The sequence below is a fragment of the Oryzias latipes genome, chromosome 9, assembly GCF_053564925.1.
Source record: "Oryzias latipes strain Hd-rR chromosome 9, Olatipes_Hd-rR_3.1".
Taxonomy (NCBI): Eukaryota; Metazoa; Chordata; class Actinopteri; order Beloniformes; family Adrianichthyidae; genus Oryzias; species Oryzias latipes.
Window position 1 is genome coordinate 15661663 of NC_136245.1, and position 141919 is coordinate 15803581.

A 141919-nucleotide genomic window follows, 5' to 3' on the forward strand; every position below is an offset into this window, starting at 1 on the left:
GTAACCAATGATCCATTAAGCCAGCCTTTCCACAACAGACAGATAAAATCGCTTGAATTAGAAGCGGCTGACATTTCATTTAATTGCACTAAGCATGTCAGCTTACAGCAGCAAACAAGATCCTCACTTTTCACCAAACCTTATAAAAAGCCACAGTAAATACATGATGAGTAAACAAGCCGGAAATTATTTCTGTTTACACAGACAAAGTTTTGTTGAGAGTGGAAAAAAAAGGGCAAAAGCACAAACTTCTATGTCATGAAAGCAAAAAGTTTATTCATGTTTGAAATTACACAACTACCACAAGGAAGACTTTTCTGTCCAGGGTGTAGTCTGGTTAGAAAGTAACACTAAACATCTTTAGTACATTAGAATCACTGCCACAAATCATTGGTCATGACGTTTCAGTTTCAGAATCACATACATTAGAAAAAAGAGAAAAGAAGTCTGGAACCCTGAAGACCAGAGCTGGAAATGTACAGTTGTGAATACTGAAACCTCTATGCATTATTTTTAGAATGATTTTTTTTTAATCCTTTTTGAAATGATTTAGTAACAAGATGAGCAACATTCAAAATGTTTTTTTTCCCTCTGTATTTACAACAGTTTTACTGTTTGGCATTTATCAACAATATTCATCACCAACCCCTCCCCCCCTTCAGTAAAAGCCACAGACCAACACCTTTAAACAACACCTTTAAAGCCCGATCCCCCCTGTCAATTTACCAAGGTACTGATATTGTGATCACTTTGCTATTTTTTTTTCATTTTTTTTTCATTTTTTTAATTTGAAGTTGCATCGTTGCAACTTAATTTTATTAAAAGATTAAAATATACATTAGATTACATAGAATGAATGAAGAATTTACAGTGTTTTTTGAGATGTGGCCAAAAAATAAGAAGAGAAAAACACCAAATCGGGGCCAACGAAACAGTGGCGGTGGTATAGTTTAGAGGTAGAAAGTGAGCACTCTAAGCTACAGAAATGTTGGAAATGACTGTTTTCTATAAATGAGGTAATGAAGCTGTTTATCGATTGGTAGGATGCATAATTACTCTTAAACTATATTATGTACAACTCCTCCTGTGTGCCATGACACAGTGATCAACTGTGGGGGGATTTCATTTCTGAACTTTAGGAGCAGAACAAAAAGTAAAACTAAAAAATTAGGGTGTAAACGCCAGAAAACTGCTGTCAAGAAAACAGAATTATTAAACTGGAGTCCTAATCAATATAATAAGAAAGTGACTTTTTAAAAGTCTCATAATGTCGTCTGTTCTTTTACATTAATTAAATCATCCTGAAAGTTTGAAGGCGTTTATATTTATACATGTCTATTTGTTCACCCCCCCACACAATAAACAAAGAAAAGCAAGGTGATTACACTTGATTTATGAAGACGGAAAGAAAACACTGAGCGATCAGAAAACACTTGGTGCTCTTAATGGAGGATGCCATTTGCGTGTGCGCCGAAGAGTCCCGGAAAAATTTCGGAGTACTTGAAAACCAATCCGTTTGGGGAAACCGGGTGTGTGTTTTGTATCCTCTGCCGTTGGTCAAGCCTGTTTGAAAAAGTCCATGGCCAGCTTGGGGCGAAGATGCTTTTATAGCGGATCAATTTGAGGTATCGGAATGCACACTTCCAGGTCCTTCTGTGGGAGATATTACAGAAGACGGAGTTGTTGCATCTTGCCATCCTCCATTAGCCTAGGACACAAATAGGAAAGGCTGAAATTACAGTCAGGTACTCTGAAATACTAGCTTGGCAAGTTCTAGGTTCTTCAAAAAAAATTAAAAATAAAACAAACGCAAATCTAAAGTCATTTATGCAGCACTAATTATGTCAAGTCCCATGTAACCACAGCAAACACAGTTGTCTAATGTGATTAGTTTGCATTGCAGCAACATCAGCAAAGAAACTAAAAAAAAAAAAGTTCCTGGACCAATGAGAGCAGTGTCCAAGCAGATTTCAGCAATGACCGACAGCTTGTCGCTACATATTCTCCTGTCAGTCAAGAAGTGGGAGGGCTCGGTGGGGAGAGCTGAGTGAAAGTGACAAGGCAGGGCCTCTCTGCGAGAGCCAGTCTTCGCCAGCCCGACTTCCTCTCTGCTCCAGGCGTGACCTAGCCTTTACTGGATCGCTCTACGTCACCAACAACAAAGCTAAAGGTTACTCTGAGTGAACAGCTGCATTGGGCAGTGCCTGCTGAAGAAATAAGAAAGCCTTGGTAACAATCATCATGCCTGCATCCCAACCATTTCAGTTATGGGGAATTTTCCTTTCGTGTGTTGCAGCTTTTCTGAGCTGCCTTACAGAGCTGATATGGAGGGCTGCACATGGAAGTTGAAAGCCCTGTGAAAGTGTCCAAGAGCTTAGAGCAGTAAAACTGCAACCAAACCCAAATCAATCCATAAGCATGAAGCATTGAAATATACCATTTACATAAAACAGCCTCATTCTGGTCCATAAAACAATATGTGGATGTTTCATCATTTTAAACAATGACTATGCTTGGATTTTACACAAAAAAGAAATATAGCTACAATACACAGGCAGCAGCTGGGATGGAGCAGAGACTGCTGTCGAATAGCATTTCGCTCTCATCCTCTGCCTCAGTCTTCATCCTCCCTCATCAACCAAATTAATCTTTACTGTGATAGCTTCAGATTATGTGCTGCTTTACAAAAAAAAGGCGCCGTATCAAACCTCATCAAGGAAGATGGAATTCATGTCTGGGAACGGCTGCAGGCAACCACGTGTTCACATTTTATCAAGGAGATAAGTCTGTGGAAAATTCTGTGAAGCATTTCAAAACAGCTGAAATGCAACAGATTCAGAAAAGGATGGGATCATTTTTTAATCTTATTTTTGGCTTCAGTCAATGAAACCTGGAGGTCTAACTCATTATTTTAACACCAGGTGATAAAGCAGTAACACATCAGCTGGTTTAGAAAAAAAAGAGGTTTTCTATTTAAATAAATTTTTGTTTACAAGATTAAAATTTAAGAATCAGCGTTTCTTCTTTGCTACTTTCTTGTCCCTTTGTGGCAGGAAAGAACTGTTGCTTTAGTTTAAAATGTAAAAATTAAAAATTTCCTTTACCACTTTTCATAATTCAAACACGATTGATGTGAAAGTATTCTTTTATGTTCAAGCACATTTAGTTTTCATATGGAAATCTGATCAAATAAACTACTATTGAATTACCTTATTTTCCACACGTTATGGCATACTTAAGTAGGGACCACTTTATAAAGATTCATTCTGTTTGTGTTTACTGATGTCAAACCATTTTGAAAGATACTCTGGTAAAATTTCTGTCTGTATTTCATTTGAGTTGCAACAAGGTTTTTAGTGTCATTGTGAATATGCAAATGTGGCTAACATGTAGCGGTGTACGTGTTAGCATAGTCACAGTCACATTAGTTTTAGCAGTATTAGTCTGTTTTTTTTACGTATGTTACTAATGAGGTTGGGAGTTTGTGTAATCACAGTCACGTTTGCTTTAGCGGTATCAATCTGTTTTTTTTTTATGGGTTGGAAACAAAATTGGGAGTTACAGGTATTTTGAATATGCTAACACTTCTAATTTAGCTATGTGTGGCATGTTTCAAACAAGTTCTTGAGTTACCGTAATAAAGCCTGACTGACTGACAGACTTATCGACGACTCTTTAGTCCTGCACAATGTGCGTTATATGTGACATAAGTTTGAAAATAGACCATTTTCAAATGTGTCAAATTGTTATACTAACAATAGAGTTTTGTGAGTCTAATTATCACCAAGTTATATATTTTGTAGTGACAACAACAAAAGGGTCTTTACATAATAAAGTGGGATTGTGTAGACCAGGCAAGCCAGTTCTCTGTCTACAGAACTGCAAACAGTATAAAAACGAAGAACTAGCAACAGCGGCACTCACGTTTAAGTTGTGTTGACTGTACATGGGGTTCCCACCCAGGGCATCATTGTATCCTGCCGTCTGACTGATAACATGGCGCAGGGTATCCACCTGAAGAAACAGACAAGGTAGATAAGCTGGTCAGCTGGGCGTCTCCTCCCAGTGGGCCAACACTAACTGCAAACATGCTCAAAGAAGCAGAATGTGGCAACTGGTTTGAAATCAAGAGACTCCTCAGACAACACAAAACTAGTTGATTGTATAACTAAAAAAAAAGCTCACTAGCGCCACAAGCATGCTAAAATATTATATATATTTAAAACAGGTATGGACTAATTAAGGAAAATGAAAAGAAACTGGACAGAAAAGATGGATGTACCAAGGATTCTACCTTCCTTTAAACAAGCAGAGATTTTTGGTAGCAATTTGCACAGATAGTGTTGATTGTGTAGCAGCGTTGAACTGAAAATGGGTAGACATTGACGACAATAACAGGATGAGACAATAATATTGAGTACAGAAAAGAGAGGGAACGAAAAAAACCAATACAAACCCAAGAGCCCAAGTCAAAGCCAAATGCATTCACAAGACGTTTAGAGCCAGGAAATTGCTTCGTGGCATGACACCAGTGGGGTGGGATCATATTTTGGATGCCAAAATATTCCATCCAGAGCGAAATAGTCAGCAAACACTTGAGTCAGTCGGATGTTATTGGAGGCCCTCGCTTGGTAATTTGAACTGCCCTTACAAGAGCAGCGTATCGTTCTTATTTTTTCTCTTTTTTTTGGCTTAATGTGCTTCAGACTGCACTGTGGATGGCTCAGTACACAGGCAAGACGAGGACAGCTCTCTTCACTGGTTGTCGGGAACTGTCCTCGTTTGTTGGTCCTACCTGTGACTGTACATTGGCTCCGACTTGTGCCCCTTGGTAAGAATCCCCATTCAGACTCTGCATGCTCAAGAACATGTCCCCCGAGTTTGGGAGGCTAAAAGAACCTGAAGAACCTGGAAAGGGAAGATGTAAGTAGCTAAATACATGAGAGGGCTATAAAGGGAAAGCACAGACATACACACCCACGCACAAGTAACGGTGACACACAGCACGCCAGAATCTGCCAAAACAGACCCATCTCAAGCAGACGAGTGCACATAAAAAAGGACTCCCATTGAGCAAGCAACTACAAGGATGAGGGAAAAGAAGCGAGGAGCCAAAACAGAGGAGGATGATGTGCGGATGAACGCAAATCAAATGAGAATCACATGACACAGGAGGACCAGTTCTACATGTGGTTGGTCGCCTGAGCTACCAAGAGTTCCACATCGCCTACTTCCAGTCTACAACTGGTGGGGAGGTATCACATGGCATATGACAAGGACAATAAGAAGCTTATGAAAAGACCAGTACCAGTAAACATGTTGCTTAAAAGAGTGTTTTTGCTCTCTGCAGAATCCAGCTGAAACTCTTCATCTTTCATCTGGAATCCTGGGTGCAAGAAAAAGGGACCACTTTGTAAGCTTACCACATCCCTATGCAGGTTAATCGAGTCCAATCCCTGCAACACATCACTTAAACCGGAAATAACATACCCTGTTAGGCTCTGTCTTTTCATGTCAGTTAAAATGAACTGCATATGTTTCCAAATACTGACATTACTCGAAGTAAAAAATGCTCCCAGCAATTACGTTTGACTTTATGAGAAAAAACACTGCATTACATTGGCACTGTGTCCCATTATATTACAGATGACAGGAAGTTGACACAAAGTCAGAGGAAAACAAATCCCATGGCATCATCCTGAACTCCTCTGCTTTTTTTTAACCCCCAAAATACATGTATTTTCAGTTCACAAGTCAGGAACGTCCTCTTTATGCATGATTTTGCTTAGCCTCAACTGTCTTATAAACAGGAGACACTGTGATCCCCAAGCTGGGAGAAGAGCCTGTCAGTCTTGCCAGTGTGAATGGTGCATGAGAGAGTGCGGCAGGCAGGCAGCAACGCTAAAAGTTGAAGTCGAGGGCAGATCTTTTATATATAGTTTTGTCTTTATGCAGGAGTGCCTACCAGAGTTAGGAGTGGTAGGTGAGTTGGCCTGGCTGTTCTGCACTGCAGCAGCTGCAGCGTGCGCTGCATTTACGGCAGTCTTGGCGGCATACAGGTTGGCTTCTTCTTGAAACTTGCCAATGTTTTTCTTGTATCGGATCCTTTTGTTGCCAAACCAGTTGGATACCTGGAAGGGAGAGCAGAGGGAGGAGGAGCAGAGGAGTCAGACGTCAAGCAGTCACTGCACCGTGCACTGAGAAGTTGGATTGTTTCAAGATGTCATGTTTGGGTCCATCAAGTACCAAATTCCCAGACCCTGCAGTAATGTCCGCCGGGTACACGAGCTAATTAAGCTGTAATCAGAAGCCACTTGTGTCTTCTCATGGATGGGAGCATGACATGCTCTCAGATCTGTCTCCTGACAAAACTAAAACACAAGAGGCTCCCACTGCAGAGACATTAAAGTCACTCGAAATATATTTCCCCCTCATATGGTTGGGTGTCAAAATTACAAATTTTGGCATTTCCCCTCAGTGAAAAACCTGAACATTTACAATATATTCCCTAAAGAATACTGACTGATTCCAGATCACTGACTCACAGAGATTGACACCTCATGCAAATACAGTTGCTTTAATAATAAATCTAGAAAAAAATGACTGGGAGCATGAGGAAAATATATCAAAATGTGACCGTTGGTAAAAAAATTGGTTACATTTTGCATTCAAATTCATGAAAAACCACTGTGCAGATTTGATAAACAGTCATGTCTGACTTGTTATTATTCAAGCATGCAGAAAAAGCTTATGATCAAACATACGGTCGCTCTCAGTTAATGGCAGTTTAATTCTGAAAATAATAAAAGATTAATAGAATTAAGAAACATTTGCGCGCATGCTTGACTGGTATCCCAGAACTCAGCTTCTGTTTACAATATTTAGAAGCAATTGTTAAAGATAAAGACCTGCAGCTGTGTTAGGCAGTTAGCAGATCACCCAACCTGTCAGCATTAACTGATACATCAAGAAAATCAACTTAGAGTCCATTTAAGTCTCTTTTTTATCAAACATTTCAAACAAAGAATGTAGAAATGCTTATTTTCTAAAATGATGAAACCTCTTTTTGCAACACCAAGATGTTGCATGAGCAGGGAATTGCATGTGTGAACGCTAGCTATGCAATAACACTGGAATAATAATGAGATAATGCCTGTTTTTAATGGTCCTATAAATTAGAATGTCTTGTCGCCATGCTGCAGCGACCCCCACCCCCACTCCCTCTTCCCCTCTCAGGCCCTGCAGCCCCCGGCTGGACCAGCCAAAGAGCAGCTGCCCCCTAATGACGCTTTATTTAATTTCCACCCGTGTGCTTAAATTTTAATATCCCCAGCAGCCCGCCAATGCTGCGGTGTAAAAACTGACTGGATTTGCAGGACATCAGATCATTTCTATCCTGCACGTCTCTAAGCTCTAAATCTTTAATATCTAGGCAATTAAAATTAATGACCATTCAGGCGAGGCCCACTGTTGGCAGGGTTTCCTTGACATCAATTGTTTGATGGGTTTACCTAGAGGTTAAACTAACAAGCAAGGTTTAATTGGAAGCAATGAAAGCCCTGGCCATCATCCTTTTTACTTAACCTGCTTATAGTGGATTGTAGGGCCAAACGCGGCGCAAATTCTCGCTCGTTTAGAAAGCTCACAATGTGCCCACAAACAAACCCCTGAAAATCAAATGTTTTCTACTGCTCATCAGTCAAGCTTAATTTGGCAAAATGTGTATACAGTGTACTAAACAGATCTACATTTGGGGAAATGAAGACTTTCTTATTGTTACAGAGTTTACTCCAGTTTACCACATACTGTTACTTTCAGCAGCAGCAGCTGAACGAAATTCCATAGTGCTGTAAAGAATGACCATTGATGTTGCCTGTTAGTATCTGTTTTAAAAAGTCAGAATTTTTCAAAAAAATGTCAGCAATTTTACAATGACAACATACCTAAAGTGCACTGTGTTACTTTAGGTATGTAATAGGAAGTAGAGTTGGCTTCAACTCTTGTTCGTGTTCTGTCTGTATTCCTTCCTCACACATTATTCTCACACCCACTGAGCTCTGGACTTGGAGATTCTAAGGTTCAGCTAAGTATTAAACAAATGCAAGGCACAGCATGGTGGGGAGCACAACCCAATCTACAGAATAATCCCCTTCCAACTCAGAGAGGCTCATGGATTCAATTGACTCCTATGTTTGGTGGGAGTGAGGATCTGAGACTGCGTTGGCTGACATCTGCTGTTTATAGCAGAATACTCATGCAGACTTGAAACTATCAATGTTGGTGATGTGAGAGGGGCAAGAAGGCCCCACTCAAAATATTATACTACAAGATCTGTCAGCCTATTTGGGCCAATGCAACTTTTAAGACCCACTCACATGTTCTTGTGGCATTTTTCTAATGATGGAGGATATATATAAAAGAAAATTGAGCTCAGAAATTCATTTCTGAGTATTTCATTATTCAATTTGTTCCAAATCAGGAGCAGATGAAAAATGCTGCTTGAAATAGAGCTTATTTGTAAAGTAGAAAACACACGCTGGACTGAGCCACTAGATCCCTGTTACCCTCTTCATAGGGGAGGGGAAGTGGGGGCGGCGGTGCTCTGCAGAAACTATTACGTAAACCTAGAGAATGACAAAAAAAAATTTTGTTTAGGCTAAAAACTATAATTAAAATGAAAAGACCACTGAGAACGCTTTTACAGGAGATCAAAAGATTAATGGACGGGACTTTAAAAAATGCATGGAACTGCTCCAGCTATTCTTGATTACTTACTAGGCTCAAATGTAAGTTTATATGTAAGTTTCTGTTTTCACTGAAACCCACTACAGTCATCTATTGTTATAGATGTGTTACAGTCATCATGGAACTAAAGAAGTACGACTGCTTCCTACACATAAAGCGAAATTCCGTTCATTCAAGATCAGGAAAGTATTAAAACATAATTTTAACAGATTTTGAAAGAATTCAAAAGAAATTGCTTACTAATAAAGTCTGAACCGCCGGAATCTGGATTAAGTTCCAAAAACGTGTGCATGACATGCCTTTCTAATGACTTCTGTAGAAAATGACGAATCATCAGCGGCGATGCACCGAGCACAGCTGCAGAGTGATATTAGCATACCATTCACAATGGATGGCATTCTTAATGAACTATGCATGCAATAAAGAAAGTGCAGCACCAGCATTTTAGGGAGGTTTGAACGATAACTTAGCCGGGCCCTCAGTGTGGCCACAGAGCTGAGAGGGTTAAAGTTGCACCTAGTGTTGTGTCAAACCTCTGACTCTGTTCATTAAAAACAAGCAAGTCAGTAGTAACGGCTTTGTCATCTAGACTTACGAAGAACCTCACTACTCAAAAGGGGAGGGGTTATGGTGCAAAGTGGGGGGGCAGCGGCCCCCAAAGCAAAAACTTTGGCCCCCCACTTGCCCTCTGATTTTTAAGCCAATATTAGTCTAATCACTGAGAAAGATTAAGAAATCATATTTACAAGCTTCTTTGAGGGTTGCAAAAGTAACAATTAAAATGAAAATAAAATCAAATTGACATTACATGTCCCCCCTTCCCACCCCTTTTTAAAATGTTCTAGCTCCGCCACAGCCACTAAAAACTATTTTCATATTTCATCTAACAGTTCTTTTTAAGGGAAAGTGTTTTTAAATTCTTGAGATGTGGGGATTTCCTAATAAAAAAACGTTGAAAATTCAGAAGGAAATTTTACATCATGAACCTGGTGCAAAGCAAAAATTGATCAAGAGAGGGGGGTAAATCACTCCGACTGAAGATTTGAATGACCACACAACAAAGTCAGAACAAAAGTAATAATGCAGTGGTCCAAAGTTCATATTACATGTAAGACATTTGTACATACATATGGTGATAACAAAAATATGAATCGATTGAAAATAGTCTGTGGTCTGATGTGACTTACAGGTGGGGATGTAAATGCAGAATATCATCATCCACACTTGTTTGTTTTAACAGTTAGTCCAAACTTTCAGTAGTGTACTATAACATTAGCATTGTTCCAGCAGTGTGAGGGAAGGAGGTTCTGTGCAGTGGAACACTGGAAGCCTAATACATACATGAACAAAGGAGGTACAAAGAAAATGAAAACAGTGGATCAGGAGAAGTTATGACATACCTGTGATACTGTGATGGTGCTTCCCACCCCCTGAAGGCAAAAAAGAATGGGCTTTTACAGTATCTGACTCTTCATGACTACACTCAATATACCCCCTCAAGACCCCCTCCCCACACAGACAAAACACTGCAGATTATTGTATAGACTCATGTTTCTTTGATATTGTGTCTCATGGGGACAACAGGGAAACAATAGAGTATAAAAATCTAGATAGTAGTCACAATCTTAGCAGAAAAGAGCACAGGATAATAACAGTTTGGATGTGGGGGTTAGGTGTGAGAGATATTGCCTTCAGGTTTACTCGAGAAGGAGGCTGTGATATTCGAAGTGGGAAAAATCTCATCTTTTACGTGTAAAATATCTCTGTGAATTAGCCAAGTCCTGCAAGGCCATTCGAAGAGCAGACATACAGATAAATACCCGGCATCATCGGGCGTTCTGAGGCACCGGCTCTTAAATTTCTTCCTAAAATAATGGATGATGCCATTTTTTTTTTCTTTCTTTTTTTCCTCCCCAGCTTATGACCTGAGTGACTGACCGGGCAACAGAGAAAGCACGAATGGTGGATGGGAATGAGAGGGGGAAAATGTCAGGGGACCAAGCGTAAGGGCGGCTAAGGAAGGACAGCATAGTGCTTTGATTGAGGCTAAGATGATATGGGCCTCCCTTCCCTGCAGCGCTGCTCTGACTGACTGGGACCAGCCTTGACTGAAGCATCATTAGGGAGTCACAATGTCAAGGTTAGCAGAGGACATTGTGTCTTGTCGGTGTGACCCACTATAAGTATCCCTCTAGACTTGAGCCATCCCCACCTTGATTACCCACCAGCTACTGTTATTTGAGCTCTACCCACCTGGGAAACAGTGATGCTGCATTTCTTGGCCAGCTCCTCTTTAGCTTCCTCGCTCGGATATGGGTTACTAAGGTGGGAGTAGAAATATTCGTTCAAAATTTCCGTCGCCTGCTTGCTGAAGTTTCTCCTTTTCCGCCTGAGTGAGGAGGGGGGCAAAACAAAAGAAAGGCCGAGCAAGCCCATTAGTGTGACCGGCATTAAGTCATCCATTTGGATTGAGCAAATTGCACAATCAATCTCACACATAAATGGTGAAAATAACAGGGAATGGGCTCTAAGGGCCTCCAGGAGCAGAATATCACGTCCTGTTCCAAGTGAAGTCAACACACAAACAAAGAAAAACCACTAAAACCAATAAACTAACAAGAACACACAAACTCACACACACTCTCAAAAACACATACAATGTTTAATTTGGTCTGTTGCTCTCCAATCTCCAGTCCAAGCGTGTAATGTGTAGAGTTTAGTGCAGCGGATGGGTGGGCTTCATGATGGAGCGCAAAGCCCAGTCGGAGTGCATCTTGGTACATTATAGAAATCATGGCATGCACAGTTGAGCATTGTTCCTGAAGTGCCGCCGCCCCGGGCATCTCCAGCAGAAACAAGGAAACTCTAACTAGATCTGGGTCCCCTTTTCCTCCCAAGGGCAGTACTTATCGTGTTGCTGAGCATTTGCCTATTTTGCTTTGTTTACTGCACTTTTGCAGGCAGTGGACGGTAAATGTGCTTCCACTCGGCTTGCCCGGCCAGAACTAGTGGCGCTCTCAGCGAAGCTCCACAAAGCATCCTACTGCAGGTGATTAGAGTAATTCATAACACCTGCTGATGACCTTCCCTCCATCCATTACACATGACTCGGCCCCCATTTCATTTGGTCTTAACTGCTCTCAGGTGTGAGGGTATGATTGTCTAGAAAATGGATAATACATGGAACATGGACATAATTAAAATCACGCATCCCTGCAGCGCTCGTCCTGCAGGTTGTGCCAGAAAAAGGAAGAGCAACTTCCGACCTGCGCTAAAACATTATGTGGGTCATGCAAATTCAACAGAACTTCCCCCCCCCCACACCAAACGCACACACATGCACACATTCATGCTAAACACACACCATCCACTGACCTGGCATCAAGGAATCTGGAGCGCAGGATCATGACAGCCTCGCAGGTGCTTTGCTTTAGCTGCATCTGGATGGAGCTGAATTTACGGTGGATTATTCCCACCATGCGCTCAATCTCTTTGGGCGAGATGGGTCGCGTGCGAGATTGTTCCCTCAGTAGATTCATCACATGGGTGGTGAACTCGTTACATGCCTGCAAAGAAAGAAAGTAAAAAAAAAACAAAAAAAAAAGGTAAGTTGAGGCAAATAACAGCAATTTACTTCCAAACTACAAAAAAAACAAAAACATTGATATTTTCAGTTTAAACTAATTTGTCACTAATTGCTGTTATTTATATTCATCCACATTCAAAGCTTTGACTGCTCAGCTGTGATGACAGAAAAAAGGTGAAGGCCCTTTTTGCATAAATGAAGAACTGCAATTATGCTCGGCCATAACGAAGACTGAATTCAAAGAGCTTTTCAGTAAACCAGTAGTTCATGCATGATTAATTAGAATAACTCATTTACGTAGTGCACACTTTAGCTCATTACTCTGAGTAAAATTCGTTAAGTATTTACATTTAGATAATTAAAACCTGGAACCACTCTTAAGAAAGATGCATTTACTCCAGGCAGAGTGTTGTGTGCCTCTGCACCTCCTCTCAGAGAGCACAAAGTAAATTAGTCTAATTTAGCCCACTGGCTGGCTAAGGCGTCACTGTTACACCTTCCATTTTCGCCCAAAATACCCATGTGTCTCCTGGCGGGCAGTGAAGTGTTATGTGAAGGAGCGTTCGTTTTTCACACAAGACAAGGACTATCTTTGGATTTTTATAGTCCGACACATAAGTAATCCTGCAATCGATTCTTTAAAGTCATAATAATGCTTGTTTTCAAAATTGAAAGTAATATATATCTTTTAAAGTGGTACTCTTCTGTTTTTGTGATATGTCAAGCATGTGTGGTTCTCTCATGCAACGGAGCCGGAGATTTTTCCAGGAGAAATATAGCTATCATTACACCTGAGCATGTACTGCTATAACATGCGTGCTGAAAGAAAGGTTGTTGTGATGCAAATATTCTTGATGAGTGTTTGCTTTTTAAAGCAGAGCCTTTGAAAAACGAAATCTCAAAAGATCTTTCGCATCTCCAAATAAGTCTGTACCTGTTCGTATTTCTCGAGCTCCGTGTGGTAAATCTGTCTGATCTGGGTGAGTTTGGCTCTGTAGTCGGAGTGTTCGATGGAGTTGTCGGCTGCCCCGCCAGAGGCGGCAGCGGCCGCCGCCGCAGCGGCTGATCCGCCACCTTTCTCTGGTCCCGCCACTCCCTCAGCCAGCAGCATGTTGTCTAAACGCATAAGCTGGGGGTCTGGAGGGTCCTCCTCCTGGGCGCCACGAATGCTTAGACCTGCAGCGGCACACAGATGGGGACAGAATCATTATGCCATTCAGGAATATTGAGGGGAAAAAAAGCCACAAATGTGTCAAAGCTGGGTGGTTAGGTACAATGAATGCCACATGCCTGCACAATACTGTAATTTTTTTTTTCCTCCCAGGTATAAACTGAGTGCCTCTCATGTATGTGCGGTGTTCCTGCCATCCATGTCTAAGCCTGCTCTCTTTTATTTACACACCACACTGCACCTTCTGTGCACGGGAAAGCTGACATGACAGCAACATCCATAAAGTGACAAATGCTCAATGGTGAAGTGGCACTTCTGCTCTGTGAAAGGATGCTAAACAGAAAACTGTACCTCTCCAGTAGGTGTTACTGTCTTTCACACAGTGAATCTGGGGAAGTCCACAAAGTTCCTGCTACTTTTCTCTTTTCGATTTGCATAAACTTTTATTTTTAAGTCCAAGCTGAATGTTTTTTTTTAATTTAGTTTACGGTGAGTGTAGCGTCAATCCTACTTTGAGTAACTTTTCTATTCAAAATCTTTCTTGTTCTTTTTGTTTATTTGGTCTTCCTTTTCACCCCCCCCCTCCTGCTCTCTGTCTCACCACCCTGTCGCAATCACGCAGCAGAAAGCATGCGTGCACACCTGGATGCACAGGGAATGCCGCCACAATGGCAGGCTTTCCAGAGAGTAAACAAACATAAAAACACTGCAGGTCAAAATTACAGCAAAAACAAGCGGCAGCAATCCAACCAAGTAAATGGATAAAAACGCGGCTCAATGGGCAGTAAATACAGAGTGGCCACTTCAACGTTCCGGGTGCTGCTGTTTCAATTCAACAATCCCTCTCGCAAATCAGGGATTTTTAACAGCTCATTATGGGCTTCATTAAGGCATAGCCAACCCTTGTTTTGTTATTCTTTTAAAATAAGCAGCTTGATTGTGTTAGCCGGTTGGCCTGCATTCAGAGAAGCCCTTTTACCGCGTCTGACCCTGCACACCAGCACAACACAGACTGTTCGGGTCACATAGGAAACATGACGTTAAAATAACGTTATTCCATTCATGGATAGACTGACTTCAGCTCCTTCAGCTGTGATGTTGTGAAGGGAAGACTGGGTCCTTTTTGTGTGGGAAGCATTAGGATGCTGGACGGAGTCCCATCAGGCTTTCAGAGCCAAACTATCCAAGTGGACAACATGTAAGTGCTCCACTAACCCCCATCCGCATCCCACTGCATCTCTCCAAAGCTCCACACAGACTCCATCGTTTCCATTTCAGCTTGAACGGAACACAACGGCACATGACTCACATGTTGATTGACCAGATGCCTGGCTTCATATCTCAACATGCTCTAATAGCTGGTGGTTTATCTGCCACAACAGTTCATATTTTCCTAATTTGCTATTTACTCCCACTCTGATTCAGCACAGGCTCAGCGGGCCATGCTTTCCTTTGTGCTGCGGGTGGTGGTAAGTAGGTAGGCACGTTTTTCATGTCAGGTATATTAAATATAACTCTGGGACGCAGCGTACATTTCCACACCAAACCCAGTTGTCACTTTCACTCCACTCACTCTACATCCAGGGGAAGTGCAGCTGAGGGAATTTACAGGGCTTTTCAGCTAAATGGGCATAAATCACTGGTTTCATTCAAACTAAATAATCACAGCCTTTAAAGAGCTACTTGTCTCTTACCATATATTACCACAAAGTTCCTGTGTGCAATACTGCGGCCATTCGCAGGCAAAGGAAAACAGAGCGAGACATTAGAAAGTGACACGTAATCCTGTTAGTTCAGTGACATGCGGAGTGGCCGCGACATTTTTATCATACGTGTCCATTTCTATTTGGTAAATCAGTGGGATAAAAATGATTACTCTGCTGCTCTGAGAGGCAGACGGCCCTGCAGGAGTGCACCAGGGTGCATTTGTGCCACAGCAGCTCAAGCTGGTCATTCATAACAGGCTTTGGGAGGAATTGGAGTGTCTTTTTTTACACACATAAGCACAAAAAAATGTAAAAACAAAACAAAAGGAAAAACGTAAATATGTGATATTACTCAGTCATGAATCACATTTCTTTTTCTCTGTGCACGTTTGTTGTTTGGAATTCACAGCTTAACCCCAGCATCACAACTTCCGCAATTTAACCTATAAGATAAAATCTTTAATTTGCTATGTGGCTGACAAATCTGAATGGTAACCTGCAACCCTACAGTCACATACTAGCACTGCAATACTGCTTAAATCTTTATCCTGTTTTTGTCTGATGATATGGGTATTAAAACAAGTTTGGGCACCCGACTTTAGCTCTAATCCACCTCCGCATTCAAAGTGGGATTAATCTCAGTGCAACAGGAAAGTGAGAGAGTCGTGTCACCTTGGTAAAACCTGTGAGCGCGGGGAGTATAGGATTGAAAAATCTATATAACTTCCACTTACTTAAACAGGTCTGATTATGACGCCGGCCCACTTAATTACCACACTTGGTGTGAAAGAGAAAAAGCAAAATGAGAAACTGTATTAACAGTAATGTCGCATGTCCTTAATCAGCCTCATCTGTCATTCAAAACTACAGGTGAGGCAGCTGGGGAAAATCACTGGCATCTCTGATCGTTCCTCTGCTGAGGCTGAGGCAAAAAGGGACAAAGTGATTAATCCACCCATCAGTCAGTCATGGTTTCTCTTTTCACTCCAGGTTTTACTATCTGATCCAAGGAATGAGCCAGATAAAGACAATGCAACCCTTTCCTCAAATACCCCCCACCCTTGTTCTCTGTTTATAATAATTTCCGGTTCGTGGCTGTCATCTCATACATCATCCCCTGCTTGAAGCCCCGACAGTGATCTGAACACTGCCCCGGGGGCCGCTATCCTTTCCTCCCACCTCTTTTTCCCCTTGTTCCCTCTTTTATTCTGTGGGCTCAGCTGACCTTTGGCCCGCTGCTTGTTTACTCTCATCACTGAAGTGTGAGCAGGAGAGCCATAAAGCCTGAGCCCTGCTGGGTTAATGTGGCCTGCTGAAGAGCGAGAGGGGTGGCTCCAGCTCATTCTGCTGCCCAGACTGCTCTGTCAAGACCTATCTGATGCACCAAACGAGAGCCAAATTCTCCCCCAAACAAGGAAAAAATGTTTCAAATGGAGTTTCATTTCAATTATTTATTTCTTCTACCTATGCTTCCAGGGAGTGGGGCCTCCAGCAAACACCTCCAACCACCTATCGACACTCTGTTCATCTAATTGCATCGATCTTCAAAGGTCTCCAAAAGCTAACTAATCGAAACAGGATTTATTTTCTGTCAATATTAGCAAAGGTCATCTCTTTTGAAGCTGTGAAATACGCTGTGAGCGGAGAAGCGTATGGCAGAAGGAGAAGGAGTGCTGTGGCGTCCCAACTGTAGCAGAAGCTCAAGGTGAGCTTCCACTCCAGCCTGGCACTCTGGATGCACGGCTCTCCAATCCAGCGTGTTATTAAAACCCACTGCAGAGGCAACACACTGGAGACCACAGAGGGCTTAGAGTATCCGTTTCACAAAGAGCCTAGTGTCACTACAGCCGTGTTCCACGTCTCCTTTGACTTCATATCATCTCTTTTGTCGTGGCGCCTGGATCAGTAACCTTCAGCTGCAGAAGCTGGGAGCCGGATTAAATTACCATTGAAAATCTTTTCTTCTGACAAATGAAACATAAGGATCCTCTTTCATCAATGTTCTTAAAGGCTTTTTTTAAAGGTTGGCCTACATCCACATGGCACAAAGAATCTAAGAGAATGCCTGCGGGCGCTTTCTAGCATGTACAGTAATTAACATGCCATTAACACATTAATACACATTAACTATTCCCAATGTTAATGGCAAAGTAATTACCATACCTGATACCGCGCTGTGGGGACGCCAAAGCACATTTGCCACTTTGTGTTTCACTTTCTTTGTTGATTGAAGTGAAAGGAATAATGTGGTGTGATGCCTCAGTCTGCTTTCCTGCACAGAGGGAATACTGGTGTTCTTGTGTGAATCTGGAATTACTTACCTAGGTCTGGAACCTAGGTCTAGGTCTAAAACCTAGAACTAAAAAAAAAATAACAGAAACACACTTTATTTTGTCACCGGATTGGTTGTGGGACAGAAGCCTTGCAGGGATTAAATGCCACGCTTAAAAAGGTGAGGAAAGAGGCCTAAACTAGGGAATCCCTGTCCGGAATGATGATGTACTTCCTCTCGGTGCAGTGAGTGATAAGCTAATCAGCTGCGCTGACAGTGAAGCGTTACAGCCCCCCAGTGCTGGGTCAAGACTTCTCCCATCATACACCAGCAGCGCACACTAAACAGACAGCGCATGGCGGCAGCAGTGGTGGTGGGGAGTGACAAAAAGTGGCTCTGGTCAGTAAAGAAGATCTCTGTCAGTTTAGGTAGCCTTTGTCCCTCGATGAAGATGATGAGGCGCCCCCCCTCCTCCCCCACTCTCTCTCTCTCTCTCCAAAGAACAGGCCTTGACAGCGGCAGGGAGGTGAGGTGGGGTGGGGTGGGTTGGGGGGGGGGGGGGTGCTTGCCACTTTCAACCTAAGACATGTAAGGAGCGGGGGTGGGCACGGGGGTGGGAAAAGACAACCCAAACAAACATCTTGAAGACATTTTGCCAGGCACACCAAAATTAATCACTGTCCCACGGTGGCACTGACATTTGTGGGAAGTGACACACAACATGACAGACTAGAAGTGGAGGATGAAAAGAGACCACGGGAGGGTGGGAGGGCTGAGTAAACAAGGGCCACTGTCACTTGCCGTGATCATGTGTGCGTGATGTGCGCATATTTGTGTGTCAATACGGAGACGTGCAAGTGCCCACTTTGTTTCCTGCTCCCAGAGTCTCACTGTGGGCAAATGGCCAAGTGGCGCGATGATGGCTGTCTGTGGGCTTGTCTGTGGCGGCCGCACGCAGCGGCTGGGGAGACTGGCCAAATGGGTGGACAGGACCTCCGCTACAGATCAGCACACTGACTGACCCTACAGGACACATGCAGCATGGGGGCTCCATCATAAAGCTCACATGGTCTGATAGTCACAGAACAGTGAGTCACAAAGACAATTGCGTTTGTCAAGCAATTGCCCCAAATCTTGGAAAAAAAAGCAGACTTTTTTCAGCATAACCTCATAGACTCAGGCTGAGTTTGTAAAAATATTTCACAACCTCTCCTTCCCACTGAATTAGAATGTCTTGTTTATACTGTCTCCTCTGCTTCACTTTATGTTTCATGTATTGATGGTCTTTAGCTGCTAGCCTCAATTTGCTGCAAAGGTAGGCTGATTTGTTATTCAGACCCCAAGCAAATAATGCAAATGTGGCACTGAAAGCCACTTATGAAATACCCAAAGGCAACTAATCACTCCTCCTCTCGTCCCAGCCTTTCTGCAGCCTCCTAATTAGAAGCCATAGATTGCATGAAACCAGGTCACACAGCAGGTCTCGCGTACACTGATAAGCAAGAAAACACAAGGCTAAAACTTCATCCAGAGACAAAGCCAAACCTGCATTATTCTTAAGGCTAGAGGGTAAAAAATAGAATGCTATTGGATTTATTAATCTAGTATATTTTCACAGAGAGGATTGGGTGTGTTTCTGGGACTCTCTGTGTGTGTCCCCCTGCACGTGCACATGTTCGTCTAAAGGCAGCATCCTCGCATAAGCAAAGAAACAGCATTGCTATCATACACCAAACCATGATCCACTGCCAGAGAGATTATACTTCGCACTGCCATTTCTGCAAGAGAGTTGACAGTCCATCATTTGGATTTGCAGTGTATCCACGAAAAGGCTACATCGCCTGAAGCAGAAGGAGCTGTTCTTTCCTTCGGTGTCTTTCATAAAAGAGAATTCAGCTCCAAATTGCAAAGCAGGAATCCTCTGCTAACTCTGGTAGCGTGAAAGGACTCTGCTATGAGGCGACTGCGGTTAAGACATTGGGAGAACACTCTTCTTGACATGATGAGCATTTCTTAGGAAGTACTTATAAAGCTCACGAAAACACACATCCGTCTACGGTACATCCTAAGTCAGATGTTCCTGAGCAAGAGTGCTGTTTTTCATGTTGCAAGTTAGTGCTGGGTCTGCAGAGTGCAGAGGAAAGGAGTAGCTGGGCAGATCAGGTCCAGGCCAAACAACAGCTTGTGACAGAAGCAGGCCAAAGAGGATGCTGAGACACGCAGAGACTTAACAGGCAGCCGGCCTGCCATCCACTCTTTTCCTGCTCTCCCTATACTCAACACATCACTTCAGATCCATCGCAAGTGCCTCTCAAAGAACACAGCAAGAAAAGTGTCAAAGTAAATGAGAGAGTGATGAGGGAGATGGTCCTCCTTGCTTGATTTAGACTGCTGATGTTTTTTTCCCCTTGTTTTTATGCACCTGTAAAACAGTGCGCTGACAGAAAAAAAAAGAAGAAAATTTGCTACTAATTATTCCCAGCACAGCCTTTACATCATTTAATGAGGTCGACTGTAGGCGTGGCCGTCGGTTGTTACTTGCTCTCCCAGTTATCTAAGATGAACAGTGCAGTCTCCCTCGCATCAACCCTGTCATGTGTCCCGAGTCCCCCTTCGCATCCACTTCCCTGCCAGGGCTTCAGTGGAGCAGAGACAAGGCGCAACTGAAGCAACACAATGGCTCCCGTAGCGTCTCCACACACCGTAGTGGGAGGGGTTGGCTGAGGGTGTGTGTGTGTGGGGGGGTGTAGGGCTGAGAGCTCCCTCTCATAATTACAATAATTAACAGTTGCCAATTTAATTGGAAGGGAAGGCATTAACAGGAGGAACATTGTGGCGGCGCGTGTGGAGGGAACCTATTGCTGCGAGAAGCTTTTGTCTTCTCTGCACCTCATGGCGCCTTGGCTTGGGTTTGCGCGTGCTGACACAACACAACCGAGCTGAAGGGGGTTCAGACACCGGGGCTTGTCAGAACCCAGACTGGCGGCAGATAATTAGGTGGCAGGTTAATGAGAGCACGGGCTCTCGATGGCATCTGGTTGCTGTATGTGGGCAATTAATGACTTTGTTTTTGTGTTTTCATTGCCCACTTGTGTGGAAAACATCACACATTATTCACCCCAGGCCTGTGTGCGATGCTTGATGGAGTGGCAGCGACTTTGGCAAAAAAAAATCAGTTTCGGTCGGCGTAGCGAGCAGTTAATTCAAAACAATACGTTCTGTAGGGAGCGGCGGGAATGTAATCTCGGTTCACTGGTGGCTACAGTGCCTCTTGACCTTTTCAGAGTGTATTGCTTCATGTCATCAGCAAAGATGTAAAAAACCAGAAAACATTTCACGCCAACATCAAAGCTGCAGGTCAGGTGCCGTGCAATGCAATCACATGGAAAAGTGTCTAAAAGTGCGTCAGTAAATGCATCACAATTTCACAATGTGAACGCATCTTTTGGAGAAGCCCTGCTTTTATTCTAGAGGGTTTGTTGACAGTGAATCCACTGAGAGGTCTTTAGACATCCCCTTCTTTAGTTTAAGCTCCCTACGCCTCTTTCTTTCTTTCTTTTTTTTTTTTTAAAGTTGGTGGTTCTCCAGCCTGTGGTGGCCAATTAGAGCGCTATAAGATAAATAGGCGCGCACAACTTTGATGTCCATCTTTTTAATAAGCTTTGGTTAAGATGACATCTGTGTGGAAGAGTTCAATATTTGCACAGCGGGAGAGAAAAGAGGTTTATTCTAAAAGGAAATATCATGTAAATGCTGGTGGAGGTTTCGGCTGGGTGGGGTGGATAACAGTGTTGACTGTGGGCTCTAGTGTTGGCATTGATTATCCTCTGCTGCAGCTGTGCAGATTAGTCCCTGATTTTTTAATATCCTATTTTATTTTATTTTTATTTGCTTTTTGAAACAAATCGGCTTTAGAATTTACAATAAATAAATGCATTTTTATTTGAGACGTAGAACTTTGGGGTTTAGCGTTTTTTTTTCACTGTGTTAAAAATTGTATTTTTAACATGTTTTCGTGGGATTTTTTCTCATCACGTAGGACACATTTTAAGAAAATTAAGCTCAAAATTGCATTTGGTATTGAAATTGTTACGAATCGGTAGCAGAAGAAAAGAAAAACTTTGGAAAAAGTTTTTTAATTATGATGTAGGTGCTACAAGCTCCCTGCTTCGCTCCATTCTGATGCATCCACTTGCAGATACATAGATCCATGCATGTCTTTGTTTTCCTCGTCCAAGCTGGCATCTGCCTCAAAACTGTCCAATGTTGCTCACCATTTCTGTTGCACCCGTAATGTTAGGGTGGGGGTGTGATGGGCTGTAAGCTAGTGGGAGAGAGTGTAAACAGAGAGCTCTCATCAATGGAGAAACTATGTCCCAAAAACGACACAAGTTTTGGGGATTTTGGTCAAAAACTACACAATCATAATCAAAACATCACTGGGAACATTTTTAAAATAGCAACACAGGTCATCAGAGTGAGTCTTCACATTCAATGCAAATAAAGTTAATTAAGTAATGCAAGTATGAACCAAGACTGGAAAAGAGTGGAGCCTAACAATATCTAAAATGTGAGGTGATAAAACATTTTATGAGTTTCCGCGAAGAAAAGTGAAAGAGAGCATATATTTAACCTCGCCCGCAGATGTGCTTCTTTATATATGTGTGTAACTCAGCCAGGAATAATGTAGATGTCTGGAGAGTCTTCAGACTGAGCAGGCCGGTGTAAAAGCCCCCTGTTTCAGGCTAGTAAAGCAAGTCAATAAATACAGCACAGAAGCAAGTGCTGTCTGCTGCACTCCCTGAATGAAAACAGAGGTGAACTCCTTATTCTCAGTCTGGCACCACTGCTTGACAGCAGCATTATGGGCACTCATACATTCTGACTATCACTTGTCAGAAGCCATATCTGTCAGCATCACACTCAAGTGCATTTTAGATGTAAAACAATACTCTGGGAAGAGTGTTTATGACCTAATGTGGCAAGCTGCTAAATAAACTAAACTGTTGAGTGGGTGAGCTTGGTCACCCTGAAATAGTTTTTTTTTTCCTCGTCTACCTCCCTGCTTCGTCTTTTATTCCTCACGGACAGAGAAAAAAAACAACTGTTAAGCCTCCCCAAGTTAGCATTTGCTCTGTTAGGACCGAGACCCAAATGGGAAGGCAATGACACACTCTCACAAGATGGAAACACCATTAGGAAGGCAAACACTTCAGTGCGATAGCAGTTACCTGATCACAGGAGGAAGGCACAGCCTCCATCCTCCGTTTTTTCATACTGTGTCAACACTTTGGGGAAGCAAATATTTCAGTGACTAGCCTCCCAGCACTTTAATCCATATGGTGCATTTAGTTTGTCACCACGGATGTTCCACTCCCAGGATGGCTTTTCAGTTTAGGAAGAGCCGCTCTCTCCAAGCAGTGCTCACCTGCTCCGAGGCGGCACAATGAACGAGCAGAGGTCACACGCCGTATCACAGCAGGGCCAGCGTCAATCCTTTATTAAATTACCTCGCTATCTTATTTTCTGTCACCGCGCTGATATGAGGGTTATCTTTTTCATTTATGTAGCGGATTTTCAGGGGATTAATGCATTAAAGATTACGGGTGTGCGCACCTAACACCTCAGCAAAACAAAATGCAATACCTCAGACAGTGCATGGCGGATGCGAGGAAAGGAAAATGAGGTGCTGTGAAACAAATCTTCAGCAGCCTCTACAGGACAGGGTTTATTCTCCTCAGACAATACAAGCAGTGACTCTCCAGAACGTTTCAACCCTAAAATACTGTGGTAAGCAATACAAATCCCTTGGACGAAATGAAATGTATTAAACATGTGGATTTCATAAATCTCCCTTTCCTCAGTCTGGGTCAGATGTATATTCACTGTTGAGCTCAGCAGGCATTTTCCCCCTGTGTTGCTGCTCTGAGTGGCCGCTGCTCCGAGTTCTTTCAAAATGAATGTCAGCAAAAGCTGTGTGTGTGTGTGTTTGTGCGTGTGTGTGTGTGTGTGTGTGTGCAGCAAACAGCAGATCCTCGCAGTAAAATGGTTCGGATCACTTACAACTGCTACTTCAGAGTATTACAGCGTGGTGGTGGTGGTGAAGGGGGGTGGTTGAGTAGAAATGTTACAAATGGGAAACAAGATCCAGGAAGAGCTTGGGATAAATCTCCAGCTCTAAAACACATACAAACCATTCAGATTCTGGCGTAGCGTTAAACACGAAACTGGGATCCCTTTGACCTTGAACAGCATACCAAAGGTAAAGGTGGCCCAGGGCTACAAGGCAGACCGGCTACCACAACTCCCAGTTGCTCCGCAGTTGGGGGACCTGACATGTCCAGATTGCCAAAATAAAAGACAGAGGTGGTGGGACAGAGTCAGCAGGGGCTGATCACTCATCTGCTCCAACAATGATTCACTTTAAGCTGCTAACGTTACTGTTTGTTCCTTTTGTAACGACTGATTTGGATGCACCAAAAAGAATTCTTGTAGGAGTCTTGCTCTCACTGATTAAGGATTTCAAACAATTATTTATCTGTATAGACGTGTAAAAATTACTCAACGTCATCGATACTCATCGATACAATCCAACCAGATAGATCTGTCTGAGGCAAGTTATTAATTAAATCGACCTTTCCCATTATAAAATCGTTTAAAAATTAAATAAATAGGTTATATCGATAATTGAAAATATAATTTGGATTGAGGCATAGTAGATTTATTTCACTATATCGTAAAAACGCCCAAGTGCATCACAATGTAATGACAGCAAAAGATCATTAAACTATCATTACAGTCCAGTGTGTGGAAACACAAAGACATGTGACCATACAGTGTGCTAGAATGTTCCAAATATGTTCCATTTGTATTATTTTGATGTGGAAAAACAACAGTGGGCATAACTTTAGGAAACTAATATGTGAATGGATTTGCCATTAATTCTTGTTGATTTTTTTTTTTTTTGGACACATATTTAATTTACACTTTATTATCTTGCAAGAAATACGAGAAATCTGGAAAACTTCAACAGCACTGTTCAGTACCCAGGTGTTTACTTCTGAGTCCCCCTGGTTGAATGTCCTCAATCAATTTTAGGTCAGTCAATGGGATTGAATTGGATTGTTCAAAATGATCCGATGTCAACTATAAATTGTCAACTATAATTGATGAATCGAATCAAATCATCGGTAAAATTAATCGTTACATCTCTATTATCGATTATAGATGAGAGGACGCGTACAAGGACGCCTCGGGACAGCGAGTCGACGCAGTGAAATTGTCAGGCTAAAGCTAAGCGCTCGTAAACAAAGAAGGAATGATGCACAAATGCCATGCGCTGCTGTTTTGTGTGCGTGTGGGGTGCGGCGGGGGGGGGGGGGGGGGGGGCAGCCAGAAAAGATGAATAAAAAAAAAACAAGATGAATTAGTGTAAGGAAAGGATATGCTTTCCCTCCAGCTCAAAGCACAGATGAAGCAAAAACAAATAACGGCGCCTACAACCACTTCAGCCCTATTGTATAATTCAATCATTTTAGTGACAGCTGACGATTACTTCGTCACCACACAAAGACAGATTTAAAAGTTGTCAAATGAAATATTAAAGAGGACTCCGGGCACTTGTAAATTTTTAAAGGAATAACACAGATTGGAGATGAAATGAGGCACCTATATGCATATTTTATGCCATAAGGACTGTTTGCATACATTTTCCCTTCAGGCCACCTACTTTGTAATAAAGAGCAGCGAGTGTATAGATGTAGTAATGCAGCAGAAATGATATGAAAGAGAAATTGGTTTTACATAATGATGTCAAAGGGAATATGGCTCTGCGTGGTCATGGAAGATAAGATTCTATTTCTCTGCGTGAGAATATTTTACTAATGTTTTTTTTTGTCATTCCCTTAAAGAATATTAAAAAAAAGGCTTTGTAGAAAATGTGGCTTCTACTAAATAATAACATCTTATCTATTAGAAGCAGATCTGTCGGAAATACCCACGTGTGGCGCAGAATGCTCAGTGTAGGAGCTTTGTCATGGCCTGAAATGAAGAGAAAGTGACAAGTGACAGTAAACGCTATCGCATTTTCAGCAGGAGGAAGGCTTGAAGAGGAGAACAAAGCCATAAAGTGCCGCGGAGAGAGGGTTAAATATCTACACAGAACAGAGAGAGGGGCTGCTTTTCACATAGTCAGCATCGATTGGAGCGAACGACGACTGATCAATAGGAAAGGCTCCTTCCAACGAGGAGCTTGATGTAAATTTCAAATATCGCATATCACAGAGGATGCTCTTTGGAGGCGTGTTGATTTAGCCGCATTCCACTGTTTTTTGTTTTTTTTCTTTTTCTTTTTTTCCAATCACGTAACTTAATATTTGGCTCCACAGCACGGATCCACTCCGGTGTCCACACACTTACTCATGCAATAAGCATCATTGTCACCGAGCCTTCTATTCCAAATGGTTCAGCCTCCACCATCTGCAGGCGTTCCCAGACACACCGCTTTGAGTCTGCCATAATGATGCATGACTAAGTACAGTTAAAGTGTTGCAGTCTGTTGGCAAAAAGCAGTCAAGCACTTTGCTATAGTGTCACTACGGATAAACCATACAGCTGAAGGTTGACGATGGATAAAAGGCAGTGACAGGCCTGGTGATGCGCCTCTGCGTGTGCTTTTGTGCGCGTTCACACCCGAATGAGAGGTTAGAAACCATGGCACAGCAGATTCCTGCTACTGAGAATAAGGGGCGGAAAGAGAAATAACAGTATATTGCTGGAAACTAGAGAAAATTTATTCCTCCAACTAATAAATTTGAATTTTCTAGTGCAGAGGGGCAGTGCCGCCTCGTGGGTTTGTTGCTGTTCTAAACACAAAATTGTTGAATGCAATTTAAAATAGTTGAGCCATGGCACAGCTTTGTTTACTTGGCTTATTTGGCCCTTTACATCCTTCTCCTTTATTAAATTGGGCAACAAAAGAGCCAACCGCTCTCCCGTTTCCAGTGTCTCCTCCAACACCCTTCAGGGAAAAAAATCAGAATACAGTGAATGCAAAGTACACAAAGAGCTCCCCATTATCCTGAATTCTGTTTGCAGAAGTCTTTAGTGTCAAAAAGCTGTGCAGACTTTGTTGCGGCTTTGTCGGCTTCCCCACTGCAGACGCTTTCATGCAAATGGTCCTGAATGTTATATTCTAAAGAATGGGTTTTAAAGAGAAACTCCCCATTTTCGCCTCTGCATCTTGTCACAAGCCCTTTTCTCTTCTATCTCCTCTGCCTCCTGCTGCAGCCATAGACTGCATAATTGATGCAAATACTGTCACATATGTCAGAAGTGGAGGCTCCTCTAGTTTACTCCTGTGCTGCACTTTATCAAGGAACATTAAGTGGAGAAAGCAGCCTCATGCCAGCGGTGGAAAATCAGCATGTCAGTAGTTTCATTCACGTTGCCATTCCTTCTGGATTATTTCATCAAGGTGATCGAGAACAAAAAGTATGGAAGCAAAAATTCCGGCTCACGTTTGGGAGCTCTGCAACATCCATTATTTATATTTGTCGCCCACTCTAGTCCTCTCTTCTTCTTTGAGCCGTCTTGTTACATCATTTCCTAATTCACAATCTTTCTTCAGATTTCCTCCTATTTGCAGAATATTCCTTCCGATCAGCTACGCCTAACCATTAGGCTTGTAAAGCATGCTTTCTGTGTGTGACACAGACCTGAAATTACAGATAGCTGCTTTCAAACTGCGCTACGGCATGATGGGAAAAGGCTGTAATGGAGTGACTGGAGAGCAGCCGAAGACACAGAAACAGGATTTCATTTACAACAACGATACAGGAGGACTTATGTAAAATGGTAACATTCCATGCCATTTAATGAGCCATATTCACTAATGTCTGAGTCTATGGTCTAGCTGTAATAAAATGCGCCGCCTGCCACAGCTCTGCTGCTACACTGTTTCTGTCTATTTCCAGCTCAGTATGAAACAATGGTGCATAACAGAACAGGCAGGCATTTGCAGTTCTTTACCCCGAGCACTGAATGCTCTGCCGTCACACTGAGTGAGGCTCTTGTCTGCTACCCTCTTTCTCCTGTTCTACCCTCCTCCTCATCCTGCTGGTTTTCTTTCTGGGCTCAGTCTTTGCTACAGATTAGGTGACTTGATCCTTTAGACATCTGAAAAATTTGGCTCCACAAAGAGGTCAGACAAAGGCCGGGGGGATAGTCTTACAGGTCTTCCTCCATTAGCAGAGCTACAGGGATGTCGTCAAAGGGGCTCTGCAGGTGATGAAGAGGCTTCAAAAGCACACAGCCCACTGATGTTGATTTCTTCATTTCTAATGAACACCTCTGACCCAATCTGCATGCTTACATTGTGACTTTTGAAATTAAAGTTAAACCATAAAATAGTGCATATTTAAGGCAAACCTGGATTTAGCCAGCATCACTATGGGGTTTGGGGTGTGATATCCCTCCAAAATCCTGAAATGCTTAGAAAACCATAAAATATCAGATCATCTTTCCATATATCTTATCCTTTGATGGGGTAATGCTCTTACTGACACAACCCTCTGCAATTACCGGGCTTGGGACAAGCACATTTTTTTGTTTTGTTTCTCTTGTGGTGTTTTTTTGTTGTTGTTGTTCTGCATTTTTTTTTTTTTTTATTATTTCTTTAGTCAATTGTGGATTTTTGCAGACCATCACGTTTGGGGCGTCAGTCAAGGCATTATATGGCCCCCTCCTTACCCAAGCCTATATCCGGCCTTGATTTAAGGGCCGATAATTGGATTCTACATCTTTGCTGACTGTCAAATCCTGAAAGTTCTTGAGCTAAACAAGTTCTTCCTCGTCAACTGAAATACCGATGCGAGGAAAACTCCAAATGCTGACTGTCTCTTTGTTTGCATTTCTTTGAATATAAACAAACAAAAAATACCCCATATTTTTTTCAGGCAACAGCATTCATGAAAAACATTTTAGGGCCCCCGGAAAAAAAAACATTTTTGTAATAAGCTTTCTGCAGTCTGAAACATTTCAGAAAGCTGCCTTGAAGCTCCCGCTGTGTTGACTGTTCACATGCAGACAGTGCTTGGAAAGCCTGAGCGCCATATCGCTGTAACCTCTCAGCGCTTCAGCATTAATAATTAATTGGCTATGTGAGTAAACACCACCCCAGACACAAGAATGCCCCTGACAACACGAGCCACGCAGCTCCCACTTAAAGCAGTGCGCTCCACAAATTTAGTCCGTAGACTCATGCTAATAAAGCTCTGTCTGCTCACATCACGGGGAATATTCTGGAAGGAGCGTTTGGTGTGGGGCTCCATTTTTCAAGCCACAGCCTTCCGTATGTCATCGGGTCTGCTCAGGATGAAATTTGGAGAGGTTACACTTTATCTGCCAGGTAACACGCTGAGAGTTTACCGCAAACACAGCCTCATTTATATTACTTATAGTGTGGAATATTTGCCTGTCGAACATGCTGACCTTGTTACTGTTAGCAGCTACTCAGGTACAATAATCCAACAGCTCAGAAGCTGGTTGCTCCTGTAGCCGAAACTACGGTGGCCCTGAAGTGCTAGTCACAAAAAACTCAAAGCGCAAAAACATGTTAAAGATCACAATGACAACTTGAAAAACAAACAAATAATAAAAAAACTACGTTACATTACATTAAAAAAAAAAAAAACTAAATTTCAAAACCAAAAAGATGAAACATTTCTATTATTTTTTTCCAGAATTCAAAATAAAGTGGTAAAAAACCAAACACAATAAGAAACTGAAAAAAGTAGATACTATTGAACATCTCTGATTGGATTATGATGTTTGTCTACCATTTCAACTGAAAGTTATTTGACATAAGGCAATACTGGATCTGCTCCGTACTAATCAGGAAACTGAAAACACATTTGTAAAAACTCCAAATTTTAGTAAATATTATCATCCAGTCAATGATGTCCCATAGCGCCTACCTTTTCTGGTTTCTCATTGTGTTTTCTTTTTTAACATTTTTGTTTTATCAGAAATTAATTTGGTTTTTCAAATATTTCATTTCTATTCCGTTTCATTTTTTTTCTTTTTTCTTTTTTGAAATTGTGTTTAGTTTCTGGAATTTTAGTTGCAGTTGTAGTTTTTATTATTTCTTTTGCTTTTTTAGTTGTTGTGGTCTTGTGTCAACCATATTTTATCTAGATTCATAATTATTTATACGAACCAACACACACACACACACACACAAAATTAAAATAAATAAATAAATAAATAAATAAATAAATAAATAAATAAATAAATAAATAAATAGTGATCTTTAGAATGTTTTTTGCGTTGAGTGACTTGTTGATGTGATTTGAACTTCAGGGCCACCCTACGAAACACAGTCAGAGCTCAGCAGAAGAACGGTTTCATTCAATGGTGGGATCAAATATAAAGCACCAACTCAAACCACAGACTAATATCCATCTTTTAACGTGCAGCTTGTTTCCAAATAAAAGCATAATGATAGCCCCGTAATCTCAAATGTATGCTAATTATGCCCGTGAATGCATCAGCAACGAGTCTAATTCAGCTTTCAGTGGTGGAATATGACTAGCCATTCAAAATTTAGAAGCAGGGAAAGCGTCTTTTATCTTCCTATAAATTCTCATTATTTCTAATCGCACTTCTGAAGGCTAAAGAGTAGACCAGAGCATGTTCTCTTTATTCTTCAGTCGCTGACAGACATGGCCAAGCTCTATGGGTTAATGTAATATCACAGTTGGATGCCTCCTCTACTCACTTGCATTCCCTGTTAGCTTAGAAGTCCTTCAGTGGGGGGAAAAAAAGAAAGAAAAGTATGCAATGCATGAAAGTAGGTGAATATTGTACAAGCCATGATGGCGGAGAGCCTGAAAATTACACCAAAAAGTAGTCTTTGGAGGGCCGCTTAGAAAGCCTGTGTTTGATCGATTAAAAGCACATTAAGTTTAAATTTAAATAAAGGAATATATCACCATAATACCATCTGAAGAAAACAAAAGAGTACCGAATCTGGACCCATTTTGGTTTGGGGGAACGTTGGTCTAAGAATAGAAAAATGGACTGTAAAAAGTCCATGGTTCATCTGCTGAGACTGGCATATCAATTAGGATGGTGAATAAGAGTGTAATTGAAAGCAACAGGAGCAGAAAGAAGCGGAAATTCATCAAGGCAAGCATGGAAAAGCACAAATGAGTTCCGAGCGAGACACAGAGAGGCTCGTCCCCTGTCCTCCTCCTCTGCCCAGAACAGATCTGCCTAATCTCTCCCACCGCTGCCAAAAAATGTAATCAGCCACCAAACAACTCCGCCCGCAGTAGTTTCCTTTAATAATTCTAAGCAGGCTAATTGTTTTATTAGGAGCAACAAATAAACATTTTCTGAGACTGGCTGGCTTTGTGGGGACAGTAGATTCATAAAGGTTGCCTTAATGGCATGTTGGCCGCTCATGTGTGTAGCCCTAAGGTCCTCAGTGAGTGGTAAATCTGGTTTTAGAAAGAAAGAAAGAAAGAAAAAAAAGGAGGCGACTGTGTTGGACTCATTGCTTCCTGCTGGCTCATCGCTTACAACCTGTTGAAGGCGTTCAACGCCTCCTCTGCGTCTTGTTTTCTTCAAACGAAGACGTGTGAACCCTCTTGAGGTCAAAGGTCACACTGCTGGGAGTTTATTAGGGAGGTTTTATTGGGTGAGCTCTGCTCGTGATTGCATCCTCCTGTGCTCTTATCTCCGCTGGCATGCAAGCACAGCGGTGCAGACCTGCCACAGGAGCAGTGTACCATGGCTCCACTGTCACTAAATGGCACGTTCTCTCAGCCCCATTCCTCCCTTTCCTCGGCACGGGCTTCTCCAGCTGCAGCCTAATTTCCTGTGACTTGCCTAATTACTGTAATTAAGGATTAATTGCCATTAATTATTCACACATAAGCTCATCGCAAATCATGAGGTAAATGTCTTATGAAAGCTGCCATACAAGCCATGTATAAACACACTGGGATGCTCCAGGCAGGCTGAATCGATCACTAAGCCCTTCAGCAAATCTTCACGCCACACTTAGGAAAACAGTGATAACTCTCCCCAAAATCAACAGTCCATCCAGGTGAAGGAAGAATCAATTCGGATGCTTTATTCATCTGTGCAGCACTCGGTCATGGAGGTGAGCCTGCGGGGTCTACAAGCCACCGAGCAAACAGGGAAGTGTCAGAGAGACATGCGGGAAACAGTATAAAAAGACTGCAACGTCACGAAAGATGAAACAGTGGGAAAGCAGGAAGAGTCTCATAGCTACATGAACGGTTTTCACACCCACAAACCAAAAAATAAGCTACAAACTCAAAATGTAAAGACATCTTCTAACTACTAACAGACTTAATTCAAATCAAAGTGAGAACTAAAAGCAATATTTCTATGTTAGGTGACATCAGGGACGAATACAAGCAAATATTTACCCTTGCCAGTCCACGGACAATTCCCAAGCATTTTTAGGGAAATACTTTTTAAGACTTCCACATCATAAAATCATTATAATGGCTATAATGTAAATCTGCAGAGCATGAAATGTCTTCTATGGACCAGCATGCAAACTGTTTTTAAAACGAGACATTTTAACAAGGCTTTAAATCAGGAGTGGAGCCATGTGCTGATAGGGAAAGAGAGACAGAAGGGAAAAAAAGGAGAAGTAAACTGTCTGGCGGGTACCTTCAGGTCCACGAGATCTTACAGTAAAAGTTTATAGTAATATTTAAGGCTGAAAAATGTTTCACCCGGTCCGGCTGGGCTGCTGTCTCAGCGGTGATGCAGCACTCCATATATCTGCTGCTTTGTTTTCCTCTTTCTATAAACACTGGTCACTCTGTGGTTGTTGGATGGAATCAAGGGAGACTAATTGCTGGACCAAAGGCACATGTGGCAGATTAATGCGGGAAACAGCTTCATTTTGGGAGCACGAGTTTGTGCGCTTGATTTAAACATCTATGTTAATGGACCTTCTGGCATCTCTTTAATGCTGTACACTCTCTTCTAAACAGCCCCTCTGCAAATCCATCACCAGGCCATCCTGCAAAAATACCAGAGCTGCGCACAGAAAGGGGGAAATGCATAATACCACTGCAGATTGGGGGGGGGGGACACGACCTCAAACGTACAGAAGCTTGATCCAGTGCTGGTAAAATTTCTCCAGATCAGCATTATTGCAGCCAGAGTTTAATTTATAGAGCTGAGCTGGTTCTGTTTTATGCATTTGTTAGATTAGTGTGCAGAGCCATGCTTTTTTTTTTTTTTTTACTGCTATATTCTTTGATCAATCTCAATTTATTGGGATTAACTTGCAGTACAAGCACAAAGTGGGATCCATTTTACCCTCTCCGGCTGAGATCTTATAATTATGCACAAGTTTAAGCTGTCAAATCTCTCCTCCAGTTAAGAAGATCCTTTAATGACCCTTTGATATAACATATTAATTTCCTCTTATTTTGAGCCAACTTTTATACCTTTTGACATTGCGGTGGGCCTCTCAAATTAGTATGCATTAATTGTTACCCAGGAAGAAGTGCAGTGCTGAGATAAATGCTACTTTTCACCGAGACACAGAAGAAGTGCCTGACTGGGGTCTGGTGTTCATATGGAAACCTGTTTTATAGTCAACGTGCCATTGAGCCTTGTGTCAGCGCGTGAGTTACGAGACCCCACAGCTTGCGTAACTTTCAGCAGACCCTGCTGTCCCCCGCGCATTTCACACTCCCACTTCCCTCCGTGTGACACCTCCCAGCACATGCGTGAATCGTGGCATCACCGATGCCTAATTGATACTTTCCAATTTTGTCACCTTTCCTCTCTGTCAGCGTCTCCTGTCGCTTTGCATTTATGGACTCCAGGTTGCTGTGATCTCAGTAATTAGAGTTTATGCGCTAATTGGTGTAAATACAAAGCTGGGAGTTTCAGGCAAACACTTTGCAGCCATAAATTGTGGCTCGGATAAGTGTGGGTTGTTGCACCGAAGGGAATCGTTGCGGTGTTTCTAGGAAACTGATGTTTTTGTCACCGACCCTTCATCCTTTTTACACATTCAGATTACTGCACGGCTTGAATAATGTTCAGGCAGCTTAGGACAACTTAGCATCTTTGATTTTTGAACATTTCATTCATCGTTGGTTGGCACGTGTCACATTTATTATTTTAAGGCCAACTTCATCAATCCCTGACCGTGTTTTCCGGTTGGAATTGCACACATACATTTTTGCTTCATCTCTCAAGCTGCTGTGCGAGATCCTCATTCAAACTGAGGCATGTTTAATCAAATGTTTAATCAAATGGCATATTCTGAACATTTAGAAGCGCTATGGCATGCAGTCACTCAACCGACTCAGCCACACCTTGGGTTAAAAATCTGTTGACTTGAGTAAATTATGTATTTTTGTTTTCAGCAAACTTGAAACTTGTCATTTCAACCATGTCCAAGTTTAAATGGTAAACGACGACACTAGAAAGGAGGATAGGACCAACAGAAGCAATAGTTTAAAGTCGGCGTCATTTCAAGCTGCTTTAGTTTTAAAAAGATCTTTATTTGCACAAAATCTGCCACAAGAAAGAACCAAGTTATTCTTTGCATTGTTGCTTACTTCTCTTTTATAATGATGACGTCAGCTTAATAAATCAATAAGATGCACAAGAAGAAGAGAATCCAAATGGAATGCCAATGTGAGCCACTGTCCTGTGGTAATTTTTCTGTCTTTACTTTTTATTTTGAGGACAAAATAATTAATAAAAAGTTTGTTTAGATGTGCAGCAGTCATCTTTTTTTTTAAATTCTATTTGCAATGTTTCCTGGCCAACTAGTAGAAAACACTGCAGAGCTACACAGATGTTTCAGCTCTAAAACAGGATCTGCGGGTCTCCAATGATGAAAATGCTTTCAACCTTTAAGGATTTAATTAAGGGTGGCAATAACTGATTATTATTGTGGCAATAACTGAGTTTAAAAAGACCCACTTTTGGTGTTTTTAAAACATTAAAGCTGCATTTCTGAGTATTTCTTTATTCAAATCATTGCAGATGCAAAAAGCCTGGGAAAAATGCTTGCAGGTGTGACATCGAAGCTACTACTGCAAGCCACAAGCTCCCTGCTCCGCTCCATTTCGATGCAACCAACTGAAGACAAATAGATCCATTAATGTCTTCATTTTCCTCGTCTGAGCTGGCATCTGGCTCAAAACTGTACGGCTGGATAGCTCCAGTATTGCTCATTATTTCTGTTGAACTGCTAATGTTAGGTTGGGGTTTTGAGGATCTGTAAGCTAGCGGAAGGGTGTGTAAACAAAGGGATTATAGAAAATGAGCGGAGACTTACTTCCACACCAACGCCCACGCCCACATCTAAGAGGCAAATTTCTAATCAACTCCTGCCACTCTGCAGAAACAATTTCCTAGAAAACAAAAGTGTTTCTGATTTTGCCTAAAAACAGCATAATTATGTTCAAAAGACTGGTATTTGAGTTGATATTGACTCAAATACCACATTTGAAGCCAACAGACATTTTTGAGCTTATAAAGTGAAAAATGGTGCAGCTTTGACAGCAATAAAAAACACAAGATATTCAGATGGTGGTAATGTTATCTGAAAATGTCAAATGAACCGGTAGCTTTCATTGCAAACACCCATTTCAGTCTTTCAAAATCTACATTTTTGAAAGATTGATGACATTGATCTAAAGCTGCAAACTTTAACGCTGATCAAAGATCCACCTTTACTGTTGAGTCTTGATGGAACCGCGTAGATGAATGGGTCTTTACCCCCCTTTTCATTTCCAACCTGCTTCTTTTCAAACTCTGTGTTGTAAGCAGATGTCTTTCTAAAGGAGACAAAGAAAATGAGAGGGGGCTGGATATCATCAGCATAGAAATGAGCCTCGGCGATGCCCCTTCTCAGACACAGCTACAGCGCCGCTTCAGCCCCTGCACTGCCTTTTCAACTTGCAAATGACAGTGTCACCAAATGCTATCCTTCCATCAATCAAGTCAGGAGGTCATGAATATACAAAAGGAGAAACAGGGACTGGCTGCCTCCTGCAGCTCTACTTGGCCCAATTATACAGACTCAGCTTTCTCCTGTGAGCCTCCACTTTTTGTTTCAATGTAAAGGGTACAGTCCAAGGCAGCCCCAGGCTTAATCAAGGTAGGTCATGCATACTGGACCTCTCAAGTGGACTGCAAATGCAAGTTAAATGTGGACACCAAATGTCATCTTTCTTTTACATCACTGCTGCTAGGGGGCAAAGACAGCAGGGGTCAGTTCCGCAACCCTTTTCCTGTGCACACTCTGCCACATCGCATGAACTGAAATCCTCCTCTTTACCCAAACAACGCCGCCACACTGGGCTGCTGCGGCTCCCTCATCTTTTCTCTCTGTAGCAGCCTGCCTGCCCCTTTCTTTACCCCAGCTGTCAGATCATAGCAGTGAATTAGCATTCTAACGGATACGCCTACACCCAGGGATGAATTAGCACACAGAGCTAACTAATGGCCTCCATGCTGAAAATGGACCTTATAGTCAATAACACATCTGATCAATACCACAGCTTCAGCTCAGCTTACCCTCACTTCTCTCTTTTTAGTGTTCACAGACAGCGGCGCCCTGCTTCAGAAAAAAAAAAAAAAACTTTCAGCAGAAATAAAAAAAAATTTTAAAAAATCACAATACTTAATTCTTTTTTTTTGGCTTAAACTCATCAATTTTTCAATTTTTCTGAGACTTTGTAATATAAGTGTGTCAAATCCATATGCAGAGGTAATGCATTAAATTAAGATTGTTTAAATGCAGTCAGTGACAAAGCAGTTTCAAAGTTTATTGGTAAAATCTGCCATTTTTTATCATTTAGACAAAAGGTTAGGAATTTGGTTTAAACAAAATGTGTTTTTCTGTAGCGGAACCTGTTTTTTATAACCAAACCAATCCATTAAAAAAAGAAATAAAGAGAAACACTGAAAATTATAGTCGTAATATTTAAGACTATAGTCATCATAAATAAAATATCAAAACTGCAATAACCAGCTTAGAGTGAGCTTTCATCAGCTGTTTGGAAAATGTGTTAAGGTGACAGCAGAAGAACAGCAATCAAGACACAATAAGTCTCAGAGGGCTTTGAGAAAGCAAAGGGTTAATGTGGGCCTACAGCTGTGAAAATAAATTACTCTAAATATGTAAGTGGGCGTTGGAATGGGCCCTGTAAGAGCAGAGTGAGTTTGGGTAAACCAACAGTCTGTCTGCAGTAATTCATAGACAGCTATGATAAATACTATTTGTCCATGACAGTCACATGAAATAATAAACCGTGGCTGGCTATAAACATTACTAAATCCTGACACTTTTGATTTATAATGTCTAACAGTGACATCAAACCAAACAACTGACAGAAACAATGCCAGGGCTTTAGGAGCAGTTTGTCAACTATTAATTCTGTCAAAAGGGGTTTTGCTCTAAGCTGAGGGAGCTTGTCTTGCAGTTGTCAATCCCTTTGCTGGAAATGACTGCAGCACATCCACGGGTAAAAGCCCTGGGCACAGCTCCGTTAGCCCTAATTACCCCCATCCCAGCTTTGGCAACGACAAGACCAGCCTCTATTTAAAATGCATGTTAATTATGCAAATTATTAATTGGGCTGGTGCTTGAGGATTTGCATTTATGCCTGGATTAGAGTTAATAACTGTATCAAGCTACGTTTTAAGCCTGACCTATGACAAGTTCTGCTGAGGTGCTGAAAGGGATATTTTCCAATACATTACCCTTTCCTCTCTTCCAAGTCTAGTATTCCCATTACAAGAGGCTGAATAAATGACACATGGATTCTCCTGCAACACCTAGTTTGGATCCACACACTGCTGTTTAACAACATCCAACAACGCTGGAACATGCTACGTTTTTTTTAAGGCTCTAGTGGTGGAGCAACACTATTTCTGCTGGTAACTACAATGCGCACAAAAGCAGACGCACACATGCCGGCCTATAAACACTAGAGTCTTATTTCATGGAAATCCACAACTTGCTGTCAGACTAATTGCACACACCTGTGATGGGGGTCACAGATGCTCTGTCACCACCTGCCATGGGTAACAGTCGAACTAAAGCCGGAACTTTGGTCACCAGGTCTCTTTAAGATCAAGCAGTGATCACTGAGTAAAACAAAGAGGTCTCACTCTTTGTTCCAGTCAAAACATCTTTTCAGCACCATTAAAGGTGGCTGTAGATGTGTGTTGCAGCTTCACACATGAATAAAAATGTTCTTTTAGGAATGACTGCTTAAAGTCTCACTTTCAATTTGTCCTTTCATGTAAACACTTATGCGTGTTGCACTAAACCGTCTGCATGCTCAATAGGAATTTTCTGTCAACGCACAAGTACCCAACTGAATTTGTCCAAACCTCTGGGGGCACTTTGAGCAATATCTATTTAGGGTTTAATGGATGTGTGTCTAACTGGGCTGCAGCCTGAACAAGTTCAAAATGGTCTGTAAATTGTCTTGTAGTGTTTGCAGGGGGTTTACATTTCCATGTGTGAGTCACGCCTTGCAATTGACTCGCTGGGATTTTTTTCCATGCTTTGAAAAGTCCCAAAACAAAACATCTAAAAAATATCACAAAACTTCATTTGATTTAGTTTTTGCCAAAATTAGAGAAGGTCTGCAACGGTCTGGCAGCCACAGCAGGTCGATAAGTCAAAAACAAACAAACAATGCATTTCCATAAGAGCACAACTTTTGAACTTTTATTGAGTGGTTTTTAAGTACTCCAGTGTCAAGTAACTTGGATGTAAACAGCAGATGAATTTGAATCTTAATTTTTGTAGCTGAAGAACTTTCGTGTTCAGTAACACAAATTTAGAATGATTTCATGTGGGGGGAAAAGTAAAAATCTGGTCTCCTTCTTATTTATTTATGTATTTTACATTATAGTCATGACCTTACACAGCCTAATGAGATCAGTATTAAGTACCAGCTTTTGCATTCTGTAGAACATGTCACGCAAAAAGTAGATATACCAAATAAAAGCTAAAAAGAGAGGAAACTGCAGTAAGTTTAGCACAATCAGGTTTGTTTGTTTGTTTTTTTAATTAACAACTATTGGTCCATGTAAAAATGTGTAGACTATTCACTAATCCACTGCGAAACAAACTTATTGATCCAATGAGACAAAGTTTTAAACATGTAAACATTGAAATGCTTAAACATGCTTAGTATACATGTTTGTATTATAATAAACAGAAATGTGAGATGGCTTGCCTTCTAATTAACTAACAAGGTAGTTTTCTGGTTGTGTCTTAATTCTCTCACTACTCATTATCTAGTGGACTATATTGCCCGGTTGCCATTTTGTCGGGATGTCCGAATCTGCAATTTTAAAATACCAGTGCCTTGGAACTTTCCCAGCAGTCTCTGCGACAAACCAATGGGCATCGATGCTCACTAGATTGGCTAATTTAAGCCATAATTTGTTGCTTTTCAACAATTTGTCATTTGGAAAAAAATAATGTACATTAATTTTTATAAATCATCCACTTTTTCATTATCATAACGTGTGAAGTCATAGATAGGCTTCATAAAATGTTCAATCTTGCACTATTCCAATGTATGAAAGTCTTGGTGTCATATAGTTCCGGCCCGGCTCAAACCACAATAAATGATTTCTCCTCCATTATCACTTTTCAAACAGATGACACTATCGTAAATTAAAAAAGGATGCTACACATACATCACTACCAAATCCAAGCTCTTGATTGGTCAAAGTTCAGCTATTTTAACTTTTTACGCATTACACGAGTTTGCATAGGCTTTTCATTGGAAGTGGTCGCCTGAACCAACCTTGTTAAGGCAGGTGTGAGCGTAGCATTCGGGAATAGTGAGGGAATTCCACAGCCCAAATATAAACTGTGCTGGCCAACTAACTTAATGAGATGTATTTTTGCATCAAAAAAAAGCAATCATATTGTATTTACTTAAACCACACATAACAGTTATGAAAAACTTATTTTGGGTATGAAGTGTTCTCAAATCCCATGCTGCCTTCAAATAGCAAATTACTTCAGATCTAAATTGAGCTGTAGCTTTTGCTCAGCTTGCTTTCATTTTGAAACTCATCAATAATGGTCGTTCTGCGCATTTTCTGGAGAATCTGACACACTTTATGATTAAACATCAAACTGAGTGCAGAGGGTGTCAGTCTCTGTGTCAGCCAGTAAAGCCTTCCCACTTCCTGCCACCACTGAAATGGTTAAGGGCACGTTAAGCTGTTTTGCTCAATGGTCCTTATCCAATATAAAGAAGCACTGAGGTAGCATGTTCTGATTTATGTCCTGTGAAAACATTTTTAATGCATGTAAGCACACGCATTAACAAAACCGTTTTGAAAAAGTTGAAGGACATTTGAAAACAACGAAAATGTAGAGAAACTACAGAAAGACAAATAAACGAGGAGAGAGAATAAGTTTAAAACCGAAAATGGGGTTACTTTCTAAAGAACCTTTTGTTTGTTGGATCTAAATTATGACTTGATTAAAGTCTAACAGAGAGCTACAGTAAATCCTGTCTGAAGGTTTGCTGCAGTTCCTCTAAAATGGGAAATATTGATCAGCATGATTTCCCTGGGTACTGGGGAGCAGTAGAAGAAGAGTGAGAGACATTATTTAAGGGACATGAAGTTGGAAGAGGAAGGGAAAAAAAAGCACTATTTTTGTGTATGCCTTGAAACATCACATAGTCCTACTAGCTTTTGATGTTAGGAATAAAAGGCCGTTCATCACTGTCTGCATAGGAACTGCCAGTGATTGTATTCTGTTGATTTTACATTATTAATTTGAGGCACACAAGGTCAATGGGGCCAGTATAGTCATGAGAACCAGTGGTTATCTTAACACAGCTGTCGGGCAGAAGCTGCTTTGACTGATTATGCCATTGATTGGTAACACGGTGAGGGGGGAGCCTTCAGGATATTGCTCTAAAATGTGTTTCCAAAAAAATTCCCCTGAAAGCAAGTCTCTTTGCAGTTCAAATTCTCCGCTGAGCATTTCACCATTATGCCTCGAACACCTCCAATGTGCTGCAAGCAAATCAAATGCAAATGTCAATTTACTGCAAACAAATGCAAATACAGGGGGGAAAAAAACTTTGTGTGTGAGGCAGGGAGTGAGGGACTACATGGAGAATAAACATTACAAAAACTGTGAAATCTTAAACAAAAGGGGTTTGAATCCTGAGCAGCTGGCATGGAACAAACTCTTCTGGAGAGGGAATGCCAGTTTCAGAGCGCCCCGAGCATCGATTTGGAGCCAAGGCAGTAAACAGCTTTTATCAGCAATAATGATGGCATAATCCCAACTAAAGAGCAAAGTAGCATATGGCGCAAAGCTTACAACTGCAATCCCGACAAAGTAGGGGGGATTTTCTTTATTGTGTTCACTGGAAAGACACTCTGCCAATTCTTTCGGTGCTTTTCTTTCAGTCCTCTTCCTTTAGATATGAATCCACAACACAATAAACAAAATGTCATTAAAAGATATCCCGATCTGCTGCCTTCAGGCTAGCATTCGACAGAGGCAAAGCCGTCAAAAATATCCCCATGTAGAAATACAAGAAAGCAGTGGAGCAACTGTTGCTTTGCAACTCTTATTTCACACACTGGAGATCACAGTGATTTTGCTTAATTCTTAAAAGAAATATATATGGTTCACAAAGATTCTGTGGTAAAGTCCCACTCTAATCATCTTTTGATCTATATTCCAAAGCATTCCCAGTGGTCTTTTAATTATGATTGTGTTTTTTTTAAAGCAAAAATCTTAAAAACCTGTAGTTTTCTAGGACATAGTTTCTGCAGAGTTCATTAGAAATGTGCCTCTGAGTTGTGGGTGGGACTGTTGCCTTCATTTCCCATTATTTCAATGTTTACACTTTCTCCTGCTAGTTTACAGCCCCTCACAACCCCAACCCAACATTAGTAGTGCAACAAAAATGGCAAGCAATATTGGAACAATCCGGACGTGCAGCTTTGAGTCAGATGCTAACATGAATGAGGAAAACAAAGATAAACGCAGATCCAGTCGCCTGCAAATGCATGCATCAGAACGGAGCAGAGCAGGGAGCTTATGGCCAGCCGTGTGTAGATCTTATGTAACTACTATAGCTTGTTGTCAACTGCTCCTGATTCATATTTGGATACATTAATACCCAGAAATGCTGTTTTAACCTTTTTATTTTATTTTTATTTTTTTATAAAGTATCCATTATGAGAAAAATGCTATGAGAGCATGTTAAAACCATCAAAAATGCAGCTTTCATGAATTCAGTGTCTGCTTTAGTGTGTCTGTGTTTCACCTGTCACTTTTATTGTATCCCTCCATCATTAAAAAAATTAAAGCCTTTCTTTAAAACTCACAACCAAGGCCAGAAGACAGTTTGCTTTTTTGTTTTTTTTCCAACAACAGCATAATGCTGCCAAGTTGCACTCTCTAAGACAGGCTTCAACCTCAGCCATTGATTTTCCTCCAAGCTGTGACCATTCATTGTTTGTGACATTCTCCTGTCGGCTCTTTAACACCCTTCAACCAAATCAATTTCATATTTTTGTCAACGTCTCGCAACTGCACGAGCCAGATGGGAGAGGACGTCATTTGATTTAAGATGTCGATTTTCTGGCAACAGTTTTATCTACAGTTTTTACACGACGTTGCCAGCACGATGTGTTTATTTACAGATAATACGATACATAGGAAGCAACAATAAGCTGCTGTGTTTCGTTAAAGCCAGAAAGGTTATTTATAAAGAAGTTAGCAATAGTTGATGGATTAAAAAAAAAGATTTTTGGCAAAAAAATAAAAAATGCGGGACAATTTCAAAATGTAAAAACTGTTTTTCTAACTTTAACACTGCATCCAGCAACTCAGCATTAATTTTTTAAGCAACTACTCAAATCAAAAAGCATCTTAGATTAAAGTCCCACTCCCATCATCTTTTGATCTATTGTAAAAGCATTCCCAGTGGTGTTTTAATAATGATTATGCCATTTTAGCCAAAATCAAAAGGTCATATTCCTGCAGAGCAGCAGTAGTTCATTAGAAATTTGCCTCAGACTTGTGGGTGGGCCTGTTGGCACAGAGAAAGTCCTGGCCTCATTTCCCATCTCCCACTAGCTTACAGCCCCTCACAACCCCATCCCAACATTAGCTGTGCAGCAAAAATGGCAAGCACAATTTGAGCCATCCAGTCATACACCTTTGAGCCAGATGTGAGCTCAACTGAGGAAAACAGAGACGCACATGGATGTTTCTGTCTGCAAGTGGATGAATCAGAATGGAGCGGACCAGGAAGCTTTTGGCCCACCGACTGCAGCACCCACGGCGCAGCTACAAACGCTGTCTAACTTGCTCCTGATTCATAATTATTTAAATAAAGACATGCTCAGAAATGCAATTTTAAACTTAATTTTCCTTATATTTGTCCTCTGTGATGAGAAGAATGACACATGAACACCATTTTCATTGGAGTGGGTCTTTAAACTAAAATCAGACCAAAAAAATCTATTTTTTGAAATTTTTATTGCAGACTAGAACTCATTGTCCTTCATTATCCTTCCAATATTCCACACTAACATTGACAACAATGATAGAAAGAGTGACCTTGACTCTAAGAATAACATTTGATAGCAATATTAGTGCATTAATAATGAGATGAATATTCCCCATTTGTTGTAGACAGCTTTAGAACAAATTCCTAAGAGAGAGCCGCTTGCTGCAGCTACATGCTGGTCACTCTTAGTTGTCAAAGCTGATTTATTGCCTCCTAGCTGTTCAATTTCACATTTTGTCCTCGTCATATCCCCGACTCATGATCATTCTGCACTGACCCTTGTAGGGCAGCCAGGGAATATTGATAAAACAATTATCTGCTTGCCGTTCATTTGATTTTCCATTTCAATTACGGATTGGAGGAGGCAAAAAGAAAAGATTGCAGCATTGATTTTTTTCCCCTCTACCTTGCAACAGGAAGAAGGCAGGCTTTGATGGGATGCTTTGGTGACATGGAATAGGGGAAGGAGACGTGCACTAAGTTTGAGCACTGTGCTTGTCCTCTGCAAAGGCGTTTCATGGATCATTCGTCATTTTGTACCAACTAAAGTTAGCTTCAAGTCTACAAAGATGTAGGGATTCCACATTTCACTTTGCGTGATTGTGCCATCGCTGACTTGAGTTAAAAGCTGAATGTGCCTCCTGCTCTGGAGGCCAAAGAACCCATAGGTCATTGCAGTTTGTCAGCGACACCATTCCACCCTCGTCCCCTTTCTGATGGTCTGCCACTGTCTATTTGTCACTCTAAAATGACAACACGGTTGCATCATTCTTGTTTTCCCGCAGCACTGACACAATGCTCCACCACCTCAAAAATTTGCGATGTTGTGGTGTGACGAGAAGGATTTGAGGCATATAGGAGATAATAACTACAGCAAGAGTTGGAAATAAAGCAGATACGGAAAAATGTCTTAAATGGATCAATAGGGGTTAAAAACGTGGTAGAAAACAGTTTCCTTTTCACAGAGCTGTGTCAAATCAATTCATCACCACAAAGAATAAATAGATTCTTCTGTAAATGATTTGGAACATTGGTAATGGATAAAGACCTAATGGGAATCCTGGTAAAATAGCCTTTAGGGAGCCTGGGAAAATCTGCTTCAGTGAAGTGGCCGGCTCTTGGCCAAAAACCCTGTGAAGATGGAGGAAAAGAGGAGGGGAGGCGCAGACTTCACAGAGATGACAGAAAGTGAGCGGGAGAGACTGGCAGAGAGAAAAGGAGTACAGAAAGGGATGGAGGAATTTGCAGCCGCGGAGGATGTTAAGTTTCACTGTTGAGCATTATCGTGCAAAACCGCAGAGGACTTGAAAGGGCTGATCATAATACTGTTGCTGGCCGGTGATCCAGCACGGTCACAGGCAGCAGCAGCAAGGCACCACTTCCTTCCTATATCGCAGTCCGCTTCAGTGCACACTGCAGCTCCCAGGGGATTTCACATGGCCGCCCTTAAATAAGTTTGGCTTTGATCAAAGTTTAGCTTTGGGATGATCAGTCTGCTTACTGGAGATCAGGGGATCAGGGGGATGAGACCTGGCCTATGAGATCCTGGCAGAGACTCCTCTCCAAAGCTCCAGTGCACTCTTCCAACACCAGATTATGTTGGATAATTAAGGTAATGAACTGGCTAACGTAACAACGCATAATGATCCTTTTTATCCCTGCTCTCTAAAGTGGCCCTTGCAGTTCATTTGGTATATCTCTGTCGGTATCACATGAAAAAAAAACATTTACTATCGATTTTCTGTCTAACCTTTGATGCTTTTGATTGGTGTTAGAGTTCATTTTGAAAAAAAAAAGAACCTCCACATAACCTGTCTTTGTGCAGCAGTACAGAGTTCAAAATTTACAGTATATTTCAGTTGAGAAAGAAAGGCTAAGAAGAGGGTTAAGCCTGTGCATTCGCCTGCACTGGCATGCACCTGAGTGAGCAGCCCGGCCTAGCGTCTCTCAGCAAAGCAGCGCGCTGCTGCAGGCCGGCTTCTCCCGTCAGCCTCCCACCCTATCACTGCACAACTTGTCTGCATGCTCGCTTTTCATTTGAACACATTTTCTAGCCAAAAATTTCACTTCAATCTCACCTCATCTCTCCATACTACATTAACCCCTGGCAATTGCCTTCCAAATGACCCCATTAAGCTGTAATTGCCTCAGCAGGCCTGCTCCCTCGCTTGTAATTCTGTGCAGCGAACCCACCAGACATTCCCCCGGCATTGTTTCATGTTCTGGCTCCCATCAACCAGTTCAGATGCTGAAGACCCCTCCACCCTGCATTTTACCTCCCATCTCCACTCTGTTGTGGCTGGAGATGCGGGTGCTCACCAGCAGCAGTGCCGCTGGCAGCTTCTCCTTCCCTCCACATGTGGGTCCAGACAGGAGACACTGTCGCTTCCTGCTCCAGCAGCAAAATCAGTATCACATTGCACGAGCACTCACTTTCACTGCTAAGCAGCCGATAAAAAAAACACTGTCGTTTTTTGTTACATCAGTCTCTTTCCTTTAACAAAAAAAAAGCCCCCTCAGCGCTCTGTTTGAAACAACGTCATAAAGAGCAGCTTTATGTTTAACCTGAAACGTCTTCCAGCACATCAACTGCTAAATCAGTTGCGGTATAATTTGTAACTTAAAGCTAGTGGGGGGGGTTTCTTCCCTTGTCATTTTAGTTCCTTAAGGTGCAGGGAGTACATCTAGCGGTGTCACCTGCTATGGCTTTCCCAAGCACAACTTCACCTTTGCTGCTCCCAAGAGGGAGCACTTGTCAGGACTGTTCAACTTTTTGACGAAGGCCTCCTCGGATAACTAACGCGCAAATGTGGAAAGGTGGAGAAAGCGTTCCTGACAGTGATGTATTGCAACTAGTTGCAGGTGTCAAAAAGAAGAGCCTCTGCCAGCCATTGGTGTGCATGGACTGTATGCATGCATGCACACATCTGGGCTTCCGTATGTTTTTTTTCTGAACGCGTGTCCCTCTGCACATCAGCAATGTATATATTCGCAGGCGTAAAGCCAGATTTTTGATGTGTGCACATGTGACTTTTTGTGGAGCCAGTAAGCATTTTAGTGCAACCTGGAAAAAAAAAGAGGGGGGGGGGGATTCAAACTAATTATCCGATCACTTCCCAATTTTCCAGCAGGGCTTTTTCTACCAACACTCTTACTGGGTGTTTGCTAGTAAAATCTCAGATCCTGTGTTTGCATTCAAACCCTGCAATGAGGCTTTTGGGTTGACGTATTCAAAAACTGGCTTCCTGCACAAATTCTGTTTATAATAAATATTAAGAGAAAAAAATTTTGGAAAAGTGGGAAGGCATAAACAGAGTGCAGTGATAGTTTTTTTTTTTTTTTTTTTTTTTTTTCCAAACAGAGTCTATATGAATTGAGAATCAGACGCTCACAAGCTTTCTCTATCTGCACAAACCTTCAAAAACGCTTTAGATCATTTCATCCTCTCATTCCCTGTTTATTTAAATTCCCTTTTTTTTTTCTTAAGCAAATGTTCCCAGGAATATCAAGGTGTTTTTGTTGCAAAGCTCTAACTGATCCAGTGGGATTTGCTTCAACAGCCTGTCTCTCCCTCGCCTTTCAACACAAAACTCTGCGCTCCAATCAAAATGAACCACCAGGGACCCCCAATCCCTCCCTCCCCTCTGAGCTATGCCTGCTCCGAGTGCTGTGATAGCAGCCCCTCCGCCATTGATCGCGGAGTTTAGCACAGAGCATGCATGCCACCGTGAGCAGAAAACAAAGACCTCTCTGCCTTTAATAGTGGCGCACACGATTAATGCAGCTAACATCTTCTGTTTCTCTGTGCCCCGAAGAATGAATGAAAAAAAAAGCAATTAAAGAGGTTAACCAGAGACTGCATCGGTTCTCAACTCATCTTTTTCACACAAATCTCTTTTCTTTTTTTATTATTTTTTTATTTCATATATGGATTGATATCTGGCGGGGCGTTCGTGTACTTGCCACAAGAGATAAAGAAACGCATTCATGTCTTACTCATAATTTTGTTCCACGTTGCAAATCTAATTGCACACACTGAATTCAAAAAGGAAACACAGCTTCATTGATCCACCTAACACAGACCAGGAGGATATCATGAATTAGGAATGAGATAAATCACCATTAACCCAAGAATACCCAGCTTGTGGTCGACCACTGGCACTGATCTTTTTTTATTTATTTATTGAAATACTGAGGATAATCCAACCTGGCAAAGCATTTATAAATAAGACTCCTCAATGAATGCAGCATGTGTCTGTTTATTTAATCAGGGGCTGATTTACTTGTGACAGAGAATAAATTCCTCTATTTTCTGTGAGCCTCTATAAAATTGCCATCATTTTTAATTAATTCTTAATTAAAATATATTACACCACAGCTTCTACCCATCTCTCTTGATATTCTAACATAATCAATTCAGAACCATTTACATATCATTAATTAAAAGCTTTCCTCTCTCATCCTTAAAATCATAATGAGGGCCGATTCCTCATTAGTAACCTATAAGGGAGAAAATAACAATACAGGAGAGAATGGATGGCACATTCTACAGTCAGCTCTTTGTCTCAGAGTTTTTCTGTTTTTTCGCCTCTTTTTAACACTTCCAAATTAGTTTTCAGAATTACCCAGTCAATTCTGTGGAGTCAATGAAAACAAGTGGAGCAATACCATCTCATCATAGATTTTTGCTTTTCCCCCTGCTTGGAAAAGTAACACAAAACCAATTAGTGTCATGAAACAGGTTGATTTTGCACAAAATTCTCTTTCAACTTGAGATAACTACGCAGCTCTCAGCAGGAATTACACTAATTAAAACGCCTAGCACCAATAGATATATTTAAAAATATGCTTACTGGTGACTCTTTAGAACAAAAGTTAGAACCAAAAACAGACTTTTCTTTGAAAAAAGAAAAAACTTTCACTGCTTTAATATGAAAAGAAATTACATATTTTTTTATGTATTAGGTCTGCATAATTCAATTTAATTGTAATTCTGTGTGCATCCACAAAAACAAAAGCCATAGTATAATTTATTATCTAAATGCATATATATATCTATCTGTCTTTGTAAGGCAGCTCTTTAAAAAAAAACAAGTCTAATATCGAGTAATGATAGGTATTGTTATGCCGAGGATCAGGCATGTTCTGATTTTTATCACTCGTCTCTCACAGGTGCTCCTGCGTTACTTGTCAGGACTGCATGTCTGGGTTTTCCACATGTCAGATAAAAATCGCTGCACTTGGTGTTTCAGCTGCCTGACAGCAATTTATTTGAATGTTTTGTCACACTGGTGTTGGTGCATTTTGTGTGGGCTGCTCACCGGAATGGCAACAGCTCACAGCCTTCTGACACTCTCCAACACACACACACACCTGCACGCTCTGCTATGAAATCCCACATGCATAATGCACTGCTATTATAGTGTATAATTAAAGGTTTAGTATGTAAAAACCTATATATTGTATTGATAAAAATAGCTGTTCATTTAAATAGCATTCAGTTACAACTCGTAACGCAGGTGACATTATATCATTAACACCCTGTATTCTTTCAGAAAATGTAATTTACACTTCAATGACCACAAATATCACCCCATATGAACCTAAAAATATTTCAGCTGGTTAACAGATCACAAAAAAAGATACTTTTTTAGTTTAACACAAACCGTCCTGTGATTCTGTGAGCTGACATGGAATGTGGAGTAAGTTAATGAAATCCTATCAAAGACAGGAACTCTATTTTTACACCATGATAATTAAAGTACGGCACAGTTATAATTTACAGCCCTCACTTAATTGCATTGGAAAAGTAAAATGGGAGAGGTCCACAGTATGAGAGGAGATTAAATGTGCCTTTGTGCGTGTGTGTGTGTGCGTGTGTGTGTGTCCTCAGTCAGCAAGAGTGAATGCAGAGGAGCTTGGCGTGCATCTAAACAGCAGGATTGTATCTTTCAACATCGCAGAACAAATCAAAGATAAGGTAATGCAATATACACTCTTCTATTTCTCTACCACTGGGCCCTTTGACAAATCGAGTACAATCCAAAATCTCCATAAATCACTATTAAAGACAAGTATATCATCACCGGCGCATATATCTTCCCCAGCCTGACCTGTAGACTAATGAGAAAAGGCCCAGACTATCTTGTCTGATTAATTAATTCAAAATGTCGGCTGTTATTCAAATGTGCGGCTGATGTTATTTGAATAACACTTGACAGCGACGCCTGAAGAAATAATTTCTGGTTTGTGAGGCTGCAGCGGCATTACTGATGATGGCTCATGGAAATGTTAGAAGACAAGGAGTGGTTTTCCCTTCTCCTCCCGCTTGCTCTGCCTCACCTGCTCAGTAACGAGAAGTATTTTGAAATTACTCCAACCCTACACAAACACACACACACACACACACACCAGTGCCTGCACAATTATGACTCTTGTAGTTTTTCCTCTAGTATTTTTTTTTTTTCGCTGTCTTTCCTTTCTCTCTGTGTTTGTATTCCCTCCCCCCGCCAGCCCAGATCTACAGGGCAGCGCTTTGGCTCTGCAAGAGACATGCTGGCAAAGAGGAAGGTCATGGTTTTTACAACTGCTGCTCCCCAACGCTGACAGCCCGCGCTGCCAAAGTGACACACTCTGTTTGGCTTTCCCACGTTCATACAGATCCCCAGCACTCCGTCTCTATCAAAGAGCACACCACACACACACAAATGCGCACACTTCATCAACCTCAGATCTGCTGCTGCTGTCTGCAGCACAACGGTCACGCGTTCGGACGCAATCGCACCACAGATATTCTGTCTTCCTTTTTTTTTGTATTCCCAAAAACTAGAATTTGGTGGTTTTAGAGAAATAGAGGCATCAGTGCACAAACTCGGGAGGCCTTAGGGCAGCACACACCCTTCTATCGCTTCCCTCATCTAGCATGGATTCTAATCAGGGCTGGGGAGATAGAAGACGCTAAGTCATTAAATAAATTAACTCCGTGCTCTCCCTCAGCACCCCTGTGAGGCCTGCTGCGCCCTGCACACTTACAGGGGCTCACCCCCAAGCCGTTCTCCAGTGAGCGTCAACACAAGTTCAAAATAAAACTTCAATATTTGTCACCTTCTCCCAATTTAAACTGAAGGTTTTGACACAAATATGCCAAAAGGTTGGTCATTTTCAGGCAGGGATCAAATAAAAGTTTATATTAGTAAAATATATATATATATATATATATATATATCCCAAGTGTGAAGTTTCGTGGGGACACAACTAACAAAAGGTTTTTTTTGGGGGGTGGGAGTCTGAGCAGCCTGCTGCCATTCATCAAGAGGAAGCAACCGCGGTGACGAGCGGTAAGAGAGCTCAGTGTCGGCTCGGATCACTGACACAAACAATCAAAGCTGACACAGTCTCCGCATAGCACCTGCCACTCCGGCAACACAAATAGATCAATATGAGGAGAGCTCATTCGCTGTTTAAAACTCATATCCTTGCACCCACATCATCTTCCAGAGCACTGTGATGTAAAAAGTGCACGCTGAATACATATCAATCACCCTGACAGAGGAAATGCTTATCTGAGGAGCCAACGTGAGGCAAATACACCGTGTCAGCAAAATGTTCGTTGTCAAAACTTGCCATTTGAATTTTCGAGCGCATTGTGCGGAGACAAATGCCCTTACAAATCCCTTACATTGCAATTCATATCACTTTAATGCACACTTTAATTCTCCATTACTTAGAGGGGAAGTACCTGGAAGAGTGGAAACGCATTAGAGAAAGTAAGAAATGAACAGAAGGGTCTGGGGATCTCACTAGCACACCAAATTAAATATTCATGCGTCTCCTCCTAGGACACAACAGATACAGATCATTATGGCAACACCACCATTTTGTTCACACGTTCCAATCGATGCAAGTGCATGAAAATCCTGCAGGAAAACAAGGCGCCACCTGAAAGCGACACGTTGCAGACATTAGAGGTGCTCCTTTTGAGTTCAGACAATCCCTATGAATATTCATTATTAGGGTTATATTCAGCCTTCTAATTATTGCTGTTGAAATTGCAATCAGTCGGGGGAATCTTTTGGCAAGGACGTGTGTGTTTGCGTCCCGTCTTGAGGCGCATGCCGCTGGACACACAAGCTCACGACTTCTGTGGATCATTCCAAAATTCATTACAGGCAATCAACCCTTTTCTGCCGCCTGCTTGAGGAGAAATGTGGAGAAGAATAGCAGAAATGCAGTTCTGTACTCTGTATGACCTCTAATTTCAGAAGAGAGAGAAACCAGCCTGTTTTTTTTTTGTTTTTTTGTTTTTTTATGGGTTTCAATCAACATCAAAGAGGAGCAAAAAGGAGGGACAGCGTTCCCCTGCTCGCCGTCATTAATCATAGCTTTTCTGGGAGCAAGTGCATATTAATTTCTGTCATCCCAAACATCATTTGGTATTGTTATGCCACGGCTTAGTCCTCATTCACCAGCAGCCGTCAAGCGTTCCTCCTGGTTTGAGGGAAGACAGGGCCTGTGTGGCTGTGTTTCAGAGCAAGAGGCCTTTATCCCTGGGGCTCTGACACCAATTAAGCCATTTCACCGAGACACGAAAACAGGCCCCGCCGTTTCACTGTAACATGAGCCAGCACCTAGCTGCTGGCCCCTCGCCACCATTCCATTACTTGAGACACAAAGATGAACTTCGGCGACTTAAGAAAACAAAAAGACGCTCTGCACTGCAAATGGTTGTGCTTAGCTAACCCCTGGCTAAATTACAGAGGGGGGGGTTTAAGTGTTCGCCCCTGGAACCCCAGCAGCAGCAAACTGCTTTCCCAGTTTGATAAATAAAATCTTAAATCGGCTCATAGAGAATATTTTTGGAAATCAAACGCACTTCCAAAAAAAGATGATATTCGTGCCACAATGGATGAGAGAGGCGCTCGGATTGCACTTCCTTTAAGATCTTCTTTTTCTCAGCGTTGCCTCTTAGCAGGCAGCAGAGTGTAGCTTGTCTTTAGGCTACAGCAGACTAATGTGAGGTTTGTTATGAATTAAATATTAGAAATCTTAACACAGCAGCCAATAAGAATTATTTGCCTTATTAAAGCAGCAGAAGACGCTGATTAAAATTTCATTGCATTGCAGTCTTTTTCCCATTTCTGCCGTCAATATATCATTGTAATGTATGAAACATGGAACAATAGCATCTGGAACAATGGGAAGAGCAGCTCAGATTTCAAGCTTACCAGTGAAGGCAAAGACAGCACAGATTTACTTTTAAAGTCACGGGCAAATAATCGCACCTGTGTCATTTACGTTTTAAGAGGAATTTTTCAGGTTACGAGCTACAGGCTGAAGCTGACGACAAAAGTCAGAGCTGGATTTGTTCTCCAAAAAGTACAGTTCCAACCCCTGTTAAGGGTAAAATATATTTGATTTAAGTAAATCTGTGATAAAGAAATGGTCCAAAAGCAGCAAATGTGAAAAACATGTTTGCAGAGTTATTGCACTTAGAAATGATGAGTTTTGTACATGAAGAAATATTTTCCATAGTGTATATTAAGAAAAACTTGTTGTTGAATACTAATAGACCTAAAATAGTCATTAATAGGGAAATACGTTGACACAATAATAAATATTATTTAAAATAAAGGAAAGTTTATGCTAAAAAGGTCTAAAATTTTGATTTCAGCGAAAATTTAAAGCTGAGTAACTGAAAATCAGAACAAACATGTAATCAGTTTACACTAAAGGAAAGTAATTCAAATTTTATACATCCATTCAGATTCCCTAGTAAGTAAATTAAAACAAAAAATTCATTAAAAATGTGAAAATTTTCACTTGAATTTCACAAACTTTCTAGAAAAACAAGATGTTTTATTGATAAAGTACATCCTATGAGATAGAAGAAAAAGAAATTTCTTGCTAACTAGGCGACATGACAGGCTCCAACACTTCTTTTCCATGTGCACTATTTATATCTAGCGTTTCTCTAAACTGACACAAAAGGGCAAACGCTTTCCACAGATAATCAGAATTTGATCCACCTTTCTTCCGTCTCCATCTGGTTTGTATTTTTACATCCAGCCCCGAACGAACAGACGCCTCAAACAGTGTGAGGGGCATGCGAGGAGTCTCCAGCAGACGCACTTCTGCCTGTAAACTAATTTCAATCAATCCTTCCTTTTTGCATCCAAAGCAGCCTCTGCTGGCTGCCACCGCCTGAAGATAACTATTTCACCACCTCTGTCATGCCTAATTAACAACTCAGATGTACAATTCAGAAATTTCGCAATTAACCTACTAAAATATTGTTGGAGGATGCTAATTGTTATGCCAGTTGCCATAAAGACTCATTTGCATAACGTATGTGCAAAAAACAATTATGAGCTGTTGATCGCACAGGAGCCTGCAGAAAATGCTTGGAGCGATGGAGGGGGAGAGCGGGGGGACGTGCGCTCGCAGATGGAGGGACAGCGCCGGATCATTGTGCAAAAAAAAAAAAAAAAAAAGTGATTTGAGGAGCGGTGCGTGCAGATACAAGCCCAGCGCTGCAGAGACATCTATCCCCACAGCGCTAAAGCGTTTACCCTCACAAATGAAACTGATATGTATACGCTTGTTATTTTCCCTCTGTCCTCTTTGTCCTGCTTTTCCTTCTTTTCATCCCGGCTGATAGGGAAATGGTGGGTATTTGGTAGCTACTTAGATAATAGCCACATCTTCCCCGGTTCCCCTTGTGCTTTGAGGGAAGAAGCAGCGGCCCTGCCATTGAGCCAGTCAGGAACCCAGCTGTGCACGACCCACTCGGCACAACGCTATCTAGTCACTGCAGCCGCATCGCTGAGGCTGCCTGAGACAAAAAGCAGCCAAAGTCAATTGTCTCTGCTGCTGAATAGCTTTCTGTTCTCTGTCATGCATTTACTGGGGCTTTTTCAGGATAAAAGAAAAAAAAGCCCCTATTAAGGTGGGAAAAAAAGAAAATGTGTTTTTTTTTCTAAACTGCCTTCAATAGCAGGCATTTTAGTTTTACTCCAATGATAATACAATTAATAAATACTAATCAGAAAGCGAAGGCTCATTAGCTTTGTCAGGGATTATTTAAATCAATGTTCCCCTTAGATTTAGAAATTGCTTACGTTCTCAGTTCTAACTCTATTTAAGCCAGGTAATGCTTTTAGTCTGCCTTGCATGTGGTTAATTGCTGGCTCATCCTGGACTGTATTTAGAAAGCCCGTCTTCTTAGAGCTGAACATAACACATTACAAAGGCAAACAAACAAAAACACAAACAAGTATGAGTGGCTTGTTTTTAAGCCAAGTGTTAAGAGACACCGGTTTGAGATGAGTCTAGTCCCTCCCTAATCCACTGCTTCAAACACTGCATTTATCAGCCTAAATCTGCCACGTTCCCTCCCTCCTCTACCTCTCCAGACCACCCGTTTCTGAATCTGATGAGTCAAAGGTCAGGAAAACAACAAGTCAATAGCAGAAGAAGCGCCTTGCAGCTGAGAGAGCTGTGGAGAGGGGTAAGCCTCTCTGTAGCACTCCAAGATTTAGCCTGTAATAGTTTTCTGTAATCTCTTTCTATTGATTAAACCTCACATCAAAGAAGAGTCTTGCTACAGAATCTCTCTGTTCCTGGTCAGAAATACCATATGGAGGTAATCTTTCACCTTTGTTATTCTTGCCGCTGCTGCTGCTGCTGCTGCTGCTGTGAACCTCCTTCTGTAGAAGAATACACGGGAGAAGCCAGCAGGGGTGAAGCAAAAGCGCCACCGAGGAGAAGTGACTCAATCGCAACCAGTCCTCTCTTTTTACTTGCATCCTTACAATATCTGCACATATGTTTTTGCTGACATTTAGGAAAATTATATTCCAATAAATGTATCTTATTTATCTCACAGTGGAGGACAAAGAACGACAGGTTTGGCTTTTCTGAATGTAAAAATGAGAACGTTTCAGAGGATGCTGGGGGTGATGGGGATGCTCCTGCTAAAAACACTCAATTTAGTGACAAGCAAATGACTTTATGCTGCCACTTAATCTCATTTTTTGCATAATGCTTTCTAATTAGCATATCAAAGTGAATTAATACTTTTAAAGGCATTAGTGATGCAGAAATCTGCTGCAGCTCTACAACAACAGTCAGACTCCCATAAAGTTCTGAACACCCCCACAAATCGTCAAAAAGTCTTTTTTTTTATCTAGCTAAAACCTTACCAAAAGAGTCAATAATTACAATTTAGATTAAAACTCTCTTCGCTATGAATTAGTTAGGCTTTATTTTTATCTGACAATATTTCCCGATCAGATGATGCATGCGCGCCGTGACAACACTGACGGCTCCTGGACCACTTTCAGATTAAAAGTCTCTTTTCAGCCAGAGCCGAAAAAGACGCTGCAGTCCAGAGTGTCATGTGAGCAGAAAATGAAAGGGCCAGAGAAGCGCTGTGAACGCTGCCACAGGACTCAATGAAAGAGTCAGTGTGCTGCTGCAAAAGCAGGCTGGTCAACAAGGCCAGCAGACCAGCTGAGCTCTGTCAGTGGCTAAGAGGGGGAGGCTGTGACTCCACACCCCAGGTTAACCATGCACACACATACACACACACACACACACACATGCATGCACAAACCTGTTCTCCTTTCTTGTCCATCTTTTAATCTTTTTTGCACAATGTAAACATTAAATCTAAAATTTGATATATTTTTTTCTATTGTTTCTCACAAAAAATAAATTATATAGACATAAATGATTCCCTTCCATTTTTACATTAAATTTATTTTATAAGATTAGACTCACTACAGTATGAAATTATGACATAACTTTTTTTTTTTTTTTAATGAGGTTGACAATCGAGATGCAGCAATGTTTTGCTGCAGAAAGAACTTTTTTTTGTTTTGTAACTGTACATATGGGATTTATATTTTGGGGTTTTCAACCTCTACATCCTCCATTGTTTAAGCGCAACAGGAACACAATCCCTCCACAGCAGTGTGCTACAGTGAGAACGCAGAGCCTGTCCCTGTGGACGCCACCTGTGTTGAGGAAGTTCATAAAGTTTTATGATCTCTCACAAGCTAATTTGCTCATAAACTCCTCAAAGGGTGAGAAAGAAAAAAAACACTGTGCACATTTTTTTTTAAATTTCTAGTTTTTCCTTGACAGAAGACTAGTAAAATACACACTTGTTAAAGAATATTTATGGTTAGAAATTATTTAAATGTGCTTATAGGTTTTCTTGTTTCACATAAATATCAGGTATTTGATGAAGTCTGTGCAAATTTGTATGATCATTTTATTGTAGCTTTATTCATAACTGTCTACAGTTTTTCTACATCATTAACACTTTAATATTGTAAATACAGTGGTATTCATTTAAATAAAGGACCGTTTTTTTCTTAAAATAAGTCAGTAAAATGTGAACTGTAATTTACTTGCCATTCATAAAGCAAATACGCCAGCAGCAATTTTTTTCCATAATTTTTAAAAACTCAAATTTCCATCAATCAATATTTGTTTCTGTTCTTTAATTTGCATTTATCCACACTGTTGTTCATGTCCCCGTTTCCATAACAGATTATGTGCCTATATAGTCTCCTTAAAATGCATAGCAATTGTCATGTTAGAAAGCATGAATTCTGTGTGATCTTTAGTTGTGTAGAGCATATGCTGCGGGATTTCCCCATCCTATTCTGTGCCAGCGTGATGAGGCTGAATGAAGGAGCGTGCTTTCTGTTTAAATCCAAGCAACCAGTGCTGGATAACAAGACTTTAGCAGGAACAAAAGCGTCTTCAGGGGAAACACAATCTACCTGCTGTACTGTGCAAGCAGTGGCCTTTCCTCACGGCACAATGGCATGTTTTTGTTTTTTGCTAGTTTGGTTTGCTTTGTTTTGGTTTTGGGTTTTTTTTAAACCAGAAGATGATGGATTCATTTGGGCGGAAATTCTGTGTAACTTGGATGAAGGATGTCATTAGATTACTGGGAGATGCAATAAAATGCATGTTCTACTAGTTGTTGGTTTTTTTTTTTCTTTTAACTTCTGCATGTGTTTTTGGTCTTACCTGTCTTTTCTTTGATTTCACAGAGAACGCTGAAGAGTGCTGGTTTCATTCTGTGACAGTTCAGTCCATGTTTCCTGTTTCAGTATAAGACAAAAAATAAAATACTGAAATAAGTTCACTGATAAGCGACATGTAAGAAAGAAAACAAGCACTGATGACTTCAAAAATGATTTTTTTTAACTTCAGATGATCTTTTCTGTCAAAAAAATATAGGGGGTTTGAAACTATTTGCAGATGTAAATGCATTTTTAAAACAAGTGAACTCAAAGTTTCTGCAACTTAAAACGCAGCCACTTTGGATTTTATTTTTCTGTGCCAATTTTGCCATCAACAAGCTACACCTCCACATCTTTCCAGCCACTTCAGCCTATTGTTACGCACATTGCAGTCAAAGTAAACCGGGCCACATGATTACATTGTTGCAGCTGGGGACTATTTTTGTGGACAGTCAATGGAATAAATCATAGAAATCAACCAACTTTGCTTGCGCCTCGTCCAGACTTTGATCAGTTATGGTCATTATTTGATGCAGAATGTCACCGATGTCCTGCTTCCGTCCGTCTCCGTCTGTCCCATCGTGTCCATGTGGAGGCGGCAGTGCCATGCCTCCTTGCACCGAGTGGCCGGCCAGACTAACACCGCCGATCGACTGCATGATCCGGGCTTGATCGTCCATAGTAGCCGCTAAAGAGTCTGTGCACTGAGCCACACAAATTGAAAAACTCATATACGAAATCGGCTATAGCATATGCCGCAAGCAGAAAGGATGGACGACTGATTGTCCGGCCAAAATAAAAGCACAGATGTCCCCCTTTTTGGCTTATTTGTCGGTCTCACTACTAAATGGGGGATGTTTTTGTTTTTGTTTGTTTTTCTGAGGCGTAAAAATGTGTCCAAGTTGTCGGCGTCGTCTCGCTGCTTTACGCGCGGTCCAAAGTGCCAAAACGCGCAGCTCTATTTGGGAGAAAACACATGAATCTTTCTTCTTCCGAAAACTTCTTTGTCAAAATTGACGGTCCATCATATCCAGTCCTCGCAGCAGTCTTTTTCTTTTTCCACCTCTTGCTCTGATTTGACCGGCGGTGTTGACAGAAACGCTCCTTAGTGACCTCTCATTTATTTAGCGCTCTTCACCAGATTCCCGGCACATTTCCTCTTGAAGATGCCAAAAAAAAATTAAAATAAAAATTTAAAAATATCCTCCTGCTGAACAACAACAAAAAAATATCCAAATGTGGAAACAGACCAAAGAAATCTCGGCAGGTGTTGCCAGCAAAATGCGCGGAATGTTTCCAGCGACAATTGTCAAATGTAAAAAAAAATAAAAATAAAAAATAAAAAAAACAATCTGTAGCACAAAGGTGTCCAAATGTTCCTATAAAAATATGAAATCTTAACCAAAAAAAGTTGGAAGATTTCTGGTTAAGGAAATAAAGCAGCAACAACGACAAGAAATTAATTAGGATTGTGTATTAAGACGATGCGCAAAAAATATCTTGCCCTGCTGAAATTTATGAGCTGCAGCCTCTGCCTGTGTGTTTTATGTGTTTGATGGCAGCGGTAGTGAGCGATTGACAGTGTGCCAATGCCACTCACTCAGTGCAGACGTGTCAGAGCAGGCTACAATGGTAGGGGAAAAAAAAGACAAAATACGAAATGAAAATGCACGCTCCGCCCTGCAGAGGAGGGGTCTATGTTGTTGTCACTTCTCGCCTGAGCCCCAAAACACAAAATGTTAGGAGCTAGTACTTAGGATGGTGATTAGAATGATAGAAGAACGGCAGAGTCCCCTCTGTCTTTCTTGCAGCGGCGGCGGGGTGTCCTCGTTTCCGTGACGCGTGCACGTGCAGCTATGTGCATTATCTCCAACAATAATAAAGATTTAGCCCCCACACCGCAGGCAAATTCATGGGAGTTTTATACAGTTTGATGTGGCATAGTCGCTCTTCAAGCCTCGGTTCAAGCCATGCGAGCGGCAGACATGTTTATATTATTGGAAGTAAAGCTCACTGGCCAATCAAAGGCGAGAACAGCAGAGAGTGACGGGCCCTCTGTCCAATTGGCGGAGGATACAAGCTGCCAAACGCCCTCCCACTTCGTGTGTCAGTCTTGCTAAAACATGGGAACTTGTGATTGGCCGTTGCTACGCGTGACGTCGACTGAACGAAGCGGGCGGCGCTCGCGCTGGGTGCTCCTCCGCAGTTGCTATGGCAGCAGACAAGTTGTTGAGCTGGATACAAGGCAACAAAAATGCTCCTCTACAGTGAGAGTTTAGCACGGATTCACGAAAAGAATTAAGTAGTAAGATGGAAAAAATGAGGTGTGGACTTTTTTAGGGTTATTTGATAGTACTCTGAGGCTTTTTACAGCTCTAAATTATAATTTACTGGTTTGGTCCTTACAGAAACTAATACTATTTTAGTTAATGTTTAATTTAGACAGGAATCTTCGAAATAAAAATACAAATAAAACAAACAAATAAATAAATAAAGTAAAAGTAAAAGCCTTCTAAATAACAATTCTGCATTGGTCCTTAAACAAGTGAATACTATTTTAATTTATGTTTAATTCAGACAAAAATATATCTTAAAAAAACAAACAAAAAAAAACACAAAAAATAATTAAAAAAAACATTAAAACACCCTTTTAATTCCAATTCTTCTTTGGTCCTTACATAGACTAATTCTATTTTACTTTTATTTTTAATTTAGATGGGAATATAACAAAAAAGAAAAGAAAAGAAAAACACTACTACATATGTCTCGCCAGTGAAAGTGTTGTGGAGTGATTCCTCTTTAAATGAAGCATCACAGTAAACTTCGTGGTTTTCTATTCCTAGACTTATTTTCATATTAATATCTTTGCAAACAGAAACAGAAGAAAAACACCTACAATCATGCATTATTTCTCGCAAAGAAAAGTGCATTTTATAAAAGTCAAACTGGACTGTCTACACCTCACCCAGTTTTAAAATGTGAATTCTGATCATTTGTGACTTTTTGAAGTTACTCAGCGATGAACAGAGGTAATTAGAGTTCAGAGAGAATTTGTTCTTTATTTGTGGAAATGTGAAAAAAGTAAAATACCTACACTCAAGCTCAAAACTGCAGGAAAAAAAAAACAAAAAAATGAATGGGATTTTAACACCTCACTGCACAACCTTTATCTCCCAAAACTTAGTTTATTCAAATTTTAACATTTTTATATATATTTTTTACTTTAAATGTTCAGAGAGATAAATAAAAATATTTCAATGTCTGAGTATGCAACAATTTATTTAATTTTTACAAAAATATTAGGTTAAATATACCAGGAAAATCATTGAATATAGCATCAGTTTACTCCAGATTGTATTCATTAAAAATATTTTTTTAACAACAATCCTACATCTCTGTTTATACCCAAATCAAACTCCAATTCAAATTAATATAACTAGCATCTGCTTGCTTCTTCTCAAACATGATCTACATTATTTTTTGTGTTATATTGAAGTTATTTTTGTCGTTAAGTGTTGATCCTTAATGATTATTATTTATACGTTCAGCATATTGTTTGTAAATTTAATTTAAAAAAAACCTTCACTATATGCTTTTTATGTTGTTTCATCAATACTCCAATGAGCTTCATAATTTCTTTGAGAATTTTTTTTTTTTGTGTGTGTGTTCTTCCCCCTAGTTTATATTTATGAATCTGATTTCAATGACTAAAACAGTACTTTGAATCTGATTAGGAATATAACATTTTCTGTCAGTTGAGGAAACCAAAAAAAGACATCTTGAAGATATCTAAAACTATTGCAGAGTACTGTTGGAGGAATTTTACAGTGAATTCAAAAACCAGATCTTAGCAGCAGAATGACAGCATTATGTGTGAGGATGTAACTTCTGCTAGAAAACCGTAGAACTTTGACTAAATCCAAAGCTAAAAACCAGGATGTCACTGTCGGCTTCCGAAAAAAGGGAAAAAATTCTCACTACATTTTTTCGTATGTTTCTACTCATTTGTTTGACCTTGAAATACAGGAGCAACACACTCTTGAGTTTAGTGAATGGGAGTCCCAGGACTACTGCATTTATCATTGAAATACTGAGCTGTCAAGTCACACTACATACCTGTCAAGAAGGGCTCAAAGGTACAGCTCCGGTTCCTCTCCTCTCTTGCAGTGCATGATTCTTCATTGCATTGCATAGCAGGCCCATTCACCGTTGTTTTCAGCCATATGTCAACATAATTCATTTCCGTATGTGACAGTTCCTTACAGTAAGACGCTGTCAGAGAGCTGGTTCACAAAACCGTTTAAACAGCCAAGAGTTTCTTTAAGCTGGTGCTTTAGAATCACACTAGTGTTTAGAAAAAGTTAGACTAATGATAAAAGCCATCTTATTTAACTCTATTGGATCACAATTTAATATGTTGTTCCCCTAATGTGAAGTATGTTGCATAAAATGACCTCATATTTTTACAAATGAGCCGGCTGAGGCAAAGGAACGAGCACCTATGAGTGTAGAGACAACACTTTGTCAACATGCTTCTCATTGTGACATCTGAAAAGACCCACAGGTGCTGTAGAAAGTGACTGTGTTGTCATATTTCATTTAGGCATCCTTCTGCAAAGCTGTAATTGCCTAATTAGCTTGTTAATTAGGAGATTAGCATTTACTGATAGAGTGGCTTGCTCTGTTGTGATGAGAGTAATACAGATTAAGTGAGAAGTTATGGGTGCATGAGTTCACAATTTTTGTCGTCCAAAAAGGGTCACAAATCATTAGAATATGGGTGAAATTCCAGCGTGTCTCATGTGTGAGGATGGGGTTTTCCTTGCCTTTAAACTTATTTGTCGGGGGGAATGGTGCTGAGCACGGTGACAGAATGTAGAGGGCAGCCTGTCACGCTGCTGCAACAACACGCATCCTGGTCTGAGCTTCACCTATATGATCCTGTTGTATAGGAAGGGTGGAGGAACTGAGTGGATATGAGTCAGAAGATTTACTTTATTTACGTTTTAATATTTGTTGCTATCATGTGTGTATCGTTGTCTCAAAAAGGCAAACAAAATTGCAGGGAAATCATGTGACTTGTATTAAATCATTTCCTTGGTTTCCAGCTTTAAAATAATAAAGCAAAATGAAGATTAAAGATCACAAGAGCTGATTATAGGCATTCATTTTTATAGAAAAGCATTTTATTATAATATTTTATTGTGTACCGAAGAACTCCCAGTGTTGGGAGGTGTTTATTTTATATACTTAATCATGCAAACCTTTTCTTTGCCTGAAAAAGCAAACTTGGAGTAAGATGAACTAAAAAAAGAAAAAAAAGGAAATGTTTTTTTGACACATCACAAATTATTAAAACTTGTAAAGACAAAACCCCTTATGTGGTCAGGAGTTAAAGTTGTTCTCATGACATTAAATGTTGCAAGTATTTGCATAAAGGATTTGTTCAGTTATTTTTTCGTACTTTCACGTTTGTGCACTTTCTTATGAAACAGTCTTAAGCAATTCCATTAGTGTGAAGTTTGCTTTTTAAAACCAAATGATTCTGTTTTAATGTGGTATTGGTTAATACAGTAAAAGAAAAAAGTATGATGGTAAATTTTGTCTTTTTTTTGCAAAGGAATTGAGGGTTTTTTCTCACCCAGGCAAAAGAAAATCAAATTTTAACTAGTAATACTTCTCTAAATGTATAGCCAAACTCAGATATTGTTTTAGACACTATTGTTGTTTTATGGTAACACAGTCTTAAGAATAATAGAATTCTTGAATTTTTTTCTGACATGGATTTTCCTTCCACTTCTCTAGGTCATTGCACCAAAAATGTCAACCTTGTCTTTTCTTTTCAGGCTAAACCCTACAGACTTTAGAGATAACTGATCCTTCTCAAACAATATTCTATTTATCAATGATCCAAATGTCTTCTCTGCAGATTTAATGGGGCTTGGTAAAACAGATGCAATGTCCACATGTAGGAGTTGCAGTATACAAAGAGCATATTTTATGGGAAATTACAGAAGGGTTTTCCAAACTGTGCTTCAAACATGACCAAAAAAGGTGTGCCATCATATAGGGTCACCTGACCTTCTCAGGGAGCTCTGCTTCAGATGGAAAATGTTTCTTTGTCAGTTTTGTTTAAAACATTTTCTTATGTAGATATCAACACTGTGAGAAAGAAAAAATGATTTCATACCCCAAAGTTTCAACCCTGTCCCCCTGTACTCCATGTTGAAACTGGACCGCATGGTTGATAAATCTCATATATAAATCCTAAGGAGCCACTCAGTCTCCCGCCATCTGACCATGACCCCTACAGGCACCTTCTTCCTGTGTATAACGACAAAAAGAAATGCAAAGACCCGTAAAAAGTCAACCTTTTGATAAAGTTTTAAACTCAAGAGAACTATATTTAAGGAATCCGCTTCTTTAGTAAGTCAAGACAGATGTGAGAGATCAGGAGCAGGCACTAAGCAGGAGGGGAAGGTGAGAGGTACATAGCTATACAGCTCACAGCGATCAATCATACTACTTGTCCTCCCTCGACTCTGGCTGTTACTGTCTCTAGTGAATGCTCCTCTCTCTTTGCTTAAAATTATTACACAGGCCATAAACCCGGAGAGGTGAGTGTCCTGCTAATGTGGGTACATGTAGTGGCTGCGGTAACCTTTAAGATTGGCCAGCATGTTGCAGTGACTGGGACATGGGCCATATATTCCTGTCAATAGCATAACCAGGGATTGACTTGAGGAGACACTTTATGGGCCTACATTTTAATTGACATTAAAGCTGCAGGTCTAATTGATTCCAAGCATCTGGACACAAGCATTTCTGAGGTGAGATCATTTTGTTTAACAAAAACTGTAAGAGGACACCAATGAAGAGGGTCCTCTGCTGTACCTCTGACACTGGTGTGGATTTCTTGCTAGAAAATTGGTAAACAAACGTAGCATTTGTCCATAAATATCAAATGATGCGCACTAAAATTGTTTAGTATCGATTTCCCACAGCGCGGAATCTCTCGTGTCATGTTTTCCAGCTCATCTGAAGGCAGCAGGTATCATCGCAATTGATCTCATTTCATTTAAAACTAAAATATATTTACATGTAAAGATGAAAGCATCACTTCCTTTTTTTCCTGCTTTCAAAATTAATTTGTCTGGTAATGAAGAGAAAATCTCTGAAGAGGTCAGACTGGAGCGTATCTAAATCACTGCAGCCAGACTGCCCTCAACTCAGCTTGAGTATTGACATTATGCCAGCTGTGACACCATAACTCAGCCCAGTGCGATGGTCATTTGATAAATGGTATCATAAATTGTTGACAAAACAATTTGTAATGTATTATGTTACCGATGTGTTGTACGGCTTATCAAATCAAGTAATCTGGCAGGGTTCTCCATTCATCAGCATAATGCAGGTCCTCGCTGTAGATAGTGATGACTTTGTTGCTTTGTCAACATACAGTTCAAGTGTAGTGTTGCTGCAAACAAGCAGACCAGTTAGCATCAGAGTGTCATTATTTGTATGAGGCTTTTTGGTGCCATCCTTTCTTTTATTTTACTCAAGACGGAATCATGGACGACCCTTTTATTCAGAAAGGCCTCATTATGATGCAATTAATACGATGAAAGCAAAGAGTAAGAGACATAAACATTTGGAAGGAAAGGTTGGTTATTTTGGTGTAAAAACACATAATTGGTTTATTAAAATATTTTATTGTAAATACTTATGTTGAAACTCACAACTTGTATTAGTTCGAGTATTTTTTATGAAACAGAAAACAAAGAAATTAATTCTAACATGGGAAAAGAATGTTATGCACACATTAAAACAGTATTGGGTGTAATTGCATTTAATGAATCGTTGCTTAACCCTATAGTCTTGTTTCCACTGAACGGTACAGTAAGGTGCGGTCCTGTCCGGTTTGGAGGGTCCAGACAATTCAGGTGAGCATAAGGGGTAAAGCTAACGACAACAACAATGGACGTCATCCAAAAGCTCTTTTTTTTTTTTTTTGCTTGGCTTTTGGTACTTTGTATTTACAAAGCATTTAATGTTGTTTGAGAAAAGATTGCAGGGGGCGAAGAGTAATACAGCTGCTTTTTTGGCACTTTCTTTTGTCGTAATGACCTTCGGCCAATTAACAGGTTTCAACAGGAGCTTCACCCTAACCAGTAAGATGTCTACCTCACTAAGTCTGATTCTTGTGGAGGTTTCTTCATGCTGTAGAATAGGAGTGGGCAAACCTTTTGACTCATGGGCCACAAAGGGTTCTACAATTTGATAGAAGGGCCAGGCCAGGAGCATAGGTATGGAGTGTTTTGGTAATCCACCACATAAGAGAAAGAAATAAAATGAATCTAGACGAAAACATTTGGATTGAAAATAAATAGATATTTTAAAACAGAACATTTTTGACTTCTTCTATTCAAAACTGTGGCTTTTGTTCTCAATTTAGAGCCAATTGCACCATTTGATGTACCTCGTGTATAACACAAACTTAAAGAAATGCTGTTTTCAAGTGGTGTTTTAATGGTCGAAAGAATGAAAAACAACTAACCTTCCAACACCACACGGATGCTAGAGTAGAGGTCCCCTAAACTCTTTTCTTGTGAGGGCCACATAGCATTGGGTCTAATTTTAAACTTCTTTTGTCTTTCTTTTATTGTGAAGTCTTTTGTTTCCCTGGAGTTGAGAGGTGCTATTGGAATAAAGATTTATATTTCCAAGTTAAAACTTGTATTTTAATGGCTATTCTTAAGGAACAGGCCACCCAGTGGTTATTTGGTGAACTGATTTGGCTCCACATACATTCTTTTTCAAGTCAGCTTTAACCCTTTAACACTAGACGTCGCCGGCGACACCTAAATAACACACGCTCTTTGAATTACCAGAACTCTTAAACTGTTTATGCAATTAACATAATTCTGAAGCTGAAAAAAGTAGCTTTCCGCTAATATGCCACATTTTAAATATGCAACATACAATCATGTATCTGATAACGGTGTAAATCCAATTTGCAAAGCCACTTTCCTCCATGCCAGAATCCGTTGGGATGCATTAATTACATAAACAGTTGAAGAGTTATAGTCATTCAAAGATTGTGTGTATTATTCAGGTTTTGCCAGTGATATCTTCAGTCTTAAAGGGTTAAAAAGATAGCAAAAACTTCAGTTATTACAAAATGTAGACTCTTTTAAAAATAGAATTTTAAACTATTTGAACTGTAACTCACTATGTAATCACAAACTCATATGACTAACTAAATTTTAATATTGTGTGAGATTTTCTTTCTCTAAAAACGCATAAAAATTGGTTAAGAACTAAAATAATATAGTTATATTACACAAAGTTAAATTAAATAGAATGTTTTAATCATAAGACAACCATTAAAACTCTTCATTTTATTATTTTATTAATATAGTCCTTAAATCTAAATGATCCTTGACTGCCTCTGCTATGCAGTTTGGGAAACTAAATAAATAGTGAAAGTAAAATCAAAAGCTCCGACTACACTGATTTCAAAAGCATATTTAGCAAGTTAAAAGTCTTTAAATATCACAAATATTTTTTTTGTGTAATCAAACATTTAGTTTTAAATAATTTTGCTGCTAATGTGCAACCTTAAGGCCTGCCTTTTCCCCCCCACGTATACCTAGAAATTCTAACTTTACTTTGTCATTTGTTTTCCTGACATGTCGACATACATGTCAGCAATTGAAAGGTTTTTCTTTTTTCCAAACATTTTTCAATCCTTTCTTTCTTAAAGAAAGACATGCCTGGCAGAAAATATCTCCACAATAAAAAGCAGCTCATTGTTGGGTTCATTAATGTTAGGCATCTGACAAGAGTTGTGAACGTTTCCAAAAGTGATGTTTTTTCCAAAGTGTTCTTTAAAGACTGCTCAAAGAACGGTAAAAACAGCAGTCAGGCGGGTTTGTGCAATTAAGAGGCATTCTATTAAATGCTAAGAACTAAAATCTTTATATATAACTTCTGTGAAGTCAGAGGATTACACTTTTAATTGTCAGCTCTATTCCGACGTGTTGAGGTTACGGCGTCCCACCTGTCTTCCTGTTAACGTGAAGCGTACCGTTCTGTATTTATGAATCATGTGCCGCTATGCTACATGCAGTTTCCAGCTGGGATATTTGATCTTTAAAGACAGTGCATAATAGAAGCCTCCTGCTCTTGATCAAGAAATAAAAACGAGTGCTGCATCTTTCATCATGCCGTTCTTTGCTGGTAGTCGCCTGTCCATCCTCTGCCTGACAGTGGCTGGCACTGGGTGACCCTTCGGCTTCAAAGAAGCCTTGAAGTTGTGCAAATAATCTGTCAAAAATAGAGACCAATAACTGTAACTACATCTGTCCGGCACATCTCCAAAAAAAAAAAAAAAATCCCAGACTGTGAGAGCGTCATTTGTTTTCGACGTGAGGGGAAAACGTTTGTTCTCGTCAGAGCATGTTAGCACGCTGAAATCCTTCAAGAGACTTTTGTTCGCTTCTTACCATTATTTTAGTGTGGTTTGTTGAGAAGAAAAAAAAGATTAGATGACCCACTGGTTTGTGACATTTAGTATCTGCGATCTCACAGAGAAGGGGATGGGATTTATGAAATGGGTCACATACATGCACATGAGTCTTACTTAAGCCTCCAGTTAAAGCCACATGACCTTAAGAGTGAGGGAAACATATCACTGGAAAATGCTAATGCGGTTCACTTGGTGCACATTAATTCTATGCATGAATAAGAGACATATTTCACTTCAGCAAAAATAAGAATGTAGCTCTAGCTGCATATATCTTAGGCATAAAGGGATTCTACTCTTTAGCAATTAATTCTTTGTTGACTGGTGACATCATGGCTGTTACTTCTCTTGTGATGATACAGAAGTTGGCGAAGAAAGTGATGATTTGAGAGTTTTGTTAGTGGATGAACATTTAAACTCTGCTGGTGAGCTTTTACTAATATTGCCATCTTTATTAGGAACAAACCGCTTGATTTATTGGGCAAATTTTTGTGATACATTTATTCTGGCTTTCTCACCAGTCGGCGGCATTATTCTTAAATCTCTGAAAACTGTGCTGCACTAAAATCTCAAGGTTAATGCTTCTCAAGAGAGTTTACCTCTGGCCTTCAGTGCAGAACACTGCAATTAAGCTTTTCACTGGTGAGTTTAAACTGTTTGAAATGAAGGGGTCAGCTTTCATTATTTGACCCCGTGTCCTCAAAAAAGAACGATAACACAGGGGTCAGATGTGTCGGGTTACAGGGTTGGAATCACACTGAACTCTGAGCAGTGAATAATGTGAAATGTGTGCTCTGAGTTTTGACTGTTTCACAAGTAAATATGTGCACATATCTGATGTTCATCTGGGCTTTTAGTGCATAATTTTTGCCTTGCGACACTTAAGCAACAACGAGTGCAAACTTAGTCGGTAAATTGATGTAAAGTTTTCCAGCTTTTTTCTGTGTGCGTTTGGTCTATGCGTGTTGATCTCTGAAGTCCAACTTACATGTTTGAGTTTTCAGGCTCCATTAGTGTTGACTAGAAAACTAAGACAATGTAGTAGCCTAATATGTGACTTTTACTTTAAAGCTTATAAATTTAGTGCAATGTTTTTAGTTTTCACTACAATTTTTCACTAGCATGTACACAAACGGCAGATTGGGTCAAATGTTATTCCAATTTTTGCAAACTAGTTTGTACAGCTGGCTTCGCTCAAGAAGTAGCCTAATAGAGAAAGACCAAAACATGGGAAGAAAAAAGGGCCACAAAAAAGGATGTTCACTAAGAACTAGAATATATTTAACTTTCAGAAAATGCAGTGTACCAAGCTGCAATGTTTTTGCCATTTAAAATGTGTGTTATTTTGTCTCCTGAAGAGCTGCACAACAAGTCAACTGGAAAATGCTTAAAAGTCACAGTCAAAGCCGAGGTAAAGCCCTTTGGCTTTCAGACTGAAGCTCATTTAAAGATTAAAGGGAATGGAGCAGTGCACCAAGTAACCCCTAGGGGCTTAAAAATACACACAGACCGTCCCTTTTAACATAAATGTTAATTAGATGGACACGAACTCTTATTGTTCCTGTTTTACCACAGAAAGAGAATTCATTTACCACCAGACTCCAATGTCAATGTTTGCAATGTTTATGGTAAGATTTTATATCTGTAAAACTGTACAAGTGATGCATTTTAATTAACCTAATCATTTTGTGATTATTGGATCCTCAGTTCATTTTGAGACTGCAACAGAAACTAAAATACATTTCTGAATGTTGTTGTTGCTCTTTTGGCTTTTCCCATCAGGGGTCGCCACAGCGAACGAGTTGCATGGTAAACTTGGCAATGTTTAACGCCGGATGCCCTTCCTGACGCAGCCCTTCCTGACGCAAGCGGGCTTGGGACCGGCACAGAAGTAGAGAAGGGAACAGGGAGCAGCCCGGAGTTGAACCCTGGTTTCACGGACGGAAGGTGCCGCAAACCAGCACAAGCTAAACCGGCTCCCCAAAATACATTTCTGAATATTGTATGAAAAATCTGCAATCACATGCAGCGGTCTCTTGGAAAGTAGCCATGTCTGAACAAAATGGTGCAAAAACATGACAGGATTTGCCGATGCTTACATTTCCAGTACATGAAAAGATGAGAAAAATCAGCAATAAATGTGCGATGTAGCAGACTCTCCACACTTCTTGAAATAGTAAAAAAAAAAGTAAATATCTCAGGAGTGTACCTGTAAATAACACAACTCATTCCACCTTTAAAAGGAGAGTTGTTGACTTAGTCTCCAACATAACATCTTATTTGACTTAAAAAAAATGCAGACTGTGTACGAATGCCTCAGTAAATGATGTCTTTTGAAAGACGGGTGTAGCCTGAGCACAGATAACGGAAATATGACTGTTGACTGGGAACATTTTTTTGCAGTTTCATTGTATTGTGACATGTCTTTCATTAAGGTTTAGGCATTAGATTAAACTAGAACCAGTATCCAATAGTAATTAACTTGAGTATATCGGGAGGCCATTATTCACATTAAAGTAACCTTTTAATAGCTGAGCCTTTAACTCCACTGCAGGTAATGAGTTTAAAGAGCGCTTATTAAAAGAGAAATGGTAATGAGCTTTAATAAAGCAGAACAACTTTGAAATGAAGAATGCTTTTGAATAGAAAAGGATGGAGAAATTGGACCTGTGATTCCATTAACGAGACTAATGATTCTTTATCAGTCCTCTTATGTGTACATGGAGTTAGCATTAACTGTGATTGAAGACAGGTTTCAGTAAAAAGATGGGCCCTTTCATTGCCCTTTAAAAGATCAGATAAGAGAAAAAGAACCCTGGTAATTTAAATCATTGAGAATTGATAACACAAGTCTGACGACCAGAGCTGCAATCACCTTCAGCACCAATGGAGTATAACAATGCAGTACATTGGTAATTTTAAAATGAAGCTTTCTCATTATGAGTGAAAATGAACCCAGTAAATGGAAGTAGATTAAGTGATACAGGTGTCAAACTTTGGCCCAGAAAGTGGATGCTATTCTGTCGCATTACTCCTGTACTTTCTCTCCGTGCTTGATCCAAATGATCAAAAAAAAAAAAAACTGCATTTGCAAAAGATTAAATAATGTGTGTGTGGAGATCTCAAACATGTATTCTCATAGCAGAAAAAAAGTAGACCTTTGAACTTTTGAATAAAACCCTAACAGGATCAGGAAGACAAAGAATTAAAGAAATGCAAAGGACAGAGGCAATGGAAAAAAATTAAATCAATCTTTGGTGAGCAGCTGGAGCTGGACACCAGCTGACAACGGCACCTGGGTGTGCAGCGCCGGCTGCCTGGGGCTGTACCCCCCCCCCCCCCCCCCACCACCACCACCACCACCACCATTCTCACGTCATTTCGAAGCCCCCTAACAGCCTCTGCTGGAGCTCTCGCTGGTACCCCCACCCATGTGTTTTTATTTTCTCAGCGAGAAAGCAGCATCCACCACGCTGATGCTCACAGACTAATTAAAGGGATAATTTGTGAAATTGCCGCCTTTTTATTCAATTAATCACCAACACAAAGCCATAAAACCCATCAACTCAAACTGTTCATGATGGTTCGCTTCATACCTCAAAGATTGAGGTACATTAACGGTGCCACGGCTGAGGAGACTGAAAACAGCAACCAAAAATAGTCAGTGTGTTTCTGTCTTGCTAGAGAGTTTGGTGGGTCAGCATCACTGCCGCGGCACAGAAAAACTTTAATTTTAGGAAAGAGCAGCTTCCTGTGTATGAACACACTATTGCTTTTTGGAAAGAAAAGCAAAATATACACGTGCTCCTGAAATGAATGACTGTGCAGCTCACAAACAATCGCCTCTCTCCTTCCGTGTTCCCTCTCATCTCAACATGTTTTAATTAGCAGTGAAGAATGGCTTCATTTGGAAGATAAATAATGTGAGTTCTGCATGTTTTTGGTGGTGGTGGTGGTGGGGGGGGGGGGGGGGGGGGCTTAAAACTGGTGGTGGGGGGTTTCCACCACATCCTCACAGCAAGGACTGAGACTCTGCTGTTTGGACAGTCAGGGATGCTGCTTTAAAGGAATCTCCTGTGTCTAAGCATTGATAAAGAGACATAACATACGCCTGCTAATACATTTAAAATAATACGCAAATGCGCACGATTCATCACCATTAAGTCCTGTTTGTTTAGCAGCAAGCACTTTCTTCATTTGGTTTTAAAAGTTTTTCTTTCATCTTCTTTAAAATCCTCTGTCGTGCAGAAAAATTATACATATCGATAAATATTTATTTCATGTTTGTGGGGAGCAACGGCTGTGAATTCAGGTGTAATTTGGTTTCAGTCTATCAAGATTAATTTTGTCAGGAACATGATGAATGCAATGTGGGGTAACGCTCCGATGCATCAGTGTCATTCCAGATGAGATTTTTCATGGGAGTTGAGAGTTTCCAAGATTAAGTGCAGTATTAGTCAATGTTTTTTGGGATAAGACTTCACACTAATTTAGTGAAGACCAACAACCTGCAGAGGAGTCTCCATTAGCAATGACAATGAACTACAGCTCTGGAGGGGGATATCTGATTAACGCTGCTTGCTGGAATTGGGAAGTCGTTTCAGTGCTTGGGTGATAATTCCACATTTGCAGAGATGCCAGCTCATAAAGTGCTTTTGCCCATGTCAGTCTCTCTTTGCTGGCGCCTTGTCGTATTTCACGAGACTCCCAAAGACCATAAATTTCCAGATATGTCAACACAACGGCTTGCAAGAACATCTTTGAACAAATGTAACAAAAGAGAGGGGCTTGTCCGTGAAATAAGCCAGATCTCATTTGTGTAGCTGTGTGATGTGCCAAATTTAAGCAAAAGCAAAGGCATGCCTGAGGCGGTGTTAAATGTAAAGTGGGTAAATGCCTGCGCGTGAGATCAGTATGTTTTCTTGAGACATCTATTGTCAGAAATTCAATATCCACAACGTGTGGAAATGCTTTCTGCTGTGTTTTAGCTTTATTCAAGGATAGCCTGCTCCACAAAATATTTCTTTATTATTCCCATTTTTTTCTCAAAGTAGTTTTTCTATTGAGATCAGATGTCCTGAATATATAAAAGAGACAAGCTGCTGTCAGCATCGATTTCCATTTCTCCCAGAAATATGGTGTTGAAATCCTCTCCAGGCAGATAAGTATCTTTACACATGAGTGCCAGATTTGATTGCCTTCTGTAAAAGGGGGCTGTATTGGAGTCACTCTAAATGCTTGCCACAGTACATTGTATTTTTCTTCTGTTATGCCATACTGTGCCCCTTGCTGAGCCCTCATCTAAATAAGAATATTTCTTCCATGCTTGGCTGTCCTCAGAGGAATTGGTGAGCAGCAGGGCCGAGTTGTTGGGCTGGTATGGGAGAAGGGTGGTGGTGTGTGGGGGGTGGTGCAGATTCAGGGGTTTGACTCTGTTCACTGCAACGGAACGTGTGACCTTACCAAACAGGAGATGTCGGCTGGAATCGCTTCAGGTTTTTTTGTTTTTTTTTTGCCATTTAGGATGTCTGTTTTACCTCAGGATGCTGAAGAAGTGAAAACAGAAATGTGACAAAATACTGTTCAACATGTTGTCCCCCCACTTTAAATAATAATTGCATGTCTGGTTGAAATAATGTGCTAGCGTGTGTTTTTCACATGAAATCCAGAGAGAACTAATAATTCCTCTAGTATCTTTTTACACTCAAACCAATACAATATAAATGATGCAGATTAAGATGCTTTTATATTCAAATGTTGGGTCATCTCCAGACTTTTTTTCTTTTCTCTCTTTGGCAATTGGCAAACGCCTTCTTTACTGTGGTGTGGGCCAAACAATCAAACCTTTGTCCACTTAGACAATCCTGGTTGTTTTTTACTCATAAACCCTATAGGGTTCCTTTCATTGTGAATAATCTGCAGATTTTCCAAAAGACCAAAAATTGGAAGCTGGCCAAAAGCAGTAAATGACCATAGAATGAACCAATGAGAAACGTAAATTTTGAAAAGTTTACTCCGCTTGCTTTATTCTACAACAAACGCTTTTACAATGGGGAGGTGACCGTGTCCCTGCAGGACATGCCTATTTCCCTCCCCATGGTGACAGAGCTGGACTTGTGAAACCTCTATGAACTTTGTAACACCCTTTTTAATCCCAAAAGCAAGGTACGCTTCTCTGTAAACTCTCCTTGTTGTAAAACTGTAAACATTTTGCAAGAAAAGTGTTAAAATAATATAAAAACATCATCATCTCTTTGACATTTTTTTCTGTTTGTTTTGATTTTTGAAGAAACCAAAGAGGAGATGAGGGTAAGCGAGTCTTTCTCCATGAAAAGAAGAAATCAAGAAAAGGACCCCTCACTGAAAAGGCAGAAAATCTGAAAATGACTAATTGAAAACTACGGACATAAATGAAGAGATAATAAACTGAAACAGATATAGGTTTGAGTGATTTGGAGCTAAATCAAGATGTTGACATGATACCAGGGGCAAAAAAAACCTAAACAACTGAGGAAGACACAATCAACATATAAAAACTAATCTAAGGAATCCAAAACAACAACAAGATCCTCATACTTGGGGTTCAGAAAAAGTAAAGACCTGCACTGATGAAAATTATGTTTTTGTTGTTTTATAACATGTTCGTGTAGCATTATTCACATGATGGAGGACATATATAACAAAAAATTAAGATTAAAATTGCATTTCTGAGTATTTCTTTATTCACAATTTGATGAATCAGGAGCAGATAAAATTCTGTTAAAAAAAGATTGCATTTACGAAGTAGAAAATACACTGGGAGGGCCACGCTTCGCTCCATTCTAATGCATCCGCTCATAGACGACTAGATTCTGTCAGGACTTGCAGGTGAGGACACAAGCGCAGGACGCAGGAGATCGTAGACGAAAATAGTTTTAATGCTCGAAGCTGAACAACCACAAACAAAGTAAGCAAAACGGTCCCGTGATGAGGACAGGGGGGACACAGGTTAAATACTTTCAGCGTGATTTGCCACAGGTATAAATAATGACAGAACGTAAAGACCGTGAGAACGGGAACGGCACGAAAACCGGAAACACCAAAAGTGAAAAGACAAAAGCCTAACCAAACCGCCCTGGCCCCAGAACCTGACAGATCTACGTACGTCTTTGTTTCCCTCATCTAAGCTGGTATCTGGCTAAAAGTGTTCGGCTGGTTAGCTCCAATATTACTCCCAATTTATTTTGTACCAGTCATGTGCTGTAAGCTAGCGGCAAAGTGTGTTAACAGATGGGTGATGGGGAGTGGGGGCGGGCTGCTCAACTGCAGCTCTGCATGAACCATGTTCTAGAAAACGACATAAGTTTTTGGATTTTGGCTAAAATGAGCATCGTCAAAATTAAAAGACCACTGGAAACGCTTTTAGAATTGATTAAAAGATGATCAGAGTAGTACTTTAAACCTACACTGTCCACTAATTAGGTTTTTTTCTTCTTAAAAGTGTTTTTCATCGGTTCTTATTGTGGAATCAATAGCATCCCAAATAGGCTGCTGTTGTACCTGTGTGACATATTTTGGGCTGATGGACCACCCTTAAAAGGGGAAATGTGGAAATAAACCAGACCAAGTCAGAAAACTCAATCTAGGTTAGCTACAAAACAAGTTTATGGTAAAGAAAAATGATGGAAACCCAAATAATCAAGTGTGTTTTCTCACTTTTCTTTTGTACGTTTTCAAAGAAAACTTTGCTCAGATGAATTTTGAGGCCGACATTTGCATAATATTGAATACATTTGGAGGAGACACTGACACACATGGAAGCAAACTAAAATTTGAGTTTTTTGTCCCTGGAATTACGGATAATGTTTTTTTTGTGAATTAAATCCAATAATTTGATGCACTTAACACAAAGAGCTTGATATGTATTCTGCAGAACGAGAGCAGAGATGAGGTTTGTACTCACTGTAGATGAGGTACGCTGAGTTTGATGGTTTCTGCTTCACACAGAGCAATAATAAATTTGGGGCTATGGGGGTCTGACATTGTCTGCGCTCAGTATAATTAAGCGGTGCATTAGAAAGCAGGCTGGAATAAAACATGAGTATGTAAATGCAGCCTGGAGCTGATGTTCTAGTGATTATTACAATGCAGATAAAGCATTTCTCACAACTGCTTGTGTCCACTGAAGCTTCCAGAAACATCTGGACCTTTTAATTGAAAAATGGCACAATGTTTCGCTATGCTGCTTCGTGCTAAGTGAAGTCAACAATTAAGACGAAAATGTAATTGATAAGAATTGCGTTGCTTCATTATTTGGTGTTGTAGTCAAGAAAATTGATTTATCAATTTTTTACAGATCACAGAGCAGAGGCCATGCGTTTCTGTTTTCATTGCATCATCATCATCCCTGTACGTACGCGAGAGCATACCATGCTCAAATTAATTACTTTTTTGTGGTGCTCAATGTACATTTAAAGGGAGTTTATGATTTGCTTCTTAAATTCAGATGTGATTAATTGTGCCCTGCTGTATGCATTTGCCAAAGAAACCCCTTTGCTGCATGGAGTTTTGCATTTTTTTCATTTCTTTTTAGTCACATCGCCACAACACAAGCGCTGTTGTTGTTTATAGTCAATACAAAAGGCAGAAACACCTGTTTTCAGGTTATTGCTTTCTTATCGCGATTTGAGCATCAGCCAGATGAAAGAAGGAAAGAAATAATTAGGCTTTAGATAAATTACTGCTTTTTTTTGAATGATGATCATTTAACTTCAAGGGTCACTGCAGTTTGTACTCAAACTTTCTAGACTCATAAGTAAGGAAGTAAATAAGACTCGTGTCCATTTATCCTCCATACCTGCCTCGCCCTGTTTGGGGTTCTCGACTGAGCTGTCATCGCTCGACAGTTGATCACAAGGCCACACAGACACAAAGGAGACAAACCACCAACCACGCTCACAGTCTGTCACATGGATTATTTAGAACTACCATCAGAGAACATGAATATTTTCAGACTGTTACAAGAAGCACAAGGTTTCACACCCTGGATAATACATTTCAACCAACAATGTTCTTTCTGATATTTACTAGAACCAGTATACTGAAAAAAATCTCTCAGCGTGTCTTTGGGATGATTGTGTGAGGCAACAGCTGCGCCAAATGCAGTTCAATATAAGCTAATTCTAGCTACTAAGTTCATTTTAGAGCTAGCATAATAATTATTTTTTTAAATTAAATTTTAAACAAGATATAACACAAATGTACATGAAACCAAACAATATAAGTCTTACAAACAAACGAAGAAAAAAAAAGAGCAGAAAACATTACAGCAGCCGTTCCAGAAGTGTAAACAGAAAGATCATGCAATGACCAGAGAGTTTTTGTATACAGTCCATCTGTCCCATTTTTTCTTGAATTCTCCTTCTCTCAATCTTAAAACAAAAGTCATATTTTCCATGATGTAGATCTCCTCCACTATTTCAGTCCAGACTGTGATGGTTGGTGGTTCTGGCTTAAGCCATGTTCTAGTTATTGCTTTCCTTGCTGCAATTAGCAATAATTTCACCAGATACTAATCTTTAACTATGACCGTTTCAGACATTTTACCCAGATGTAATGCTAACTGAGTGAAGGGGATTGTATAGTGCAGAATATTTGTTCAAAAAAAAAAAGTACTTTAAATCACCATTCAAATCAGAAATCCCAAATATAAATCATGACAGTGTCTCACTAAAATGAGGTCTAAGCTCATCTTTTGTTTCCCACCTCTTGATCTGACTGAAAAGAGTTAGTACAGTGTTTCGGATGCTCAGCGAGCATTCCTTCATCCTCCCTGTCTGAAGACTGGAGATTAGTGGGCCTGGGGCAGAGGCTGTTCATCTGCCAATATGGCACCAGCCTGAGTGATGGGCATGTGGCGATGTCACTAATGATCAGACCATAATGATTCGCTGACAGGGGAGGAGAGCAATAGATTGTCACTAGGGGTTGAGTTAAAGAGGGGTCCTAATGATCTGCCTGCAAACTCTGCCAGAGCGCCTCCTATATCACTCCATCTCCTCACTGTACTGCTCATCAGGTTCCTCTCCAGTGGAGGGAGCACTGTGTTGTGTCTCAATGCCATCTCACAACACATTGTAAACATCTGTCACTTCCGTATCTATATTTCATGCTATTACCTTTTAGGCCTTGGGCTCCGTGCTGTAAGCCTCAGGGTACTTGATTTCCACTAGCATGAGCTTTCGCTGGAGGAAAGATCAAGTCATAATCATGGGGCCGCTCGGCAGTGTTTTAGCAGCAGGCGTCCTATATACTGTCATCCCAAGTGGCTCCACTTCTGTTGCACTCAGCAAAATGAAGAATACCTAATGACCTCTATTTTTATCAAAGGCTGCCTTCCCCCATCTCCTCGTTCCTTCCTGTCTCTTGTACATCTTTGTATGCCACAAGATCCTGTTTGATCCATTTTGTGCAATAATTAGAAAACTCACCAGCTGAAATAGAAGAACCCTCACCTTTTCAGCACCTCATGATACTTGGGACAAATGACTTGCCAACCGAATGTAAAACACATATGTTTATGACTGTAACTATTCTGTCGGCATCTTGCCATTTGTTTAAGCAAGTTCTTTAAAAATGTCATTTAACGTCCCACTCCAGGGATAACGTATGTTTGGGTGTTTTCCACATGTTCTTGTGCCATTCTTCTCATGATGGAAGACATACAAATTGAAAATTAGACTTAAAACTGCATATCTAAGTATTTCTTTATTCAAATCTTTGTAAATCACAAACAGACACATACAAACAAACAACACATACCTTACACAAGGAAGGTGGGACCCTGATCATCTGTCCCTTACAACAACCCTGGTGGGGGGAACTAGACCCTTAGCAATGGGGGCTGTGTCCCTTGAGTGCTGCTTCCCGGGCCGGGCAGCCCTCTCTCCATCCAGGAAGAGGGATCCCTGAGTTCTCTGGTAAGACCCTAATATGGAGATCACGTCACATCTGAGCCAGGGGGTGTCCATGTCCCTGTGGTGCAGGTTTGGGTCCTTGAGCGCTGGCCCTCTCCAAAATTCCAAATGTGGTGATCATGGTCAGGCAATGTTTACTACTCTCTTCAGGGACCCCCACCTCTAATGGACAGGGGCCCTCCTCATGGGTGGTGGGCCCCTGTCTTGCTCTCTACCCAACCTCCCGCGAAGTGGGCAGGTGGTGGCCTGGAGCGTGGGGCAGGTGTCCCTTGTGGGGCTCTAGCTCATGCCTAGGGTTGGGGAAGTTGGATGCCCAAAACTCCCGGGTGGTGGGCTGCTCGTCTGGGGTTGTGGGGACTCTCCGGGGCTGGGGTCCTGTGCTGGGGCCCGGGTGCAGCTGAGGGCTATCTTCCTGGCTGGGCTGGGGCCTGCACTCTCCATGCTTCTGTGCCTCCCTGCTCTCTGGCATTGGGGGCCCCTGCAGCAGTCCTGCTGCCTTAGTCTGGGTGTCTGGCTGGATTGCTCGGCGGGCAGATTCTCTCTATCATCTATACCGTGCAGGTGTTGGGGGGGACCTGGCTACCGCTGCAGCTTCTTCGGGGGTCTTGGTATGGGGACAGCTGGGTACTCTCCCTTTTTTTGTATTCCACCATCCTCCTTAGTAAAGCATCAACACCCACCTGAGCACACGTGTTAGCTCACCTTTGCACAAATACTATGGTAAATGGTAAATGGCGTATACTTACATAGCGCCTTTCTTCCTACAAGGACAAAGCGCTTTACAGTCACAGACCCATTCACCCAGTCACACACACATTCACACACTGGTGGCGGCTCCGCTGCCAAACACAGGCGCCTGCCTACCACCAGAGGCAAGGTGGGGTTCAGTGTCTTGCCCAAGGACACTTCGACTCATGGGCGTGCAAGAGGGGAATCGAACCTGCAATATTACGATCATGGGTCGACCGCCCTACCGCTGCACCACGGCCGCCCGTGGTGTGACCTATGTGTGACAGAATGAAATGTTTTATTTTTTTTGCTTTGTTTGTTTGTATGCATGTGAGCGTATGACCTGTAGTTGGTTTTTGGAGCCAAGAGGTATGTTTGTAACACTTGAGTAAGTGTGTGGACTAATATTCACACCAGAGAGTTATGATGATAATCCTCTAGGATCTTGTTGTTTAATGATTGTAACCCCCAACCACTTCTATAATCATCCTCCAGATTTCCTCAACTCCCATTTTCCCCCTTTCTTCTGTGCCCTTACCCCCTGTCTCTAACATCCCTCCCTTCCTTCCTCTTCTGTCCGTTAAAAATAAAAATAAAAACTATGAAAAGCAACACAATCAAAATCAACATAATTGCAAAAGGGTTTTTTACAAATATAGGCCTTGTGTGAGAAAATCCGCAACCCCCTGTTGTAGCAGTAAAATATGTCCAACACAAGAGCCCTTCGCCTCTTATTTTTATGTTCAGCTGTTTGCTAGGACAAGTAAAAAATTAAAAGTAAATCACAAGCAGACCAAAAAAATGCATTTGTGATGTAAAAAATGCAAAGAGTCGGCCACAAGCTCCTTGCTCCGCTCCATTTCGATGAATCCACTTGCAGACAAATAGATCCATGTAGGTATTTGTCTTCTCGTCTGAGATGGCATCCGGCTCAAATTTGGACAGTGGGATCGCACCAATATTGCTCTCCATTTTTTTGCACCACTAATGTTAGATTAGGGTTGTGAGGGGCTGTAAGCTAGCTGGAGAGCCTGTAAACAGAAATGTGATAGCTCACATTTCAGAGGTGAATTTCCATTAAACTCCTACTGCTCTGTAGAAACTGGACTAAAAAACAACGCAGGTTCTTTGAAATTGGCTAAAATGACATAATCATAATTAAAAGCCTTCTGGGAACACTTTTACAATAGATAAAAAAAATTATGGGAGTGAGACTTTGCATTCCATTCAAATTACTGGTATTTATATAGGTTAACTTTAAACCTCGGAAACAAAAGTGAGAACTTGGGCTACTCTGCAAGAAAGAGAAGCAGGAATAGGTGGAATGAGGGAGATTTGTTCTGACCTCTTGTTTGCATTGTGAACCCTCCACATTGTTCTGGTGGTGAGTCAAGAAATGTCCTCCTTTTTCTGTTGGCACACATCTACTTACAGAACAGGTGATAATAACATAAAAAAGAAAATGTTTGTATCTGTCTTTGTAAAGGACAGACTTTTTACTTTTTAAATATGAGGACTAATAAAGTTCAGGATTAAATTTCCAAAGGCCTCATGACTTCCTGTTTTGTGTTTGGTTTAAAAAATGAAGGTGTAAGTTCCTTAAATAGTTACTGGGAGGCTTGTTATGCTATCAAGTTAGTCCTCATTCACTCTTCTCTACAATGATCCAACTATGCAACAAAAATTAGTCATTTACATTGTAGTAAAACAGGTTTATTTCATATTCATATCATCTTAACTGGACATTTTTAGAAAATACTGTTTTCACACTTAAATGTTTTTGACTAGAGGTGTATAGGGGAGTCTTTTGATTGACAGGTGACAGTGAACTCTTTAGCCCTCCAACTGTCCTGTTTGTCAGACATTTCCTAACTTTGGGAAAAGGGCAGTTAGTTGGTGTCATTGCTGACAGTATAAAGCTGAAAAACTGGACATAAATACTGAGTCTGGGCCACCTTATATAGCTTTAGTCAATGATACATTTTTTGATTTGTACATATTTTTTTCAGTTTTAGTCAAGTACATTTTGGACATATTCCTATATTCAGTAATTGGCAGCAAAAAGAAAAGAAAGTTGTTGTTAAAAACAAGTTACATAATGAACTAAACCAAAAATGTCCAATGTATTTTTTTTCATTATTTCTAATACAATTTCGCCAATTAAAAAGAAGAAATCTGCCTGTTTCAGTTGTTCTTTGAGAATAGAGCCACATGCAAAACTAATTATTATCTTATACATTCCTCAGGATCATTTTCAGTCCCAGCTAAGCGCTGCTGCCCTCTTTAAGAGGCTTGTAGCAGGAAATAGTCTGTTTAAGTGTTATTCATCATGAAGATATCTTTGCCTCCTTTGAGCACAATTATCATGGTTGCAACTCCTCATATCTTATCATATCGTGGAAGAAGATTTTCACTCACATGCTGAGTAAGTCTAAAAAAGAGTGCATGCTGCTACGTGTGGAAAAATGGATAGACAGAATCTAAATTTGGATTTCTTTTTTTGCTGTTATTGAGTTGTAAGAGGATTTTTATATTGGAATCTCATTCAATTTCTTAAACATAGTTTGATTTTAGTCCATTTTTTACTTTGTTTATTTATTTAATGTCACTTTTTGCACTTTTTTCTAATGGAATCTTTATTTCTGACTGAAAAGTACAATCTCTTCATATTCTAGCCATCAAGCACATGTCATATTCCCACACTCAGTATGCAGACTGAAATATAAGTGAAATTTTCACACATCAACATTTTCAAACAGTAACAGTGCTGTGGCGACCCTCTTCTCCTTCGTGCATTTAATTATGGTTGGCCTCAATTTAACACTCATCCTTATTATTTTATCTAATTTAAGAGGGGAAAAATGAAAGGTGGAGAGGGAAAAAAAGCAGTAAGTACTTTTGCAATTTAGGAGAGTGTTAATGAGTGGCGACTAACCTTTTCACGTTATCTATCATCCAGTAATGGAGGCAAAGATCCCTTTTCCAATCCGCTTCATTAAAAACTTTCTATTAAATCTAAATATGACACCGCATACTGCTGAATTGAAAAGACTTTTTGAAAGCCTTATTAATCCTCAAGCAGCTTTATTCCTACATAAATGTTAACTGCAAAGATTTTGCACAAACATTAATCCAGAAACAAAGATGTTTGCAACAAACGAGACAACTTTTGTTTAAACTGACTGAACCGGCAACTTCTATTTTTTCTTCTTGGAATCATGCTGCAGTTAGATAATTAAGAAAAGAAAATACTGTGGAGTAATTAACCAATGTATATGAATGCATGTGAATGAATGCAGAAAAACAACAGAATTCATGGTGCAAATGAAACGCTTTACAGTTTTTCTGCATGTGTGTGACTCAGAACATGACTAATATGCTCTTCACTTTATTGTTCTTCTAATGTAATCATTTTTTGTGAGAAAAACAACTATTTACATTTTTGTTTTTTTCAAAGAGGAAATAAACATTAGGGAATGCTGGAAAAGTATAGACAATGTAAATTGGAAATGAATTAAACACTATCTTTCTTGCTTTTTTGGTTTTGTTGTTTTAATTGTGAATACGGGATAATAATTTAGGGTCTTTTTTTAGCTTTTTAACAGTTTTTGTTGAATGTTGGATTCAGCAAGGACTTAAAAGCATTAATATGAAAAACATGGCAGAAGAATTTTTTTTGCTTCCTTTTTTTGTGAAACCTTTATTTAAAGACCAAATTGACCTATTTACGAGCCAAAAAAAATGAAAATAAAAAGCCTATCTCTAAAATATTAGTTTTACATTCACTTTTTCAGTCTAAAATTACAAGGCCATGGGTTCCTTCCAAACGTAACCTGAACTCTTGTGATGGAAACACTTCTGCAGAAAACAACAGGGAGAATTTAGAGAAACAGATGCTGACTTCCAGACAACATCATGGCCAGGGACATTCATGCATTTTTCAACAAGACAATGTGAATCAACATTTTGCACATTACAAAGACTGGCAGCCTTGAGCTAACTCCAGTGGAGTATGCGTGGAGACTTCTGTTACATAAAAGCCATCCATAACTATGTTACATTGGAAATGTTCATGCGTTTGCAGCAAAAGTGATATAAAAGAAAACTCTTTGTTGCTTTAAAGCCTTTAGATTTGTCAATGATAAGATTTTTTAAAGTTTTTGTAGATTTGCTTTGGAAAGTTTAGCATTCATGACATGAAGTGATTTTATTACATGGGGTCAGTCAACAATTAAATGCTGATAGAGTAAAAGAAATCTACAATTTTTTTACTTTCTAAGACTCACTCCAATGAAAATTGTATTTTTAACATTTTTAACATTTATGGCCTTTTCCCATTATGGAAGACATATATAAAGACAATTTAAGTTTAAAATTGCATTTCTGAGTATTTCTTTTTTCAAATCTTTGGGAATCGGGAGCACACAAAAAAATGTTGGAAAAAGCTTGTAGCTGTGACAATTGTAGGGGCTAAGATTATCAGGACAGAAGCTCCCTTCTCTGCTCCATTCTACTGCATCCACTTGCAGACAAATAGATCCGTGTACGTCTTCATTTTCCTTGTCTGAGCTGACATCTGTCTCAGAACTGTACAGCTGGATAGCTTCGATATTGCTCCCCGTTTTTCTTGCACCGGTAATGTTAGGATAGAGGTAAGGGGTTGTAAGCTGGTGGGAGAGCCTGTAAACAGATGGGTGATGGGAAGTAGGGGTGGACTTACTCCATGCCAGCGGTCCTGCCTGCAAATCAGAGGTAAATTTCATTTTAGAAAACAACACCGTTTTTTTTGTTGTTTTTTCGACCAAAAACAGCAAAATTATGATTAAGAGACCAATGGAAATGCTTATAAGCCTTGTGCCATCCAAGGCATGTTAACGTTGGGAGTGGGGTCATCTAGACCCCACAAGACAGTGCGCTAAACTTTTTTTCTTCAATGATTTGTGATCTTCACTGGTGTCCATGGACTCTTCACCTTCATCCACCTTTGTCATGGTAGGGAGAACACGTCAATGTAAGGATTGGTTCAGCTGGACCCCATAGGATAAGACAAGGGTTAAAATAGATCAAAAGAGGATTGGAGTGGGAGTTTAAAGTAGGTATTCCTGCCAAAAAACATATCCAACACATTGACATTTAGTAATTATTAGTTATAGTCAGGAACCTTAAGGTCATTTTTTGACCAAGAACTTTTTTTTCTGCCCACATTGACCACATTAGACAAATGTCTTGGGTGGCCACTCTCAGTTGAGAATCGAGACCCCCCCCCCATTGGAACCAATCATAACCTTCTTTTTTTATACATAGCGCAAGTTTGTTTTTTATTTTATTTTTTAAAGTCTGCTTGTTTCTCATTATTTTGTTTATTCGCTTCATTGCAATATTTCTTTTATTCCAACACATGCATTCCCTTTTACTGGAGTCATTACCAGTTTTTTTATTTTGTAAAGCCCCTAAGGTGACATAGATGCTAAAAGGTTCTTATATAAATGGAGGTTACCTCATTTTCCTAAGATACGTGCTGGTGTTGTTAAAATAAAGCCGAGACTCATCCTCCAACCAGATGTTTGTAGTTAACTTTGTCAAGGCTGTATCCCTGTCTCATAACCCGAGAAGAATCTTGGAAAATATGGAAAAGTGGAGCAAATGGTGAATGGTGAAGTCACAGATTCCTCTTTTTTTGTCATAAATCACGCTTGGCAACACAGAATAAGCTACTTCTACAGACATTGCCACTGGCATTTTACCCATTGCCATTCATCACCTCAGAGCAACTACAAAGCTGGGAAAAAAATCTAACCAGGGAGCTTCTGGACCAACACCACCAAACATTTCAAAAGGAGGCTCTTCTCCTGGAGAGGAGCCAATGCTTGCCCCCTCTGCAATCATTCTTTTTGTTTACCTTCAGTGCAGCTTTTGGGAACATCTACAATCTCTCAATGATGTTTATATAACCAGGAAAATGAAAGCATTATTATAAAGTATCCAAGTTGTTTGTTGATTTCTGCAAGGTCATTCCATTTTATTTTTATTAGACTCAACGTTTAAATCCCAATCTGCAGTGTTTAGTCTGTGTAACAGATCCAAACATGCTTTACTGAACCCAAAGAGCAACTGAAAGGACTTGTGTTGAATTCACTGTGGGTATGCACTGTGTAGTGCAGAATGTACCATTGTGGGAGAGACGTTTGGAAAAAAAGAACAAGGAATGACATGCCAGACTCTATAACCCTTTTCCTGCACTTTGAATAGACTGCTGTTTTTCATTTTGCTCTAAGAGATGTGACGGGCATGGCAGTAATGGTGCTGATGAGAGCCAGAATAAACAGACGGTGGGAGACAAGACAGAGAAGAAGATGAATGTGTCTGAAAGGTAAGATTCTTGCTTGTTTTAAATCTAGAAAAGCCTGGATTTCATTTTTGGGAATAAAAGAGTTTAGTATGAAAAAATGAGAAAACATCCGTAATTTCTCCAGTCAGAGACGTGGATTTTATGTGTTTTTATCCTGTAGACTTAAACCCAAAAAAAACACGTTCGTTCAAGGTATTTTTAAAGAAAGATGTGCCAATATATCGTTTTAATTTCCTCTTTCATTTAGCAATAATTAGACATTATGAGAGAAAATAAGCACAGCTTTGCAGAATGTCACTGAGCTTTTTTTCTCTCAGTTTTATTATCTATTTACTGTTTTTATTAGAGCTATTGTAACATATTCTATTCTATTCCATTATATTATATTCTAAACTAACTTTTTTTCACTTTAGTTATAAACGTCAACATAAATTTGTCCATCTAATGCCAAGCGACTTCAAATATTTGGATATTACAAACCAAAAGCAAAAAAGTGACAAGTATTCTTCATGCTTTGATACATAAAGTATGTGGGCTTTTTTTTATTTTAATTTTTTTTATTGCAATGGAAATGATTGTAGTAAGGGGTCACATCACACTGTTTTTTGGGTTGAAAGCTTCAGTCTTAAGCATTTTTGTTTAGTTGAGTAGTAAATGAGAAAAGAAAAAAAAACTACATAAGTCTTAGAATTTTCTGTAACAGCCAATAGCTACATGAAAATGTTACAAACTTTGCAAATACAACTCCAAATATTTTTTTATTTTTAATATGAATTCATAAATTATTGACTAAGAAATCAAACTTTTTTTGATGACATTTCTTTTCAATTTCTTAAAAATGAAAAAACAACAATTTAGTCAAGACTTTGACTGGGCACTAGTGTCAAAAACACGTATTTGACTGAATTTAAATTTATGTAACTTTAAACTATCTGAATCAACTTTTATTTTACTTTCTTTTGATGAATTATAAATCCCCCAAAACAATTGATTGATAACAACATGATGCATAGTACCTGGAATCATAGTTCAGTTGTTTATTTCCGACCTTGGAAATGATAGTCGCCGCCGATGTATGGAATCCTGCTGTAACCCCTGAAGGGGCGCTGGAATTGGCTGCTCTAATGTCATACCTCCCTGCGTTGCAGCGCCCAAGGAAGAAACTGCAAAGATGGAAATTTACGGTAAGATTGTGATGTGGAGGGAAGGGAATAACGAAGAAGAAGCAGAGGAAAGCCAAACAAATATAAGAGTTTCATATTTCCTGAATTTCCCTATAAATGCTGAAAACAGGATATTTATTTACATTCCATCGTCCTTTGTTTGTCCCCTTCTTACAAAAAACAGAGACAAAACAGGTTTCTAAAGTTGCACATTCCCCACACTTGACTCTTTCTGAGGACTTCCACTTTACTGTGTATGAAAAACATGAACTATAGTTGGAGCTGGAATGACAAACACTCCTGGACTGCTTTCAAAGAGCAACGTGTAAATTTACTGCTTGCATTAATTTTAATGCATCATTATCAGCTGTCTAATTTCATAAATAAGTACAGCGGTGTCAGGTGTTGACCAAATCACTTAGACAGGCAGAGTTTGCAAAACTGCTGCTAAAAGAGCTTTGCAAGTTTAATTGGGAAAATTGCAAATCAAGTAGTCAGCCGTTTAACTCATTGTCACATTTAATCAATAATCTTTGTAAATCAGCTCCTTTAATTTATAAGTGATCTTATATGGATCAGGCAACCAATTAAACAATTAGCATATATTTAGCTATTAATTAATTTAACTATTAATTATACCATCACAGTTCAGAACCCCAAGCCAGCAATTTTGAGAGCAGACAGGCAAGCTGGTGCTGGAGCAGTACATCATGCCTGGGGAGGGCAGATTGTGACACAGCTAGATTTACTGTACTAAAAATCAATGCAATTACGGGAGAAGCTCAAGGCTGTGGGGTCTTTGGGATATTTCTGAAACTCACATGCACTTCACTCATTTTCTTTTAAATGTTGGGCACATGTGAATTCACAAAGGCTTTGTGAACGTTTCTAAAGCATTCAGAAGAACGCCTGTCAACTCACACAGAGAGGACATTCATACATGTTCAGGTTGTTGTTGTTGGGTTAGAGTACAGTTTGGTTTTTACAGAGGAAACAGGAGAAATAGCGGTACTGAAGAGAAGAGATTGCTTATTATAAGTCATCCTATTGGTCTCTGTTCATAGAGTATTTGTACTTTTCTTTCCTATTTAAGATTTTAAATTTTGTTTTATAATAGCAGTAAGTTTAGTCACTACTGAAGAACATAATAGATGCTTATGTGACTTTTTTGTGTTTTTTTATATTATTTAGATGATTTAGTATTTATATTATTTTCAGTTAATAATATTTTATACTTACTTTATTCATTGGTATTTCTTAGAGTGTGACTTGTATTCCATTCTGCACATCTTGGATGCAAAACTAAACATTTTTTAATTCTTATGGACACTATGTACATATTAATAATTGATGGTAAATATCCTGTTTTTGTTGATTTTTTTTTAGCAATCTCACACAGGTTTTGTTACAGCTGAGGCTTTTTTTATTGTCTTTCTGTCTCTATTCTTTTTTTATGTGTCTGCTGGAGTGGGAGATATTTAGTCTTTCTCTTCTTCTATCTTTGTTTACAAATTAGCGCCCAAATTGTCTAGTGCACCTGATTGGACAAAGACCTCCACTTCAGCATTGAAATACTCTGCAACATTAGGTTGTCAACTGCCTTACCATAAAAGAAAGTATACATCATATAATCCATATAGAACCTTCTTTATTAAAAAAAAAAGCCAGTTGTTTGCTGTTATACTTCCCTTGATAAAGTCTCTGGTGTGATATGAGACCACAGTATTCCCTCTAAAAGAATGAAGTGCAATGGCAAAAACAAACCCAGGACCATCCGTGACCTGAAGAAGAGATCCTTTAGGAGACAGAAGACAGAAAATCATTTACAACTGCAGAGGGCTTCAAAAAAAAAAGAAGCAAACAGAAAAGCTTACAAGAAAATTTTGAGTAGCAAGTATCAGCAGGACACCACATGAGATATTTGTCTAGAAATAAATCAAAGTCTAGTATTTTAATAAGATACAAGCTTTATAAAAAGTTTAATTTAGAACAGATGGTGAAATGTGAGAGCACCAGTAGGTTAAAGTATGTAAACCTTTTTGTTTTCCACCCCAGTAACAGAAAAAAAGGTTAAAATCAAATTGGATGTGTGGGCATAGTTCATGTATGCAATGGGATTAAATACAAAAGGGCTTATTTTTTCACCAATTTGATAGGAAACCATTGATTTATACTTATTTTTTTAAATAACTTTTGTAAAGTAGCAGAGCACCTTTTCAACATCTGAAATGTCCGAGAGCATCCTTAGCCTCAGTTTTGCACCGCAGAGGGGAAAACAGTTTGCCTTGAGTTTGTCCAGACAGGATGTCTTCAAAGCCAGGATGCGGTCTGCGTTGAAGAGCTGTCCGGGCTTTGGGTTGCTGATTGTCTCATCTGTCTTGGCGAAGTCCGCGGGATGTGACAGCCGCCCTCTCTCCGTTACTCGCTGACCATTGGGCTTGGCATCCTCAACGCTCACCAGCCCTATCACCACCTCCACCATGTCTCAATCCTCGCTTCAGTCTTGACTTTAAGTCTTCGTAGCAAGAATGAGGATCAACACCTTTGTGTCAATGAGAAGGAAAGTGCGATAACAATTTCTGACTGCAGGCTCACAAGTTGGACTCCTGGTTCCGCCTGCTGACTCTGGTTTGTTGGTTTTTGATAACACTCCCAGCTTGACTAAGCGACAAGCTCTCACATCAAATCCAATCAGGAATTTTTGCAGTTTACTTCAGATGTGTCCATTTAGGGGAGGTTTGATTCAGATGTTGTGGTTATTTTGTGGTTTTAAATGTTCCTGATTGGTTAAATCGCCTTGTGAAACTCAGCTAAATCATTTATTACCAAGCAGATTGGCCAGTTTGTTTGATTGACATCTTAATTCAATAAGTCTTGCTGAAAGTGGCTGAGAAAGAAGAGGTATCGTCTCGACTATAATGCGAATCCACGTTGTGACAACAATTATCTTTCAGGGTGCTTACCTCGCTGGTCTTCCTGACCTCTTTGCCCTTCGCTCCTTTGAAAACTGTCCATCATCTATAAATGTCTTCTTGTTCAAGTGTTTGCTTCTTTTATGCTAGAAGCTGTCAAAACATTTTCAACGGTGTGTCATGTATGATTACCGCGCAGCTACAAAGACCTGGATAGATTGTGAGTTTACTTTGTGAAACACCTCTTTGCGTCGCCCAAGTTCAGCGTTTGATGTGTGTGTAGTCCATCAAGTTTGTCAAAAGCCTCCCACAGCTGCTGTTTAATCCTAATGTGGCATTTGAGGACAGAATTCTGTTTGTAACATGACTTTTACTTCATCTCGGAAAAAGTTCTGATCTCCTCGGGAATACCAAATTCTAAAGCGCCTTTGACTGCGCCTTTCTTAAGATCTCACTTTCCTATTTATGTTTTATTTTTCTGTTTCTTTGTCTTTGTATATTTCATTGCAGCTCCTCTTTATTTACTGCTTCCTGCAATCCAGATCCAGCATTTGATGCAGCAACAAAAGCCGGCTCATGCAGGATAACAGATGAGTGCAGATGAGCAGTGTCAGGTAAAATGCTGTGAAAGACATTTAATGTGTTTTATATCAGTGTGTCTGAATTGTCCAGGAACACTTGAATCACTCAGTGTCAACCGAACGTGGCGTAATGAGACTCGCCTCCTCTCATCTGAAGACACATGTCTCTCTGCTGTCACTCAGCCCAGCACAAGGAAAAGGGGGCTTTTTGAGCCTTTTGAAGCACACAAGACTGTATGATTATTGTCCATTGCACATCAGTGCAGGCCCATTTTTTTTTTTTTTTTCGTTTTTATGATTGCACTCCCGGAGAAAGAAGTGAGGTTACAATCTGGAGTTCCATCTGAAGAAGTGGAGTTTAATAATAAAGAAACGTGATAAATGTAGTTTTTGTATTCTTATGAAAAATTACAATAAATAATTTTTATAGTAATTTAGTACAGTCTATTAACACAAAATCTTAAACTCTCAATCTTAACAACATTTGTTGAGAAAAGCACTGACAAGACCTGATCTGACATTAACCCTTAAACGCCGGAGCTTTAGCTCAGTGTTTACATTCTTTCAACTACCAGTAGTCTCTAACCATTTACAGAATTAATTCCAGTGAATTTGGGAGCAGAGAAAGGCGGCTTTGTGCTAACATACAATTGCGAAATTATGTAATCAACATAAATGTGTTAAATTATGTTAGGAAGAAAAAAAAAGTTCCACAACCGCTAACATAAAGAACTGCATAACAGGTAATGTAAAAGTGTTGCACCACAGCTACATTTATGTGTTGCAGAACAGCTAATGTAAAAGTGTTGTATAACGGCTAAAGTAAAGTTTTACATAACAGCTAACATTAGGTTTTCCATGACGGCACAAAGCCGACATGAAAACCCACTTTTCCCAGTGATGTGCAGTCAGGGGAGGCAGGTGAGGCTGTGCCTCATGGGGAAAATCTAGCTTAAAATTAAATTGAATTTACATTATATTTTAGACATGTCTGTTCTATGATAACTTTTCTTCTGAGTGAGTTTTCAATGTTTTCTCTGGTTAAAAAATAGCAAATCTACAATTTTCCTGTTTAAATACACGAAAAAGCTGCAGGTGAGGCACCAGCAGCCCGTGCCTCACCTGCACCCTGACTGCCCTGCATACACTGACTGAGCTGCAGCTGACACATGTGCTTTGTTGTTTTGGTCTTTCTACCATCATAAAAGACGCTTTATCTTGAATTACCTCAATTTTCTATTTCTTGCCAACTGTCTGATTACATTGATGCCAGTTTGTGACCTTGAAGAAAGTAAAGAAACACTTCTACAAACAGGTTATCTATGTGTTTTTTCAGAAAGAGCAGTGCATAGACTTTGTTTAAAAGGGAAAGTAGGTCAATAATAACAATTTTGGTGATTTTTTTTCAATGCTACAATTTGTAAACAGAAACAAAAAATGTTAAAAAGAAATTTGAAACACACTAAAACTATTGCCAGTCAAATAGTGAATAAGCTACTCTGTAGGGTCCATATGTTTGTAAATTTTGACTGATGATGTCAATACCTCACCAGCCATCAACCTCACAGAATCAGATGATTTCAGAAGAATTTTGTTATGCCTGAGAATGGGCATTATTTACTTGTCCCCGGCGGCATCTACAGTGTTAGAGGGGCTAAATAATCTGTTTTTGATCCTTTCTTAAAAATTATTTTTTATCATATCCTCATGGTATCTGGTTGAGTACGTTTTTTTTTTAATCTGTTGTCAACACAAATCATGTTGGGGATTGTCATAAAGTCATAACAGAAGTGGGCGTGGCCCTGCTTAGTGTCTCATAGCTGCAGCCTCCTTTTGTTTGACACAGAAATCCACTTTGAAAGGGAAGATACGATCTGTAATTATCCCCACCTGTGCTCGGCTACAACCAGAGGGTCAAGATGAAGCCATTAGCTGTCTCTGCACTGGCGTCTCCCAGAGTTTGTATACATCTGTGTCTTATTTTCTTTTCTGGCACAATCAGTTCAGCAAACTAAGCAGGCATGACCGTATCTGGCGAGTTCCAAGGACTTTGGCAAAGTTAGACAAGGAGGAAGCGGCGAGACGTAAAGCGGGGGATGAGTTGGCATGGAGTCCGTGTTTGCTTTCTCCCCTGCCTGCTATTTGAGCAAAGTGTGTTGCTGAGAGACGCTATGTTGGTCAAAGCAACCCAACAAATCTAAAAAGTAAAAAAAATGTAAAAGAGTAGCACCATACTTCTCTATTTTTGTTTTTTATAAGGCTTCCTCTGCTGCAGCATCCTGAGCTCACTCGATAGAAAAAGCTTGTTGGGATTTCAGTATTGTCAAGTTCGATTAGCTGAATCAAGCTTTTCTCTGGCCTGGCAAGTGTGCATGTTGTCAAAGCTATTTACAAGCATTGACCAGATATGAAGCCCAGACTATTGTGGTCATGTAAACAGCCACATCTGTTTGAACCCACCTGCTCCCCAGTGTTTACTGGGCTTTGTAAATAATGAAATAAGTCTCAATGCGTGGAAATATTACAGCAGCGTGGACTTTTGCATTAAATGACACAATAATTAATCAAAGCTGTAAAACAATGACTGTGGGGAATTGCAAATCTGTGTGTAAAAGTCATCAAGGAAAAAAAAAATAGTCCACATTCATTCATCCAAGGCTTGTTTTTCTTTGGCGCAGTCGCATGTTCATTCATTCAGACCCTCATTCACTCATTTCTGTCTTTATTTATTTATAAAGCTCCACGAGTGTTTGTTTTCATTTTAGTCCCATGAACCTTGCCACCCTGAGTGTGACACCCGGGCTGTGAGCGAAGACGGAGAGGCCGGCTCCTTCAGAATGATCACTATCATTAACATTCATGTGGGGTTCACTTATCATCCCTGACTGGAGGGACATGGCAGCCATTATAAGACGTCCGCAGGTGGAGGGCCATGATACATATTGCATCTTGCCACAATGGATTTATGTATTCAGTAACAAAAGAAAAGTCTAATGAAAAAATACAGAAGGCAATCCTTTATTCCTCGCTCGACTTCAAGTGAGGCCACCGTGTCCTGCCATGGAGGAGCATAGGGGAATTCCAGGACTGCACACTGACCCGTCACTCAGCCTGTGTGGAAGCAGATACACTTCACCTCACATTATGGACAACTTTTACTGCCTTTTAACCCTTAGTACAACCCTTCAAAACATGACATTATATACTGAGGACAGATGGGATTTGGAATACTTTCCCTGAAAGCAAAACTTTCCTTATTTACTCGAATGCAGTTTCTAATCGCAAATCCTCTTTAGTGTTTTAGACACTTTATCTAGTTTTCTCTTTTCTGCAAAAAAAAAAGAAAAAAACATGTAATATTATGTCCCATGATAGTAGGACAAAGAAAAAGAAAGGAAACTGTAATGTTTCATGTAGAGTGGCTGTTGTTTAAGTTCATCCTTTCAGAAATATCACCTAATAACTTTGTCATTATTATCCCATTTCGCCTGCACACTAACAAAACATTTAGCAACACATTCTGTTTCTTTTTGTTTGGATATGTAGATAAAAGGACCAAGGTAAAGCACAAAAAAGCACCTTTTGACTCTCAACTCTAAAATAACACGCAGAAAACAGAATTATTTCTTGACAGATTTGCTTATACTTGATTAAAGACACAATTTCTACTCTGAAATTTCCTTGAGTGAAAAAGCTCCCAGACCTGTAATAACCTAATTGGAGAGAAGCCCCTAACTAGTGTTGCTCCTCTGCGCCCCTGTGTATAAATAGCCTCTATAATGGACCGAGGTGTGATGCCATCATTCATCTCTGCTCAGAAACACTCCAGGTTCAGCTCCTTGCTCATTTTCGTAATGATGCTCTTGTTTAGGTATGTTTTCACTTTAAGGTTTGTAAGATTCCAGCCTAATGGATACAATTCATCACAGATTTCTGTACCCAAGTCCAGTTCAGCCACCACACTTTATTTGACATAACAAATTGCCAAAATGAAAGGCTTTTCAAGCAGGGAATTGGTTTATTTTTCAAACTGGTCAGTAAATGTATGGAAAAAAAAGAATATTTCCAAACCCATCTTTGAGATTCTGCACTATTTCTCTGCTCAGTAAGCTGATCATGATGATGCAATATTGTTGACGAATGAATTTGTTGCGTGCTAATGTATTTAACATGGCTATGTAAAGAGTTTTTAATTCATTGCGTTAATTGAGAAAAAAAAGCCCCCAGTGCCAAATTTCCCTGGCATCAAATAATGGAGGGTTTCCTCCTGAAACGGTGTCTTTTGAGAATCATATCCCATATGATAGCCTCTGGTTATGCCATGCCTTCATGTGGTAGATTACTCTTTGGCTCAGATCCAGTAGAAAAGGCTGCTTTTTAACCACCGCTTCTCCCATTTGCCTCAGGATGCTCGTAGGCTGGCAGGTTGCACAACACATTACCATCCTGCAGCAGCACTTAAAACACATTTTAGCCCTAAAACACAGCTGGCATCTTGGCCAGCACTGCTGTGTTGGGCATGGCTGGACCAAACGTACGGCTGTCAGAAATTCAAATGCAACCCAGCTGTTGTAATGGGGGTGGATTGACAGTAAGCTGTGATGTCTGCAGACCCCTCATTCAGAGCACACCTTCTGGAGTGAGCCAACTTTGCAAAAGCAGCATTTGACTAACCTAATCTCACCTGAGAAATATGTTGTATTGTAAAAGTGTGCAGTGTGGGACAGACTGTTCCCATGCACGGCTGACCATCTGAGTATAAGTGTGTACCAGCTCATGCCAAATTCAGAGCCTGTTTTCAGAGTTATGTGTTGCTAAAAATCGTCAAGACCCAACAGTCCGGCATGGTGTCTTTGGTTTCCAATCTCATGCTTCACGCCTGCTGCTCCCACTATCACAGCTTTTTATTTACTGGCAGGACCCTCACCAGATCCCCTGAAGAGCATATGATGTGCAGGTCAAAGCCTATGAATACTGTCCCTATGTCTGTGAACGCAATTTAAGAGTTCCAAAACCGTTATCCATCTGATATCTTCATGCAAATGTCGATCAACTTTAAAGACTCTTCCATCTCAAAATGAAAAATATCCTGAAACACATCATATATTTCCCAATTTCAACCCAAAATTAATTTTAGCGCTCCAACTCTTCTGCTGTCCATCTCCTCATGTCCACATTTGAAAGCCGTGCATCATCTTTAAACCTTTATTTGTTTATTTCGTTGTATTTATCCCACAGAAGAAAAGGCTGGCAAAACTACCTGCATTGAGTTGTGTGGTCTATTTTTTTCCTAGTGAAAATATTGGAAAAACAAAGAAATTTGTAATAAATATTGATAAAAAGAAATTTGCTTTTTAAAGAACTTTTGGATCGCCGAGTATTCAGCTTTCAGATGGATGTGAAAAGTAACCTGATGTGCGGTGCTAAAGGTGGGTATCCCACAATGCTGCAGCCTGCCACCTCCCATTGTCTTGATAGGGAAGCCAGAGATGTACAGCGGCCTGAAATGGAGGTGGCATCTGGTGCCTAATTTGTCATGCCTGAATTACCCAGGAGCTGATAAAGGCTGAAGTTTTAATAAAAGTTGGGAGCAGCAGATAGCAGGGTGAAGGACACTGATGAAGTGTCTTGAGGCCCATTTCCAGCTAGAGATAAGAACCTACAGAGAGAGGTAGGTCGCGGGGCTAGCTCGGTGCGATAATGCGCTGATGCTGAGGAAAAAATAAAAAGTGCGGTTGAAGTGCAACACAGCACGCATATTGGGGAAAAATAATAAATAAGCAAATAAATAATGATGATGATCTAAACGAGGAGAAGCCAGGGTGAAGACTGTGGAGTCCTGAAGCATCTCTGCCTGTAATTTGGCCACCCGCCAGCAGCCATTGCTCACCCTCAGCTGTGACGGCAAGCTCCAGATGTGCCAACGGCACGTTTTGGATTTTGCCAGCTGACTGCACCGTTTGATAGCCCGCTCTCTGGATGCCCATCACCGGCCGCAGAGATAGAATTAAATGATGATGATCTTCCCACAAGTTGGGTGAGGAAACAACGCGTATAAATCTTGATTTCATCTCAGCGTGAGAAGTCTTTATCCATCATCACTCTTAATGAACAAGTCATTAGCCGCGATGAATGGCGCTCTGGGCTTCTGCTCGCCACTGCTGCTTTTGTTTGCAGCTTTCAGGGGTAACTTCTTCTGCCCTTTAAGGGGGTCAAACTCATTTCTCCAGATGTGGGGTAACCTCCCCGCTTCTGGGGTGGCTGCACATTCATGTACTAACAGGGCTGAAAAAAATGAGGATTTACTGAGGATTTTCAGATTTTTCTTCTTTCCTTTTTCTTCTTTGCCACATTGACAGTTCCTCAGCAAGCCTCAGCATGCCCTCTCATCCAGAGAAGCACATTAGCAAACTCTGGGGCTGCCTATTATGGTAATTTTATGTGTACAATCCTCCACTTGATGCAAGCTTGCTATGTAAACAGAAAAGGGCTTTTTGTGGGGTTGTAATAGAAAACTACCATGGAGATGTAGAACCACGCTGTGCTCCACCGCTACACTGCATTACAAACAAATTTTCCGTGCATGAACAGTGCAACCAAGGCAGATTTTTCCTTTCTTCTGACTTTTATCTGAACAGATAATTTCTCTTTTTGAAATGAATGAGCCATTTGCTGAACAAGATCTCTTCAAGACAAACATTTCCCTAGAGCCTTCATTCTTATTTGCAATCATTGTGCCGCTAAAAGCATTGTTAAAGAATTTAACAGTGTGCTGCACATGGCCCCGGGCTACTACAATCTAAAACACTTACATAAAAATTGGATGAAACTGTTGTGATATTTTCCTCCTTCTTCCCCTCTGAAGTATGAAAAAGGAAAGGCATCAATCCAGCTGTAGAGCGGTAAATGTGAAGAGATAAAGGTTGACACGCGATAATTGATATCTGGCACTAATACACCAGAGTCTGTGTTTGTATTTGAACATAAAGGAGGAGAGTGGCATGCGACTTTCCTTGTTAGTGACAGCTGCCATGTTCCCCTGTCTTCAGGGACGTACTGTACTGAAGGATTCATCTGACTTCTACATTAGGTCTCAACTTCTTCAGAATCCCTTGAGACACGTGCGTTATGCGTTTGATGATTCTCCTGAAGGGAGGCTTTAGCGGAATCTTTTGAGAAGTTTTTCAGGATGAATTCCCTGAGCATTTAATACCCCAGGAATAACAAAAGCAGAAACAATGAGATAGTGAATTTATGATAACTGGTGTATTACCCCTGGGATCGTTTTTTCTTTTCTCTTTTAAGACAACATTATGGTTTTAGCGGCGGTGTGTGCAATGAACAATAGTACCTTCACACATGCTGTTCCTGTGATCAGTTTAATGCCTCAGTTGATGAAATAGAAATTTACTGATGTTGTGGATGCGTACCATATTTATCTGTGTTTCCAGTTTCAGCATGCACTCAGTATAGGTGCAGAAGTGAAATACCCATTACTGCATGTGTCAGTGTCATAAACAATAGCGTCTGCTCTTCGGAAGGAGGCAGGGCGATAATGGAGGCAGTGCATCAATGTTCAGCACAAGGTCTGCAATTCACACCAGGACAACGCTCACCTGAGCATCAGGAATGCTGGCTGGAGATGGCATTAGCAGGAGCAGATGTGTGGAGGAGGGCCAGCTTGTAAAACCAGTTCAGTTACACAAACCCTTAAATGCTCAGTTTGCCCAAAGTTTTAGAGAGAAAAAAAAGGAAAGCACTTTAGTTTTAACCTCTGGTATTTTAAAACAGGTACGATAGCTTTTGGAAAGGTTTTGGGCTTGGAAACACTTTTCCAACCACACTATCACACTGAAAGTGAAACCAGATACACATTGAAGAAGGATTGTTTACTTTTTTACTTTTTTATTGGTGAAATGTCATCAGATTTGTTGTGAAAAAGATGTGGGTGTAGTCTGTTTCTTTCAATTTAAATGTATGATTGAATAAAAAGCTTAGGTGCAAAACGTGGCAAATCTCTATCGTGGTCTGCATGCAGCTACCTAAACGTGCAGATATTAACTGAACAGAGGAAAAATCACAAACAAAGCATTGCATAACCACCTAATGCACGCAAAATCATTTTGTAACATATTTTATCCTCCATTTCTTTTCCAGTGAAATGCATTTAAGGCTATGTTCACACTGCAGGGCTTAATGCTCAATTCGGATTTTTTGAAAAAGAAAAAAATCCGGAAAAAAAAAAAGAATCGGGCACATCATCATCGATGACGTATGGTTCGGAATCAAGCCGCCTGGCCGGTCAGACGGCGGTCGCAATTGAAAAGATCGGATACGTTTCGGAATCAGGACGGCAAACCCAAGTGGCCTGGGTCGCAATTGAAAAGATCGGATCTGACAGTTTGACTTTGACCAATGAGAGCTCATGTTGATTGATCTCATTCACACTATCTGCGTCAGAACTGTTTTCCAAAAGCAAAAATACAACAGACACATGATGGTCTCCCTACTTTAGGATTATTAACTGTAACTCAAAGGAAATCACATAAAGCAGTCAGTATCTGTGACAGTAGATCTTTGCTGTTTCTTAGCAATCCCTTCTTTTTTGCTGTTTGACCCTCTTCTCTGTGTACACAGAAGGGGAATTTCAGAAAATCAAAGCTGACTTTTTTCTTTCTTAAATACCAATACCTTGGTAAGCTGGCTGAACCGTCTGCTGTGTACTGATGGGTTGCAGGTCACACTGGCCTTACTGCTGCAAAGTGAGCTCATCCCTGTCAACCCAAGTGGAAGAAATATTTCACTGCTACTCCCTCTGAGAGCTGCACAGAGTTATTTTAACACAGAGATGGGAACAGCCAGAGCTAATGCCAAGGCGGTGATGGCATTTACATTGTGTTTAGCAGATAAATATTAGCTTGGATGCCTCAGATAGGAAGAGTGAACATTTTTTAATCATTTAATCCACTTCGTTGCATTTAGAAAACATCCCGTATACATTGGTTTTCTGTTTGATCACATTTTAAGCTGCCACTGTAATATTTTCTCAGTATGTCAAGCTCAAGGCAGCACTTTTTAGGATACTTGTCAAACCTCTTGTATATCTGAAACACACAATATGAACAAAGATTTCACAGCATTTTAAGAGACTTACATTTAAGAAAAGTTCATGTTTATTTTTCTATGTTAAAAAGCTAACACTCCAAATCTGGACTGTTTTACTGAAGGTGCAGGTCTCTATGTTAATATGATATTGAGCAATTACAGACCCATCTCAAATATGCAATTTTTAGGAGAAGTCCTTGAAAAAGTTGTTTATCTCACTGACTTTTACTGACTTTGTGTACAAATTGTGCTATACAAATAAACTTGCCTCGCCTTAATATTTTCCAATTCATCAGTCCAAAGGAAATTAAACGATTCAATTGGAATTGTCTGACACTCTTGAATGTATCATCTAAGCTGATAGAGCAAATGGTCAAAGTTTTAAGGGACATTACTGTCACCCTCCAGTCCGGAGTGTGACCGACAGGTCCAAGGCATAAACAAAAAAACACTCCAGGTGTTTGCGTGGATGAGAATGCTTGTGATTTTGATTTTACAGCAGGTAACCAGAAGAGACATCCCAAGCAGCTCTAAAACACAGACCCGCTCCTGAACCAAAATTCACATGATCTTTTGTTTTGGGCCTGGTTGTTCCAGTTTAGCTGAATGATTGAATTTTGGTCAAGCCCTACAAAAGTCTAACAAACCCAGAGTTTGGGTCCTTTGACCCAGGAAGTGAAACTAAAAAGGTAAGCAGAAAAGTCAGCAAAACATACTAACATTATACATATACATAATACACCCAAACAAACCACCCAGCATGATAAAGGAGTTGACAGAGTGTATGTCAGTATATGTCATCATTATCATCTGGGAACTCGCTCAGATGTTTTAATAGTTGAATGTGTGGACCCACCCAACCAGCATTAGCTTGGTCCCTGAGCATAAATTAGCATTTTATGCAAATACATTTAACATTTTGAGGGCACAATTTTGTATTTTGTGGGCACAAATTCATATCCTAGCATTGTTAATTCTCACCACTAATTTGTAGCCATTAAATACTAACCACAATATACTTATTAATTAGTGTTTTAGTAGCATTAACTATTACTGCTATGTTGTAGCTGCAAAATATACACATTTGAGCACACATAATGCTATTTTGCATGCGCAAAATACCAATTTGTACCCAGAACATGCTAATCTGAGAACATAAAAAATTCTAAATTGTGCTCAAAAAATCTAGGGCCACTAATTCATTGACACAATTATTGATTTGAGGCCACAATTGATTTTTTTTTATTTTAGTGTCACATGCAGGACTTCTTGACAAACTAATAATGGGTTGGGGGGGGGGGGGGGTATTTTCACACATTTAACTAATACAACCATGCTACAGTCTTTGAATTAAGTTTCTCCCAAGAAAGAAAAAGTCTAAAAACCACAATTTAAGACGGTAAAGAAAATCTTAAAAATACACTGAACAATTCTTGCAGAGAAGAGTAATTTTTCCATCTTGTGTTATTAAGAATTATTCATTCCCTATTTTATGACGTAAAAGAAAAGTCTTCTAGAGATTAAATATGGCACAATAGTGGGGACAAAAGTTTGATTCTTCAATGGTTTGAAGCGTGTCTGTTTTTCCTGGAAGGCTGTTATTTCCTTGGTCTGAGGTGAATGCAGTGCAGCTGCTGTTGGAGAGAAAAGCAAAGCGTTGCTGTGATGGCTGTGGTCTTGTCAGTAATTCAGCAGATCAGATGACACTTCAATTGAAGAGCCAGAGTGTGGGATGGAATTTGAAAATTGAGTTGACAACACCAACTATAAAAGGCTTTATGGTCTCTGGTATTGGGCCTTAAATGGCTGGTGGTTCTGTTGTCAAACAAGGCGCCTGCAAAAGATTGCTGCCTGAAACAGCAATATTAAGAACAATCTTTAAAAGTTTTGGCCTCAAGTTATATTTTTTTTTTCAAATACAAGTGTCTGAGGGTGTTGATGCAGTTTCAGTGTTTTACTTTAGCGTGGCTTGTGCTCTGTGATAAGTGCTCACTCTGGGTTGTCTTGGATTTTTTTTTTACAAAATTAAGTAAGGATGGGCCATTTTCATTCTTTAAGACCATCAAAGAGAAAAATTGCTCACAGATTACCAATCCAGCAGTGACGCAATATATTTAAGAGGTGTGAATGTGCTGGATTTAAACAAAAGCAGCTGTGGTTTAATGTTAACTCTGAACTGACCTGTCAAGGCTTCCTTTTAAAGTGTTATTTTTCACCCTCGCAGCTCTGTCTGATTTAAAACGGTTTGGAGGAACAGTCTGCAAATCCTCCTTGAGCGGATTACTGCTGAGGTTGGAAAACTTCAGGCAATTTCATGTGCTTGGTAAATTGCATTGATATCAGTGAGTCTGTGACATATGATAGTGTAAAGGCCTTGTCTCTGCAAAACGCGTCACATTTGCTTCCTACCTGTGCCGATTTTCGAAGTTAACCGCAAGCATACTGTAATTCTAAATCAAGGATTTGTATTTGTGGTGGTGGAAAATGTAAATTGTCTATGACAGTGTTGTTGTGTGCATAATTTAAAAATTCCCTCGCTGGGTTACTCTTTGTGTGTTGTGAGGTGTGATTTTCTTTTTTTTTTTTCTTTTTTCCAAGGGAATTGTGTCAGTTTCTGAAGAATGCCTTTATGTCTCCAAATGTGGCTCTTTACTTCACATTTCAGAAGAGGGCTGTCAACTTATGGCACATTAGCTGGATGGGCCCGTTTCCCGTGGGACACGGAGAGGCTAGCTTGAAGGAATCCCTGCAAAGAAATGAAAGCCACACTTTGTAAAAAAAGCTTTGCTCTGTCATTCCAATTCAGCACAATGAAAGTCAAACGCAGCTCGGCCTGCAGACCACTGCTTCACCTGGATTCCCGATTCTGTGCAGCTTTTTCAACGAAAATACCCCACTGCTGTCAAGATTGATTCTATATTTAATAAAACTGTGTCCTACAACTCATAAACATTCATTTACTTGTATAAAGCCACTGCATTCTAGTTCAATGACACACCTGCAAAAATATATGAGTTGCATAACATTCCTGATTTATTAATAATCGTATGCAAATAATTATTAATAGGAGTTCTTTTGTTTTCTTGGACCAACATTTTGGAGCAGTGAAGCTTTGCATGCAGTAGAGTGACTGCAGTAAAACAATCTTCACCACACTACTTGCCCTTATGGTACCCAGAAAAAAACACACATGAATCAATACTGCATGCATTTCAAGCAGGAAAATTCTGTTATTGAGTATACTGCTATATAATGGTTTCCATTATTGACATCCATGAGTTATGAAATAAAACCTAATGCAATAAGGATGAGGAAAATGCTATTCAAGGGTTTTTTTATTGGATCAGATTAAATTCACAGCAGTGTATTCTGATGACAATATATTGCTAATCTCAGCCAGGGTGTACGAGATCAAAAAAGATTAGAAAAGTGCAGAGGTGTCAGAAATGTTAACAGGCAAAAACGAGAGCAATAATTAAAGCAAACCGAAACTTGTCCCTCTTCATTTCGTGGCATGAAGTCCTGCCCAAATCTACCCTGACACTGGTGAATGTAATTTGTGATGTTGCTCCAAACTTGGCGCAATGACCTTAAAAATTGTTTTACATAATCTTTTCCACCAATGACATCCAAACAAACGTTCTTTTCTTTTCTGTATCCCTCTTTTTTTTTTACATCAAAATAGATACAGGCAGCATTCTCACATCCTGTATTTTTATTATTGTCCTCATTAGCCATGATAGTCTTTCCAAAATTGCATCTCAAGATTCTTTTTTTTTTACTCTGACTCTGGCCTGAAAATGCCCTTTTGTGATATCAAATGAAAACACAAAAGTATCATTGATTAGTTTAGTTCTGTTTTTTTGTAACCTAGTGGTTAATCATAATGATCTTTGCTGTCATTTGCAGCATAAGTTGTCATTCAAGTATGAGAAAATAACACACTTTTATATAAAAACAAAGCTGGAGGGTTGATGCAGTCATCTGAACAAAGCTGATCTTAGATGACCCTTCCTCCCCCCACAACCCCCCAATCCCCCCAACTCACCCTTCTCCTTTCTTATCCATTACATGGGAGCTGAATGATGGTGATTTGGTTGAGGCCCAGTGAGTGCCTGTAGAAAATTGGTTGGTTGATAAAAACCCTCCTATCAAAGGGGGCTACTTTCTCATTTACATTTAGATGAGTATTGATTATTTATTTACTCAGTGGAGTGGGATTCTTTTCCAATCTTATCTCTCGTCTGTGCCTGTCACCTGGAAAAAAAAAAAAAGAAGGGAGAGCGAGAGATAGAGTTCTTGACACCGCACTAAGATAACGGCATTTTGTTGAGGAGATAAAACTTCGGGATGGTGGTCCGTGCTTCCCCATTCCTTTTTTCCTCCTTTCTAATTTTGATGGCAAAGAGAAAGTTAGGAAAATTAAAAGTGATGGGCTTGCTGAAAAGGTTAGGGATGGAACGTGAAGGAATCTCAATTTGTAGAGGGGGGAACAAGTCAAATTGGGTCTCCAAATGTGGTCAGGCTGCTTCCGCTGTGGGGAAAAAATCTTATCGCCAATGCCTCAGAAGATTTTGATCAGATCCGGGCTAATTTAATATTGTTTGATAATCATAACACTGTAGCTTATATGTACTGCGACGTGCCAGAAGAGTTGCTTGTGATCTCAGTGTTTCCCGGTGTGGAAATGAAGCCCCTGGACATGTCTGTCATGTTCTAAGAGCTAAACTCTGGTGATCTTTGGGTGGGTGAGCTGGGGATTGGTCATGCATTGCCAATGAGTCTGGAGGCTTGTGGCAGTGTGAAGAGCTTTGTGAGACTGACTAAAGGTGTTTAGGGTGGGAGGTGCAGCATGTGGGTGCTCTGTTGGAATTGGGAGCCCTTGACAGACCCTGCCTCTTCTTCTCAGCTCTTTGATGGAGAGTGAAAAGTCTCTTGAGGTGGTCTCTGTCAGGTCTACTCCTCCTCAAAGCATAGACGCGGCTTTAGCACAACACTGCCGTGTATTCTCACCCTTCACCCTCCGGGCCACTCCCATCCTCTCATGGTCACTTTTCATCTCTTCTGTCACCGAGCAGAGGATGTTGCCACATGTAAATGGGCTTTTAACCACTCAATTTAAGGCGCTTCTAATAGAGAACTTGCATGTTTTCAACCCCAGAATAAAGGAGGGATGGCAACCTATGTAGGTTGGTGCAGTCAGCTGAGCTACATGCACAATGACAACCTCACAGAGGTTGACTTATTATGTTGCTCAAGGATTGTAGCCTATTTTTCTATCTTAGCCAGTCAGTCATTAGCCTAGTTACACATCTGGATCCCTGCAGCAATTTAATGATACAGGTAGTTAAAAAAAAAAGAGAAAAACAAATTAGTTTAACTGGAGGGAATCTTGTTTTCCTGCATCTCTAATGGATTGCACCAAGGTTTCCTGGAATGCAAAGCCATAGAGGAGATTACTGAAAGCAGCCTCCTCCCCAACTACTCCAACTGTGCCTCAAAGCAAATGTCTTCACCTGCTGCTTCCAGTATTTTGGGACCAAAAGCAAATCATTTTATGTCCATTCCTGCACTATTCAAAATTCACTCTACTAGCACAGATACAATAGGTGACTTTGTTAAGCACTCGAGTAAGTTGATTTGCTGTGGAGATCCCTGACGTTATGTGTCGAAAGGTGAACATCAACAATATAGTATTTATCTTGTGGAAAAAATGTACTTAATCAATGTAAATGTATTACAAGAAATTGTGTCATCCAATAACTATTATCTCAAAGTTCTCAGGACCACTCTAAATGATCACTTGGTTAGTGTTATATTATAGGCCAGTGCAACTATATGGTTAATTTGTGTCTTTTAAAATGGATTTAGCATAATTACAAGTACAGTCACTTTTACGGAAGTCTCTGGAAAAAATCAGTATGCATAAGTGCTCACTAGATTGCACTAGATAGAATACAGACCACAATGCATTGCATGTGGACACTTTTTGCAAAGAAATTATACTTACATTTATTTATTTTTAAAACCATAGACATTTTTACATTTAGAACACATGGGATTTATAAATGGTCGTCTGAATAATGCTCATATTACTTAGATTTTCACATTGTGAAATCGATTATGGTATATTTACCATTTGAAAAAAAAAAAAAAGTAGTGACCATGGTGTCCGAATTGCTTCTAAAATCCCGGGAACTACATAGTCCAGCACTATATGGTTTTTTAGTAGTTAGGGAGTAGGGTGGGAATTCAGACATGGCCTGGGTTTTTTTTTTTTTTACTTATTACTAGCTAGGTTGGGAGTTAGTGTAGTCACAATTTTGTTGTTGTTGTATCAGTCTGTTTTTTTACATTTTGCAAACAATGCGCCTTTTAGTTTGGTGCGCCATATATATGACATAATTCTGAAAATAGACCATTTATTAACAGTGTACCTTAAAATCTGGTGTGCTCTGATGTGCAGAAAATGCAATAGCTACTTGCAATTGATCCAAGTCCCACCTGCCAACAGGCTAGGGTTTGCATGTTCACTTTGGTGTTCACGCCTGTTCAAAAAACCAGTGTGTGAAAAAGAACAACTTTTAATGTTTAAAAGAAGTACTTAGAAAGCAAATAAATTATGTAAATCCTCTACACACCACAAGATTGTAGTTTGGTATTGACGTGTGTGTTTAAAATGTGAGACACCATAGCGTAACGTATGGAGTTTAGAAAATGACTCAAAAATTCCTGGCTGCATTTCCACACAGCACTCTAAGCAGTGAGTTATGAGGGAATTAGGTTAACTTTTATGTTAATACACATCTTTTTCCACATTTTAATCTTGTTGTCTTTACGTCTTGTTGACTGTCTAATAAATGGCAACCGTCCTTCAACAAACCAACCCTACATACCCCTTCAGACTGACTGTGAACATTGTTTTTGCTACTGAGGCTCAAAAAACAACACAGAGGGAATGGTAAATTTGAGCATGACACAGGCTTAGAGTTAGTTCACTGATTAGGCAACTTGGTCTGAGGTTCGGTCAATCAAACACACCTCACATCTGCTCATTTGTGCTTCTCAGTTAGAAATTACGTTTTCAGCTATCCCCTCAGGAAAGCACTCAACCAAGAAGACATCTCATGTTTCTATTTGTTCTCTGACCTCAACACCAACACAGAATTGGGAACGTTTAGCCAGGAAAGTGTTTCCAATGTTGTAAGTGACATTTTTTTTATCCACTAATTTTTGGCTTTAAAGATCCATTCCAATGAAAATTGTATTGTTGATGTTTTTAACATGTTCTTGTGGCATTTTTCTGATGATGGTCATATATTCTGAAAATTGAACTCAAAATTGCCTTTCTGAGTATTTCTTTATTCAAATCATAGTGAATCAGTGGCAGATGAAAAATTCAGTTGGAACGAGCTTGTAGCTGCATTCTGATGCATCTGCTTGCAGACAAATAGATCCATGTAAATCTTTGTTTTCCTCATCTGAGCTAGCATCAGGCTCAGAAGTGTACAGCTGGAGAGCTCCAACATTGCTTACCGTTTTCGTTGCACTGGTAATGTTATAACCGGGTGTGAGAGGCTGTAAGCTAGTTGGAGAGCAGAGCTGTCAGTTATGGGTGATGGGAATAGGGGGAGGTATTGCTCTGTGCCAACAGTCCGGCCCACATCTCGGAAGCAAATTTCTAAGGAGCTACTGCAGCTCTGCAGAAACTGTTATTGTCACAGGTTTTTTGATTTAGGCTAAAAATGACATAATCGTGATATAAAGGCTCCTTTTACAATAAATCAAATTACAATCAGAATAGGTCTTTAAAAAATATTAAATGGCTTGAATAATACAAAATTTTTATAAATATGAGAGAAGTTAGAAAAATATTGTTTGTCTAGTGTAAATGTTTTTGACAAAAATTGCACTTACAAATGTACAATGTTTGTTTTACTTTTAAAAAGGTTTCTTCAAGCTTTGACAGTGTCTGTGCTAACAAAAAGGACTTTTGTTCTACTGATTTAATTAACTTACTCTGAATAACTTGCCTTTTTGAAAGTATGCTATAAACAACTAATTTAAAATGTCATGGTTAACAAACTTTTGACAGCTGGAAATGTAAGACAGCGCTGACTTGGACTGCTGCTTCTGGAATTTTGCTAAAGTCAGAAAACTCACCTCCATTTCAGACTCTCACAACATTTTCTCTCTGTGTAGATGAGCAGGGCCAGAGGTTGGGAAGAGGACCTGTCTGAGGTCTGGCTGCATCTGCCAGAGCTTCCACCCACCTGTCTGCAGCTGTTGAGATTTATGTGGCTGTATAGGGGGAGGCCAATCCGGTGTGCCAGGCCGTGTGTAGGATTCCTCTTACATTGACAGTTATGTGTACGATACTGTAGCTGGTTTCCAGTGAGGCCTGGCCCAGTGTATCTGGAATCTGTCATAAGTGAAAGCTTGAAAGGGTTAGGACAGTTCAGGGAAGATAAATGGTGAACTGGGAGGACAGCTGATGTAGGAACACAAACACTTCAAGACGTAGGAATGGATTGAGGCCAACCCCACCCCCCCCACACACACACACACACACACACACACGCACACACACACAAAACCCCCACACACACTCACACACACGTGATCCTAGGCTGTTGAGGTTCCTCGGCTGCAACATGAAGAAATCATCCATTTTGAGCCGCACTCACAGAAGTTTCCACAGACCGTTCACATGAGTCACTCTATTACTCTCATCAAAACAAATGATAAAGAATGGTTATTAGGTTTTCACAATGTCTTTTGTGTAATAAAGCTCGTTAACTGCATTGTGCAAAACAAATGGGCAGAATAATCAGTATACTTATTGACATTGTGTCATTTGTAGTTAGAGCAGGAAGGGGGCTCTCACTATGGCTCCGGGCTTTGCCCTCTCAAGAGGAAGAGCGCTAATGGCTTTGGAAGGCAGGGATCGAAGGAACTCATAAAGCTCTGCAAGACGACATGAAAGCAGGAGGAAGAACATTATTAATCCTTATTCATCTGAATACATTCCATGCAATACAGCGTGCAGGCTTGAAACCAATATTATACGACATCACAATAAATGACTGCAGGGGGCTGTCTGTGAGATGCAAATTTTAAGAGTGCAAGAAAAATTAACTTTTGTCTGCTTTGGTTTCCAGAGACAAGAAAACAATAGAGCTAAATGCAGGGTTCCAACATGGAAAACGCTCTAGTAAAAAGCCTGAAATTGAAATATTACTATAATTATTTTGTGATTATTTATTTTTCATTTAAGTTAATGCATGTTGACAAAGTCTTACTAGAATGTGATCTGACATATTCAAGTTTGGGTTTGTCAGAAAGGAAAATATAATTTATGTGATTTTTCATCACTGTCCTCTAAAGGTGGATTGTAAAGCTTTCATTTATGTATTCATAGTCATGTAAGCGATGTTTATTGTTATTAAATAGACTTCTATAATATATTTTTTTAAAAGAGTCAACCAAACTGGTAATTAGCTGATTTTCTTGACTATGTATGACTGACGTGACCTTTCTAAAATCACATTTTATTATAAACACTTTAAGTTTAGGGTCAACGGTCTGATCCTAGATGTACATATGCACCCATCCCTATTATATAAGAAGATTTGAAATTATTTATTATGTTCTAAATAAAAAGGAACTTTGTTGGCATTTGGCTTTAATATGCTTTTAATGCAAATAATATATTTGGGTCAGCTCAGTTTTGGTCTGTTTGGATACAACAAAGTATTAATTTATAAAATATTAATTGTAATAATGCTCCAAAAATGGAACATCTTCAAACACAAGATCAAGAATGCCTATTGCATTTGCTATTCTATTTGTTTCCTTTTTTGTTTGTTTATTTGTTTGTTTATGCACCTTTAAAGGACCAATATCATGCTATTCGTAACCCTTGTGCAATCCTAGACACTTTACCGTTGGGAGTTGGGTCATCTAGACCCACTAGACAGTGTGCTGAACCTTTTTTCTTCAATGATTTGTGATCTTCACTGGTGTCCATGGATTACATGAAATCTTTCCACCTTTATCCACCTTTGTCATGGTAGGGAGAACACGTCAATGTAAGGGTGGGGTCATCTAAGATAGCACAAGGGTTAAGCTTTTCAGAGTAAACGATATCATATGTAAGATAATATATATTACTTTTGACACACTAAAAAACAATTTTTTAAATGAAATATTAGTTATTTTCGCAGCTAATCTTCTTACCCGGAAGTAAGATGACTTGATCTCCATGTGGGTGCCCCAACTCATGAAGTCAACCTAGAGCCGGCCTCGGCAGCGTGAACTTTTATAGTGATGGATGTGCATATTGTGAAGCCTTACAAAAGCGTATTACCGATCACCCTAGCTCTGCGGAGAAAGTGTGTGTGTGTTTTAGCCTGGGGGTGGTGCCGGCAGCGCAGACTCTTCCTGGAAGGGGCTGTTCCCACTATGTTTTTTTTTTTTTTTTTTTACTTGTCCTGTCTAACAGCTGGGCAGACAGATGAGAGCTGAGGGCCTCTTGTGTTGGACAGATTTTACTTTAACAAGAGGGGTTATTAATCTTCAGACAAACCAAAGGTATGTCTGGATAAACCCCTTTTGTAATTGAGGCCAAACTTTATTAATTTCAATCATGTCTGAAAATCTTTGGTGTTGGACCGGACGGAAAAGGAAAGAGGGGAAGAAGAGAGAAGGACGATAGAGAGAGGGGGGGTAGGGGGTGATAATAGGAGGGGAAGGGGGATAAGACCATGAAACAGCATAAAGCAACAGGTTTACTGGTTGTTAATCATTATGGTAAGGTTCAAATGTAGTACAATAAGGGCGGAGCCTGTCCACACACACACTCAAATGTTATAAACACACCTGCTAGCTGCAAAAAATGTCCACCTGTCGACATGTATACAAAACAGATAGTGTTCACACGCATACTTATGCCTTAAAACCAACTAGTGTGAAATATTTCAGTCATTCAGTCATGCAAACTGTTAGTGCAAAGGTGAGTTAACACCTGTGCTCAGGTGAGTGTTTATGTTCTTCTAAAATGGATGGTGGAACGTGGAAAGAAGGAGGGAGAGTGCCCAGCCATCCCCACCCCAAGACCCCCACCGCAGCAGCAGCGGCAGCCGGAATCCACCCAACGCCACCCACGGGAACCGGCAGGGAACAACCGCCGCCCGGGCGACCAAGCCACCCAGGCCAGGGCCAGCAGGACCGCCGCAAGGCCCCCAGAGCCACAGAACAGGGAGGCACGGAGGGAGAGAGAGCGCCGCCCCAGCCCAACCAGGAGAGCAGCCCCCCCGCCGCGCCGGGAGAACCCAACGCAGGGCCCCACCGGAGAAGGACGCCCACAGCCCCAGACGAGCACCCCACCACCACCCAGGAGTTCCGGGCATCCCCCCGCCCCAAACCCAGGTACGAGCGAGGACCCCCCAAGGGAGACCCGCTCCGCACTCCAGGCAGCCATCCGCCCGGCCCACGGTTGTTCCAGGGAGGAGCGAGGCAGGGGCCCGCCGCCCCCGCCCAAGAGGGGGGAACCCCGGGGAAAAAAGAGGGCCCACAAGGGGTGTTGTAAATATGGCCCGACCAGGCTCGGCCACAGTTGGAAATTTGGCGGGGCCCAGCGCTCAGGAGCAAGGACCAGAACCCACCCCCCAGGGACACGAACACTCCCGGCTCAGATGTAATGTGAACCCCCCCGCCGCGCGGAGAGAGCACCGCCGGGCCCAGGAAGCCGGCACCCCGGGGACACGGCCGCCGTTGCAAAGGGGCCCGTACCCCCCACCAGGGAAGAGGCAGGGGACAGATGGTCCTAGGTCCCACCTTCCTTGCAAAATGTGTGTGCGTGTATGTGTGTTTGAGAGGGTGTGTGTGTGCATGTGTGTGTGTTTATGTTGGAATGTATATATTGAGGGGGGAGGGGTGTGTGTGCTAAGGGGGGTGCAGTTAAAATTGGCGGGTAGGGCACTGAGGGGACATCTCCTGATTACTCACAGTGACGTCCCCTCACCCTCCCCACCAAGGGACCCTAAATGTCTAAGGTGTGGTTAAAATTGGCGGGTAGGGTGCTAGGAGGACATCCGCTGCTTGCTGGCAGTGATGTCCAAGCACCCCCCCTACCAAGGGCCCTACATGTCTAAGGTGCAAATAAAACCGAAAGAGGGGGGGCCCACTCCATATGGCAACCATAGGAGGGGGGCCACTGCCTAGTAAACCCCCCCCCCCAAGGCTCATCACAGGCTAAGCCCCCCACCCCCTCACCCTATTATGAGGTTATATGAGGAAGGGGGTAAGTTGGGGACAGCTGGTAGACTGTCCCCCGGTGGTCAAACAGCTGTCCCCCCCCCCCCCCCCAGCAAGGGGGCCAGGCCCACCCAGCCCAGAGGCCCCACCCCCGGAGGCGCCGACACCCCAGGCCCAGCACCACCCCCCCCACACAGAGAGAGAGGAGCCAGAAAGCGTTGGCCCCCCCCGGAGCAAGCCCAGGCCCCCACCCCCAAACGCCGGCCCTAGAAGAGCTCTGGTCAGGCCTCGACGGGACCGAGGCAGCCGACCGGCCGGGGAAACCGCCGTTGGCCTCAGCGGAGACCCCGACCCGTCAACCCCCCCTGCCCCGTACCAATAGTGCCCCCCCCCTCCCCCAGAATGCCCCCCCCACAAGGCAGGGCCGACAAGACCCCCCACCCCACCCCCCCAGACCCCGCAGCCAAAGCGGATGACACCCAGAGCGACCGGGGGCCCCAAGAGGGTTGTCCCGTCCCGCCCCAGAGCCAGGGAAGGGCCGATCCCAGCCCCAGGTGTAGGTGGGAAGCCCATCCAGCGCCGCTGGACCCCCCCCGAGCAGCGCCCCCCGCCAACCCCCCCCAGCACAGACAAAGGGACCACCCCCCCAAGCCAAGCCAGACCACCACCCCACCCCCACACCACGCACCCCCACACGAAAGCCCAGAGGACCACGCAGCGCCCCAGCCCGCCCCACCCAGGCGCCGGACCCGACCCCCCGACCAACGGAGCCCCCACCACCCCCCGCCAGGCACCGGAGGCCCCGGCCCCCATCCCAGCCCACGGCAGAAGGGCAAACTATGTCATGTCACAATGGGAGGACCCACTAACAAAATGCGTGAATGGAACAATATACCTCATCGGGGTGTTTTTTTTGTGAGGAATTGTTATTTTAATGCAATGAAAAGCTTTTGCATGATATAATAATAATATTGGATTGGATTTATCTGTGCTTTTCCAGACGCTCAAGGCGCTTACAATGTGTCCATTATTCATCCACACTAGGTGATGGTAAGCTACTGATGAAGCCACAGCTGCAGATTGACAGAGGCTGCCAGTATGCTCCTATGGCTCCTCTGACCATCAACAAGATATTCATATGCATTCACACACCAGTGGTGCAACACTCTAGCAGGGAGGGGGGAGTGTCTTGCCCAAGGACACAACAATGGTTGACTGGGGGGAGCAGGGATCGAACCGCCAACCTGTCCTTTAAATAGCACAAAATTACTGATTGGTACCATTGCTTAAACTTTTTAGTTTAAGAGTGTAAGAGACTCCTGTATTCCAATCAGAGCTAAGAAAAATAAGCTTCAGAAGTGAGCATACAGTTTTTCAAGTATTTCCCCCAAAAAAGTGAAACAACAAGGATGAGCAGCTGCTCTCTTTTGTTATTTCTTTCTTGATCTTTTGCTGTTCTGTTCTGCACTTGCTGGCGGGTTTTAACGGAAGGGGAATACCCTAAATACCGGAAGTGATACAAAAACTTTGCCTTGCTTAAAATTTGTGTTATTTTTTTGTAGTAATACAATTTTAAAAAAATGCTTCTGGACTGTCTACATATTTATAATGTCCACAATAAAAAACTGTTATAAATACATTTTTTAAATCGTACATGATTAGTTTTATATTACACCACTTCCTGGATTCAGGACGTTCCCTTTCTGTTAGAAGCTGTGTCTCCGCTTCCGTTGTTGTGTTTCTGAATTTGTTAATTTGCACCCAGATTTGCTTTTGTGTTTCAGTATTTGTTAAATTTATACCTAGACTGTTTTTAGTGCTTCAGGATATGTTATTTTTTACCGGGATTTGTTATTGTTGAATCTTAAATGTGTCTTGCGGCTCTCAGCCACCATCAATTGTTAAGGAAGAGATGAAATTGGTCAAAATATGTTTGACTTGGTCACGCATTTAAGACTTTATTTGGTCTTAAAACACCATGAATCGGGTTTCAGGAAACTTGGATAGCAGTGTTTCATTGCTAATAAATTAACCCATTGATGCCTATTGATGCAAATATGAATCCAACCAATTTGGCTCCAAAATAGCCTACGTGCACGATAGAACTTCCGGTTAACTTCCGTGTTTCGAGTGTGAGGCCGACAACTTCCTGTTGGTCGTGTTATTGTTGTGGGGAGTTTTGTTGAGTTGCTAGTTTTGAGTAAATAGGAGCGGATTTCGGGTAAAAGAAAGGCGTTTGTTGTTTCAACGCGTGACAAAGACATCACAACATTGTTGTGTACCCGTGTGCGAATTTGTCAAAGTACAACAGTACTAATATAAGCTTTCCAGTATATGTGTCGGTGAGAGCCGAATGGATGGTGAACACGGCGGGAGGACTTCACCCAAAGCAAGACGAGTCGTGTTTCGTATTTGCAGCAATCGGAAAGAAAATGCGTCATGTAAACACGCCGTTCGTAATACTTTGCCCCGGTCAGACTCGTTCGGATCAAAATTTCTTTCCGATCGAGATAGCTGGGTATACCGATCGTTGTTTATGTAAACGGTCATTCCGATCATGTGTCACTGCTGCTCTGGGTTACGTCATGCATTGACGGTGTTTCGCTGAGAGAAAGCTTTGGAGCTCATACGGGACCGACCAGCGGCTCTGCGGACGCCCCGTGTAAAGCCCCGCTCCGCTCTCGCCCCGCTGGGTCTCCCCTCTCTTTCACCCCTCACGAGGGAGATGCGGGGGGGGATGCGTGTCCTCTGAGGTCTGGACCCGGCATCCGAGCTCTGCGTTCGGGCTCCGGTGCCAGTGGACCGAGTGAACCTCTCTGAGCAGAGCAGCCAGATTTATTAATGTGTTTGAGGGGAGGGTGCTTTGTTACGTGTGCGTTTTGTTGTTTTGTTATGTGTGAGAATTCGGACTGCGAGCCGAACCGCCGCTCTGGGTTAGCGGCTGCCGGACTCGCGAGGACAGAGCAGAGCACACAGTGTGTGTTAGCTTTTCAGAGCAGAAATGCCGCTCAGTCCTTAGAAACTGTTCAAAAAAATCACGACACATGGAATTGTGTATCTAATTGTGCCCCGACAAATAAAGGCTGATCATTTACGTGCAGCCAGGATGCAGATTGCAGCGTTTCCCACATGGTTTGTCCTGGATTTTGTGTCCATCAAAAGGCTAATGTTGTTAGCCCGTGTTGTTAGCCTATCCCAACACTGGGTTGTTCTTCAGTTCTGTTCTTCTTCCACAAAAAAAAGCACTGACCACAAGGATTAAATATAAAATGATGAGCGAACAGGCACTTCATAATATTCATAAAATTAATAAAAGCACGTTTGGAAGATCGCCTCGTATATTACCGAGCTGCTGCATATGTGACAGCACAGGTTTGTCTACAGTACAACGGGACACATTTCCTTTCGGTATTTTCGACACTATATATTTTAGACGCGATATTTTGCCCATGTAACCACGCACTGGTCGACAATCCTGTAGATGTCGTTCACGTCGATTTTGGGAGACCTTGTAGAAAACGGGTGAAATATGCCATCTTTCGCAATCAAAATCTGCCGTGTCGCTGCTATAGAAGTCGCAAGCCGGAAATGGTCGGCCTCACACTCAAGGCGGCGGAAGTAGAACTCCTTACTTTCGTGCACGGAGCCTATTACCTCAATTTAGCATCTGCTTGAAGGCAAAAACCTAACTTTTTTTTTTCATAGCTGGATATAAATTCAGGCATCAAGAGGTTAATTTAATTAGTAAGCTATTCTGATAAATTATTTCTGTTCAGATATTCTAATGCAAGACTACCGAGAAATTCCTTTTTCTCTATAAGTGCTGCTTTAAATGCAAAATGCTACTTTATAATGTTTGCAAAAAGGTGATGGATACATGTGTGAAGTTTGTGTGTCTATGCAGTCTTGCAGGTCAAAAACTCACAGCTTGTGAGCTGCTGTCCTTTCTCTGTTATTAAGAAATGATTGACAGGTGTCATGTCATCATCATCACAGAGTGATATTTGTTAAAAGCTCTGCTTTTGACAGAGGATCTGTGGGTCTTCTCAGCACAGAGACGGCTTTCTGCATCGGTGCGCTGCAATGCTGCTCCCAGGAGCCTGTGATTTACCTTCAGTGATGATTATCAGTTGTATTTATTTTCTCTTAAATTATATAACTTTTATTATTGAACATTGTTTATCATACCCGACCAAGATTTCAAATTGCAAAAGCATCTTAGCAGGGAAACAAATGGATAAACACTGATGAATATTAACATTTTTATTTGCACCAGAGACAGCTGTTCTGGTCTCTGTTTCTGCATCACACAACTTTCTAACTTTCGGTGATGCATGCTTTATAATTTATTTAAAAGTCTATCTTTTACCAGTGGGATGTGCTAGGTGTTTCTAATCGTTTATCATCCACATCAATTTGTGCTCGGCTCTAAAGAACCACATGGAGAATGGGTCTCGGCTGTAACTGTTGCTGCCTTAACAACCCAATCAGCTGGCCTCACTCTCACTTCCTTCATCAATGCAGACTCCTTAATGTATAATGCAGCCGTGATTTATAATCCATGCTCAAAATTAAACAGCATAAATTACTCTTATTTACTCTGCAGGTGATAAAGATCCCGTCAAATAATGTCACTTGAGCATAATTTCTATAGAACAAATGAAATTTGTTATCAGGGAAAAGCAGGTCAAGTTCATCAATTAAAAGTCTGCTCCTTCGTTTTTTATTATTTTATTTTCCTGGGCTGTAAATGGTCCGGTGCTATTTAAAATGATTGATTTTATTATTTCTTCATTTATTAAAGTACTGCGCGAGGCTGTCAAATGAGTAATCAGGACAACACAAACTGACTCAGCATGAATGTTTTAAATTGGCACATCACATTTTAGCAGCTCATGTCTTGTTTTGAGTTAGAGTTGTGAGCAAATTTCTTCAGAAACAACAATCCAGGGAGGTTATTTCATGAATTTTACGTTCAAATTCAGATAAAGCAACAGTTTGCGTCCAAAAGTGTCTTATTTAAAGAAACACTTGAACAGAGCACAGATGTTAAGTGCTTTTTTTAGTATGAGAGACCTGTGGGAAATGACTTTGTGAATAATATATACAGCGGGTGGAAGTGGGAGGGTTTTTAATAAATGTCCTGTCACTCACTAAAGTCATCTCATAATTGATAGAATCCTTTTTTTTTTTTTTTAACACATTTTAAACTTTCATTTTGTTGTAATAAGGTATTCATAGGTGGAGCTCTGACCTGAACGGGTTAAAATCGGTGCTACTTGGAGTGTGACCCCAGAAAAGAGATGAGGTCCCCGGGAATGTTTTACTGATAAAATAAAAAGAATCAGGAGAATGAGGGAAAGAAGAGAAGTTGAATATATATTTCATGTGATAAGAGAAAGATGAAGCACAAGAAAAAAGATTCCATTACAGCTGCGACAGTTACAAAACTGCTGCTGTGTAGAGTAGCCTCTGTTGAAAAGATTGATGCAATAAGGACTGACCTTGGCTTGGAGCAGGAGTCGGTGATGTATGTATGAGCATCTCCCTGCTAAATGGACCCAGATTTGTAGCACTAATATACATGGAAGCCCAGTACCAAACTGGCCACGGCTATAAATCAACAGCCACTTTGGGTGTCATTTTTGGTTTATATTCTACTATTGTTCTGTGCTTTTAATTCGTGTCACTGCCATCTGTTCATTTGATGCTGTTTCATACTGTATGATTTGGCTGCTGAGACCCTGTGCAGACAGCCCCTGTTAGAGCATCCGAGTGGATTACCTGTCCTGATAAATTCCACTCAGGCTGTCTCACCGCAGCGTTTCAATGGGAAACTAATGCAATAGCAAGCAAAACTGGAATTTCAAGATAAAACTTTGGGCTGTTTTTGGTTTGTACAAAGTTAAAATGGTTGGGGTGCATTAATTTACAAGAAAAGTATTAAAGTAGTTCTGATAATAAATACACAGCTTTTTAACATGAACTGGATGTCAACAGAAAACCATGAAAATGTTTATTTTACTTTGAAGGCAATAAGTAAGCTAATATTTTTTGTCCTTTTAGAAACACATTCCTAATGCGATTACACATTTATAAAGAAAAACGTACCCAGAACATTTCTGTACATTGTGTTTTTTTGTCGTTATAATAAACCTTATTTTCAAAGCACACATTAGTGGAAGATGATATTATTAATGTGTTGTGTCATGAGAGGATGTTCTTCTTAGCAGTTTGATTAAAGTTTCTTTTGTTCATATTTTTTAATAGATTGTTTTTGTCATAGCTATATTTAATGGTCTCATTATTTAGTAGATTCATTTTCTTTCTTGCTTAATATTTGATTTAATTTCTTTTTCTGCAAACAATCAATTAAAGTTCAAGGAAATTGATTCCCAACGAGTGATGTATTATAGACATCTGCAAACTGCTGCCTCTGTTTTGTTTCTTTATGTGCTGTAAAAAAAAAAAAAAAAAAAAATGGTGAGTATTCTAAGTGGATGTTCTTCAAGGCCTGAAGAACATCAGTGTCACTGGACACTAGTTATTCTAGTGTCACTAGAATAAAGGACAATTGAGAGTTAGTGGGAAAATGTAAATAATATATTAGCCTATTTATATTTAAATATCACAAATAAGTCGCTCCTAAGTATAAGTCGCACCCCAATCTATGAAAAAAAATGTGATTTATTCTCCTTAAAATATTGTAATTCAAAATGCGCTGTGTTCCGGTGCAGAATATATGCTATCCTTTTATCTTAAAATGAGGATTGTAAGTATTTGAAATCTTCTCTTTTTTTCCATATTTTAACCAGTCATTGACATACACGAAAATTTTAATAGTGCTTATCAAGCAAGTTGTTAGGTTTTAGTGACCCCTTAAATTGTGTTCTCCTTTTTTCTCATTGATCAGTAAATCCATTTTCCCAACTGTGTTAATGAAAAAAGCAGATTTAATATCTACTAAATCAAAGAATCAAATCAAAGAAGGTTATTTATATACACTCCAAAAAACAATCCATGAGTTGCCAACTTAAAATATTTTTTCAATATTAAAAGCACAGGATTTTATTTTGTGTTTTACACTTAAGCAAGAAATCCACTTTTCTAAACCAGCATGAGGGATTTTATACATAAGAAAAAAGAACTGAAATAGAGACTTTGGTGAAAGCTACATTATATATTAGTTTCCCAATCCACATTGGCAGCTAAAATCTCAACAAGAAAAACAGGAGTAAAAAATATATACTGTATATCCAGTAACTTTAAATCTGCAACTTTATATTTAGTTGGGGTTAATATCCGTTTAAAAAAATCTTTGTGTGAGTGTGTGTGGGGAGGGGGGTAGTGCATGGGAAATTAACAAAAAATCCCTTAAAAACTGAAAGACTTTATAAAAAGTTATAATAGTTTTTCTTTTTTTAATGGAAGCAGATGTGAAAATGTTCTCCTCCATTATGTGTCTCTTTGGAAAGAAAAAGGGTGACAAAGGTTAAAATGGCCATTTTCATTTTCCCTTCTTAATCTCCAGACAGTGCCGCAGAGCCTTGAATTGTATACATCATCCGAACCCTACAATCATTTTCCAGTGCCTTTAATAAAACCTCCGATAAGCCCCCTTTCATCCAATGGTTGCTTCAATTTTAGAGAGCCACCGAAGTTATTTAATCAGCGCTGTGCTGTCCCATTTACGGCGTATTACCAATTCTGTCTGCGATCTTTATCAGTGCAGTGATGTATGTATGAGGCAGATGTTCCAGGAGGCAGAGGAAACAGAGGCCATGAATGAATGAATTATGGGACTCATGAAAAGAAGCTATAGATATAGAATTTTGAGCTCTGTAATATGTTTGCTTTCTCTCTCTTATCTTGCCAGACAAAACTATACCTTATCTCAGACTGGCGGGGTCCGTGGATGTGGAGCTCCTCCAGATCACCGTCTTGTTTAATTTCTTTGTGTTGCATGTGGATGGGTTGCTGCTGCTGCTGCTGGCTAGGGCTTCTGCTGTTGTGTTGCTCTTGAGGATGTAATCTGCTGCTTTGTTTTGTGTCATTGCTGCTGTCACAAAGGGTGAAATGAGGGCCAGGGAACTACTTTAAAACGTATTTGAGCAGCGGCGTTCACCACACCCTTGTTTCCTGCCCCGGCTCAGTGCAAACTACGTCTGGCTTTTGCCCCAAATTTTTAGCCAAATATGCCAAATGCACTGTATTTCCCAATGTTTACTTTAATGTGTATTTGGAGTGAGGGGAGAGAGAAAGGAAAGGGCATCTACACGCACTCTCACAGCTCGGAGCCAGAAATACACTAGTCTGCTGGATAATGAGGGTGGACAGGGCAGAATTATCACTTCACATCACAATAATATTATCCTTCTCACAACTCCCGCAGCATCTTCATGACGGTGTGACATTTCCATTTTACTTGAGTTTAATCTTGATCCTCTAAATAAAACCACAGCCTGGAGGCTTTTCCCAAACTGACCCAGTCCTATTTTAATCACATGGAATTAAATAACTACAGTTTAACACTGCGCTTGTTCTGACAGCAGTCATGACAAGTGGTTTGCACAGCAAACTTCCCCTCTAGTCAAACACGAAATAAAAACAAAGTAAATGGAGGATAACAATGACAAGCTTTCTACTCTTCACACGACATATTCAGCAAATTAATATTGAGATAGTGTCCAAATTTTAAAATAGTTTTATTTCATGGCTCTAATTGTTTGGGAATAGGTTTTTTTAAGGATTTCCTTTTTTAGTTAAGTCAGTACATTTTTGCTTTGGCAGACACATAATCCGGAGCACTGTATACATGGATTAATTCTGGCTGTATTTACAGATGTTGAAGCTATTTTTATAGTTGGGCTACACAGGTTATTGTGAACATGCCAACATGGCCAACATGATGCAGTGTTGGACTGTTCGGTTGGGAGTTAGCGTACAGTTACAGTAATGTTGGTTCTAGCAATATCAGTCTGTTTTTTTACGTGTTGCCAACAAGACTGGAAGTAATGCTACGTTCACAGCAGGCCTGTGATGAGCGTTCAAGAACACGGAAAACGAGTATTGTTAAATGCACTTTTAGCACACGATGTTCACTCTGGACTGTTCGGACCTGATACCAGCGCATGCACTTACAGCTGGAAGAGGCTTGGTGCAAAAATGTTAAAGTAGTGCAAATCTCATAATTCTTTCTTTCACAGCTCTATTTCAATATATTAAAAACTTGATATTGTATAAGTCCTGGGTGTGACAGACTGCAAATATTCATTTCTCCTTCATCATTGAATTTTAAACGGTAAATTTTACTTCTGTAAATTAAAAAGGACGCTGTACATCACTGTCAAATACGAGTCCCTGATTGGTTAATGTTCAACTGGTTTGACGTCTACCGGCTGCACATTTTGTAGAGCCCAAAAACTGACTTTAAAACATACTTAGGAACAAATGAATCAGAGAGTTTTGAACGCAGAAACCCAAAATGTGCATGTACGCACATATACACAGGTTTTTTATTGGAAATAGGCGTTTGAACGCCCCTTTCTGAGATCAGTGTGAACGTAGCTTTCCAGGTGTTGTGAATACGTCAACGCATCTAACATGGCTCACATGTAGAGTGTCACACAATTTCTAGATTAACCGTGAACGCAGTTAATAAATTCTGATTGACTGATGGATTTATCTTTGACTTATTTGTCTCACTTAATGCGCCTTGTAGTTTGGTGCGCCTCATATATGACATTATTTCAAAAATGGACCATTCATTGATGGTACGCTTAACCCACTGCAGAAAATACGGTAAATAAAATTACATTTTATACTATGCCCCATTTTCATGCATTCAACTGGCGCCTTTGAGTTTTTCTACAAGTCATATTGTGCTGCAAAAACTTCCACTTGTCAATTCAAATGCTGTGCATCTCTCCCTGTGAGCCAGTTCTCCTCCTCCATCTCATTCCTTTGTCGCACTGGGGCTGAACACTATGTTAACCTAGTAATTGGCACAGGGCCTTCCCCATTATACAGCTTTCTATTGAGCCGTTCTACATGACTAGTTAAAGAAGATGGCATGAAGATTAATGAAGTCCACCTAATACAGGAGGGGGGTACCACTCCGACACTTCCACAGAGGAGATAGCAGAGACCAACAACAGCCTGGCCCCAGATCAGCCGTCTCACTACACCTTCTTTTTTATATTGCCTGTTTTAACCTGTGAACCTTGGACCCTGCGCTTGTAAAGCAAAGCCACCACAGCATCCTGGTTTGATTGATGTCCCTACAGCAGTCACTCTTTTCTGTGTGAATTAGAAGAGCCAGCTCCCCAAAATAGATTTTCAAGCACAATTCACATTGGCAGCCAGGAGACAGACTGACATTTATGCAGTTTCATTTAAAACCATGTGCTAGCTTGCATGGTCAGTCGCTTTTGGCAAAGGCTTCTCTGGGAAAGGAGAATGGACCAAATAATTAGTCTTATTTTGTTCTCCAGAAACCCAATTTAAGTTAAATCTGAATGTTTAACCTCAAAATTGCTATATTTTTTGTCCCTTTGGAGCAAAGCCTTTGGAATTTAAAGGAATTATTTAAAAATGTATGATTTCTAAAATATTTCAAAGATGCTAATATGACCTGTTCTGTTGTTAACATGAAGATTTTTATCATTAATGAATGACATTTTACTATAGGAGGACCTTAGAGCTGCCTGGATGCCTCACATGTGATAGGCTGTTGGTGTATCTTCTTTGGGTGTTCCTGTAATCAGATAAATTAACCAAGGCTATCAAAAGATTGCAATAACACTCAGCACTGCCATAAACCTGAGAGCTGCAACTGTGGCTGGAGCTTTATGACAGACGTCACTACAGCTCACTGATTTATTTGTACACCCCTGTCCTATCGATCTTTCGTCCCAAGGCCCAACTCTGCCTCTGGAGAGAGACTTCTGAAGCCATTCGCTCTCACCAGCAACCAGAATCAGCTCCAAAGCACAGAGATGTTGAAGGTACATGCGTGTGTGCGGTGCCGCTTTTATGGCGTGTGACAGTAAGTGCCTGTTTTGTTGTTGTTGTTTTTTCGCTGTGTATGCTTGCAGCCATTCAAGCAGTGTTTGTGTAACATTAGTACACAGGGAAGAGGAAAAAAAGTGGCTAATGAAATTAAATGGAAAGCATGTGTGGGTAGCAAAGTGACCCGTATCCAGTTTGTGCGTGTAATCAATATTATAGCTTGGCCTCTCCCAGTTGTTACTTTAATCAAGAACAAGCTCTACCTCTCTTAATCGCTCTGTCCCAAGATGAATGTTTCACAAATACTGCAGAACATATGCTTTGATATATGCACCTGGTTGGTGTATATAATATACGAGGGCTTCCTGATTCAACTAGTTCCAGGAAGTGGTGTGATTTGGATGGAAAATTGTTTTAATTATTCTTCTGTACTCAGGCCTTTTAAGAATTTCTCATTTTTCCTAAAGACACATTTTTTTCTGTTTTAATCATAAATGAAAAGCATGACACATAAGGGCACCCAATCATATGGCACATATTGCCTCATCCTTTTAACAAATATGTTTCACAGCCCTATTAAAAGGGGTCTTCATCTGTCCTGTCAAAAGGCAGCCTAGCAGGGTTTTTTAGTTTAATTACACTATCCAATTAAAAAAAAAAACTGCTGCTTTCTGATCCGCCTCTCCTTGGGTTTGAGTGGATATGACATTTACAAGGCTCGCCTTTCAAGCAGACAATGGTGTGATTGATGAGGTGCAGACGCTGTGAAGGAGGCGATCGCCATGTGGAAGCAGTGCTTAGTGCACTTTGATTTATTTATCATCTGTTTCTAACACAAGACAGGCTTTTCTGGATCCTGGTGCTTGCTTTGTGAAGCTATAGGTGGACTGCACCCAGGATCCACTCCCAAAGCCCAAAGTGATGGTGTTACTCTGAAGGTGCTTCCTCTGAGACCCCCAAGTGGCAGCATCAGACCCAGATATCCATGTCCCTTTTGTGTGGTGGTGTTGAGTCCACTAAATATTGCTGTTATTGACACTGACAAGCTGTGGTCAACCAGCAGGGGCTTCTTGTTAGCTGACTCTTGCTGTTTTGTTTGTTCAGAGAATGATTAATTCATTCAGAGGGGGAATAGCTGGATTCGGTCCACAGATAGATGCTGACAAGCAAAAGTAAAGGCTCCAAACACAAATATTTACACTGACTTTATGCTAAAAGCATCTGCTGTAATCGTGAAAACTTTTTCCTATTTTTGGGGCTCTACATTAGATTACACTGTCTAAGTCCACATGTGAAGAGAGCCAGCTATTTTTCAGGAAGAAAACCAGTCTTAAATATTTTGCCCCACCCCTCTCAATACTATCTTTTTGTTCTTTTTTCCCAAAGTCAGGTCAATTATGTGTCAAAACTCACTTTTCTCTATGAGACGGTAACGTCTTGATTGGAACATCTTGAAGAGTGCAGCTGCACTGAAACTCAGTGAGGCGTGCTCGCTTTCTGCTGCGGCTCCACCAACCTCATCAGAATCCCCTGATGAACTTAGCCTCTGACATCTCTCTTGTCTTCACCCTTGTACAGCGATGGAGTCAGAATAATTTAAAGCAATATTTCATTTTTCAGCACACGTGCCCTGATACTGGTTAACAGCTCTTAACCCCTAATCTTGCCGCCTGCTGTCATAGTGATGTCTGTCACCTGCTTTTACTTTGAAAAGTAATTGCAAAAAAGTCATGGTTCTTGCAGAAGCACATGATTCATGTAAATTACTCGGTAATCAATTTTTGTATTTTATTTTTGTTGTAAAAAGAATGGCTTGTTTGTTTTCTCCTTTTAATGATAGAAAACATTTTTTGTGGGAGAAAAAAAACATTGCAGCATGGAAAAATATCTAAGACAAAAACTCTGTGTGTCCTTTCCTACAACTCGATCACACTGCGCAGTGATGGGTGGCACTGTTAGCTCAGCATGACGATGGTCAGCCCCTTGGAGAGGCAGCAAAGGTGAGCCACCTTTGTTGTTTATGCTCTGCCTCCCTGGCAGCTTCCTCCATACGCAGACTGAAAGGGGGAGTCAGGAGACAGATGCTTAACGACTCCCTCAAGGCCACGACTTCGGCCCTTATCTCATCCCCAGTTTGTGCATGTTGCCATAGAAACTGACCTGAACACTTGAAAAGACGAGTAACACTACAGTATATACTGGGCCAGCACATACATGACATGAGCAAAGGCTATGATGCCTATTTTTCAGCTGTAAAGGTAAGACCCTGAAAACATTTTCTTGCTGAAAACAGAAAAGCAACACAGGAAAGATTGTTATTTGATGGAATGGAGATAAAGATAAGTGAGTGAGGCCACGGCCTTTTGAGCCAATAAAAACGGACAATTTCTGAAATACTGAAGCTTACTCTTGCTCCCCATCCAAGATGTTGGTAAATAGAGATTCGTGAGTTAAGGCATAGTTGCTTACAGTACATTTTAGAAGAATGGCCTCTTAACCCTTCCTTTTTGCTTTCTCTCCTTTCTTTTGTATCCTTATCGCCCAATCCTAACGTACCACTATCTCCTTCTCTTCTTTTTTCCCCGTCTGGTACAACAAAAAATGCATACAAACATAATTGATCTAAATAAGGTCAAACCTCAAATACAAAAGGGGTTTATACAAATATACACCTCATGTGTCGGAAGATTCATAAACCCCTATTGTAACTGTAAAATCTGTCCAACACAAGAGGCCTTCAGCTGGTGGACAGGACAATTGAAAAAAAAAAAAAAAAAGGAAAAGCGGGTCTTAAGAATCAACTAACAAAAGACACATGCCATGAATGGTATAGAATTTTTTAAAAACCGTTTTTTAAACCTTTTTGTTTGTATTTACAGCTCCTGTGCAGTATACCAGAGTATTGGTGAGACTTTTTAGTTGAGGAGCATGTTCTGATAATATTATTTTCTGCTTATTTGTCACTTGTGCTTTTTTTGCTGCAATGGATACGCTTATGAAATTAAGTGTTATGTGGAAATTTAGTACCAAGACGACTGGTTGTTTTGTGTGGATCCAACTATCATTTTATGCTTTTGGTATAAAATGTGTTAAGTTCCAACTCCAGGTTCTTAAACTGACACCGTACCCGATTACCCAATCCTATAATTAGCCAACACCATTTTCAGGAATTTTTTAATGTCAGGTCAAAGCAGACTGATTTAACTCAACTAGTGATTGTATTTGCTGTGACATGAGTCACTAATTAAATGACATAAAAGTACAAATTAATACATCTAAGCATATTTGAGGCTGTGGCCACAACCAGAGCAGGAGGCTGCTACCAAGAGAGTGGATCAAGTGCAGGTAATGGCACTGTCAAGCCCCACCAACAATAACACAGTACTACCAAGGAGCAGAAGGAGGCCCCCTGCAGGTCAGAAGGTCACAGTGTCACCCCAACGGGTTTGAAGCGGAGCCAAAAGTACAAAGACAACTAAAACAATAGTTAATAAACTTAATGGTTTAGATCATGATTCACAAGTTCGAATCTCAAATTAATTCACATTCAACATAATGCGGTTAAATGACAATAGATTCAAAAGATTTCCATCCAAAATCAATGTTGTCTGTTTTTGATTAAAATTAAACCAAAGTAGAGTTTTCATTATTAAATTTAGAATTAATGCAGTAGAAAATCACCAAAAACAGAATTAACTTTAAAGAAAAATTTATTAATTTGATGTTAGAATTTTTTTTTAAATTATTCAATTGCAATTAATCAACTTTTATAGTGCCTCCATCCCCCAACCCCATGGTGGACAACTCTATGGGGAGCTAAAAAAAAGTATGAATGCGGGAGTTGTGTGATCAGGAAGGGCTGAGATGTTGTTTCCCCTCCTCCCCCAGGTAACCCTACCTTCATGTTTATAGTAGGAGCATAGACCTGGAGCTCTGAGTAAAGTTGGGTAAAATGCATTTTGAACATGTTTACAAAAAGAAAAAAAAAACACACAGTTCCTCTTCTTTTCTTAATCTGCCCCTTCTCCTGATGTGAGTTCTACTAAGGCAGGTGTTTCCAAAGTTTGGCCCTTGGGCCAAATTTCCACTGGTTCGCAGGCCTCTTTCATTAAATCATTCATATCCAGCCCCCAGCATTTTCTCAAAGTTGTGTGCATGTTTTCTTGATTGTCATTGACTAAATTACATTTTAAACCGCTGTAAACGTATGGCAACACTGTTATATGAACTTTCTGTGACGCTTTCTACAACAAGTTAACTCAAAATAGTGTAAAAAATGGACAAATCGACATTTCTGACAAAAACACATTTACACGTGTTTGTTTCCTATGCAAATAAATGAAAAGTATGCCATTGCAATAAAATGTCTATATTAAATAGTTCATATGATTTTAATATTAATAAAAATAGTTCAAATAATGTCAGGTTGAATGGATGGCCATCAAACATTTCCACCTCACCAAATCTGGCCTTCTTTGCCAAACGTTTGGACACCCCTAAATGCAGCATCAGTAAAACAAAAAAAACGTGGGCCAACATACTTTTCCCTATTAATGCAAAAACAAATGTAGCATAACAAAAGGATCTCACAAAGAAGGAAGTGGTTTATTCTGCTCTACCAAATTACAAAATAAAAGGACATTCTTGACTAAAATTAATGTATTTAATGGAAAAATGCAAGTTAAACCACAGAAACTATATCTAACAACATCTACCAATGTGAAACAATATGCTTTTTGCATGTTAACAAATGGTAACAACATTATGACATTTGGTGATGTATGCAGTCATAAAGTAGAATGACTTCATCGAGGTTTTTGAAGGAAAAGTCACATATCCTTTCAAACAAATCCCTTCAGGCTTGTTTCTTGCTAGGATGCATATTGTTTAAATGAATGTGGAGAGTCTTTGTCAACAGAGGTGTCAATGGTTCCCTGTATTCACAGCCTAGGCCTTAAAGAGCAAGCTAATCTAACAAGGACTGCTTGCACTGTTGCTGCTTCCACCAACATGTGCACCATAGTGATCGGACAGGTGTTTTGACATCTCCCTCTCTCCTCTCACAGAAACATCTGGCATTGCTGCCAGGCTTAATTGTAACAATATTTTGCAGGCTGTCAGTAACCTGGACACTAACAAGCAAAATAAAATTATAATCATGATGCAAATAAACCCAGTTACCGTTTGCCTACGCAGAATATTTCTGGAAACCATAAAATGCATTTCCCCGGTAATTATCCACTCCTTGTTTAGACTTTCCAAACCCCTCGAAATTTCGGCAGATGTTCCTGAACAGCAAGAGTGGGGATCCTTTTAGTAGGAGAATGAGACCAACCTGTTAAAGTTGTAATCCAACAAAATGTATATATTGATGGGGAACAAAATAAAATCCCAATATTATCAAAGTCATACAAAAACCAAAACGTATTAATCATAGCTCAAATATTTTATTTAATATATTTTATTTTGAAAATGTCCCATGCATATATTGTGTCCTAAACAACAGTTTTTCAATTTGTTGCCCTGAACGATTGCCCACTTACAGTAAATCAAACACTGTCAGTTTATTTGAATGCCACGCCTCACAGCCGTTATCATATCCTGTAGAAATAACATGTCAGTCAACAGGTGTTAACAGAAATCAACTAAATAACCAAACCGGCGCATCTGATTGACACCACACTTTGTGTAACTTTGTCTTATTTCATAATATTGCAAACCCTGTGTCTGTGAGAATGTGTGTGTGCTCTGTGACAAATAGAGACAATTTTATAAATGCAGACACGGGGTGTTAGGTAGAGTGGTGGTAAAGAAATTAAATGAGCACATATATGAAAATGGTAAGAGACATTATACAAGTGACAAAAGATGCTCACTTTTACGGCGTTCAGAGGACAAATTCCTGTGGCAGCTGTTAGGAACAATTACTTAAATAATTGAGCTTTCAGAGAAAAGACTGATTGTCTAAAAGCTGTTTTCTGTGGAGAATCCATTAGAGCAAACCATTTTTTCTGCCTCTTTGACAGTGTTTTTATTAATTTCTCCTTGCAAAGATGCATGATTCTTCGACTTTTTTTTCTGATGCTGTGCTATGGCTTTCTGTAAAAAAAAAAAACTGGTAAAAGAAAAAAGTTATTAAAAAAGTGAACAATTATAGTTCATGCAAGCATGTTTCTTTTTGTCTTTGTTAGAGAAGCACTGGCACATCAAAGAGTGGACTAGGATGTCAAGACTCAAGGAGAACCTGTTTGTGTGTGTGTGGGGGGGGGGGGGGGGGGGTGTTGTTGTCTGGCTGCAACAGTATGGCATCTTCTTTATATTCACTAAGCTTAATTAACACCTATTCAGAAGATGCATTTCACTCTGCAAGGGGAGATGAGAGCTGGGAGGCAGCTTGAAGGTTATCTCCCAGACAAGCTGCTCCGAGACGCTGCAGCCTCATTCATGAGTCGCTTCACGCAGGTCACGCCCCTTTATTTTACACTTGATTTTATACCAACTTAATGAAGATTTTTTTATGGTGTGTCACAACTACATACTTTGTACATTTTAATGCAACTGAGTAAGAACCCTGATGATTGATGGAGAAACTCTGGTGGAGGTGTTTGCAAGAGGAGGTGGACTGTTAAAAAGATATCGTGCTGACTGGATGATAAGGAGTCTCCCTCAATGCTGTTAATGTGAGGGGGGGGGGGGCATGTGGCCATCTTGAATCCCCCCTCCTGTTGTGCTGATGGGACAGAGCCACTGCCATCTGCTTTCCATCCTCTACGTTCCCCCACCCACGGACGCAGTCGCTCTCCGATGCCCTTTCATCCTGTGTGTTTGCATTGTCTCCTCCTGGAGGTCATGCAGTGTGCAGGCACAATAGCCTAAAAAGAGAACCTGACTACCTAACACACACCCCCCGATTATCCTCTTGGAGAAATGGAGAAATCAGTATCGCCTCCTCTGACATCAGAACATGACGTTTCAAGTTGAGCTGCTAATATTTCAGATGCTGATGTGAATTCCTGACAACTCTGGCTGCCGTGTGCATCGTTGCAGATTTCTAGAACCCTTTCCGGGTGCAGCGGACTATTATGTAAATGTGACAAGAAGGAAGCGTACGCCAGTGTGTGTGTGTGTGTGTGGGGGGGGGGGGGGAGTGGCAAAAAAGCTCTTTATTTTTGTGTCCTGAGTCTCAAATTCAGTGACGCCCTCCTCCCTCTGAGGATGGACCCACAGCTTGGCTCCAGGGCAGTCTGGTCTTTCTGTGACTGACACCCTCCACTTCTGCACCCCCCAGCAACCCCCACCAGGATGCTTTCGCACACAACCTGGGGGGGGGACCCATGTAGAATTAGCTTAAAAAGTAGGGCACAAATAATTGTCTAGACAAGGAAGTGTATCAGTGCTCTGTCATGTTCAAGTTCCTGCCACTCAGCCTCATAATGCTAATCCAAAGGAACTGCCTTGTGCTGCGAGGGGGGGGGGGTCTTCTTTTTTCACATTTTTCTCCACACTGGTGCATACATGTTAATGCACACCTCAGCCAAAGGCAGCAGAATGTAATTAATATGTATGAAAGGTGAAAAAACGGAATAAAAGAGGTGCTTTTGATTAATTGTTCCTCTGTGTTGGCTTAACCGTATTAATAACCAGGAGGATTAAGAAGGTCAGGACTGACCTGGTAGACATTAAAATTTCATGGAAGCACTACACAAAGCTGACAGTAAAAAGACAGTAAGCGTACACACGCAGGCTCTCGCACTGGCATGAATATAAATTACTCACATGGCGTAACACCAACCAAATCTGAAAAGTGTGCTGGGATGTCATTAATAATAAACAGGCAGACTCCCATTTATTAGAATAGTGAAAAGTCATGTTTTCTCCATTGTGGCCTATTTTAAATTTGTGTCTGTGGGAATAGAGAAAGTAGTGTGCGCCGGTGCCGGAGCAGGGTTTCCAGGTCCCCACTGGGAGGAGGAATGCCTCCAAGCAGCTCAGCACACTCTTCATTCTAGTGGGACAAACAGCGGAGGGAATATTTTTCCAGGAGCTGTCCTCCTGATAGTTTTTTTTTCTTTACACTGTCTCCACCCAGCTTATCATGTAAAGATCTTTGCTTTTATTAGCCATGAAAATGTTCAGTATATTTTTATGTCTGGAGCTATAAAATGCAATGAAAAGGGAGCACTTCATAGTGCATAAAAATTGGTCAGATTTAGGCATGGCACTGGAGGATACAGCTGATGGGAGGCCAAGGGGTCCATTTTTATCTTTTGATTCCTGCATTAACCTTGCATTAAAAATTATCTGTGTTATCATCACCCTCGATTTAGGCTAATAAATTCCAGTTTTATGAGCCATCTTGGAGGAGAATCATCATGATGTTATGGTTTAAGCAACATATGTTCCAATTTACTGACATCTACTGGATTTGACGTGGCATCAGCCATCCGTTCACATAATCATCATCTTTGCGTGGCATGACATTCCCCGCAATAAGTCGCCTTTGGTTTTTGGTTATCAAGCAGCACATGGAGCTAGAAATGAAGCCTCTGCTGTGGAACGGAGAATAGTGTGGCAATGAATGGGCTTTTCCTCTTGTTATCATCACATAACATGATGTAGCAGAGTTTCTTTAAAAAAAAAAAAAAGACATCAGACAAGCACAGCAGTGAAAAAATGCCCACAATTTTCCCCATGAGAATCCAATTTATCTACTATGCTAATTCCTATATTCAAACATTTTCATAAGTAAAACCTAATTAGCAAAAGAAAAAAATGAGAGTTTGAAGTAATGTTGTATTGAAGAAAAAACCCACACACCATTTTACAACACTTTGTTCAGGGATGAAATGCATGAGCAGAATGTAGTGGCATTCATTCTGCATAACAACAGCTACAATCAATTTCATTATGGGTAGGTTTTAATGACCAAAAGTTAATTTTTAAGCCTTAAAGTTTGGAAAACCCAGAGACAAAGAGCTCTGGTTTCCAACCTTCCTCTTGTGTCTGTTTAATGTTTATGACAAATAGGGAACAATTTATATTAGCATTACATATTGTTATTGTAATATTCCGCCTTTTCCTTTATTTTTCTGTACTGAGGCCAGTATGCACTGTGCAGTCAAAAGATGAGTCATGCAAAAGTCAGAGGATAAAGCTTTAGTGACATCACTAGCTGCCTGACACCTCTGCACGGAGCATGCAGCAGCCTTTCAGTGGGTTAGCCAGGGTCAGATGGTAGCAGCGAGACTCTGGGGTAAAAAAAAAAAAAAAAAAAGAGCTTTACTGAACAGCTGCTGTAATAACGTGAATAGATGTGTTCCCCTCTGCAATTAAACCCTCCCTGATTACGTCTCGCTGGCTATCGATTGCAAAAGTTTCACTTAATAACCGCTAAGATGGTCTCTTATCTTAACCCCAAGGTCTAGACTCCGATGGCTGATCTTGCAGAGATTTATCTCCCCTTCTTCTAGTTATTCCTTCGGGACATTGTGTCATTTATATAATTCTAAGTGTGCAGAAGTCTGTTGTGTTAAGCCACATTATTAAACACTGTCCCTCTACAGTTTTTTTTTTCTTTTTTTGGACGCATTAGGGAGTGAGAGAATTGAAAAAAATGCTCACAAAAATCCACCGTAATATTATGATTATTTGTCTGATTATAAGGCTAATTAGTGAAAACAGCCCTGCAGGAGAGCAAGTGTCTTTATAAAGTGTCAATTAACACAAGATCTGAGTTTTCTTTAATCCTACAGCCTTTTTAAAACTTTCAAACCAAAAGTTTCACACATATGGTATATTTCTGATCTTCAATTTTGTCTAAAATAAATATGAATAAAAAAAAAAATTATTTCAAATGTGTAATTTAACATTTGTTCCAGCGCAAATAAAACTGAGAACTGCATGGAATCGTGTTGAGTAATTTAGGTTTCTGTAAAAAAATCTGAGTTTCTTTTTTTTTATTTAAATTTATTACTCTAATTTTTAGCAATATGGCAATATAAAGAAGTTGCATATCAAATTTTGAGACCAAATTCCTGAATTAGTATGTAGGCAGCATACATATGAAAAATATCAAAAACATTCAGAAACAAATAGAAACCACGATTATAGATCCAAAGGGTCTTGGTTTCTATGGTACAACAATACGCAAAGGTGACAAAAAGAAAAGGAAAAAATAGAACATTCATGTAACATCGCTAAAATGAAGTGTGATCTTTAAGATTAGAATATTTTTCAAAGGTAAAATTAAGTTGTTCGTGTTATTTATACCAGATTAAGACTTGTTAATTAAACAATGCCACGTCTCCCATTTTTCAGTCTGTGGTCCTGTTTATATTGTTGTTGTTTTTTTTATTTCCTTTAATTGGAAATTGAATGGCTATGTGTGGTTTTTACAGTCATAGTAAATAAATGCTCATTAACAGAAAGATTAGAAAAGAAATGAATGTGCATGTGTTGCCACACACTAACAAGCAGTGATATAGTTATTACAGGACCCTTACTCTTTTTTAACATAATTTTTTACCGTATTCATGACTGCATCATAAAGAATATATAAATAGAACATTGACAAATGTGAGGGTCAAAGCTCTAAACGTATTCTTTGTATTATATTGCTTTTTCTGGCGACATCATAATAGAAATGTTTTGGAATTCATTACCTATTAATGCTCTTCACTCTTTTTGGGTTTGGTACAATTTGTCTGAAATGGACAATAGGCAGCGTTATTTGTTGAGCTCGCCGTCGGACGACAAACACATTTTGGCTCCTGAGTGGAAGAAGTCACGGTGCGTGTAAATGCTTCCTGGGACACTTCCAAGCCTTTATTTGCTCCAAATGCAACAATGACTCGTATAAGAAATTCACCCTTCACAGCTCACGCTTCTGAATCATACACCTGTTTGGTTTCAGCGTGCCAGTCTTCGTCTCTGGCTCTCTGCTCAGCCATGTGAACACGGCACAGGTTGTCCACAGTACTGCCCTCGGGCCCTGCAATGTGTTCATAGCCCGGCTGGCTGGCTGGTTGACTAGATGTATGCAAGGAGAGGGAGGTGGGGGAATTAAATAAATAATAACATGGCCTTTCTGTGGGTGAATGGGCAAAGATAGAAGCACGTCTTTGAGGACGCTTGCATGGTGTCCTTTTATTTTCTGTATCTAAAAGCCCCCGGTCTTTATGGTAAAGCTTAAGATGGCATAGAGAGAGCAGAAAAACAAAGACTGTGTGTGTGTGTTGGGGGGGGGGGGGGGGGGGGTCTAAAGCTTAATTTTTATGTGTCTGTAGACTTCTGTTGGACCAAGACAAGTACTACCGTTGGAACAGTGGTTGGTTTTTCTGTTTTCTGTCCCGGTCTTAGCTAACTGCTGCATTCATCAAAGGCCGAGTCAGACACACACAGACAATAGCTAATGAGTAGAAGCTCCCAGTTGGGCCTATCGGGGCTTTGGAGCTCCAGACAATGCTACAACATCTGTGCCGCTGAGTGCTGCTGTGTGCTGACAGAGGCATCCCCAGAGACGAGGGGAGGGAGAGGTGTGTGTGGGTGTGTGGGTGGGGGGGTGGGGGTTCTTCACATGTCCTGGACATACAGTACAAGCCTCCCTCTAGCATCCAGGGCCTCTCATCACCCATCTGCACAGGGTCTTGACACAAGGAGGGGATGGGAGCAGCGAAGCCATGATCTATTTCTCTCCTGGATCCGCCTCGAAAGTTGAAGCCCCAGCTAAGCAAGCACTTGAAATGTCAAGAGTTGTAAGTTACCACTGGAAAGGAGGGGTGTGTGGGGGGGGGCAATTTTATCCAGTGTGAGGAGGAAAGGGGGAGGAAGCAGGTGTGGACCTCCCTGTGGATGGAACCCCTCAAGGGGAAGGTTAGCTGTGACTGGGGCTTGGATGGATGCCTCCCCACAGGGAGAGAGGTGCACATAATTCATAGATGATGCCGGTTCATCCCGTACAAAAATTAGAGACTGGATTGCTGAACAGCAACAAGCCAAGACTCCTATTTGGGCTCACACATTGAGCTGCAACAGCTTAAGAGAGTAATTTTTCTAAAGCACGCTGGTTTGGTAGAGAAAGGTCTAAAAACAGGCACCCCCACCAAGGCGCTGACCCATCAGGAGAATGAGGTGTGGCTGATAATTAAAATTCAATCTCTGCTGCTGTGCCCCCCGGAGTGGCAGTGACAGCGGACTCACCCAGGAGCCTGGGGGCAAGAGGTGCCACCTGCACTGCCACGCCACCTGCGCCACCACTGCCTCCCTTCATTAAGCCTGGTATTTACACTAGCGTCTGCCCACCTTCCAACAGCCCTGGTCTTCACGGGCCCTGGTAAGGCAGCGCTTTATTAGAATTAATGTGGCACTTCAGCGGAGAGTGTCAGCGTGGCGAGTACCGGGGTGCCAGGAGAAAGAGTCCCCAGCTCTCCTCTGTCACACTGAATAAAGGCACACAGCCAGCCTGAAGCCGGGATGAGCGTGGACAGCACATGACAGAACTGTTTTCCAGGGCCGAGTGGAAGTAAAGCATTCTTTATTCAATCTGCTTTCATGTTTACAGGATGAGCTGCTATATTGTTTGTTCTAAGATGATGAAAACACAGAGCATAATACTGAGAGATGGAACCATGCGTCAAATGTTTGCCAAAAGGGAATCCGACATGGAATGGAACTTGGAGTGATTTACGATGAAGAAAATCCACAACAGGTTTGGTTGTGGCGCTTCCAATGATGCAATTGTCAACTTGATTAGGTAAAGATTTAGCACATTATGTGGATGAGGCCCAGCTTTCACACTTTACATGATGGTCTGGCGCCTCTGCCACACACTGTAAAAGGCAGCCAAGACTCAGCTTCCTGAGGACTGATGTAAGCATCACATTATAAATCCTCAACACATTCATGTGCTCACTTAAGGCACTCCAAAAACACCTCAATAACATTCATAACATTTTTGCACCTTTTTTTTAAGACTACAAGAAAAAAAAAAGACTAAACTGCAGCATTTAACATTTAATGCCTCCATGTGGTGCTGCCACATTTCAATGTAAATTTGTATGATTGTGCTCTGACGGTAGCCGTGCGCTTGGTCATTTTGGTCAGGACAAATGGGAAGGGAGGGACGACATCACCGGCGCTACTTGTAGTCAAACAGCAGGGGAGGGCATTAAAACCTAGTTTGCATCACTCAGCCCCTCCAATTAAACACAAATAACCAGATACAAGTTCCTGTCTTCAAATATGTTTTATGAGCTCCACTGCAGCGGGGGGAATTCTCTGGAATATACTGCTCATCTCCCTGCAGTTTGGTAATCTCTTCTGCATGCCTCAGTTCATTAGTGTTAAAAATGGTAAGCATTTTACAGCCACATGTACTTTTTAAGTCTTATTAGCTTCAGACGATGTTTAAGGGGCATGTGAGGCTTCCAATTAATGCTGCTGAAAACTGAGGAAGTTTCTCCAATGTTTTTTTTTTTTTTTCCTCACAGAAAAAAATGCAGATTTATTTTTTGAGCCATGGGGCTGACTGCTAGCACCATCCATATCAAAGGCAGACATCAAAGTGCTTGTGTTCACACGGGGATTATTTATTCATTCTTTAAAAAAAATCATACAAGCTTGACTTTAAAACAGATATTAACAGGATTTGTGATCCATATTTCTAAACTTAGACACCCAAAACTTTATTTAAACAAAAATCCATTTGAAAGTCTGAATTAAACTTTGCCTGTTTTGGAGAAACAGCCTGGTTGAGCTTTAGCTCCTTTGAATCTTTGAAACTTCAGGTAAGATTTTTTTCCTCAGCTTGCAGCATCATCCAAGCCTGTTTCTATCCCTCGGCTCAGGGAGGTGTGCAGCAGCCAGGGCCGAGCTGCACTCCCAGTCCCCTTCCAGTGCTGTCACTATTCATTCACAGCCTGCCCTTCCTCCTGGTGCCACAACCTCAACAGGGGCATCGCTCATGATAGAAAACAATGAGCATGATTTGTGAACTCTCGCCGTCTATGTAATTTCATCAGTGTAATGGGATTATATTTCAAATCCACATTCCTTTGTTCATTACACATTTAAACTCCTCTGACAGACAAAAACTTAAATAAAATGTGCATGTCAACCCTGGTTGACTTTGCCTGCGTCCGCACTTGATTAGACAAACAGTGCACCGGGCCTGCGGAACCGGGGGAAATAATGTGCTCGTTTATTCATTTTTAGACAAGTCACAATAGATTTTTAACGACCAGCATCTGACCTCCCTTATGTACTTCTTGCTTAGGGGGGTTAATAAAGCCTAACGCTGCGGTGCTCGAGAACCACGACGAGGGGAAGATGCCTGTGATGAAATAAAGACAGGGCCAAATCAAGAGTCTCCAAGCGCCCTGCTCCAGCCCCGGAGAGAGGAAGGGAGAGGAGAGAGGGGTGGGGACAGTGGACTGGGGGGGGTGAGGCTGCAGAAAGAGACTGGTATTCCACTTAGATTCCAATTCCACAGGTCTCTGAGGGACAATTAAACCAAGTGAGGAAGAAGTAGTAGAAGTCTTATTTTTTTTTTTTTTTTCCCTTTTTCAATGCACTGGGGCGTGCATAATAGACGCACACATAAGTGCACACACACTCACACACACAAAAGGCTCTGCCAAGAATTAAACTGGAAAGCATCTCTAAAAAACTTTGTGTTGACATTTCAAGATGTGAATCTCACTAAACTCTCCCGTCAAGTTGTTTGGAGTTAAAGGTCCTCCAGTTTTATGCAACAATATAAGATACTGTTTTAAATTGGCTGCATTCTTCTTATATAAATTGTTGTCTATAGACGTGCTGAGAACGTCCCAAGTTTCAACTCCACAGCGAAGCTGAGGGAAAGGAGCTGGTGCAGATCTGCTGCCACCAGACATCCATCTTGCTTTCCCTCTTAGCTCAGTGCTCTATTTGTCTGAATCTATGTCATTTTAGCTCACTCAGGTCAACAGCAATTCAACCTCCTCTTTCGTCTGTGGCACTTCAGAATCATAATGTGATGCATGTGGGATAGGAACCTGCTAAACACAGTCCCTGTCACTGTTCAGACATTGCTGGATATAAATGACACGGCGTCTGTGCCGTGCTGCATCCTGTTTCCACCTGTCCGCGATCACAGCTTCCTCAGACAAAACCTGATAGCATCAACCAGAAATGGTTGATTTAAAGTCCTACTCTAATCATCTTTTGATCTATTTTAAAAGTGTTTCCAGTGGACTTTTATTTACATTTTTGTTGTTTTTAGCCAAAATCAAAAAAACCTGTGTCGTTTTCTAGGACATAGTTTCTGCAGAGCGGCAGTAGTTCATAAGAAATTTGCCTCCGAGTTGTGGGCGGGATCGTTGGCACACAGTAAAGCTGCCCTCACCTCCCATCACCCATTTGTTTACACCCTATTTTCCGCTAGCTTACCATCCCTTACAACCCCAACCTAACATTACCAGTGCCACAAAAATGGTTAGCAATATTGGAACTATCCAGCCGTTTAGCTTTGAGTCAAATGCCAGCTCAGACGAATAAAACCTAGACGTACATGGATCCAATCGTCTGCAAGTGGATGCATTAGAATAGAGCAGAGCAGGGAGCTTGTGGTCTGTATTTTCTGAGTCAGAGCTACAAGCTTTTTCAAATGTCATTTTTTCATCTGCTTCTGATTCACAACAATATAAAATAAGAAACAGTCAGAAATGCATTTTTAAGCTCAATTTTCTGTATACATGTCCTTCATTATGAGGGAAATGCTGCAGAGCATGTTAAAAAAACAGCACGTTTTTTTGGGAGTGGGACTTTAAAAAAGACAAGAAAATTGTTCCAAAAAAAAAATCGTCTCGTAAGAATCATACTTTTTCGTGGGCTCAGCCTAGTTGTTCTCCTTTGAGTTGGTGCAGCTCTCTGTCGGGTGCCTCTTGGGAATGCAGAAAATTACATCCTACCTGATAATTAGCAAAGTTCAGAGCAAACTAAAATCTGCCCCGCTCTCTTAGCTTCCCACCGCTGGCAGCTTTCTCTTAGCAACTAATTAAGTCCGCCTCTGAGGTTTTCAGACAGAAATGGTGCTGTGAATGCTGCAACAGCAGAATTAAAACACAAAAGGAAGAAGGATGGAAACAAACAGTGAGGGTTCATTCTTTATTGTGTTTTTTTTTTTTTTTTTTTGCCGTTTCATCTTTTCATACTGACAAATAAAATATGACAATTGTATTCCTGGAGGGAGTATTATTATTTCACACTCGGATGCCTTTTTCAAATAGAAAAAACAGCATTGGCCGCCATTATGCACGGTAACAAATATGAAAGCGCCCTCTGTCCATAATCTTCTTTAATTATTATAATGTCATCATCCATATCCAGAAATGTTGCACCAAAAAAAAAGAACAGCAGGACACACCAGCAGGTATTAAATGCAAATCACTAATCTCCCCACAGTTGAACGGAATTGCACCACACAGACAGCATTATTAGTGATCCTATCATCACCGCTGTAAATCCTATTCAGGGTTTTTCATATGAAGCGTACTGTACAGGGGTCACAGAATGAGCTTTCACGCATGTTTTGTCCATTTTATTAGCTTCATATGAGGCTGTTGTGTTGTTTATGCACCGCTCTGACACGCCGAGTCTTAAGAGAGGATTTGGTACAACAAGCAGGGGGGAACAAATCTGAAATGAGGAGTGAGAAAGTCTGACTTGAGAGCAAGAAAACTTAAAAACTGACTGCGAGCTGTCATAAACAAAGTACAAGTTGCTCATTAGAGACACTTGAGCCACCAGGCCAGTTGCAGTGCAAATGGAGTCAGCTTTTAAAAGGCAGCCCAACAGCCTCCTTGATAAGGCTTCTGGGCTACACTTAGACTATTTGTGATGTGCAATCCATGGGAGACGGAGGAAGCAGGCAGGCGGGCAGTCATTATTTTCTCCACAATTACCTGAAGTCCTTGATAACGAGGAAAAAGAAAAAGAGCCACATAATTAGAAAAACACCAGCTACACCAATATTGTCAGGAGAACACAACATTATAATGAAGCAATTATAAATGAGCAGCTTTGTGCTTGTCATTAATTTTTGCTTTTAAGGATGCAGAGATGAGAAGCGGCGAAACGTCAGAGGCAGGAGGACCAGAGATGTTTAGATGGGTTAGGCTACAAGGAGGGACTCTGGGGTGTTTGCTGTGGGTGAGGGGTTGCAGCACACAGAGCCATCAGGCCTGCAGAACTGCCAGTGATGAGTCCGCCTGGTCACAGCCTGGACAAAACGTCCTCCGGGGGACACTTTAAACACGTTATTATAAACCCCCTTCATGCCGGCGCTGCGAAAGCCTTCAGATGAAAATGTGTGCTTATCTGTTTATGCGGGGATGAGGACAAGCAGGTTCCACAGACAGCTGAGTATCAGCATGCTGCGTTCATGTTGTTTATTTTGCATCAAGTGGAAGATGTTCACTTGCTAAATGAAAGGTAATGAGCAAAAGCACATGCTGGGCCAGGAACTTGCCCTTTTCACACATCATCACAAAGATTGATCTTTCATTCCCTTTCTCTCACTGGGTCCTGGTCTCACTTGAGAGATACTGCATTTGAAATTCATGCATATTTTCCTTTGAAATGTATACTGTGCTGCTGATGCAGCCGCGCAATTAGGTAACATGTTGCATTTCATTAAAGAGAAATTCCTCCCAACCACCAAGTGGATAGCGTGCACGTCTTTTTATTAGCCGCCCTTTCCCTCCCCGATTCCATCGCGTGCTAAGATGAGGAAGGATGAGATGAGATCCCAGCTTCCTCCTGATTTGTCAGGACTGCAGTCAGACTGGCTGCATTTAAGGCATCAAAAAGCAGAAAAAGCGAACAAACGAGACAGCTGGTGAGTGAGTGAAGTCATTCCAGCCAACACACACAGTGAGAGGAGTCCAGAAACCTTGTCCTCTCCAGTCAGAAATGCCATCTTATTAACGCACACACCACAGCGCACTTCATCATGTTGTCCTGAGGAAGCAATTGTATGGAAGGGGCAATTAGGACAGAGAGGCTCTAAGGTTGCCATTATTTTAGAATTTAATGACCACGCAATACGGTGCTTGATGTAGAAATGAGGACTACAATACTACAATTATGCATAATCTGGCAGATCTTGCCTCACCCCCCACACTCCTCTTCCCTGTGTGGTGAATAAATTTACATGGAAATGCATCTCTGCCTAATTTATTCAGGAAAATTAGAATATACATTACAAATATTTCCATGGACGACAACAGCTCATGCAGTTAGGAATTTAATGACTTACTTCTTTTTGTGTTCATGTATATGTATTAGTCTGCAAGAGTTCCCTCCCAGGCAGGCATTTTTTAACACAAACAGATCAATAATTAAACAAAGACATATACACTTCTATGTATTAGAAACGCACCTTTCAATCATTTATTTAGGAAAAGAAAGCTTTCCAGCCCCATAACCCTCAGGAAAACACAGCGTCGGAAATGGTGTGTGCCATCAAACCAAGTGTGTGTGTGCCAAGAGTCATGACACTGGATCCAACCCAAAAGCAGGGATTATTGACATCGATGCTGGACCATTAATAAGCGGCTGTATCCTTTGTGTTCGGGGTCAGCATTGCTTCAGTTAACTATAACTTGTCAAGGCTGTTCCAGCCGCACAATGCCTACCTCATGCATCTCCTGTCAGCGGGCATAATTCCTGGATGCCGGCACGCCGCTGATTTCTGCATAAGTGATGTGAGCCTTCGAGTGGAGTTAGGAGCACGAGTCTTTTGCCATTGAGAGATGTTCATCATTCTTGATCTAGCTCTGTCAAGACCTGGTGTTTTAGTGCCTCTCACGATTAGGCAGAATTGACAGGCCAAGAAGGCAGTGAATAGCAAAAATGTGAGGAACTAAGGGGGTGTGGTGCAGGCTGAAGGGTGAAGTGGAGTGTGGCCGCCATTTAATCTGCAATTTATCAGTTTAGGCTGCACCATGTAACATCAGGGAGATTACATTCCAGAGAGAAGGAGCTCCGTTTCTCCCTCACCTCCTCCTTCCCGGGCTCCTCTCACATGCCGCCTAATGCTGTCTGACGGCCGAACGTGGAGGACAAAGAGGGAGGGCCATCTTTATCGTCACCATTATTGTTTCTGAAACCTTTAATTAATATATAGCATTGTGGACTCCTCTCTGAGTG

General features: G+C 40.5%; 1 protein-coding gene across 12 annotated transcripts; it reads right to left on the reverse strand.

The window, feature by feature from the left end:
• Positions 1-249: 249 nt before the first annotated feature.
• Positions 250-59114, reverse strand: pbx3b (pre-B-cell leukemia homeobox 3b). 12 transcript variants are annotated; one of them, XM_011479412.4, is made up of 11 exons: positions 57625-59106; positions 57146-57219; positions 13266-13507; positions 12121-12311; positions 10999-11134; positions 10146-10175; positions 5966-6131; positions 5309-5386; positions 4796-4908; positions 3925-4014; positions 250-1708 (listed from the first exon to the last, which is right to left on the reverse strand). In XM_011479412.4, exons 1-11 carry the CDS (start codon positions 57870-57872, stop codon positions 1616-1618), a joined length of 1461 nt encoding a protein of 486 aa, XP_011477714.3. In that variant the 5' UTR covers positions 57873-59106; the 3' UTR covers positions 250-1615. The 12 variants fall into 12 exon arrangements, with proteins under 12 accessions (XP_011477714.3, XP_023814390.1, XP_020561764.2 ...); XM_023958622.2 differs by having other exon boundaries at positions 57146-57225; positions 57625-59100; XM_020706105.3 differs by lacking the exon at positions 10146-10175.
• Between the last annotated feature and the right edge of the window lie 82805 nt (positions 59115-141919).

Coding starts and splice junctions, on each gene's coding strand:
- pbx3b (XM_023958622.2), bottom strand. CDS start 57,872: ATGAGTTTTTCAATTTGTGTGGCTCAGTGCACAGACTCTTTAGCGGCT. Junction 5,387..5,965: donor ACCTACCACTCCTAACTCTG/GTAGGCACTCCT, acceptor TCTTGCACCCAG/GATTCCAGATGAAAGATGAA. Junction 4,015..4,795: donor GAGCCAATGTACAGTCACAG/GTAGGACCAACA, acceptor CTGTTTCTTCAG/GTGGATACCCTGCGCCATGT.